We start from the raw sequence: 126,779 nt of genomic DNA, 5'->3' as shown, positions 1-126,779 counted from the left end.
CTTCCTCTTTACAGCAGACTTGTTCTGAAGCAGCCAATGCAGTACTGAGTGTGCCTGGGAGAGGAACAGCCTCCTAGATTTTCCTTGCAAACCACAGGACACCTGACTGGGGAATTCCTAGTTTTCTCCAAATCACTTCTCTGGTGAGCAGTTTCTTTTTGGACCTCCCTCTGAGACTCTGTGAGGCTGGACTTTAATTTCCAGATCCAACTGATATTTTTCATTGTGATTCCCATTTGACATTCTCAGCTTTACTGGTTCAGACCTTTGATTTCCCACTTCCTTGCATCACAGAGGGCCTGTGATATGTAAGTTTTCTATCTAAGGCTGGTTTTCTGCTATCAAGCAGAAAACACATCTCTTCCTTCACTGTTGATCACTCTCTCACTTGGATTATTCTAAGCTTTTTTTTTTTTTAATGAAGAATTTGAGGAAGGATAAGGCAGGCAGAGGGAGATGGAAAAGACATGGAGCATGTGTTTCTCCCTGCCTTAGGGGGGTTGCATAAGTTCCTGAGGGCTGGAAAGGTATCAAAGCAAACTCATCCTTCAGAGTTTGTTGGGGGCCAAACATCCCTGTGAATCACATCTGTCCTGTTGAGCTCCTCCCTGTACATGATGATAAAGAGAACCTGCTGCACTCAGCTGCCCCTGGGGCTGCCAAATAGAGAACAGCTGCCTCCCATCTCTGGAGACACAGGTACAGAGGCTGATGCTGCCCAGCTGAGGCAGGAGCAGGGCATATAAGAGCCCACGAAGTGCTGTGATGGTGGAGTCTGATCTTGCTCTGTGCTGGAGTCCAGACAAAGCCTTGCCTGGCTGAGCTGGCTGCTTGGAGCAGAAACAAAGCCAGGCAGCGAAGCAGGAAAGACCAGTATGACATGTATGCATGGCAGCATAACTGTTGGCAGGCTGAGACTGCACGTGCTGTACATGGGGCTTTAAAACTTGGACCTATTGATATGGTTACTTTTGTCTGTATAGATTTTACTGCAGTAAAATAACCATTAAGTGTACTTCAGTATGCCATTAAGCAATATGGTTATAATTGTTGTACAGAGCTTTTTTCATCCTCTGTCTGTGGGGAAAGGTATGCTGCAGGGGACACATTTGTAAAGGAATTAGTTATTTGTTTGCTAGATATGGCACATTTCTTGGACCTTGCTGTGACCTTCCAACAGCAATGGTTAGGCTTGAAATGGTTCTTAGCTCCTGTGGGAGATATTTTCCTTGTCTTCAGCCAGCACCAGAGAAAGTGGTATCTGCTGCAAACTTGAGTTAGACTTGAAACAAATCTAAGGGTATGGAACACATGTGCATGCCTGTATATGCATGTCATGATATATCTCTGCATCTGAAAATGCTGCAGTGATGTGCTGAGCATCTCTGTAGACATGCAAGTGTTCAAATCAGAGTACCACTTCCATTCATAGTGGCTCAAGCATTTTCTGCCATTCCTCACTGCTTTTTTTGGCTGCTGTGCTCCACAGTGACAGCTCTTCATTGCCAAACCATACATTCAGGTTCTGAAGATAATTACAAGTTAAAAATAGGGGTAATTTTTTAAAGAGTAAAATTTTTTACTTCATAATTTCCATCCCTCCTTCTATGCCAAAGTGGTGGAGGCCATTTTGTTCAGCACATCTAAAGTATCTACCTTGGGGGGGGATAAAAATATTTGTCCTAAAATGTGAATATTTAAAGAAGTATTTTCTAAAGTCAGGAAAAGAACAGCAGCTCCATTTCTGCAAGAGCTTCAAAAGAATTTAGCAGCATGCTTGTGTAAGTTTAGCAATACCTGTATTGCTGTTTATAGAGAGGAATGCTGCAAGGCTTGGACTGTGTACCTTATTCTTCAAGCAGAAGTGGTGTCATACTGAGAGAGTTGTCTGTGTGCTGCCCTGTGAAGCCTTCCAGATTGACATAGCTGCTTGCTGGCCTGATGCAGGTCAGCAGCTCTTAATGGCTGCAATTCCACCACAGCTGTCATTTCAATAAATACTCTTACCATCCTTGATGTCTGCTTCGCCCACCTTCCTGGAAGTAAAGATGTTCCAACAGAACACAGATGGAAATGGTAGAGACTTATAAATTTGTAATATTACATTGATCTGCCTGGACTGTGCTCCTGACATTTCAGGGATACCTGATGTCCTCTGAACTCCAACCCCTTTCCTGGCTTTTTTACACATTCCAGGTTCCACCTGGAGATGGCCCTGGATCCCAGTAGGCAGATTATGGCATCAGGCTCACTGAAACAGCACTGCAGTGCCTCTGGAGTTGACTGATCCATGGCTCCTATTTCTGGCCATCCTTCAGCCTGGAGTTTCTCATGCTTAGTGCCAGGGCTGGAATGTTTTGGAAACTTTTCCATTAATTATCCAATCTATTTTCAGTGATAGAGCTTCAAAAATAAATATATTGCTGTGATTTTAAGAAAGCGAAACATTTCTCATTGCACTCTATTCAAACCCAGTCTGCTCTGCAGGCTTCAAGCTCCTTTTATGGCATGTGTGAGAAACTGGGTTGGATGTTTTTCACAGGTTATTTCCCAGATTGTTGTGTTTTCACATGAAATTCCTCTGTAATGGAAGACAGGAGTTTCATCATTTTGCCAGAGGAGCATTTCAAACTGCTCCTCCTTTGCAGCCAAGAGGACTGTTAAAAGCACTAACCTGGGAGCTACACTGAGCTGTAAAATCTTTGAATTTCTATGAGGATTAAATTGCTGTTCAAGTCACAGTCAGGGCTGTGATGGGATGCCAGTAAAGGAGAGCAAATTGTCCTCAGATCGTAATAGAAAGATTTTTATTGTTAATTAATTCTGAGCACCAGAAAATGTGCTACGTGCTTTACCATGAAGGTGGGAAATAAATCTCTGTCCTAAAAAAGATGCAGCAAGGGAGCAAAGCAAATTACTTGGGGTAAGAAAAGTAGGTAGGAGGGAGAGCAAAAATTTGTATCAGGTTCATAAAATGAATCAGGTTGCTTCTATGTGGATCTTCAAGTTCTTAAGTTGTATTAATATGTAATTATTACTACTTAAATATGTATTCTGTTTCTACACTTTTAAAAGGTTAAATGAACTTTGAGCATTTTCTGGGCTGTTGATCACTCCTGCCTGATACTACCATAACTCCACTCCTCACTAAGGCCCACCTCGTCTTGTGGTGACAGGGGAGTTACCTGGCTTAGAGCGGATTAATGGCACCATCTCCCATCCTGAATCCCAGCCAAACACTCTGAAGGCTTTCCTGGCTCTTTAACACTGTCAAAGCAGATTCATCTTGCCACTGTTAGCCTTTTAGCAGATTTTTTCTCTTCATACTTGAAGAGCACAAGTGCAACGAACTATTAATTACAGCTTATTGTGAAGTCTTCTCTATGCTCTCATTTTCCTTTAAAAAACATGCTCATGGAAGTATGTTAGGATTACAGTGACCTTAACAGCACGTAAGAGAATGTTTAATTGTACAATTTAAAGCAACAGAAATCCTGGTTCCCAGTTAACTCTGTGCTCTTTGCCTTAACTTGGGTCTGAGTTGCTGCCCTCCACCACCTTACTTGTTTACAAGCTGGCCAGAAACAAGGACCCAGAACACATTTGTGTCCTGGTCAGCATATATGACACCCCAGACACCTTATCTTCTGTTAAATGCAGAACTAACTGGCATCTACCATCTGTACCAGTTCTGACTGGGCATCAGGATAAATTGAGGCACTCCCTGGGGAGTAGTTCATCTGACTGGCCTTTTTATGATACCTGCGGCAGTAGAGGGCTGGAGACTACTTGAACAGTGACTAGCTCCAGGCAGGGCATGATCAAGACAAGCTTTTGGACTTTTGGTGCACCTTGTGGTTTCCCAGTGGTCTGAGGCCAGGGATGTGGAGGATGATATATGACAGCAATATGGATTTTCCAAAGCCCACACACACACTCATGCCCTCTGACCAGTATAAGAAAGCTTTTTCAGACAAGGAGAGTACTTCAGGCAGTGTAGAAATTTGGCCAAGATGAGTCATGAAGATAATATTTTTCTTTTTCTTTTCAACAGCTCTGTGGTGAAGGATGATGGCACACGCTGTCATCTTGGCATTAGAGTATGGGTGAATGTGTCTCAGAGGTTTTATAAGGGAAAGATCTGGATGAAGAGGATGGTGAGATGTCATGGTCAGACTGTCAGAGGTGTCTATCATCCATTATGGGGAAAGAACTTCAGCTCTTTCTGTCCATTGAAACAAATATTTTCCCTTGTCCCTCTTGTTCTTGAATTAAATCAGGGATGAGTTGTGAGTCCTCTCCCTTCAATTGCTTTCACCAACTCCTACCAACCTCTTCCTGACCTTGGAGCAAGCCACTGCCCTGCTTGGGAAAAGATCAGGAGCTACACCAAGGAGGGTGTGTCCAGCCTAGGGGTGGGCCAGAGGAAGGAGTCACTGGGTAGCAAAAGTTCAGAGAAAACTATCCTAAAATGTCTCCTCTCCTTTACACCTTGCTCTGCCTATGCAGGAGGAGCTCTCTGAAGAGTGATCTTTTGTGAAAAATCCCTGAAAAGTCCCTGAACTGGGGGTGCTCTTCCCTGGATGCAGGGTGGAGCTCAGCTCCTGGCTGGCTGTGGGGAGGCAGAGCTGCCTCTCTCTGAGCAAGTCTTCTCATCCCACCTCATCATCATAACATGCTACTCTCATTTCTCTCTGGAGCATGACCTGCTTCAGCCCCTGAACTCTAATGCTAATTTTCTTCAAATGTTCTTAGTTAAACTCTGGATGAATTTACTCAAAAAACAGTTTCCAGAGTCCAGACAGACATTATGTTCATATTTCAGATGGCACTTCCTTGCCTGGAGGCCACAAATCTAGCAGACCTGATTTCTCAGATCAGAGTAGTGCTAAGAAAAAACCTTTTGGTGTTCTCCAGATGTTTCATAGTTGAAAGCTCAGCCACGTTTTAAGTCAGATGACTGCAAAAACATGCACTGTGTCTCGTCATAACTATAAAGCAGCCACACTTCATTTTTCTGAAGACAAATCTGGATGATGCTTGTCTTTTCCCCTGCAATAATGATCATCTCAATTTTATGTGGGCAATTTCAAACACCATGTGTGTTCTCCTAGATGATGTGACCTAATCTGTCAGCCAAAGACAAAACTGGCTTCTCAAGAGTGCCTTTTAATATTCATAGCCTTAGGAGATCTCTTTCCATTGAAGGTGATGCTGGTTAGGGCCTTGGTGTTTGTAAAAAAAAAAAAAGTTCTCAAACCCACACAAAATTTTCCTTGTAGTTGTTTATATTCCTCCTCTTGTTCTCTATCTTTATTATACACCAAATACTTAGTTTGCGCTGTGCTAAAAAAACTGCCACCTTATTCTACTGTACAAAGTTTGTCACAAAATAAGAATAGATTTAACATCTCTATGATGGTACTGAAAAAGAACAAATGTGGTGATAAGATCCCATAATTCTGCTATGGGGTTTGAATGATCTTGATTTGTTTAGTTTATTATATTATGTTTCTCAGGTCATTTCTCTTAGGGCATTTATCGAATTACTTGATGCTTTTGCAATGATCATCACTGAAGTATTTATTATCACTGTTAATATTCATTGTATGTCTACTTTGCCAGTTGTGTGGTGTAGAGATCTCCATTCCAAACTGCTTCTGGTATTCTTTTCTCTGATGGGCTGGTGCTAATATCTGCATGCAGCACTACAGTTTACAGTATAGCTATACCTGAACAGAACAATTTATATTGTCAGAGATCTCTGTAGAATATAAGGTTAGAAATGTGCTGTCTTTTAAAAGAAATATGAGATTCTGGAGCAAAGCTCGGTGGTCAGAGATTAAATCATTGCAACTTCTGGCTGCAGAAAATGGGCCCTTCAGTACCAATAGCTTGGACCTGCAAGCTGGTAATCCTACAGTGAGGTATCTGGGCCCTGGAGATGAAACATAGCTGCATTACTTTCAAAGCATGTGGAAGCTTGGTGCTGTGTAAGTACATGCTTTTTCTGCTGGAGCTGTGTTGAATGTCCTGTCTCCTTCAGGTCAGCTAGCTCTAGTGCCCCAGCCACCTCCTAACACTCTTCTGCTCAAATAAGGTCCTGAAGCTTAGGCACCATAAATAAAGGACCTCTGCAAACCTGGTTTGTCTGTGCTGAACTGGATCTGCTGGCACAGGGAGCTGCTCTGCCACCAGCTCTGAGGGTGGGTCACACAGATTTTCTGTGCCCTTCACTGTGATTGTGGGCTAGAGCAGAGCTGCCCTGCCCAGCACTGTGAATGTGCCTCTGCTGGAACAGACCCTGCTTTCTACTGCTGATTCCTGCAGGGAGAGGGGAGTAAAAACAACTGCCCCCTAGGAGAAAGACCTCTTGACTTGGTTTCTATCTGGGACCCTGCTGAAGCTTGTCTACAGAGCACTCAGCTCGTTTCTGAGACCTCCCTACACGCCACCCCTTAAGAGGCAATGGTGATTGCATGGCAGCTTATAGGGTGTGCTAGAGGGGTGAGGGGGCAACGCAGGAAGAAAATGAATGGCTGAGGTGGAAAAGGGAAGCAGTGTGCTTGGAAAAGCAGGAGAAGGCAGTCTGTTTAGTTCAAGTCTTGGGGCAGAGGATTTTCTCATATTTCAGACAAAAGTCTCCATTGCTGTTTGTGATATGCTTTTCTGTAGTGAATCCCACCAAAAGGTAAGAAAAGACTAAGAAGGAATCAAGCATATTCTGTGGTATGATCTGCACAGTGGTGAAAGAGAAGACACACTGCCTAGCTCTGCTGTCACATGGATATGAATACATCTTACTTCCTGTCTTCCTCTTTTCTGATTCCTTGGTACAGCTCCTCTGTCTCTCTTCATGTGCCTCTGCAGCCCAGGCAGCTGCTGGATCCAAACCCACACAGGAGAGCAGATGCTCTTTTTCCAGTAAGACTGTGAAAGAGATTGAAAATAGTGGGAGCCCACCTTCCACAGGGTGTGGACTGAGCATTTTAGACGAATTATGTTTTTGTTGATCCCTTGGAAGACTTTGGTTTTTAAACGTCTCAAACTTCTCCTTGCCACTGACTAGGGCTAGTCAGCCTGGGAAGCTGTGTGTGGTTCACGGGTCGTTGGGAAAAGTACCTAGGAGGATGCGAGATGTTTTCTAAGATTTTCTACATCAGGCATGCAGGGAGCTTGGCAGAGAGGTTGATGTGGAGCCGTGCTACAGGCCTGGGAGGTGCTGGTCCTGGAAACAGTATTCTGCCCTGAGTGCCCACAGAACGAGTCTGACGATTGAATTTTGTACTGTGCTGTACTTCAGGAAACAAGCAGCGTGCAGGTAAATCTCAAAGGGCAATTTAGCAGGGCAGGTTGCAATTACACTTAGAGGCATGTGGTCAGGAGGAAAGTAGGGCAAAACGTTATTTAGAAGCCCTGATGACATTTTCCATACTGTAATGCAAATACTCTAATCCCCTCATCAGGTGCCTTGGAAGTACCCACATTTTCTATCTAGCCTCGTAATCAGGTGCCTTGGAACCACCTTTGTTTTCTAAACATTTGTTTTCCCTCTAAGTTTTCTCAGTACCTCCTCCTGCTCTTGCAAACCTTAAAGCCCTAGTTGCTCGGCAGCTGCACTGTGCCTAAGTGTCACTTGGTTTCACAAGCTGCGTGCTCTGTTGTTTAAGCTGCCCGCAGGGCTGGATTCAATGAGCTTTTTACCGCTACAGCTTTAGCAGTGCCCTGTAATGTGGAATTGTATCATCGTTGCCTCTCCGCTGCCATGCTCGTCCTCCCGCAGGGCTTGAGAGGCCTCGAGGCTGTGGCGCTGGCCCAGGCGCGTGTGACTGTTGCGTGTGGCAGCGATGGGAGCGGGTGCTTGGGCAGCTCCATTGTCAGCCCAAGGGCCTCGCTCCCGTCAGCCGCCACAGCTTCAGTGGGAGATGGGCTCATCTCCACGGAGTGGGTGCCTAGAGCCCGTGTGCCAAGGGCTGCCACGGTGTATTCGCTGGCCGCCTGCCTTACGGGCACGACTAAGGCAGCACAGACACGAGTCCCACCGGGGCAGCGGTGCAGGAGCGCAGGCTGGTGCGCTGCCCGCGTCCCAGAAGCCATCTCCTGGGCTGAGCCCGTGTCACCCGCTCCCCGCCACGGGGGCTCTGCCGCTCTGTCCCCGCTGCAGCTGCGGCGCCAAGCGCATCCCCGCCGGCAGCCGGCCCCCGCTCCCCGCGCCGGCCCGGCCGGGAGGAGGAGCAGGAGGAGGCGCGGAGCCCTCCGCCCCCTGCGGCGGAGCGGGCGAGGCGTTAGGACCCGGCGGCGGCGGCTGGGCGGTGCGGGGCCGGGGCCGGGGCCGGGGCCGGAGCGGTGAGGGGCGGGAGAGCCGCGCCGCCGCCGCCTCCTGCTCTCCTCTTCTTCCTCCCGCAGCCGCTCCTGCCCGTCGAGGCAGCGCTCCCAGGCTCCCCCGGGGCGCTCGGCATGAGGAGGATCAGGGCTAATGCCATCGCCATCCTGACCGTCGCCTGGATCTTGGGCACTTTCTACTACTTATGGCAGGACAACAAGCCCCGCTCGGCGGCTGCCGGCAGGTCCGCCGGAGGCGGTAGCGGCGGCGCCCGGAGCGGGCAGAGGGCGGCCGGCAGGTTGGAGCTGCGCCGGGAGGAGAGGACCATCCCCCTCATCGTGAGTGAGCGGCGGCTGCCGGCATCCCGTCCTGCCGCGGCGGGGAGGATGCTCGGGGAGGGAGCCGCCGCGGCGGGCGCGGGGTACGCCAGCGGAGGGCTGCGCTTTGCCTTCGGGTTGCTTTCTGTTTATTTTAGCATTCGTGCTTGTCACCATGGCAGCCGCTACAATCGGGGAGCCGGGTGGGCGCTCTCGGGGGAATAGAGTAATGCCTTGGGTAAAGTGTTTGCGAGTTGTCTCCGCTGCTCTCAGCCCGGGCTCTACTCCTCCGGCTGAGAGCGGCTGCCCTTGGCCGTGGAAAAAGGCGGGTGAAGCAGCTGGAAGGTTTTTAGTTCGCGTTCAGAAGGTGCTCACACACAGATATGTACGCACACACGCATGTATGTGATCACAGTGCTTTCCTGTCAGGACCAGCTGAGAGCCATGACCTCTCAAAAGCTCCTGCCCCGGCCAGCCTCCTCCGGGCACCGGGCCGGGGGGACACCGGTGACTGTACAGCTGGTAACAGGCTCTGCCTCGGCCCCCTCCGCTTGGCTACCAGATGGGGGACCTGGGCGCCACTCGGGACTTTAGTCTCTTTCAAGACAGAGGCAGCAGTCTGAGTCGGGCTCAGGCTGGGTTTTGGGCAGGGAGATGGCGGGAGCCCCCAGGGCTCCATTCTTAACCAGAGGAGTTGTAGCAGTGCCCTGATGTGCTACTTCAGTTTTGTTGAAAGCACCCCACTCTGCCCTCCTTGGGTATCTGTGGGCTCTGTAGGGGGATAAAATTGAGCTCCTGGCTTGAGGATGATGAGGACCTTTCTGCCCTGTCTGTGAGGGTGATTTGTCCTCCCTTCAGCCTGTATAATAGCATCAATAAAGCTCTCCCAACTCTAGGCAATCACTTCATAAAAAATAAATCAGCCCCTGGAGCAAGAAGTGGCCCAGCAATACCATTCCCAAGAGTGATCCAGCTGAAGCTGTTCGGGAACTGCACTGTGTGTCACTCTTTGGCTGCGAATCCATTTGTCAGCTGGTTACGCACACATGGAATCGAATAAAAGCAGCAGCCCGGTCAGAGTCGAGCAGGGGCCAGGCGCCAGGGCTGCCCGCCTCCCTCCTTAGCTGGCTCTGGGATTTTTTGGCCTGTGTCTCGCTTTTTTTCACCTGTAAAGCGGGGATGGGAAGTGTTTATAGGTGTTTGGGAAGCCCTGTGAATGTTTGGAAAATGCTGTCAGAGCAGTCCCAGCCCTCAGGCAGCAGGGTGGAAAATCTTCAGCTGAGCCCCTTGGCCATTGCTTGCAGCTGCCGAAACTCAGAAGTCAGGGCTGAGGCTCTTGGACAGAGCACTTCTGTTATTAGCAGCTCACTAGGGCTGGGGGCTGCTGCTAGTTCAGGCTGCTCTGCTTTGGACCCTTTATGGAGCAGGACTGTGGAAATGAGCACGGTGAGGAGCTCTGTGCGAGTGCTGCTGTTGCTGAAGCCCTTTGGGTGCACTGGGAGATGCTCTTAGGCTGGCCAGGGCTGAGTTGAACAGAGGATTTGGAGCACTCCTGCCTTTTTGATTCCACCTTAGTGGCAGAGGAAGCTCCCCCTGAGCCTCTGATTTCTTGTGTGAGCTTGAACATGCTGGTGTAGCAGTTTTATTTCTCTGTTTCCTTGCTTATCCCTTCTGTTTTTTAATAGCATTTACTTTACTCCCTCTCAGAGGGCTTATGAGGTTACATGAATCCATATCATTTGCCAAGCACCTTAAAATCCTCATGAGGAGGATGCTGTGGCAGTGCCACACATGATTATATTGCTGTTGTTTGGGGGGCAGTATGTGCTCATGGCTAACCACAAAGCCTGTCCTTGCAAGATACACCGCCACGCAACAGCCACTCCAAATCTGGTCCTGCTCTCAAAATTGTGAAATCATTCCAGTGCTGCTCCATGCCTGAAATCCCTTAGCAAGGAAAAATACTCATCCTTTGCATCTCAAGTCCCTCTGTAACTGGGGTCCCAGGATGTGCCAGCCCTCCCACTAGGGCTTTCAGTAGTAGCTGCGGTGAAGGAGGACCCTCTCCTCATGCACCTGGTTGTGGGGCATGGTGGAAATTTCACATCCTGGCCTGCCATGATGTATTTGGATAGAGAAGGAAACAGGAAGGGTTTGTGGTCTTTGGGCTTTCCCTCATGCACCCAGGTTTCCCTAGGGTTTGGTGGGTTGCTGTGGGAGGCAATGTGTGTGCTCGTGTGACTATGCAGTGCTATGGCCGTGGGGAGCCTAACAGGCTTAGCAGTGATGTGCACAACGAGCTGTCCCAGCCTTGGCCTCTGCTGTGCTGCTGGGGCAGAAGCAGGGAGGTGACTGCATGTGGGCACAGGGCAGGAAGGTTGGTGGAGGTCTGGGGACACCACTGTCCCTCAGGGTGTGGCATCTAGCAGGGTCTGAGCAGTGGGTCTCGTGGTCTGAGCTCTGTGTGTGAGCCAGAGGACTGGTCAGGCCAGGGCAGTAGCTGTGCAGACTGTCCTCAGCATGTGGCTGCCTTTGTTCCCCAGCACAGCCCACTACCCTCTCCCAGCCAGCACAGGAAATGTGCCAGTTCTATTGCCCCACTGGAGAAATAATGACTCTAGAGAAGCAGCTGTCCTTTGGCAGTGCAGAGCCCTCAACCCCGAGTTCATTCCCCTTGAAGTCAGATTATTTGAATTAATGCACAATGGCGGTCATGTACAAGGGGAGGCGTGCTTGTGCTCTGCATGCTTCCCTATCCCTTGGCTTTCTGCAGAGCCACTGAGACAAGCTGCCCATTTTGATCCAGCTTCTGCTTTCCTCTGCTCTGCATGAGTGATGATGTTGGAGTTCAGGTTTGGGCTCATCTGCAAATAAGGGTGACTCATGTGACTTATGGGTCTCTGGAAAAATATTTTTTCAGTTCTAAAATTGGCTGCTTTTCTGTCTGGGAAAAAGAAAAAAATCTTTTTTTCGGATGAGTGAGTCCAAGAGTTCTGCTCTTGCATCTATGCTATGACATTTCAAATCCTGGGCAAGTGCAAGTGTATTGCATGGGTTTAAAAACTGCTTTCTGGGCTTGTGTTTTTCTTTTTTATTCTCTCTTCATGTGAAGAGTAAAAGTCACCTCAGGTAAACACTGTAGTCAATTGCAAGTCTCAGCTTGAAACTGTTTTTTATTTGTTGACCTCATATTTATTAGCGCAACTTTGAACTTAAAATGTGGATGTCTGATTCCAGGAGTCAGCAGGGAAATCTTTGAATATTTAAGCTGGGACATGGAGCTGTCAGAGATCAGTGTCCCAGAAACAGCCTGTGCATTAATAGTGATCCTACAGATATCTGTTTTATAGATAGAAATCTTGACATGTGGCCTCTTTGCAATAGGCTCTTCACAAACAGGCTCTACAGAAATGCTTGAATGAAATGCTTGAAATGAAACTTCAGATATTGGCAAATGGCAGGGCTCACTTGGTGACAAGACAAGCCCTGCATGCTTCTCCTTCCACTTACCACAGAGGGTAGAAACACAAATGAATACCACACTCCTAGAAATGCATTTTTTTCTCCGGAGCACAGCGTAGTTTCATATTGATTAGAAGGAGCCCTAAAACCTCTGACAGTTAGCTTGTGTGTTTTTGGAAGATGAGCTTCCTCCCTGGACTCTTTTCTGTCTCTTCTAGGCAAAAGGTTGTTTCCTGTCTCCAGGAAATTTCCAAAGGCCAGAAGCTGTGCTATGTGTCTTTAGAAGGGCTTTGACATCATTCCTGCACTATGTACAGGTGGTTAATTGTTCACCATGTGCTGCATATCTGCTCTAGCATGGCACTGATGAGCAGAGCCCAGGGCTCTGTTCTTCCCTGTCTAAAGACTGCAGCATGGGAGGCTCGCCCAGCGCTCTTGTGTTCCAGTGAAGAGAGCGAGGCCATTGCTGCAGCGTGGGCAAAGCTTTTTAGTGAGAGGGATGGTTGGTAGGCAGCTTTGAAAGAGAAATTTTTCTGTTGGCTGACTGTGAGCTGAGGGTGGGAGTATTTTCTCCTATTCCCTAGTCAAAAGCAGGATGTGAGGTTGCCCACAGGGTTCTCCAGCTTGCTGACTTCTCTGGGGTGGCAGGGAAGCAGCAACATGACTGGAAGGTGGAAATAAAAGTATCGTTATTTAAATGCTCAGAATTGTGTTAGGCTGATGCCCTGTTGCTCTTTGGAGCAGGTATGATGCCTCTTATCTTTGTAAGTTGCTCTTTGGATTTCGGTATGTTGTCTCTTGTCTTTGTCCTGCCAGCTTTTGTGACCTGTGTAGTTGCTCTGTGAGCCCACTGCAGCCTGTTTGGCAGTGGAGAGGCCCTGAATTGTAATGCTGGCCCAGGTGACCTGAGCCCAGCCCTCCTGGCTGCTGCCTACCTACCTCTGTGCTCAGCCATGTAAAATGAGCACTGGGGAGATGAGGTCAAGGATCCTTTTTCCTTGTAGCTAAGGGTTTCTAAATGCTCTTCAAACATCACTGAACTGTGTGTCACCTGCCTGTGGTGAGACAGCAAGCAGGAGCCTCCACTGGGATGCTTGGCTCAGAACGGGTGGTGTGTGTAGGCAAAGAACAAGTTGGCGAGGAAAGATGTCAATTGTTTAATTCCCACATCTTGTTTAGCCAGAAAATAGGCAGTGGCTGGGCTTTACCTGCTTCTGTGAATTGCCAGACTGGCACATTTAGCCATGCTTGTATTTGCCACCAAGTAAGACCACCTTGATGTATGCTCTTCAGACCCTGGAGCACCTAGCTAGCAGCACACTCTGCTGCTTTTGTTTTGTGTTGCCTTTGACTCCTGGGTATCTGAACCCCACAGAGCAGGTGCTGGCTGATGTTCACCGCGTGTTCACGAATGATTTTATTCTCATCCCTTCATCACATTTCGTCCGTGTGCAGCCTTCAGAGGATGCTGTTTTCCTCCCAACTGGGATAAGCTGCAACTTTAATGGTTTGCCAAATGATACCATTTTTCAGGGATCTGTATCCCATGTGGCTCCTGCATGTGTGCCTCCCTGGAGGCAGGTATGTAACTCCGGGAACTGAGGTGCATCATAAATAAATTAAAAAACCCAACAAACACTGCAAGAGGTGCATCAGCACTATTTCCTTGCATTGGCATATTTTCAGGCTTAATTTCATGACCTGCTGTGCTATGGAGAGAAAAGCCCTAATTTTTAATGAGGTGCCACAGCTCATTTCAGCAGCTTCCTTACCATTTTACTCCTAGCAGGTTGGTCCCTCTTGAGTCTCCTGCCTTTTGGGGCAAGGATCATGCATATGGCTCTGTAGGTTTCTTTCTGCTCTTGTGCTGAGTGTCTGTGTTTGAGTTTGCACACATGTGGACAGAGCACAGGAGGCTCTGTGGTCTCCCCAGGGCTGTGATGCTGCCTCTAAGCCAGACCACCATGGCTGCAGCAGCAGCACACCCTGAGGCCAGGAAGGTATGGTGAGCAAACCAGTAAAGTTGCCACGTTCAACAGCTCACAAAATGCTCTTGTTTTCTTAAAACATCTTTCTTTCAAGTTAAAGGAAAAGTGGAGGAAACTTCATCTCTCCATCCTGCCATCCCACAAAGCAGCTCTGCTCGCTGTGGCTCTGCAGCTATCTGGGGTGTTGGAGATGAGATGGAAAAGAACCTGCCAGTTGCTGGGTTTGTCTGTGCTCTTCAGCCTGGCCTGTTCCACTGCCAAAATCCAGCACCTGCCTGGCTCTTCCCAGCACCTGTATAGCCTCTGCTCTTCCTAGTTTGTATCAGGGTGGGGGACACAGCCCTTAATGCTTGGAGTTTTGTGACAGCCGCTCATGCTGTGGCCAGACCCTTGGAGCACTGGTTTTGCGGTTTTTTTTTGTTTTGTTTTGTTTTTGGGTTTTTTTTTTTTTTTTTTTTTTTTTTTTTTTTTTTTTTTTTTTTTTTTTTTTTTGTATCTCTGTGGCATCTCTCTTATGGCACATGGGGCCTGTGCCAGCTCCCTGGGAAAGGATGACTTGGTAACTTTTTCTCTTAGGGTATTACTGCAGGAGGAAGATTCAGTGACAACTTGTCGGTGTAATGTTTTATTTACAGTGTTTATGTTTGAAAAATGTGGGAATGGCTGCTGTTTGCCTAAATGGCAGAAAATTATTTTATATTTCATTTGTCCCAGTGGACCTTGTTATGTATAAAAATAAAACAAAAACGAAAGAAATTGTTCACAATAGTAATGTTAATAAAATCCAGTTGGCAGCTCTGGCCTTAATTGTTAATCAAAATGATGCTGTAGCTGCAGTGAGGTAGCCAGGGTTTGGGGAACATGGTGGTCTGGGCAGCCTGGGAGAGTGTGTAGAAGTGAGGGGAGGACCAGTGCAGTGCTCCAGGACATTAATTTTTTAATAGAGCCTTTTCATTAAATCAGTGGGTGAAGCAGTTGCAAGTTTTAGCGAGCTGAAGCATTCTTTAGTATGCAGCTGCTTCCTCAGTTAGATCTTTGCATATACAAAACTGTCTTAAGATTTAAAAACTAAAAATTTAGCGGAGTTGCTGGAAACAGAAAGCTTTGATAGATATCTCAGGTTGCTGTTTGCCATGGTGAAACTTGGTCCAGATACTTCATTCCAAGGCAGGCAGGTTGAGAGTCACTTAAAAGGCAAAAGGAGGAGATGTTTTGTTTCAGTGGCACTGAACTGCCCATTTTGGAGCACTGAAAACTGGCTTAGTTATGCAGAGCACAAAGGCAATGAAACTAACAGAGGCAAATGTGCTGGGGATGAAGCACTTGGGACAGCAGGGGACCCTGGCTCACCTGTGCATTGTCCCACTTCTGCAGGAGAAGCCCCAGGGCAAAGCCCAGCAAAGTGCAATCTCTTGCTCTTCCTTGGCCCCCACAGAATGCCAGCTGGTTGTTCCTATTCCATGTGCCAGTCCCAGCACCTTGCTTTCTCTTTCCTGTTTTGCTCGTGTATGCTGCTCTCATGTGCTGCTCCAGCCCTGTCTGCCAGCTCCTGTGTCACAGATATGTTTTATGAAAAAATCTTTTCCTTAGGATTTTTCCTCCTGAGAAGCTGAGAGGCCTCAAGAACAAAATGTAAACAATGATTATCTGGTGCTGTGGAATGCAACAGGTGGATCTGTGATTGGTCTCGTGTGGTTGTTTTTAATTAATGGCCAATCACAGTCCAGCTGTCCAGACTGTCTCGGTCAGCGACAAACCTTTGTTATTCATTCCTTATTCTATTCTTAGCTAGCCTTCTGATGAAATCCTTTCTTCTATTCTTTTAGTATAGTTTTAATATAATATATATCATAAAATAATAAATCAAGCCTTCTGAAACATGGAGTCAACTTTCTCGTCTCTTCCCTCATCCTCTGTGAACACCATCACACTCCTGCAGTAGGCTTGTGGGCTCCTTGGGGTTGTCCTGTCAGCTGGCACTGCTGGCACTCTGTCCAGTGTCAAGTGCAGAGGCCACAATCCACAGCACGTCGCATAATGTTGCATTAAGGTAAAGACTGAACCACAGTGAGACCCGTGGAGTGGGAGCTGAGCTGCCTTATTGACTGAGCTGAACTCATCTTCCTTACCGGCTCTTCTTATGCCTCCTTTTCCCCAAAGTCTATCTACTTCACAGGGCTTTTGGGCAGCTTAGCTTGCGAGTTTTGTAAAGTGCTGGAGATGAGAGAGATAACCTTAGCAAAACACGTGGTTGAGTTCTCCCTTTGTATGCGGATTAGCAGAAATGTAGCAGATCAGGGCCGATCTCCTGCAAGAGGAAGGTGTTGAAGGCAAAGCTTCATGCGCTGAACAAAAGGATTTGTTAGAAAAGGCAGTGTATTACCCACTGCTGTCTTTTGCTGTGTCTTTACAAGCACATATTCTTGCAACTAATAAAAGTGATAAAGGACTGCAGGTGGACTGTCCGCTTCAGATTTCCGTGTCCCAGTTGTGTTTGGGGCTGTGGAGACAAGTCAAAAAGAATATAGTGGTCTCTTGGGCCCTATCTCTGCAGAGAAATTACCCATGTTGTGATGTGCTTTGAGCATATGGGTAATTTCTCACTGTTGGTAGAGACCATGTTTTTGATGGGCAGCTGCACACTCCCTTTGGTGCTACTTTCTTTCGCCTCCTTTGGGGGCATGGTCCCTGCAGAGATCTGCCTCAGCTGCCTCTGCAGTGCCACTGCAGGTCCCACAGCGCTGTCCCTGTCCCTGTGCATCCCCAGGATGTGAATGATGCTGTCACATGTGGCTGCCCCTGGGCTGGGAAGCTGTTTTGGCTGGTGAGATGATACTTGGTTGGTTGTCCTGCTGTAGTGGAGCTGGAGGGTTGACTTTGCAGTTCAGGCTTCAAGGCTTGGTTGGGCTGGGGCAGTGCTCTAACTTCTCATTGTCACAGCATGGTCACTGCAGGCTAAAGCTGCAGAAAATTATCTGCTTTAACCTCTTGTTTTCAATTCTCCCACGTCACAAATTTTTCATCTTGTAAGCTGTAATATGATCTTTTTGAGGAGGCTTTGTTTGACAGTAGCAGAGAGAGAAAGCACCTGTACTGAAATCTGTATCAGACATTTTGTGAGCCTGTGAGGAAAAAAAAAAAGGACAATTTTTCTTGCCTTTATTGTTTTGGATAACTGCCCTGAAACAGCTAGGGCTTGACTGAAAAAGTGCTTCTAACCAATGAAAGTGTCTGCAGAGGTTCTCTGAAAAAATATTTCTGCAGGACAAAATTGAAAAAATAAAGCTTGCTTGCCTGCTGAGTGCCCTGAACAAAGTATTTGGTGCCAGAGAGCGTCATGCCCAGTAATGCCATGCTGTAACTTTGTGCCTTTTGGTACCAACTATGCAGTGAAAAGTATAATGAATAAAGAGGAGTGTATAAGAGCTGCAAAAAGCAGTGCAGCTCCTTGGGTAACTGGTCAGTTAGTCTCTGAGTACAGGAATCTGGACACAGTGGCACTGCAAATGGGAGCCATCACATCCACACAATGAAATTGAAATAATTGCATGCTTCCTATGTAGTTCCCTGTAGTCTTTTGAAATTGTAAAAAATAATGTGAAGTATTGGAGTTAAAAACTGAATGGTGCAAGCGCTCACTGCCAAGCCCTGGCGTGTGTGATAATGCTGTATTTTCCAGGTGCTGTAATATGCATGTCATTTTTGGTGGATTTTTTTTTTCTTTGTACCCTTCAGTGAGATTTATTCAGATCTGGTTGTGTGGTGGGAAATATCAGCCACCAGGCTGCTGATGGAGTAGGCTGTATTTGTCTCCCAACCTTCTGAAATGTCTCCATTTGTCTGAACTGCCTGTTTTATGCCTAAAGATAGGGAACAGCCTCTCACAGTGACCTCTGTGGGGCTGGCAGGAGCATTGACAAACAGGTAGGGGCACAACCCTATTTCTGGCCTAGGGATGCTCAGTTGCCACATCCCTGTTGATGCTTCACTTGCAGAGCTGGCTCCTCTGTCAGGGCCAGGCTGGGGTGAGCAAAGGGATGTTTCTCTCATTGCTCAGGTGCAGGGTGGTGTTTATACTGAGCTTGGGTTGGCAGCAGAAGGATGGATGCTCTGCAATGAGGTAACCTTTCCAAAAATTCTCTTGGAGCAAATCTGAATGAACTTGGCATCTGGTTTGTATCCTCCCTGTGTTTGGTCGTGCCGTGTCTTGGAATGCCACATTGCTGTGCCATGCCTGCTAGCTGAGTGGCCCCATGGGACTTTTCAGGGCATTTCCAGTCTGTGCTGGGAAAACTGGACCACACTGGGTGGGCAGCCCAAAAGAGATTTTGGGAAATCAGCATTCCATCAGGACTAACTGTGCATCTGTCAGGCCAGGCAATGATGAGATGAGGTCAGGTGAGGTCTGGCCTTGGAGAAGCTGCCCAAGCACCTATCAAAAGCTGCCTTTGGCTGAGTGTGAAAGGATTTTAAGTGAGCAGTTGGATTACTGGCTCAGGTCAGGTACTTGAACAGACATCCATCTCATGCTACATGTTAGGTGAGCCATGAGGACGTGGCTAACAGTGAAAGCAAACACTGTCCTTACAGCACAGGATACAGATTGAGTCACATCAGGTATTAGGAAAAATCTGCTGATCTGCCTGCATCACTCTCCTTACAGCATTATTAAAAATTATGCATCATAAATTATTCACTCATTAATTTTCTTGGGCCTAAAGCCTCATTTTCAGGAAAGACGTGTTAGAGTTGAAAGGAAACATGGTAGGGTGATACAAATCATTGTGTGTGGCAGGGCCAATGTGAAATACAGGCTATAGCTACATTCTTCTCTTTGCTGCTGCTCAGCTGTTAATTGTGCATCACTGCCCTGGGTGGTTGGTACCTTTGCTACCCCTTGTATTTGTGACTCAAAAGGGCTACCTGGGTGCTTCTGCCACCCCCATGGGCTTGGATGCACCAGTCATGGCATGGCAGTGTCATGGCAGTAGTGTTCTCTTGCTCACTGCCAGCATCCTTGGGGCAGTGGGTCTCCACTTGCACTGAGGAATTGGAGGGGACAGTGTTCCTGTGAGGACCTTGTGAGAGACATTTGATGTGTGCAAAGCTGAGCCCTTTAAATCTTGATGCCCTAGTTAACGGGGATTTAGTCCTTCCAACCTGTCACAGTCCATCTCATTTTTCCCCCTCTTTCCTTTTAGTTAGAGGATTAAAATTGTCACATTGAGCTTAAAGGGGATTGGAATGCTCTGTATTTTTCTTCTGCTTTTGCCCAATAGCTCCTAAGAGACATCCTAAAGAATGGCCAAGAATGGATAAACAGGTATTAACACCACTGCAGGTGCTGAAGAAAAGGTGAGAAATCTCTCCCTACCCTGTTGTGCCTGCATTATTGCAGGGTCTGAGCAGGACACTCCTCACCTCCTGAGCTGTGGCATTGGTCTGTGTCTACAGATTGCCTGGGGGCAGGAGCAGGGGCTTGGGCACGCAGCTGGGCAGGAGCAGCAGCTGCAGGAGGGGGGAGTCGTGATGGAAACTGGGTATATGAAGGGATTCTTATTCTTCTGTGCCTCCTGTACCATGGGAGCTGTGTAAGGCTCCCCAGTTCACCAGTGTGCAAGAGGAACTTGCTCCTGCCAGTGGGCTGCACGTTCAGAAACCCCAGTACACAGTTCTGCACAGTTCCTTCAGCTTGGCTTCAGCAGAATACAAGATCTAAACTTTTAAGTGAAGAATCTTGACTTGGTTTTTCGGGGGGGCAGGAGGGAGGGGTGTGGCTGGGTGGTGCTGTTCACCATGGAAGGATACTTGAAAGTGTTATGAAGTAGAAATGCAGGGTGACCATTTGGATTCCCTAGTTCATGTAGCAGTCAATCTAAGAATTTAGGAAATTATGCTGCACATCGTATTTATTAAATGTCCAGGAAATTGCTAAACTAAGTCTTGTGACAGATTCATAAAGACTAGGTAAATTTTGAGTATCCACATCATCAATTTTCTTCTCCAGCTTTCTGTTAGTGCTTTTATAATTCTGCTAGAAATACACCTCCCACTGCTGCATTTAATTTGCTGGCCCTGTGCAGAGCTTAAAGTGTGGTCTTCACCATTCTCTGGGGTAAGGACAGCCGTGAAGCGTGTTGCCAGAAGGTTATTTTAAATAATTAGAGGCAATGTGTATCTTTGTGGTCTTGAGTAGGTGAGCTGAATTTGAATGGAAAATATTTCCACTGAGGTCAGAATTTGCTTTAAATTTTCTGTTCAATATTTTTCTTCCCAAGGTAAATTCCCATATCATTGTCCCATATCTGAAAGGGGTAAATTTAGATGCATTTTGATCAGTGCCTGTCAGGTAGGACCCATTTGAGTCAGATGCTGCTTATCCTGGGGTGGGCTCAGCATCTCTGCAATGCAGAGACCAGATTTGCACTGGGTTGCCATGGGGGTGACTCCAGGCATTACCTGGAACTGCTTGGCAGGACCTGGGTGAGGGATGGCAGTGTACTGAGGTTTCAGGTGCAAAAGGACAGATGGGGAGAGAAGCTATTCTCTATGAAAACTCCTTTTCCCTTCCCTAGGTGTAACTCTGTGTACAAGAGGAGAGCACAGCTCTCAGCTGCATATGTGTCTCTGTAGCAAGTTCTTTCTGTATGTGGGGGACTTGTTTGGGGCCCTTCTGTCAAGAGAGTGTGAGATAGGGAGACTAGTTTAATAATTAAACCATTAGGGGCTGCCACAAGCTTGCTTGGAGTTACTAGTTGCCTTGCCATCCTTTTTCAAGCAATTTGCATGTACGAGTTGCATGAGATCTTCCATTTGTCATGTTCCTATTCCAGACCTCACACAAGGCTTGTACTGCTGGGTGCTTCCTGTTTATCTGCAGATCTCTTTGGCTGTCCAGACTGCAGGCTCTTTTGTGCAAACGTGAACAGAAAAGACAGCTTCTGTCCTGGAGTTTATAACCTCTGTACATGAGTGAGATTAAGAGTTGGGGGTAGAAAGCATTCTTTCCCCCATTCCCCTGATGGAGAGCTGAGACTAAGCCTTGAGCTCTGCTGAAAGGGAACAAAGCATTATTCAGGGCTGCTAACCTCTGGTTATTAACTCTGATGAAAATACCAGTGAAGCCAAGACAGCTCGGATATTAATTGAGTACCAACACATATTCAATAAATTTGCTGCTGGATTCCAGTTACTACCCCAGAGACAATTGAAACTGTCCTGTGGTAGCTCCTCTTCTAACTGGCCATCCCTTGTCACATTTTGCTTTGATAATATATTTGCACCACCTTCCCACCCGTTGTAATTTCTGTGACCAGTGATGGGTTGGTCACCTAAAACCACTCTGGCACATATTGTATGTAACCTGAGTGGGCTGGGACACAAATTTGGCTTGTGGCTGGAGGGAACATCTTGGGAAATCCCCTCTCCCAGATTACCTCAGTTTCCTTGAATGCCAACTTGGGTTTTGGTGTGCATTTCTTTCTGCATGTTCATTTTTGGGGAAGAAGTAGCATTTAAGAATAAGCTGCTGGGACACAAGACAAAAAGTTAGAAAAACTTCCTGGTGACGTGTAAATGTTAATAATTTAACCTGTTTCCACGTAGCAACATGACTTGTCATAATGATTAACTTCCTCCCCAGGCTGTACCGGGGTAAATCTCAGGGTGTTTGCTGAGCTCTGGAAGCTGGACTTCAGCTCACTGCAGCCCGACTGCTGAGTGGTGTTGAAACTCTCCTTAACGGGCTGTGGGGATGAACAGCAGGGCTCCTTGGGGCTGATGATGCTTCTTCGTTCTCAATTCTGCTTTTGAAGACTTACATTCTCTACTTAATCAGGGTAAAGTGAGGTTCCCTCTGTTACATTGTTTTCAATGCCAAATGACATCTTCAACCATGTGCTTAAACCAGTATTCTGTGTAATTTGCTCTTCTGAGTGGAAAATACACTGTAACACTTGAAATCATTCTCTCTGCAGAAAAAAAGAGTTTTCATCAGGGAATATGTTCCTGGAGTTTGCAGCATGCACTCGTTTATTGTATTGTTGCCCTGTTCTTTGTGCAGACAGCTAAAAATTGAGTGCTGGATGCTGAAATTCTTGTATGCCTGGACGGTGGCATGTGGCACAAGTTGTGGGCACTACCATCTGACTGGGCATGTAGCCTTTTCCCCACAGGTTATTAATAGTCAAATGCTAGTACAGCAACATTGTCTACTTTTGTAGGAGCAGAATTTTACACTGGTGAATTTAGCTGGTTGCTCTCATTTTCCTTCAGATAGGAGTCTGAATGTCAGCATCCACTGCTGCCACTGCAGACCCAATTTTGTGCTGAGAAGGGATACTTGGCTAGCTCAGGCTCCAGCAGTGTAGACAGCAGCAGCTGGAAGATGAAAAGTTACAAATGGGTGGCCAGGCCTTTACACTGTTGTTTTGGCGAGTGATATTGGGTCATATTGCCAATAACTCTGTAATGCAGGCAGGGAAAGCTTGGCAGTCTGAGTGTGGGGCCCCAGGGTACAGCCTGTACCTGGGCTGGATAACACATTCTGTGCAGCATGCTGGAGAGCACTTCTCCTGATTAGAGGGGTGAGGAGTAATGTTTCTAGGTCAGCAGCAATATGCCACCTCGAGAAAGCTCCTAACAAGTACAAGCAACTCAACATCCTTCAGAAAGTCTGTCCTGTTTGACACAGACTTGCTATCTTGAATAGCTCCACATGGTGTTATTGGGTAGTGGGAGTGGACAGAATTGGTTCTGCAGAGTTGGTTTTTCAGAATGGCTCTGCACTGTAAGCAGAAATGGGCTCTTTGGACTTACTTGAGGGGAAAAGATGGCCAAAATAGACCAAAAACCTAATGATCTAAACAAGATACCTTTATTCCTGAAAAGGGTGAGTAAAAAATCCCCACCTGTTTGGTAGTACCATCAGGCTCCCTATAGGCTGTGCTTCCAGAAGAACTATGTACAATTCTCCTGCCAATTCAGTACCTCCAGTGTTACCAAAGAGTGTGTGAAAAACAACTGCATGGGAATGTCTTCGATGTTAGAAGGCAGCTCAGCTATCTGTTCTCAGAACAGACACCAAGTCTGGCAAGGAGGAAGGTATTTGAACTCTGCTTTAGTAAGTGTTGACCTGAAAGAACTTGTCACTGTGCATTTCTCAAAAGCATGTTTTAAAAAAACTCCATTAGCTTTAATGAAATTGATTTGGTGCATTTCTGAGAGTGCAGTGGTGTGTTAGCAATATTCTCCTTGATTTACTCAACTAGCTTATCTGAGTTGGAGGAGTTTGCTTGGTGCTTCCTTAGGATGAGAAAGATGTATGAAGAAGTGTGGAGTGCAGGACTTTTTTTGTCTTTATTGTGTTCTCCTAGTATAGAAAAAGTGTGTAAGTATTAAAATATATTTAAAGAAATTTTAATGCATTTTAAATATTTGAATGTTCACTGAAATGTAGACTCCTAATATTGCCTTAAAATAACTGCAGCCTCCCTGCAGATGATGACTGCCTCCTGCAGAAAGGGAGCCATGGCTCCTGGAGCTTCTGGCTTGCTTTGGGAAGTACAGAAACCATCCTTTCCCCTGTCCCATTAAATAGGTTGCCAATATAAGATGCAGTAAGCACAATGCTATGGTTTTATCTATATTAGTCTATATTGAGCCAGATTGGAACCAGCGTCTGGAACCAGCAGGAAAGATTATCTAAGGATGGTGGGGTTACAGAGTAGAATTCAATGTGACTGGGCTGGAGCTGGCTGCCCTTTAAAGATATGTGGTTTGGGAAAAGAAGATTGCTGTTAGAGAGGCCTGTCTGCTCCTTCAGAGGTGATTTAACAGCCTGCCTTCCATTCAGGCAAGGGAAATGCTATCAGTGGATTTTTTCCTATTGTATTAAATGACCTGTCTGTATGTCATGGCCTAATTGTGTTACCCCAAAGAGCAGTGGATAGAGGATGATTTTCCTTGAAAGTTTTTTTTTTTGCTGCATTGGAAAGGGACTGCTCCCATCTGATTCAGCTGCCAGGCAGTCAGATTTCTCTCTGCTGGTCAATAAACAGAAACTGTGGTGTTATGCACCAGAAGCTGGGGTATTGGCTGCTGTAGTTATGACTTAATTGCTGTCAGAAGTGTCAGATTAGTTAGGACTTGGATATTGCATCAAGCTAAGGATCTATCTACTAGAGATGTACATGTTGAAAGTGAATCCATATATCTACATTAAACAGATTTTTAGTATCTGTTCTGCCCAATGGTTTTTACAGGGAAAACAGTCCACAGACAATAAGACTGAAACACTTCAATTGGTACTTTCAGTAATAAACATTTTTTGCATTGACAGGTCATGTGCACTTGACTCTTCAGAAATGTGGTAAGTGTTTAAGCATCTTCTTTTACAGATCAAGAATCTGAAGGAGGCTCAGAAAGGTTAAAGTCTTGATTTACACTGATTGCTCAGGCTCCATTGACTTTCTCTTTGAATGTCTTTCCCGCTGGGCATTTAACTGACATCCCCTTCCTTGGAGCCTCAGTGCATGTTTAAATAGTCATGGCTCTTCTGCAGGGAAGGCATGGGTAGTAAGGAAAATTGAAGTGAATATACCCTGCTGATGCACAGTGCCAGCATGCTCTGCCCCCTGAGGATGATGCCTCTCCACACTGGGTGTCCTTAGGAGGCAGCATTGAGAGTGCTCAGGTCTCTGTTTGCAGGTGGGACATCCTGCAATGCTGTGAGGTGAAGGCCCTTGTAATAAGTGGCTCAAATGAGGCAGACAGAAACGAGTTGTCCAGGAATGGTTCATTGGCTCCTGCCTGGCAGAGGGAAGAGTGTCCCTGTGATTTGTGCTTACCTAGCTATGCAACTGAATTTTATCCTTGAACTTGGTTTCTGGTTCAGACAAAATCCCTCACGTGAAACACATGCCATTTGCACAGGGCTCTTAATTAGAAGAATTCATCATAAACATGGGCATCTTTCTCTTGTTATTATGTCAGGGGGTAGAGATTAATCACATCCTCAGAAATTCCTCAGAAATGTGTCTGTTTCTATATCTTTTCAGTCCTTGACGTCTGCAGAAAGATGAGTTTCCTTATGATATTGCTGTGCTACCATTATTATGCTTTTAATTAGTTAATGATCTAGTGACTTTTGAGTTGAGGTAGTTCCACAAGGCTTGCTATCTCTTGATCAGCAGATGCTTAAAACTTGCATATCCCAAAACATCTAGATTTGCAGGGATAAAGGGGGAAAATCACAGCATGTTGAAATCTTTAACAGCCACCCTCTCCTAAAACATCTCTGTGCTCTTCTCCCATACTGCCACTAGAAAAAAAGGGATGGAGTGCAAGAAAATAATTTGCTATGATAATTTAAAATTTAACAGCTTGGCTTGGGGTACATCTTGTACCCTGCTTTTTCTCTCTGCCCTCCCTCAGGTGGCCAAGGCATGCCATTTTGGAAGCATTCAAGGAAGAGAAAGTCCATTGTCTGTGCAAAGTTCAAGAATTAGAGGTTCAAAATGGCTTATTAGGTTCTTCTGTGTGAAACCTAGCTTCCAGCACCAGGGTTACCTTCAGGTTTTGAAAGGTCTGTTTCTTTTGCAGGAACATCTTGCAGGCTGCAAAGCACAATGGCCTCATTGAAATGTTTGCTGGGGGTGCAGCAGAGCCCTCCTCCTAAGCTAGGAACAATTGGACTACTGCAGAATTGATTTTGGTGGGTTTTTTAGCCAATAACTCCCATTTGTCTCCTTGGGGAAATTTTCTTTTAGCTGGTTTGTCTCCTTTCTTCCTCTCCAGATGGATATCATAGTATTAACAGATGGCTAAGGAGAAATGTTTCCTTCCCTGACTAAAAAGGAAGTGAACGTATGGAAGCTGTCTCAGACATGAGTTTTGAGCCCTCTTCTAACTTGGCAAAGACTTTGCCTTTGGCCTTGGAGCCTTGAGGAACAGTGTGGCAGGCAGAGGCAGATGGGGAAGCCCGCATAGGTGGCTTACAGGGGGGATGGAGTAAGGGTGTTTTCAGAAGGCCAGTGTTGCAGCAGGTGGGCTCACTTGTACTCTACTGGGCCAAATCCCACTCTGGCTCTCACAGTATGTCAAAGCTGTTATTTTCAGCTGCATCTGTCCTTTAAGCATAGTAGCTAGGTCAGTGTTTTTAATGAAGACCTGCTCTTCAGTGGCTGCTGGAAGCAGTTAATTAAATAAAATACTGTGGGTTTTAGACTAGCAAGGTCTTTTGGGTAAAGGACTTGTGTAAATCTGGAAGTAGATGTTTGATTAAGCCGTTTTGTGCTTTGCAGTTTTCCCTTTAAGCTGAGATGGAAAGGGAGTGTTAATCATTTCTCAAGGGTACTGCAAGACATGACTGCAGTCTTGTGAACATCACTGATTGTGTCCTCTAAAAGATCTTTATGGGACCACCCAAATGGCAGAAATGGTAGACAGGTGTGATGGCTTGCTGAAAGTGAGAATATTTGGTTTGAGAGCCTGCAGGCAAGCTCCTCTTGCTCGGAGAAGGCACTAACCTTATATTTTGCTCTGCAGTTAGGATAAGCAACCATGCCGTTCTGCCAGATTTTACCAGGTGCTGGTAGGGACACTGCTAGGATGGTTGTGAAATGCAGGAGAAACTAGTCTTACCAAGACATCCCTCCATCTGTCTGCAAATAATGCCTGTATTTCCTTGTCCCTGGGTACTGGCTCCTCTTTGGGCTGTGAGAGAGGCAGAGGCTGAGTCAGTGCAGTCCCATACCTGCAGGAGATGTGGACCCTGCTACGTCTAGAGACAGGGGTCATCTTCCAGTAGCTGGACTGAGAAGATGTAGGGGGATACAATATAAGAAAATAAAGATAGTGTAGAAAGTAATCTTACCTCTAAGGAGTTGCAGCTGGGCCAGTTATCAAAGATTAGGAACAGGCCTGACTTGAACAGGCCACAGCTGTAACCAAAGAGAAGAAGAGTGCTATAAAAGAGTGGGGTGGCTGGTTGGGAAGGGAACTGGAGTCAGTTGGTGACTTTGTGAAAAAGAAAGTCGGTGCTCTGAGGAGCTGCCCACAAGAAACATCAAGAAGTATGAAACTTTTGCAATAAGGAGACAGCAGTATGGAACCCCTGCAATAAGATGACAACAGAAGACATTGAGGGATATTAGTTGTATTTGGAAGGAGTGTGAGGGGAAACAGGAGAAGCAAAAACCAGGTTATCTCTACCAGGTGCCAGCTGTGGTCCCTGAGGAAAATTATTTTTGCTCTGTTGCCATGATGTTTGTACTCAAGGTTAAAGCACTTCAGTGGAGGTGAAGATGCCATTCTGGTATTGTTTAGCTTTAGATATTACTGCAAATAAAATTCCTGTTGTTAGCCTGATATTAACAGGGGGGGTGTGAGAGGGATGATGTCTGTTACGTGCCTGGTAACATGAAAGTGTGCAGTGAAGGGTAACATAAAGTCATTATTAACTAAAATAAGTTCTCCCCCTCTTGGTTAAAAACTTACTGCTTCACACAGGTTAACACAGTGCTCTGGGAAGAGAATGAAGGGATGAGTGTGTAGGGAAACAGAGGGTGGGGGTGGGTGTTCTATATATGCCTTTCTCATTTGCTGCTTCCCTACAAAATTTATCAGTCATTTGGAAATTGGTTCTGGCAATATTGCTGTATATGTTATAAGAGGAGGAGTCTGTTAAGGGCATATCTGATGAGGGACTAAGTGTAGGATCTTTGATCTGTTAAGATGTTACCAGGTTAGAGATGGTCATTTGCTGGGGCAGCTGCTGCGCCCCCAGCTCCAGCTGAGCACTGAGTGGAGGACAGGGTGGAAAGGTACCTGTTGGACTAGCAGCTCTCAGTTCAGCTCCAAGGATAGCTGGAGCAGCCTTGCTGGGAATATGCTGCAGTTTGAGCCACTGGCCTAAAAGGCTCCATAACTCAGGGAGAATATTAACCTGTAGATAGAAAAGACTGACAGCCTCTGACTCAGAGCATCTCAGTGATGTGGGATGGGAAGAGCTTGCAGGGGGCCTGGCAGGATGGATAAAGAAAACTAATTTGGAGGGGAAGTACATTGCAAGTAATAAGATAGGACCAACTTTGCTTTTCCCCCTGGCTCGAGACTGCAGAGAGCAGCAGCTATTTAACATTCCTGTAGATCTTCCTCACTTTGAGATGAGGAAAAAAAGAAACAATATTTTTTTTAGGAAACCAAAGATATGGCTACATGCACAGTTTCTGAACTGAGTTGTATGGGAGATTTGTACATGTTATTTGTGTCTGCATATACTGAAAGCCTTGAGGTTCTTGTTGCAGGGATTTTTTTCAGTACAGAGGATTTTTATCATCTTTGTACTTACCTTCCTGTTTTGTTCAAAGTACTAATTCAGTTGTATAGTTTCTCCTACTCTTTGAGTGGTACAAACAAAATACTGGCAAGCAATTTGGACACCTGAGCAAAAGCACTGGAGATCAGAATGCCTCCCTGTACTTACCAAAAGAATTTACGTACCTAATATGATGCCAAACCTGATCAATTTGGCTGGTGCACTTCCATCCCCGTCAAGCAGAGGTTTGTCTTGAATACCTTTCATTTAAAAGCTCCAGAGGCATCCTGCAGAAATGGATGGTGGAGCAAGCAGCTCTGGGACCCAGATGCCTTCCTTCCTCTCCAGCCTCTCTTGTCTTGGGCACCAGTAAGCAGGATTTGGGGCATCCCCAAGAGCTGGGGACAAGCCAGGTTACCCTCCTGTGTGAGGGTGAGCTTGCTCAAGATGGGATCACTCACACATCTAATCCTTTGGTAAAGTCACCAGTGGCTTGCAGTGGGTTGACCCCTCTTTAGCTGGAGGTGATCTCTGAGCCTTGCAGCAGAGGCTCCACCAGCAAAAATAATAAAACCCTCTCAACTCTATTGATTAAAACCACAATAAATGAGCATTTGCTTGTGATTGCTATGACATTTGCCTCTGCCCGTGAGATTTTAATGGATTTTTTTTTAGTGTTCCCAGCCTCCTCGAGAAAGGTATCTTTTCTCTTGACACCTATCAGCATGTCTTAGACCTAGCACAGTAGGATTTGAACTGTTGACACTGCTTAATGCAGAGATATAAATTGCTATTGCATTGCCTTCACCATGGTGCATGGTCTGTGTCAATTGTCTTTCTCAAAGGCAGCCATTTCTGAAGCAGTCTTACTCATACTACATTTTTGCCTTTAGTGAGGAAAATCACTTTTCTGCAATGAGAAACATGTGTGCAGTCCAAGTGCATCAGCAGGACAGGTGTGCAAAAATTGTTCCATTTTATGATGGACATTGCTCACAAAGGTTTGATGGTGGGAGACAATTTTCTATTGTTTAACTTCACTGGTTTCTAATGAAGTGTGCTGCTAAGCTCTTCTGCTCCACTAGCTTGGGGCATTGGTTGCTAAAGTGCCAGCTTTCCAAAATTACCTAAATGTACCAAGTGTTTGACTCTTAAAAAAAGATAAAAGAAATTTGCTGGCAAAATAATGTATTTCTTTCTGCTTCTGGAAGGATTCTTCTATGGATAGCCTTGATTCTGAATGTGACTACAGTTAATTATATTTGAGGAGTAAATAGCTGTCAGTCAACTGTTTTTGTCTTTTTCACATGCTTTGGAGTAGCCTGTAAATGGTATGCTGAAAACAAGCTGTTGTCCAAGCTGTGTGTTGATATGGCAGGCCTGGAAAACAGTCTTAGGATAGTTGTTTTAAGGATTCTGTAGATCACTACCAGACCCTGAAGTAAACTCTAACATTGAAGAAAAAGTTGGCTTTACATTAGTTGTGCTGGTCTTGTAAGCTGCTTTTGGCTGAGCTGAGGAAGAAGCTGAAAGTGGATGCTCCTAAGAATCTGATGGGTGTTCTGAGAAGTTAATCACAAGAGCTCCCCAAGAGGTAAGAAGTGCAGTGATGTGGTGCTGATCAGCGTGGGTAGGAAGCAACACCACGCTGGGTGCAGGTGTCAGAAACGGCTTTGGTGAATGAGGTGGGCAGAGCCCTGCAATCACCGTGGGGCTGAGGCAGGAGCTGAGCATCTCCTCTCAGCACCCTGCTCCCAGGCAAGAGGCTCTGCCACATCCGCAGCACACTGTGAGGTTTCCTTCTCACATAGCTGGGATCTGGCTCTGTGTGCACTGGATAAGGACTTAGCTTTAAAAATCCCAAAAGCAGCAAAACAAGCTAAAAAGTACTGTGGTATTGCTATGGTAACAAACATCTAGAAATGGTGCAGATCTCTGTATTAACTGTAGGCTTGGGCTTTATAGCCTGTGCCCTGGTGGTTGCATATGCAATCAGAGACAGAAATGCGCTGTAAAGGGAAACTGCAGCAGGTTTATGATACCTTGGGATCTTTCCAAATATGAGACCTACTGCTCCCTCTGCTTGAGGCAGGCTAGGAGCAGTTCCAGGCTGTTGGTGTGTGTCTGTCACTGCCTGTTCATTATCCATCCAGGCAATGAGAGATGAGCAGCCAAATGCATTCTGGAGCACTGGAATGTCCTGCAGTTTGAGTTTGAGAATAGCTTGGGTCTTTCATCTGACATTTGGGGGGCTTAGGGTAGTTGAAGGAAACGGGTATCACTTGCTACCCAGCAGTACCTTCAATGGCAGGCCTGGGAGAAGGCCAAGAGAGTTCATCTTCTTCCCTGGTGTGGTGCTTATTTGTGTGTAGTAGTTCTGGGTTTTGCTGTGTTTTCATTCTTGTTTTCCATTTTTCCACTATTTTGGGCAGTGTTAAAATCCTACTAGAGGCAAGGTAGCAGTAGCAGAGCACATTGAGTTTCTGGCAGAGATGGAGCAGGTCCTTCCACAGCATGCCTATGGCATGGGGTTTCTTGGTAGCTTTGATAGATAGCCATTTTCCTCTCCACAAGCATCCACTGGAAAATACTGCAGGACTGGGCAACAGATAAGGAGAAGGGAAGGAACTTCCAGAGTGGCAATTACAGAGGTGTAAGGGACCCTGCTATAATTATAGAGGCTGATGTTAGAAGAGGAAAAGACCTGTCCTGAGAAGGCCTGGCTTTGAAGAGGAGAAAAGACCTCAAAATGACAAAGACAATGAGGGAACTGGACCACCTCTCTTGTGAGGAAATGCTGAGAGAGCTGGGCTTGCTCAGCCTCTAGAAGAGATGACTGAGAGGACCTTTTCTGTCTTGAAGTGAGAGTGTCAGAGGGTGGAGCCAGGCTCTGCTCAATGGTGCTGAGCAATAGGACAAGAGGCATAGGGCAGGAAATGATGTGCCTAAGCATGAGAAGGAGCTTCTGTCCTCTCTGGGTGCCCATCCACATGGAACAGATTGCTCAGAGAGGTCGTGGAGTCTTCCTCTCTGGAGATAGTCAAGGACCATTTGGTGATCCTGTGCCATGTGCTCTAGGATCACCCTGCTTGAGCAGGGAGGTTGGACAAATCACCCACTGTGATCCCTTCCATCTTTACCCATTCTGTGATTCTGTGAAAATGCTGTCTCCTAAAAAAGAAAAAAGTCTTGTTTCCTGCATCCCTTCCTAAGGGTGATCCTGACAGGATTCTAGCATGTATAAAGGAAGCTGCCCCTTGGAATGCAAAGACTTCTCTGGCTTAGTGCTGCTCTGGATCCCCTTGAGGCCAAGTTGCAGGCCTGACTATGATTTCAGGCTTCAAATTTTTTAAAGCTACAGTGTGTGAGATATCAGTGGGGCCTTGGTCTGGACACTTTTGGCATGCCACTTGTTTCTGTTGCACTTTGCATGTGATTGCAGGGAAGCAGAGGAAGAGCTCCAGAGAGTTCGGTCTCCTGCATGAGGGCACACCTTGACATGTAATTATGTGCCCTCTTGCCACTTAAAGCTTTTAGAGGACATGCATGATAGAAGTAGCTGTGTGTTGACACTTACAATTCAGAGTTGCCCTTTTTGCTGAGTGCCTAACCCTACAACCTTAGATGTGCCTTTTTTAATATTGGCTTGGGGAGGAAGGGATGAGAGAGAGAGAGCTGTAAGCTGTATGAGTGACAGCTGTATATGTTGACAGATCATGAAGAGTCCTTCATCAGTACATGTTGCTTAAATATCTTAATTAGGGAGAAAGATTGAAGAATGCTGTCCTGGCAGTTGGCTGGATTCTGAGCAGTGAATGCTACTGGGCATGAGAGCTAATGTTCATGTTGTGGTTACAGGGACCTCACTGGCAGCTGCCTCTGTGCTAAGCAAAAATAAGATTTGAACAGTTAAGTCTCTTTTGTTCAGTACAAGGTGCTTTGCTGAAGAGTGTTGCTCTTTATTGGCATTTGGGTGTGTTGCTGGTCCGACCACCTTCAGTGCTGGCAGAGAGAAGCTGCTTGGAATGGGGCATGGAGATGAATACACTGCCTGCATGCCGCTGGTCCATGGCCTTGCCATGGTCAGACTCATACAGAACACTTTTTACATTCAACCAGCTGAGGTAAGAAATGCTTATTCTAGACTGTGATGCAGAATTACAAGCTAATTTCTCTCTCATTAACCTTTTGTAATCTAGGGACAGGCCTCCTGCTCCGTATCCATAACAGTCCTTTCAAGTTTTTGTGGGTTTTCAGGGTTTGGAGGTGTTTTTAAGTTTATTTTGAGATGTCTTTGATGCTTGAAACAGCAGTTCTGCTTTTGGTTTTATGATTTCTTTTTTTTTTTTAATCTACTTTGAACAAACCTCTCAGCACATTTCCTTCGTTCATGTTTGTTCATCGCCCATGTTCCTTTGTGGAGCCAGAAATGCTGAAACCCAAAAAGAGAAAGCCAGAAATGTGAAGAATGTCTCAACTTTTTTTCTGTTTGGGAGAAAAAGCTGTTTTACAGACAGCGTACCTCAAACAAGCAGTTTTGCTTTTAATCTTTACATCACCACCACAACTTCCAGCAAGAAATTTATACATTATTTGTCTTCTGGGTAATGAAGGCCATTTACAACATAGTTAAAATGGTTTCTAAACAAGAGCTGTTTTCCAGAGCAAATAAAGAGTTGTAAGAAAGGGAACCTTAGTGAGCTAAGCAGTTTAATTTTTCTAAAATTCTGAAAGATGTCTGGAAATTAAGTCCTCTATGAGTACTCTGTGTGTGTTTGTTACTCCCTGTTTGTATTTTTGCTGTGGCTGAAATTCTTCTGATGTCACTGACAATTTTACCACTGAATTTAACTAGTGATGTACAATCACTCAGACTTTTACATTGTGTTTTTCTGAACACAAAGAAAGCCTATGCACTTCATGCAGCTTTGTGTGGAGAGGAAAAAGCAGATCTCACCTAGCAGTGCTTATCTTCATGAGCAACCCTGTGGGTTTCATGGAGCTATGACAGGACTGGATGTGTCCATCTTTATTTTTCATTCATATTAGGAAGGCTGCTGAAGGCCTGGGCAAGGTTCTTGGACCAGTGGCTTTCTGGAGCTGTTCTTTCTCTTTGGTGAAAGAGGTCTTTGTGGTGGAAAATGCACCTGCCCCGTGCTCCTTAGGCCATGAGAGAAAAGTGAGGCTGTTGTGTTGCCCAGGGCTGTGAGTGAAGATCACTCAGTCCTACTGGTTATGCTCAGCTGTCATACTTTGGAAGAGGAGAATTTAAAAAAAAAGATCAGATCTTGAGAAGGGAAAACTGTCTTCTTGACAGTATTGGTTATACTCACACAACACCCTTGAGAAGCCAAAGGTTAGGATCACAGCCCCAGCTATCAGAAGCAGACACCCACATTTCTTGCTGTCACCTATACATGGACTTTGAAAAGTGAAAACTTGCTCACAGAGTGGAAACTGCTGAGCTGAAGACTGGGTGGGTTGGATGGCCAGGAGAGGAGTCTGGTATGTCAGGAGTGCAGTTTTTGGGTGAGGGAAGTGAGACTTGGTTGCATGACTGGGAGCTTTTTGAAAATGGAATTTGGGCAAAATTTCATTAGTTGAATATGTGAAGAAAAATGCCAGACAGACCTCTTCATAAATGAACTTAAAACCAGCAGCTCCCAAAATCTGCCTGATCAGATTTATGGTTAAGCCAGGACAAAAGAAACCGCTATAGCCCAAGGTTTCTGTAGTGGTGTTATTGCTGACCACAAAACATTCAAACATTACTTGATTTGAAAATCAAGTTCTGTGTTCTTTACCTTCTGGGTTTTGAATTTCTTGATATCCACCTTTTTCTTTTTTACAACTTTGACAGCAAAAATTTATCCTGTCCATAAAAAAAGCTGTGAGTTGTCTTAACAACATAACCCAGGAATTGTGTCTTTACAAAATGTTCTTACAATACAGAACTTTGAGTATTGTGTGTGCAGAATCAGATGATGCCCTTTGTATTGGACAGGGATTGATTGAGTAATGGATTTTAAAGGTCCTCACTATCACTGACTTTGTTTTGCTGCAGTTTGCACCTGCAGAATGAGACAAGGGGCTGCAGCATGGGTGGAACTTCCATGAGCAGTGATTGTGGCAATACCTGTCCTCAGTGTATATTGTAAATCAAAGACGACTCCCAAGGGGAGAGAGAATGATGCATCTAGCTCCATCATCAGAAGGCTAATGAATTACTTTATTTTACTACACTATTTACATTTCATCTAAACTGAATCTGCCATGCACTCACTCTTGCTCACACCTGCACAGAACTGCACTCATCTCTGATTCTCTTGTGATTGTCCCGTGGCAGTCCCACACACACACACTTCTTGGCCCTGGTAGCCCAAGGGAACAAAACATCCTCACTTTGGGTAAACAATCTCCATATTGCATTCTACTTTAGCACAACACAGGCACAGCAAGCGAGATAAGAATTGTTTTCCTTCTTCTCTGCTTGTCTCACAGCTTCTCTCTGTTCAGAGGCCATGTGAATACCACAAGTGTATTTTTGTGATGCTTCGGTGGTTCTGCTCCTCCTTATGTGCCCAGCTCTTTCCTGGTTGACAGTGACTAAATGGCAGAGCTGAGGGGCTGTTGAAGGAGCCTCTATTATTAGTGTGATTGAAGTCTAGAATGACAGAGGCTTGCAGAGCACAACACAGGTTTTTCATATTTGACAGGCATATATGAGCCCATTGCGTGATTCTTCATTGGTATGCATCCTTGATTAAATTTGCTGTTGGGGAGGTGAATTTAATCCCTTTGCAAATGGAGACCCAAACAGAAGCAGAGTGCAGCTCTGAGGATTTGTCTGTTCACATTGATTGCTAAGTCCTGGAATTGGAGCAATGCAGTAACTGAAAAATTAATCAATTAAAATGGAATATCATTTGGCTCCTAAACAAAATGGCAGTGGCCTGATAGTCTCAAATCTTCACGGAAATAGGCAGTGAGCTTTTCCACTATTAGAAAACAATGTTGCATGCCTCAGGGCTGAATGCCTAGCAGAGAAGATGTCTGAGTGAAGCAGGTCTTACACAAAGGGATTAATTTTTGTAATAAATCATGGATGTATATGCACCATCACTATTGTCCCTGCAGAAGGAATGTCTGTACAGTCTTTGGGAGTAGATCTCATAGCTTCAAGCCTCCAAAATACAAGTTTACATTGTGAGCTGAAGGTCATTCTTGAAATTCTCTAAGAAACCAGGTCATGGTTCAGCAGTGACATGAGGAGCTATGTTAAGTCACTCGGCTAAATGTCACTTGGGTTGTTGGTTTGCAGACAATTTGCATTTTCATGTTGGGCCTGCCTGACTCCCAAACAATATGTCCTGCCTAAAGCCTTTCTCTGTGATGTTCACGAGCTAATGTGAGGAGGAGCTGTGTGGAGCATTGTGGCAAATTACTTGACTCGTCAAGGTCAGAAGCTGTTCAGGTGTTGTCTCCTGGGAAGACAAGGTCACTGCAGGCTCTGGGGCTGTGGGCCAGCCTGCAGAAGCAGCATGGTACTGGGCCCAGCTGGCACAAAGGCAGGAAGGAGTGTGGCTGCTGGGGCCAGGCTGCCACCCGGCTCCATCTGCAGGATGTGCTTCTCACCTGCCTAGTGCAGCTACCTGTGAGAGGTGTGACACTGTCAGTCTGGTGATTAACGTGGGGAGAGAGTTGGTGCACAACTGGCTTATATTTAAAACCATGACTGTTTGAGCAAGACCTGCTGACAAAATCATGTTAGAAAAAAATATTTCCTTGTTGGAAGACAGGGAGAAATTCCCACCTCTTGCTGTGGGGCTGGCTTTGTCCCTGGTGGGGGTGTGAAATGTCCTGAGGTGTCCCTTTGTCTTCCTGGCTCAGCTGTGCATGTGCACAGTATTTTTGTGGAGTGTGAATGTTGGCTAGCTGCAAAACCGCACTATTTTATGTTTAATCTTCTAATCTCAATTTAAAGCTCTTGAGGATGAATGATTAAAGAGGTACTTCAGCTTCCTTTCTCCAGCTTAGAAAAAGCCCTTACAGTGTGATCTTGAAGGCAAAGAAAATGAGCCGCAAGCTTAACATAATTAAATACTTTAATACTTTGGGTGAGTGGTGCCTGCTTCTCAGTGCCAGCTGACCTCTGCTCATCTCTTAGGTAACCAGTTCACTGCTTACTGTGTTAGCAGCTGATGAGGCCACAAGTTGCCTTTTCCTTTTCTGTGATGGCATATCTGTGGTGACATCTGTCACTGCAGACAGTTGCGATTCACTGGGAGGAAAGGACTGAATGTAGGTCACTCGAGTTCAAAGGGAATAGATTAGTACATCTACATGTGCCTGTGCAGACAGTGTAGGTGGGGGAGTGGGCAGAGAGAGATGCAGTTTATGTGACTGATGATTTATGAAGACATGGACCACCCTCATTTGAACTGTCTTGTTGGCTTTCTGGCTGTTACCAGGTGGCCATGGGGGCATCATCTTGATACAGAATGCTGTATGTCAGTCTGTCTTGATTCAGATGCTGTAAATCAGGGTTCAGGTAACACCCAGGTGGCCACTGAGTATCTAACAGTTAGAAGACAAATAACAGAATATTGTTCCTTTTTCTTCTTTGTTTTCCTAGTTCAAAATCACTGGGAAACCAGAGGCATTCAGCATTCTTTGCATATTTAAATGTTTATGAAGACGGGGATTTTTTTCCAAAAGAAAAAAAAGCTTCTTCACATAACACCTTTTTTACTCTGAAGGACTTCAAAACACACTTAAAGATTGTGTAGGTATGACCTTTAGCAGAGCAGTATTCCTGCATACAGTAAGTAACCTGGATGGCTTTTGCTGAGTAGATTTCCTGTGTGATACTAAACAGATGTCTGAATGCAGACAGCTTCATGTCCATGTGACCATCTTCTCTGTGCAAAACCTTCGTACCCAGAGGCACTGTGTCCCCAGCTACCTGCTGGGATCTCTTTCTGACAGTGCTGCTGCCTTGATGTGGGTGCCAGCATGAGCAGCCTACTCCCTTAGGTATTCAAAGAGTGTGCTGTCCTGTCTGTCTTCTCCCTGACACCAGATGTTGTCATGGATATTTACAGATACAGGGAAATGTGCTTGGAAAACAAGTGCTGTTTCAAGGAACAGCAACCCTACAGACCTCACACTCCCCACCTGTGCTGGTAGTCAGCAGTTTTGAAAACTATCCACTCACTATTTCTCATGGGGATTTCCACATTGTTTTTCTCTTGGAGTGGAATACAACAGCATAAAGGCTCCTATGAGCAAAAGTGGCAGTGTTCATGACACAACAAAGTTTGCTGAACAGGGAACAAATGACATTATTCCAGTGTATGAGATAAAGACTGAACAAACATAGAAGCCACATGTATGTGAGTCTGGACATGTGGGTGTTTTTTATACAAAATCAGTGTGTGTAAATATCATAAATATATCAAAAAATTATACTGTACATTTTCATAATAGGCATTTGTGTGCATTAGTCTTCAAACTGAGGGAAGAAATGCACCTTGGCAACTGCATTACCTCATCTGGGGTCTGAATTTCTGTGGTTCTGAGCAGCCTCATTTCCTCCAAGCTGTTTGGGAGAGAGTGCCCTTAGGCATCTATCTTTGAAGCCCTTTTTGCTTCCATTGCTTTGCTTTATTCAACACTCCTGAAAACAAAAGACCAGAAGGATACCTTAGGGCATCATGTCCCCTCCCTCCAGCTATGGGCAATGTCTTTATGCCTCTGGGCATCTGGGCCAGAACACTGTTTAGGGTCTAATCCTTGTTAACTGCTGAAAGTCTCTTCAGGATTGAACAGCTGGGTCAAAGATGGACACACTTGATAGAAGTAATCTCCTTATGCTATATGTTATATCTACATATACTGTATCTGCCTTGGCCAGCAGCAGAGCAGGATAAAGAGTAGTAATGTGCACCTGTCACGTGAGAGGTTGTGTAATAAATTCCAGCTTCTCAGATTATCGTTCTACAATGAATATACATCACAACTGTGTTCAGAGGGGAATCCAAATTGGCAGGGTTTATGCATTGATTGTTAATCTAGGTGGGCATGGAGAGAGGTTAGTTGGTGTGGAAGTCAGTCACTGTATGTGGAAGTCATTTCTTTGCACGCAGTGTGGTGCTGAGCTCGTGTAACCAGCACAGCCGCAAGTATCCCATGCTCTTTGGGCTGCTGTTTGCAGAATGAATGACACTGATGTGTGCTCCAGTGCTGGCACTTGTGCCCCCTCTGTTACTTTTGGCCATCCCCCAGTTGTCAACCCACGCTGCATTGCACGTCCTTGAGATCTGGGCAAAGTGATCCAGCCAGGCTTCCTGGAAGCATCTCTTCCCTCCTGTAGACAAGGACATGCAGGATCTGGATGAAATATTGTAGTAAGGATGCTTCTCCACGGAGACACTAAAGAGGTGGCTAGGTAGGGTGATTAGGCAGAGGCCACGTGGCTGCCTCAGAAGCAAGACTGAGTACTTACACAGGATAGCAAGGAGCTGGGGGTGTGGCACTGTGGCTGCAGCTCTTCACAGAGAGCTGCAGGCACAGCTCTCTCCCGGGAATTTTCCTGGGGAAGGCAGTGAGAAGGACAGAGAGAAGAAGAGAAACAATTTGTATCTCTATTCACTGTTCCTGTTATTTTGCACATGTGGAATGTGTTATGGAGATTATTTACCCAAAGTGATTAGTTAATTGGACACTGGTGAAGGTTGTTTTGATTCCTTGGCCAATTAGTTCAAAGCTGTGCCCTGAATGTCTCAGAGTCTCATGCGTTTTTATTTAGTATTCTTTTAGTATAGTATCTCTTTAGTATGTAATTTAGTATAGTATTAATGTAATATAGTATAGCTTAATAAAGCATTTGTTCAGCCTTCTGATTCATGGAGTCAGAGCACATTATCCCCTGTCTGGGGGATCACCTATTTCTATGATATGGTGGGACAGACACCACCCTTCTGTGTGCTGAGAAGTTAGATGAGGGTATCAGAAAACAACTGCTCATGATAGAGGCAGTAATTTAATTACTCAAGGGGTTTTTTTTGCTGCTCCTCCTGTAAGCTTCCCACACACTGTTTTGCTCTCTTGTGTTGCTTTCTTCCCTTAAACTGCCCAAAAGACCAGCTGACAAACCACAGCAAGCCTGCTTTAAGGTTAGTGACCAAACCTTGTCCATCAACACACTGTTGTGACCTGTAAGTCAGGAACATCCTGTTTCTAAACTCTTCACACCAACCACCCATGTCTGCTTGTGGCAGATATCATAGTGGCCTGTGACATTCACCTAATCCATGCCGTAGGCAATAAATGGAATACATTGTGCCATCTTCTGTATCTCTTGGAGGAGGGTCTGAATATTGCATCCAAAAATTGCTGGTTGTGGGGAGAACATTGCTATGGAAACCAAACACAGAAATGTAGTTGTTCCTCCTTCCTTGTACAGAATTTCTACCTTTGCAGGTCAGATTATTGAGGACACTTTCCTTGTCAGCAACTCAGTGTCTGGCAAAACTGTGAGGGAAGAAAAGAAGAGCAAAATAGAAATTATTTGGAGGAATGGCATGACCTTCTAGTCATGAGACAGGCATAGAGAGAAAAGGCTTCTCAGGGCAAAACCAGAAGAGAGTTGAGATGCAAGTCTTGCAGAGCTGACAGAGAATTGCCTGTGCACGCACAGAAGGCAATAAGTGTCCAGAGACTGTGGAAAAGAATAAGGAGGTAGAGAGGCACTTTGGGCAAGCATGAATACTGGAAAGCAAAGCAGTATTCAGTAGACAACCTCTGTTTCTGACTTTCAACATCCCATGGCAACTACAGCTCTGTCACAGGGCCTGGAGAAGTCCTGTGAGCTGGTGACCGTGGGCTCTTCTCAGAGGGCATTGGAAGTAACCTCTGCTGGGCATCTGTTGCTGGTCTCCAGCTTGGAACTGGCAGCACACCTCAAGATTGCCCAGGGTTAATGGCAGTAGAAGTTCTTTTGTGACCAGCTAGATGCCATGGGAACTGATCAAATTGCTTTGCTCTTTCCATTGTGTTACTCCAGTTTGTGCAAGCTACAAATGAAACATTCAAATTGGTCTCTGGGCTCTGCTGTCAGCACTTGCACTTCTCAAAGAACAGTGATGGTTCTATTTAACTGTGGTAATTCTTTTTTTTTAATTTCATAGTAGAAGTTCCATAAGTGCATGGTTCCCAATCCACATTTAAAATGCTTTACACAGTTTAACAAAGCATGAATAAAATAGGCCCTGTGCTGTCAGGCACAGGCTTTTGCCTCTAAGGACTAGGAACAGTTTTTTGGGGAAGTGTACAGATTTTTCATGAGACATAACAAAAGCCATGTGCGCGCTGGGATTCCTAGTGCCAACTGGAAATGCAGCCCACCCTCTAAAGCAAATGCTTCTGGCAACAGGATTTAGCTCACGTGATCTCAGGTTCAGCCCATGGAGAGTAGCTTGCTCCCTCAGAAGTTTTTGGGATTTGCTGCAGCTCTCAGTCCTGCCCCGTGGTCTGTGCCCGTGGTAGCCCATCCATGTGCAGAGTGTGGGTTACACAGACTGCTCAGACAGAGCTGGGCAGCTCCTGTCTCTGTAGCATCCCCAAGCACTGCTCTGCTCCCCAGCATCTCACTGCTGCTGGTTGTGCTATGCTGGCTTGTTCTCTCCGGGATTTTGCTTCAGGTCACTGGGACAGTGTGTGGAGCATGTGGAGTGAGCCTACAGAGAAATGTCACCATGCAGGCCCCAACAGCACCAGTGGCGTTTGCAGAGGTGAGCTGGCTCTTACCTTTGTTGGGAGGGATGAGGATTTGCGCAGCCAGCAAGTTTGTATCTCAATATGATGGATTGAAATTGGCATTGAACCAGTTCAGAAGAGAGAAAGCTGCAGGGGGGAGTGCAGAGCTTGTGTGGAGGGAGGTGCTGGCAGGGTTGGGGTCATGGCGGTGCAAGTGTCTGAGGCTGTGGCAGCAGGGTAAATTGAAGGGGAGCCTCAAGAGGTTTGATGAAGTTGTTACTCCCTGGCTTGCCTTGTGTCCGTATTGGTCAATTAGACCTTTCTGGTCTGTTAGGTCTTCCATGGAAAGAGACTTAGTGGGGATGGCTTGCAATTGATGCTTTTCACTTCTGGGGTTTGACAGAGCTGAGGCAATTGTGAAAATGAGCTTAAAAAAAAGGAGAAGCATGGCACCCCCTGGTCCATTTGTTTTCCTGGCACTAAATGCTTGTAAGAAGTGCAAGGGCTGCAAAGTGTATGCCCTGTCACATAAAACTGCTGCTGGACTAATTTCACAGTAACTGTAAAATGATTAATTGCACTTACCTTTGAGAGTTTTACATACCTTACTCTAATTAAGTAGTGATTCCTCATGACCCCTGGAGTATGGTTATTCTTTTTGAATTTGGCCAAGCTTGCTGTTAAAAAGATGCACCTTGGGACCCTGAACTTCCTGGCTCTGGTTTTAGTGGCTGTTAGCACAATGTGGCCGCTGGTGTGCCTGTGTCTGATGGCAGACTGGGACAATGCACAGAGGTGAATGGCACTGTCTCTATTACAGTCTTGCTATTTCACAAGGAATCAGGCCTAGAGGAATATCCTGTGTTAGTTGAGAGATGAGGCCCTCGAGTTTTCATAGATATGCATGGCATTAATTCCTTTACCTAAATCCCTTGCTTACAAAGTTAATTTTGCTACTTAAATAGTTTCTGGTCTCTTGGACCATGTTGAAATACAAATCAGAACATGCTTTCAACAGCAGAAGAGCATCTGATTCTATTCTGTCACTGAAAGGGAAAAGTATATGTGAAAATGAGAAATGGTGAAATAAGATTAGAAGGTTTACATTACTTCCTGAAATTTTCATATGTGAATTTTTTTGGAGGTCTCAGCAATGTTTGGGACAAAACTTAATTTGTGTAAACTGTTTGCTAATCCCTAGTCTAGACACTCACATTTCCAGTGCCTATTCATCTTTATTTCTGCTTTTTTTTTTTTTTTTTTTTAAATCTATCTGAAAGCAGCAGTCATAGGAGCTGGGCTCTTCTGCTGGGCTCTTCTGCTCCCCTAACTCTCACTTCCAGCCCCAAGTGTGGGGATACAGGGTGTGTAACTACATCAAGGATCTAGGGGTATGAACTGTCCTTTTGGCATGGTAAAAGTCTCGACTCTGCCCTCAGCTGTATATAATGTGCCTTTAATATACTAAAGCTGCTAAAGTCTGCTTATATTGACTACTTCCTGAAGTGAGAGGTGTTAAGGTGAGGAGACAGGGGAGAAGAGGGTAGGCATTAGTCCGCCCTTCTGACGGCAAGGTTTCATAGAGAGCCTGTGCTGTTCCTGTCAACAGCAATAAACGTCCTGTAGTGCAACATCTCTGTTCTAGGAATATAATCTGATAAAGCAAGGCAGTCCTTAAAGATAAGCTTTATATTCACTTTGTCAGGCTAGTTCATAACTGTCTAGGCTGCACTCAGGATTGTGTTTGCTCTGCTTTTTTAATCTGACTTTTCTGTCGTGTGGTTTGTAATGAACTGTAATGACTAGGGCTTTTCTGAGGGATTGCTACTGTGCTGTCTCTGCCATATTTTGTATCAGCACAGACCTGGTGAACTGCAAAGGTCTGCAGTACCCTTATTAAATTGCTTTTACTGTTTTCAGTCGTATTTTCTATGTGTTGAGATAATTTTGAATTCTAACCCTGTTACCCAATGTGTCTGGCATTTGTTCTGGATTTCCTATGGATTTGACAAACTTGCTGTGTCTGAATCCAAGGTATTTATGAAAATACAGAATAGTGCTGGATCTGGAACAAACCCCTAAAGACCTGCTCTTACCCCTCTGCTCTAGGAACAGCTAATAATTACGCTCTTGCCTTTACTTTCCAACCAGTTCCACCCATTCTGCAGTAGCTTCACCAGACTATTACTTTTCTAGCTTGCTAATGACAACATCTTAACAGCCCCTACCAAAACCATTATCTAAGTCATGATGTATCTGTCTCCTGCTTCTCCATACCCGTGAGCCTGATTACTCCATCACAGAAGAAAATTAGATTGGTCTGACATGACTCGCTCTTGACAAATCTCATCTAGCTCCTATTTATTACCTTGTTATCTTCTTGGTGCTCATAGATGGATGTTTGGTTACTTGTTGATTATCTATCGATTAGCTGCCTTTCTGGAAGCTGAAGCCAGGCCCTCCTAGCTATCATCCTCTGAATCCTCCCTTTGAAGAGAGCACAAAGAGATACTGTCTGAGATAAAACTGCAAGTGGGACTTAACTCTTAACTGACAATCATTTCCTAGTGCTCTTTTACCACCTTTGATGTATAAGTAATGTGAGAGCCATAGTACCTAGAAGAATTAGCCCTGGGAGTTCAAGCTCAAATGTGTCATGGCTTTTAGGGCAATAAAGGCCCTTCCAGTGCCTGCCCACTCCCCGGGACTGGGAGGAGTGTCCCCAGGGTCTCACAGCCCCTGCCCCAGTGATGCTGCAGCAGGGCTGGTCTCCAGTTCCCAATAGCCTTGCCCTGCCCAGCCATGGGCCCTGCCAAGGTGGGTCCTCATCCCGTCATTCCCCAGAGAGGTGCCCAATTCCTGGGGTGGGGGCTGTCCTGGTACCCACTTCTGGCTGGGACATAGGTTTGTCCCTGGCTGCCAGACCCTGCTCCCCAGCCCTTTCACCATCCTGGGAAAAATGTCTCCTGAAGGTATCTTGTCATTTCCAGCATTTTTTCAGTTTTTAGAGGTATGGAAGTAATTGTTTTCTCATCATACTGAAAATGCAAATTCAGGGAAGATTCTAGGCAGAAGGCTGTGCAAGCAGCTATAAAAGTAGTCAAGATGTTCCCGTAACCCAGCACCATGCCCAGGTGATGTGCTGGTGGCTGCAAGGGGCAGAGGGGATGGCAGCAGCATTCCTGGAGAAGGGGTGGCAGAGTAGGACACTCTCTGCCTGGAGGAGCAGAGCAGAGACAGACTCACCCACTGGAGTGTGCCTGTGTGTGTCCTATACAAGGGCAGATCCATAAACATTGGCTTGATTGTGCAGTATCTGAAGGAATTTCTCAGTGCTGAAAAGAACAGCTTTTTTAAAAAAATTCCTCCCATGAAAAGACATTTGCCTCATTCTTGTATGGTGAGGAAGGGAAATCTGAGCATCAGGCTAACTTTGGCTGTATTAGGCATATTTTTATGGGCCACCTTCTCTTTTTTTTTTTTTTTCCCCCTGACTTAATTCATCTTCTCTCCAGATGGAATAATCCTAACCTCTAATGTCTCTTCATCTAGTAGCTTCCTTCCAGATAGAGGCTTGACAAAGCTTGTGCTCTGGCCACGGCTGCTGTGCTGTCTCTGATTTCATATAACTGCTCACGATGGTTTCAGTTTTCTCGGTCCCGTTTGCAGTGCACTCAATTTGCTACATTTCCCATCTCGGCAGACCGAGTGCAGGGTTTCATTCGAGCTGTCCACAGGGATGCTCAGATCTGTAGCCTGAGTGGTCATGGTTCATTTGAAATCCATCAATGTACACGAGTAGTTCAATTTATTTTTTCTAATGTTCATTGTCTTGCCCTTCTTTATGCTGAATTTAATTTGCCATCATCTTATCTAACTGTCTTGTTCTCCTAGGGCTGTCTGCACTGAAGGGTAGCCCTTGTCAGAGAAAGTTGCAGAGATGAATGTTCTTCTAAGCACTCTCCTGCTTAAGGAGTTTGCTGTGGTGTTGGGTCTCTTGAATTCTTTCCCAACTCACTAGGATGGCTCAACCAACATGCTCTGTGATGCTGGGGACCATTCTCTGGTCTCTTGCCCTCTGTAACTTCTAAAAGGAGACCTTTAGCTGAGGGAGAAATGTGATCAAGCCTAGTAGTAGAGAGTATCCAAGCTAATTTACATAGAAGGATCTCAAGATTTGGGGATTATCTAGTGCTTTGAATGTGATGTGTAGGTGCAAGTATCTGCCTCTTGCAGCAGTTTTAGGGAGCTCTAGCGCTCCCCTGCAAGGCTGGCAGTATTTTGTCTTCATTATTTGGTCTATCAAAAAGCGACCGCAGACAATTTGTTAAACTACTTTTATAGTATAAACAGTCTTGATTGCTTTATAAGCAATCCAGCGTTTGTAGGTTGTTTCCAAACAGAGTCACGTTTGGAATTGAATTCATTACCTAAAAGAGGGCTAGAGCTGTGCCTGTCCTCTCCCCTGATGACCCTAGTGAATGGTTTTCAGGTGCCGATTTTGTACTGACTCTGTGGCTTAGTAAAGTTAGAGGAAAATTAGGAGAGGAGAGGGATGGCCCTGATCTTTTAACTCTTATGGGGTACTGGGGACTGTCATGTGCAGCTTTCAGCTGTGTCGAGGACATCTGTGAAACTGGGCAAGTCTGAGCAAGGCACAGCAGGGAACCTTTTTAATCAGCTGCCTCTATGTTTGTATGCAGTAGTGATTGTTGAAAGGCTGAAACTACTTTTCCTCAAAATATGGTGTCTCAGCCACCTTGGCTGGAGACTGCTCTCAGACATTCATTGCCTGGAAGGGTTTCCAAATGCCTGCAGTCTCACACATTCTGTGTAACAGGTGCTAAAGGGAATTTGGCTCTGCCTGTGCTATCAGGAACAGCAGCTTTCATCCCAAGCTCAGTCAGTAAGGATAGCAAAGCCTGCAATTTTCCTCAGAGATGTCAGTTTTAACACCCTGTCTGTGGGGACTCCTGCTTTCCTTTCCAAGCCCTTGCCTATCCTGCCTTCACCCATACCTGAGCAACTTCCAGATGTGTGGCAATGTGTGAACTCCTTACCTCTGTCTAAGCATGGGCCAGCTGCTCTCCCTGATGCTCTGCTGCTTGTCTGTGCTCTAGATGACGAGGGCTCCCCCGGGAGAGAAGAGCAGCCGGCGGGCTTTTGACGAGAAGGCTTACTTGTCCTCCAAGGTGCTGAAGGCCGGAGAAGACCCCTACCGGCAGCATGCTTTTAACCAGCTGGAGAGTGACAAACTCAGCAGCGACCGGCCCATCCGGGACACCAGGCACTACAGGTACCCTGCAGCCCTGCTCCGAGCCGTGCACTGCTCTCTGCTGTCGGTCTGTAATGCTGACAAAGCATGCTTTGGGATTTTCTTTGGTCCGCTGTTTCACTGAATTTCATGGTTCATCTGGAAAGGTCTCAAATGCTTGGAGAACCTTGACAAATTCAGTCCCAGCTTGAGACTTTTCTAAAACCTCTTTTTCCAGGTCCAAGCATGATCTTGTTTTAGCACAGCCCCTCCACTGCAGCTCGGATTGCTCATTGGACAGTTGTGTTTTGCCCAACTGCGCCTACATTCATGACTTCCCTTGGCATCCTTCTGTCCTGGCTGCAAAGTACACCTTTGTTGCAGTCTTGCTTTGCTGTGGTGTTCCTCACCTGCTGTGCTCTGCCTGTCTGAAGCTGGTTTGGTGCTTTCCATCCTGAGCATCACTGGATGAGGGCTGCTAGGGTAGGGATGAAACTAACATGCAAATAATGGAGTGTTCTATGGCTTGCAAAGTGCTTGTTGTTCTGTCCTTGTTTCACTGAGGGTGTGTTTATTCTGCTGAAAAAAATTGTCCTTAAATTGCTAGTAGTGCTTGGGTAACTATTTTGTAGTTTCTGGAGGACAAAAAGGCAATGCTTTAGTACAAAAAGATTCTTGAAAACTGTAGGTGTAATAGTAATAGGATAGTGTACAATGGTCTACTTCAGTCCTAGACTTTACCTAGTATTGTGGTAGCGGGCCCCACGGGCAATAATGAGTATTGACTTTATGATTGTAGGAGGTTGACTAAATGCTTTATTAAGTTATACTATATTATACTATTAAGAAAAACTCATTGTTCTTGCCAGACAGTCTGATACACACGTGGATTTAATTGGTTAACTAATTAAAACACTATTGCCTAAGTCTAAGAAATTTTTCTTTAGTAAATAATCTCAATAACACATTCCACATGTACACAACAACAAGTGTAGTAAATGAAAACAAGAATTGTTTTCATACCTTTCTCTGTTCAGAGAATATGTATTTATCACAACCTAGAACCACATATGGTTCTAGGTATGGTATGGTTACAAAGCAACATTTCACAGCAGCTAGGAGCAGGAAACCAGGCATCTAATTTGATTGAAATTGTGAAAAGGATGCCAGGAGACATGGAGCTTTGTGAGCCTGCCAGCACTGACAGCCCTCAGAGTGTTATTCAAAGGCAAGCAGTCAGGACCATGGTTGTGGGAGCCAGGTCTTGTGCTGTTGTTCTCCAGCATAGTATTTGGGACTGGCTTCCTAGTGACCCAGAGGCAATGGTGCTATGTTCTGTGTTGCTGACAAGTCTCCCTGCAATGCAGAATTGCTGTTTTCTGTTAATCAGCTGTCATATTCTGGCCTAAAACCAGCTCACTTCAAAGAAAAAATATTGTTTATTTTGATCTGTGATAGCATGCAGAGCCTGCTTTTTGTGACAAGCCTCATCTCTGCACTTCAGTCAGAAAAACAAAATATGTGATTCCCTGCAAATGTATAGCCTTTTCAGACCCAGCTTTTCAAGTATTCCCTTGAGTAATGGGGAGTCCAAAGTAGTATATAATCAGAACAAATAAACCTGTTTCCATGTTTCTCCCCTTTACAGGGAGCAATTTGGGAATGAGCAATCTGTGTTTGACTGTCTTATGTTTTAACAATATTGGAATAGTTGATGGGATGACAACTCAGGATGAGGACTTATTTCAGCTGATACAAGTTAGATTGTGGACTTGGCTCTTTGTTTAAGGAATGAGGGGAGTCTGTAGCTCACTAACATATAAATTTTTCTTCAAGCACCCAAGCCAGAGTATGGACATGCTTGACTTTACATCCTACTTCTTCTGACTTAGCATGCACCTGTTTCTTTGATCCAAAGCAAAGATAGGTCAACTTTCAAGCACAAACTTTGTCCTTGTTCTCTGTGATGCTGTAGTAATGCTAAAATACTGGGAAAACTTCCCCAAATAACCCATACATCAGCCTGTTCTGCTTTTCCACTTCGTGATTCCTTAATACATTTTCTGCACATTACATCATGGAGTTATTTTGAAACAATAATAAATATGGTCTGTCTCAGGACTGTTCTCACATTGTCCACTTTAGTCTTTATCAGATTTCTCTAGATGTTTGAAAATTGCTGTATGAAGCTGCTGTTCCCTTAATAAAACACTGCAATGAAAGTCATAAACCAGTAGGATTGAAAGTGATGATAAAACAGTTTAGCAGTAGTCATAAAAGCGTAGTAAGTAAATGTGGAAGTACAAGTAGTGCGTCCAAGAAGAGAGTTGTATTCCCTGTCAGGATGGAGATTCAGTCTATGCAAAGCCTTGAGTAGTTACAAGTAGGTGTGATTTCTTCATCAGACAGGAGATTAGAGCACACTGACTGCAGTTTGGCACCATCTGGAAGTTAAGAAGGCAGATGCTTTGGAGGAGCAGGTCAGCCCAAATCAGCTGTGCTTAGCATCTGCCAGAACTGGATTCAGGAGTCACGTCTGTGAGTTGTTCCCCTCACAGAAACCTTGCTCTCCACATGGAGAAGCAGCCTGGTTGCAAGTTAATCCTTGGTTCTGAGTGTGAGAATGTGTGTATGTACCTAACATTACAAGGTCAGATGAGAAGATAGAAAGAATTGCTCTTCATTGCCAGCAGATCCATTAGTGTTGAGCCTCAGCAACTCCCCAACACAGATCACAGAATTAGCTGGTGTTTTCCTTTCTGTGAAATTTGTGTCCAAAGAATTTGAAGTGCTTTATACAGCAATGCCTGGGTGTACCAGCTCCATGCGTCCTTAGCATATCCATGTCCTGTGCATGAATAAACAAGATTTTATGTGAATCACAGGTAAATCCAGGGACTAGAATGCATGACCGAAACTTAGTTCACTATAAAACCCACATGGCCTCCTTAGCATGCAGGTTTGTGAGTTTAGGTATCACAGCCTCCAAACGTTGCTTTTCAGTGGGCACGGTTCCTGTTAAGCTCTGCCAGCCTTGGTGCAGGGGCTGCTGAGGCCTCCCTTGCTGCAGCTCAGCTGTGCTGGTTCTGATTTTAGCATTTTACTCTATTTCTAGAAATTCCAGGTACACTGTTGCAGTACTGCTGCTAGGTAATGTTTGGCTTACACTTGTGCTGTCCTGTGCTGCAGGTGCACTTCTGTACGCTATGACACTGACTTGCCAGCCACCAGTCTCATCATCACCTTCCACAACGAGGCGCGATCCACGCTGCTCCGCACGGTGAAGAGGTCAGTTCCGCCGGGGTGCCGGGCCTGCGTGCTGCAGTCTGGGGGTGCTCTGGGGAAAATTAGGCATTTTGCAGCAGCTAGACAAGCAGGGTGGCTGCAGTTCCCCGAGTGATAACGTCCTGCTCTTAGGATGGCCCACTAGGACAGGCCAGAGGCTTGGATTGGCATTGTGGGCGTATCTTCAAATGCAGAGTGCATCTGCAGTTAGCCGCTCTGTGTCTGCCATCTGGGGAATCATGAGCAGCAAGAAAGGGTAGCTGGGCCTGCATCCACAGGTGAGAGCAGTCTCAAGTCTCGACCAAGTGGGAGCTTGGTTTGGAAGAGTGAGGGGGGACTGAAGAGAGCCCTGTGTGCTGCTAGGTGCAGTGAGTGAGCCCTTGCTCACGGTCCCTTGCTGGTAATCAGTTTCTGAACCTGATGGCCCCCAGGTGCACCCTGGGGCTTTGCACACAGCTCCTGCTGAGCCTGCAGGACACTTGCTATCTTGTACCAGTGTCTCCTCATAACTGAGTATCAGCAGTGGCCAAATCTACCTAAGTAAATAGGTGGCACAGGGCCTGTCAGCAGCCCCAAACAGATGGAGGTTTGCAGTCATCTGTACCACAAAGTGATGTTCCAGCTGCCCTCTTCCATCACCCCCACAGAACCCAGGGATGCTCTTTTCCTTTTAGTTCCCACAGAAAAAAAAATGCCCTCTGACTTCTCTGACTTACTAAGTAATTTCTCAAAGAGTCTTTGAAACCTGCAAGCAGGCCCAGGAGCAGCCATTGAGGCTGAAGGGAGAGTGAATTGTCCTGTAGCTGTTTGAACTGATGGTATCACTAACAGGAATGCATTATTCATCATTGCCACTTCTTCCCTTGACAGTTCCTGTGGACTTAAAGAAATGTGCTATGTGAATAAAGAACAAGCTTTTTCAAGTTGGCCTCATGTCTCGAAGGCTGGGTTTCTGCCACCAAGTTTGGTGCTATTGTGTTTCCAGAGACCTGTAAATATTGCATTGACACATTTTGTCTTTTATTTCTTTAATTTTCTTTTCATTTGAACCATACAATGAGTTCTGCAGAGTCACTGTCTAGAAAATGGGCGGGCTTGTTTGGAATCATGGTGCTGCTGGGGCAGCCAGAGAAGATTTCTGCCTTTTCAGTCATAGGTCAGACAGTAAATGGGTGCTGAGAAGCCATGGTAGTGTGTCCTACTTTTTTGTGTCCTGGAAAGCCCGGAACTGGACATAGCACTTAAGATGTGGTATTACCAGTCTCTCAGATGTGGTCTCCTACAACCAGAGCCCCCAAAAAAAGGCCTTGAAAAATGGGTGACCCATCTATTCAGATTGGTCCCTGCAATGCTGCTGCCACTGGAGGACTGCTGTTGTGAGGAACTGGCTGCACTGTGCTGTGAATGGTGTAGTGGATGGGATTTCCTCCCAGACCTCTGGCTACAGCTGGGGTCCTCATTGCCAGATGGTTTACAGCCAGTGCATGTGATGGATTTACTCCTTCCTTAAATCACATCAGAAGTGTCAATAATTTATCTCTGTCTCATCAGAGATCCTGAAGGCTGAGTCCTTCTTGGGCTCTACAGTATTTGCAGTGCCACACAAGCAAGCATTGGCTAGTAGCCTTGTCTTTGAGCACTGAAGGTTTGACAACCACACACAGAGGTAAAGGTTCATGGCTGCACTGCTAGAGGAAGCATAGGCATAAGTCTGACTTACAGGTTGACACTGATGTTATAGAGAGATTTGAAAGAGCTCTTCAGGGCCTCTTCTGTAACCTGAGAGTCCCATCTTTCAGCAAAACTCATCTGAATGTGCCAGGCTGAATTACTGCTGTGAGAGTAATTGTTGTTCAAGTCACACACACAGTCAGTGCACCAGTACTGTGTAATTACTTTGCATCCCTGGCACTTTGGGATAAGTCAAGTATCAAAGGGACAGGACTGTTCTGTTCTGTTGGGTTTATGACCTGGCTGTGAGTCTGCTGAGGACCACAGTAATATTAAGCAGCAGGAAGCATAAAATTGCACTGCCTGCTTACCTGCTGACTAGTCAGGCTTGCAGCTTGTCATTATTTCTATATCTGCAAGAGCTTTCTTAAACCAGGTAGAGCATGATTATTTGGATAATTAGAATGAACCATTTGAGATGCATCTGATAAAAGTTAAATATGATTCCACTGTTATTTGGGCCTTTTCCCAAGTTCAGTTATCATGATTACACTGTGGGAATGCTATAAGAGAAATGGATGTGAAGGAGGAAAACTGATGAAAATGAGCAGCACTAAAAGCAAAATTTTCTATGTCTGAAAACATTTTTAGAGGCCTAATCTCTTGAGGTGAGTAGAAAATGTATTAGCAGTTGAAATTTTCATATGTGAGGTCTTTGCAAGTGTGGCTTTTGAGTATCTGAATTTGGGCACTCAAAAACCAGCCATAAGACTTTTGGAAATTCTAGAATGAAATACATTAAAAGGGTACTGGGATTGAACTGATCTTAAACCCAGAGGGAGCCCAGATGCACTCCCCTGAGCCAGATACCGGCTTCTTGCAAGGTAATTCAACAAAGTGGCAATGCTGGTACCAAAAAATCTTGGGAAGTGACCCAGGGGTGATACTCCTGCATCACAGGCTTATTTCAGGGTGATCTGAACGTGGAAGCTCTAGGGGCTAGATCCTGATCTGCATGCCCTTCTTGCTGAGCTCACATGCCCATGTGAACACATGGCCTTAAACACCTCTGGTAGCTCAGCAGCTGCCTTCTTCTCCCTCCTGTCTCGGTGATCTCTGCTGCTGGGTGGAAGCAACAGGAATGATGTGCTGTTGTTGCTCCTTGAGGATGGGAGAAATGTTTGTGTATGAGGGAGAGGGGGAAGAGAGGAGTGGCCTTGAAGAGGAATAACATATTCCTTCAAGTTCCCTGTTGTTTATCCCTCCTGGTCTTCAGAGGCAGCATGGGCTGCATGCCTGCCTTCTGCTGTGGGCTCCAGCCATATGCTTTCAGTGTAGAGGGAGACAACTGGTTAAAAATATCCAGCAAGAGTCTAAAGAAGGGGAATAGGGGAAAAAATGGGAAATGGCCTATCAGACAAAAGCTGTGAACATGCCAGTTCAAATGGCTTGTTGCTGGCATCCTCAGTCCTGCAGGAGATGTGTGTCAGTCAAGAGCTGCTTGCCTGCTTTGATCTCTTTTCTTTGCTAGGACATAGCTGTCACTCTCAAATCATTCACTTGCTTGGCATCCTCTTCTCCTCCAGAAACAATTGTCACTCAAAAGGCATTTGATGTGATTGATGTCTATGCATGATTAATCTTTAAGCCATACCTTCAGTCTGCTGCTGTGACCATTCTTGCAGAAGACAAAGTCCAGTGCTTTGTTGTTTGGTCCCTCTCTTTCTCTTTCTGATCTCAGAAAGTCATGATTGCAAGGACCTTTTGGTTTTGGTGCAAATGTAAAGGTGAATTGTGAGGCTCTAAGTCACTGGATTTGAACAGCTCTCAGTGGTTCAGTGCCTATGTAGAGGGCCTGTGAAAATCCTGATTAAGAGGATGCTGTTGTAATGCTAGAGCATTTGGTGTAGCATCTCATTACAATGACAATTTAAATAATGGCCAAAAAGAATATTATGTTAGAGCAAAGGGAAAAAAAGATACTCTTCTGCTAGCATCCAGAATAAACAAGATTATCTGTGAACTCGGGGTGGGGGGGGCTGGACCGAGGAGAAGAGCTCATTGGCAGTGCTGATGTCACGTTCGTGCAAGAGAATAAGGACTCTGATACTGAAAGAAGAAGGAAGCTGTGAGAAAAGGCAAAGGAGATAGGGAATCCATGAGATGAGGGGAGAACAGTCCATGTTTCTGCTGTAAAAGGCAATTGGCAGTTGGATTTTGGAATTCTAATGATAAATTTTTGTGCCTGAAAGTTTGTCATGACATTCTCTGTACCTCAGTGAGGGGAAATATTAAGATTACTGTGTTCCTTGTTAAAAAGATAGGGATGACAAAGTGCAAAGAAGATTAAGTACCTTTCCCAAGGATCTACAGCAAGTTATTGCAGAGCTGAGAGAAGAACAGGGCACTGTACAATGAGCTGTGAACTCCTCAAGAGGTGTGTTCTCTCTTCTGGGGAATCAGTGGACAGGTAAAGAAGAGAGAACAAAATGGGGCTTTTTTCCCAGTTATGTTGAGTTGAAAGACCTGAAACTTGTGGAGAAAATGTGAACATTGCCAATAGTCAAGCTAGTGTGAGAAGGTGTAGAATAGCATTTTGCAGCCATTATACTGCAGTCTGCCTGGGTTGTTTTGCATTGTGTTTGCACTGACAAGAATTTCAGTGCAGGGCAACCTTGTCTGTAAAATATGCAGGTGGTGGTTGTGCTGGGAGAAGCTGCACTTAGAATGGCACAGGAACATCTCCCCACCTCCCACCCCACCATACTAGAGGATCCAGAGAGACATGAGCCAAGAGAAGCAAATGAGATTCAGCTTTGGAAAATGCAAGCTCAGTCATCTAGGGACATGTCAGCTCAAAATACAAATACTATGAGAGGTGTATGAAGCAATGTGAATCTGAAATAGAGTGGGATGTGATACTGAGCAGCAGAACAGTCAGAATTTTGCTGTATGAGAAAGCAGAACACTCTTCCAAACCGAAGGAGCTTTGGCTCTGTATGCAAAGCCATCAGTGGTGTTACTTAACAAGATGGCAATTTATTTCTCTACACCTTCAGTCCTAAGAGTATGGGACTATACTTGTTGTCTATTTCCTATATCAAACAACAACAACAAAATCCAAAAGAGGAAAAAAGCCAGAAATTTTACTCCAGTGTTGCTCAAAAGAGCAGGTGCCACTGAAATGAGGCAGGTTGCTAGAACTAGGAGGGCAGCGTTTGCCTCTGTTTTTAGTGTTAAAATTTGTATAACTGCCCTCTTCATTGGACTGCCTAAGCATCACTGAGCAACCTTGTTGAAGGTAATGAGGACCTGCCTGTGCAGGAGGCGTTGGAGGAGGCTTGGAGGGGGAATATGCTGTGTGGTGGTAGTAAAGCAAGAGAATGATTTGAAGAAGTTCATGGAAAAAGAGTTCAAGCATTTTAAACTAATGAGACTGGTAAAGAGGTCAGAACTGAGCTGCTCAGACTCCAAAGTACCAGAATGCTTTGATGTCTGAGGAGGGCAGAAGCTTTTCTCTGATTTCCTCGTGTGTGTCCTGCAGATGCAAACTCATTGCAGACCCGAGGGTGTTACATGGTATGGTGCAACCAGCCAGAGGAAAGGGGCTGCTTTCAGCAAGTGTGGTGCTGGCTTGAAAGACAGACAAACAAAAGAAGGGAAAAAATCCAAACCCAGAATACTGACAATGCTTCCTTCCAAAGAAGGGAGTTGGTGAGAAAGCCAGAGCAGGTCACACCTGTTGCATTGAGGTAGAGCTCCTTGCTGGGGAAAGTGGCAGCTCCTTATGCCCTCCAGCAGTGATGACTTTCACCCAGAGGTTGGCAGGTGGGAATGGCCATTGGGCTGCCTTGGGGCAGGTGGTTCTCTCCATTTCACCTCTGTTTAGGGGCAGAGCATGCTGCAGCATCCTTTGCTAGCTGCCCCAGGCAAGTCTCACAGTCAGCTCCTGGCTGTGGGTCCTTGTAAGGTCTGGCTGAGCGCCACAGCTCTCTGGGATATTCTCACTTGGAGTTTGGTCCTGCCAATGAACATTGTTACAAGGGCAAGGTCACTGCTTCCACTTTACTGGAGTTTGGTATTCCTGCTGTAATGCATAGCAGAGCAGATTTCTATCAGTCCTAACATTGTCACTGTTATGGCAGCTCACAAAGTGGCTTTTTCTTTCCTGGGTCCCTGCAGCGTTCTGAACCGCACCCCTCCCAGTCTCATCCAGGAGATCATTTTGGTAGATGACTTCAGCTCAGATCGTAAGTTTGGACCTATTTCCTTTACATTTATTTCTTCCCTTCTGTTTTCCTGGTTTTTGTTTGCTCTGTTGAGGCCCCCTCCCTCACAGATTGCCTCTTGTCTGTTTGCAGGAGAAAAAGAAAAGAAAGTAAGTCTGTGTTTAATGTCCATGAATGGCAGAGACCAGAGCTTCTTCCTCTTTTTCTTTCCATTGGGTCTTCCATTTCTGTCAGCGTGGCAGATTTTGCTAGGTGGCCAGAGATCTCTGTCAGGTTTCATTATGCACCATTTGGTGAGCCATTTAGCACAGATATATATGTAGCAATGCTGTACGTGAGCAGAGCTGGTACTTACAGACCAAGAGGCAAGAAGAGGATGCAGTGGAGCATACAGAAAATTGCTGCCTGGGGTCCTGCAGACAGGCTGAAGTGAGACTGGCTGTCTGCTTCCATGTGCCTGGGACCCCAGCTGTCCCTGTGGGAAGCTGTGGCACAGTTACTGCTTTGGACAGCACCATACTTTCTTCTGCAGCTTGGCACGGGGATGGAGTGTCTACTGCATCAGTTCCACCAGAGCTGCAGACTGGAGGCTCTGGAGTCTTTCCCTCTGTACAGTTGCTCTTGCTCCTGGCTGTTGTGTAGTGGTTGTGAGGTGGTGGGCATAGAAGACTTCCCATGATGTGTTCTAGATTCAAGGACAATCTAGTTATGTACCATTTATAATGATCAATAATTACTCCTTCAGAACACTTTACAGATAGCTGTGAATGCCCACCTTGGCCTGCTGAGGTAAGGAAACAATGATATTTTGATTTTGCAGCTAAATGCTTATGTAGCTTTGGCCACAAAAAAAAAAAAACATTTTAAAGGTGGATGCTGAGATGAGGGACTTGAGTTTCTGAGGGCCTTACCGTGTGTTTTGAATAAATACCGAGCTGTGCTCAGCTGTTTAATTTCAGTGTTTCTGAGCACTTCCAACAAACAATCCTAAGTGTTCCACATTCTGCACCTAAAATTTCAGTTCTTAAGGGGCAAAGTGTTCCAGATCAACAGTGATGGATTTCTGGTACCTGTTCTGCACAGGGTTCAACCATAAGCTCCCATTTAGGCTCTTCAGTAAATAAAAAGATTTTTAAAAGCCTCCATCCTGTCACAGCTCTTATTTTTAACCTGGCAGCTGGATATTTGTGGATATAGCTACTTCCCTGAGACATGTTCATGGAGGCACTTCAGCTTTAATGCTTCAATACCTGCCTCAGTTTCTCCAAATATACTGAGAGTTTGTCATCTCTGGCAAGTATCTTCAGGCAGAGCCATGTGCTCCGCTCCTGCAGAGTGAACGACTGAATAAGGTTTCTCATACCTGAACTTGTGACTTGGCCAAGATAAGAGCATTGCCTTCCCTTGTAGCAGAGTTCCACCAAAGTCTTCATGCTCTATAATTCAGAGCACCTGCCACTTCCCTTTTATGATGCAGCATCTGCCAAAGTGCCAACATAAGAGCAGTATTTCAGATTGCACAGGTCCTTGAGAATGGAAGTGCTTGTACAGGAACGTGCTAAGAGGTATGCTTTGGCTAAGGGCCTTTGCATTCTCCCCAGAGTGTTTAGCGTGTGGGAAGATGACAGCAGGAAAGAGGGGGCATGAGACATATAAAGGAATATGGAATAAGCAGGGAAATTGGGGTGAATTTGATGGAGCAAGAATAAAGAGCAAGTTAGAAATTGCTGTTCCTATGACATCTGCTAGGGCGGGAATAGAGAGGGTGACAGAGAACTAAAGACTCGGTGCTCATTGGTGTCTGGCTGGAGGAGGTAAATGTTCCTCTCCCTCATATTCCCTAGGTAATGGAAAAGAGGGATGCCAGGAGTTTCTAGCAAGCTGCCAGCAAAGCCCTTGGTCAGGCATCCATGTGTCAATGTGCTGGTGTCTCCAAGGAAGCAGGTCGCATCCTAGGGGCATTTATTAAATAAAATCAAGGGGAAATTGCCCTGAGAGCAAATGGCAGGTGATGCCCAGATGAGCCACTGAAGGCAAAGAGAGCAGATAAGATCACTTTGTTACAGAACTCTCTTTTCCTTGGCACTTTGGTGATTTGCAGTCCCGCTTCCCTGTGTTCCCTCCTTTTCATTAGCGCCCAATGCCATGCTGCCAGCACATGCCCCATTGTTCTTGTGAAATGCTGAGCAGGGGAGATGGAGGCCTGGCTGCTCAGAGGATTGGGAAACATGGGCTCAGCTGCTAAGGAGGACAGCAAGCAGGCAGTGCTCCTCTGTGTACTCTATAGACAACAGGATTGAGGCCATCACACTGATTAATGTGGTGTTAAGTGAAAGCAGAATTTCCCCTCCCATGGAGAAGCAGGAGGACAGTTAATTGGGGCTCTCTGTTGAAGCCAAATAATTCATGTATGTGTACTAAATGTCTTTTTTGCCTTCCCCAAGCTGAGGACTGCCAGCTCCTTACCAAGATCCCAAAGGTGAAGTGTCTACGAAACACCCATCGAGAAGGTGAGTGTGGAAAGCTTTCTAAATACAAAGATCTTGCCTATTTTTCCACATGATCCTGGTTGCCTCCCAGCTGCTTACAGCTGTTGTTTCTTATAGTTAGAGTTTGTTTTTCAGTATAAGCATTTGGAAGTTCTGTGGGGGGAGAATACAGCTTATCAACTCTCAGGCTTCAGGGGTCTCATGTAATACTTAAATAATGAGAAGTGGTGTCCAGAGGCCTTGGCTGGATCACATTTTAAGATCTTTATGAATAAAGATCCAGATGTAAGTCTCGTCCTTTTAAACACAAGCTAACTCTTACAGTTTCAAGTGCAAGATAAGCTGTGTAGGAGGCATGGGAGAAGGAAAACCAATCATGTCTCTATCATAAAGAGATACAATTAAGGAAGGTTTTTCTCATCATCATACATAAATGACTTCCCAGCTGCTCTTTAGTTTGACCCACATGTGCTGGCTTATTTTTAAAGCTGTCAGTGCACAGCAGGTTTGGAGCTAGGATCTAGAAGGAGAGACAAAAATCACTTTAGTTCACAAAGAGCATCCCACACAGTGGGATGGTCTGTAAGAAAGTAAGGAGTCATCTGAGAGCCAGGCTGGTATCTCTGCAGGGCAGAATAAAAGACAAATGGGAATAAAGCAGATAAGCAGTAAGGAAGGCAAAAAGCAAAGAGAAGAATTTGGCCATGGGGAATTGGTGATGGAGGCAGCAGGGTGCTCAAAGGGAGAGTGAGTGAGCAGGCAGCAGCCAGGTGTCTGTGGGGAAGGCTGGAAGGGAAGAGCAAGGAGCCAGGTGGAAGTTCTGTGTCATGGGCAGAAGTGACAGGATAGGTCATTCATTGTGTGCTGGGAGCGCTCATCTGACTGTCCCCAGGGTATGCCCTGCTCTAAAGCTGCTCTCTGCTCCTGATGGAGATGTGGTATAGGAGAATCACCTGCTCTTTCCCTGCAATGGCCACACAAAGTATTTTTTCTGAAGGAGGCTCAAATGTTTCCTTTCCTAACCTTCCTGCTCCTTTGCTGTCCTTTTCTCCTGGCAGGGCTGATTCGCTCTCGGGTGCGAGGAGCTGAAGTGGCAGCTGCTGACATCCTCACCTTCTTGGACAGTCACTGTGAAGTCAACAGCGAGTGGCTGCAGCCAATGCTTCAGAGAGTGAAAGAGGTGAGCACCATGTCCTGCTCTGGGATGGATGGAGCTGGCCTGGCCTGTGCTGTTGGATCCTCTGCCCTCCAATGCCTCAGCAGAACTGGTGAGAACAAGCCTGCCAAGGTACTCCTCAGGCAGGCTGTTACAGAAGAAGGTACAGCCTGAGCTAGATGGGCGAGAGATCCCTCCCTGATGGGATTTTGTTCTGCCGGTGTGACAAGGCAGGAGGTGCAGAGATGGGATGCAATGCTGAATGCTGGAACCACCAACTTGTACCTCCTGTCTCTTGCAGGCATTGTGCTTCCTCATCCTGTTCACCTGTATGTAGGACAGCCCCTTGGGCAGCATACATTGTGCAATTTTTCCATGGTTTCCATCTCCCCTGCTGCTGGACCCTCCCCTCTGCCTTGTCACTGACTAATTTTTCCTTCTATTAATGTTCCCACTGAGCTGCCACCATACATCACCTGCATGCAGGCAGCTTCCTGTCACAGAGAAGCTGCTTGTGACTGCAGGGATGTCCCCTTTGATGGTTCACTTGGCAAAGGATTGATGGAAGGCTGGAAGAATGAAAACGAGGCAGAAATATTAGCAGCTGTCACCCTGACTGCACTGCAGAGCTGGAGGGAGAGATGATACAGCTCTGCTGTAAGAAAAGGCAGGGGAGAGGTGGTGGGAGAGGTCCTGCTTGCAAGTGGCTGGGATTTTTCCCCTCTGAAAAGGATCCCATGAAGTAATGGGCCTTAGGACAAGGGGTGAAGGCTTTAATGATGCTTTGTAAGCATGTCTGATTAGCTTAATATGAGGGAGCAGAAGGAGGTGAAACTTCAGAATTGATGAATTAAAAGCTGCTTTTTATTCTTGTTCAATAAGGCCCATAAATGTTTACTTGTTGGTCTTTAAGTCAAGCTGCAGCACCAGCACAGGGGTTCCTAAGCAGAAAGAACCTCACTCATTTCTTTAGGGAAAGATCTAAAATGCAAAAGCCTATGTGCTAGCTCTAGTATACAAATTTTTTAGTGAGCAGATTTCAAGGCAACCTATTTCTGATCTACTTTCTACATTTCTGATGTACATCCTATTATAGATTTCAGTCTTGCCCTAGCCAGTCCTGGCACTGATTGATTGGAATAATGGCTGGCACACCTGGCTGCCAGGTGGGTGCTGGAGTCTCAGGCTGGGCAGACACACTCTGGCTGGGCCAGCATCACAGCTCAGAGGGGAAAAAACATGAATCCTCTTACCAAGGCTGTCCCATCCTAGCCAAGTGTGGTAGATCATGAGGAACTATTGCAAGGCACAAAATGAAGGTTTGATAGGAAAGGCATGGATGCTGGCAGCTGTCCAATAACAAGGTGCTGTTTCTGACATTGCCAGCTCGGTTTCATCTTACATGGCAGCTGTCACAACACTGTGACAAGGATGAGGCCCTGTCTCATGATGTTGAAAAATGTTCAATTTCTATGTACTAGAAGGATTGCAAAAGAAAACTGCAAATGTCTATATGCCTTAATGGCAATTAAGTACTCACAATATCTTGATATTATAATGTATACAATGTGTCATATGTATTATAAAGTTTGCACTATGAATCTTGATGTGGGGTCTTGATTCATAGTACTTCTTAGGAAATGCTTTATTCGGGCTTTGATAATTTCTAGGCTGATGTTAATGAGCTAATTCAAGGATGGCTGAGCAGAAGGTGTGCTGTCAGTAGATATCAAAAGCAAGCACAAAACCCTTGGGACAGTGATTGATGCCCTGTGACTTGGGCAGGAAATAAAGAGCTGCTTCTTAGCAGCATCCCTAGGTGCTGGAGTCTGACTCCATTCCCCACATCCATGGCGTGCAGCTGACTGGTACCCACCATCTCCATGTTTGGATTTAGTGGCCACAGATCCCTTGCACAGCTACCAGAACCACATTGGAGAAACCAGACAAAGATTTACACATGCAACTTTGTGTTTCCTGATCTCTGACAGCTTTGCTGGACATTCAAGAAAGCCTGACCCCTTTTTTCCCCCCTTTCTCTCTCTCAGGATTATACCCGAGTGGTGAGTCCAATCATTGATGTTATCAGCCTGGATAATTTTGCCTACCTGGCAGCATCAGCAGATTTGAGGGGAGGTGGGTATAATGAATGGCTTATGTAAATTAGACCTGAGGGATGGTGCATGATAAATAAGTTGTGCTGTCTTCAGCTTTCCAAGAAAATAGAGTGATGATCTTTCTGAGGGGTTATCTGTCCCTTTTTCTCTGCAACTTGCCAAGTCAGATCTTTTGAAGAGTTAGAACAAAACTCAACTAGTGTTTTCCTCTTGACCTTGAATCACTGTCATAAGCAGTTTCAGGACTTAGTTAATTGATTAAATATCTCACTGTGTCCTCACTATGCTGCATGTACACTGGAGTCTGACAGGCACTTCCAGTTGCTGCTTTGATCTGCCAGGCTATCTCGTGGCATCTGCTGAAAAGCATTTACACCTTTCCCCTCACAGCTGAGCCCCCTGCAGCTGTTCCTGTGTTCACCCCACTTCCTGGTGCCCTTCTGCATCTTTTATAGCTGGGGCTCACTTCTGCACTGCTTGCCAGCCAAAGGCTATCTGTTCTTTGGCTACCCTTAACAATGGTATAAAGTTAGTGACTCTGCTGTGCTCTGCTACCCACCATGGGCCATCTGTAAGTACATAGTAGTCTTGAAAGACATGGTGGGTACAGTGATCTGCAGGCCTTTTTTGCCCGAATATATCACATCCTACAAAGTCCTTGATTCAAGCCTCATAACTCTGGCAGACAGGGTTTGCCTTTGGTAGAACAAACTGGCTAGAATAGAATTACATCTCAGCCTGGCAACACTCTCCTGAAGGTGTGGAGTGAAGTTGAGGAGAGATCTGTAATGCCAAGACAGAAGCTGGAGAGGTCTACATTAGGATAGGCTATTGCCATTTTGGGAAGACTGTGAGGGAGGTCAGGGAAGGAACATAGGGGCAGCCTGTGATATAACAGTGCAGACTACCACTGAAAGATATTAGTACTGTTTTTACAATAAGAAAACCAATTTGGCATGTCTTTTTCCTTTTCAGGGTTTGACTGGAGCCTTCATTTTAAGTGGGAACAGATTCCTATAGAGCAGAAGATGTCCAGAACAGACCCAACTCAGTCTATAAGGTACACTCTGACACATGGGGTGCACTTCTCCAAATACCTTTACTAAGCCTTCACCAGTGTGGCAGGGAGAGTACAGGGACTGCCTTGCTGAGGACAAAATGCCCCAGTGTTGATGATGTTGATGATGTTGATGATGTTGATGATGACAAACTCTTCATGTTGTTTTCTGAATGCACTGAGGTCTATACCCTAAATGTGAGAGTACTGCTCTCTGAATATTGTAAGAATAGTGATTATTTACTGTCATCAACACATCAATAATCACTATTCTCTACAAGCCACCTCTTCTTATGTATGTTTGCTCTTGTGTTCTCCCTAACTCAACACTCTGAATGCCTCAGAAATCACTTTGGGGTTTTTTAAATTAACCTCCATCTTTCAGATGAAAACTTAAAGAATGGAGCAGATAAACAGTCATCCTGCATGTGTAAAGCAGATCAGAAAACTGAATCTTACCTAGTAATGTGGGCATAGAATTACTCCCACCTACTAAATCTGCATGTCCATGGACAAAAGAGATTCTGTTGGCTGGAGCAGTTGTTGCCAACCTCACTGCAGGGTACGTGGCTCTGAGACAGGTAGAATGTAACAGATCCTGATACGAAGAGTTATGGTGCTTGTCTGCATAGGCAGAGACAGCTCCCTGTTTGTAATAGAAAAGTATTATTTAATTCCTCAGTGTAATTTGTGAGCCTCTGTTTTGCACTCCAGAGGCAACCGGCTTGCTAACAGCAGAGCAGTACATGCAGCAGCCTGTCACACCATGTCTAATTGGTGAACACAGTCATCAAACAGTGCCCATCATTCCTGCACACTGTGCATATTTGTATAAATGCAAAAGACACAGCATTACTCTTGTAGTGCTTGCAAGACCATCTAACAAAGGCATGAGGATGATCTAGTGAGAAGCATCTCAGAAACCTGCAGCAGGCTCACGTTCCAGTTCTACTGTTTTTCTCTTTTAAATGAGGTATGACTTGTCATGCCTGGACAAATTGTCTGCCCTTTAAAATTAGGTTTGTGGGGCTACATATATGTGTGATTATTTTTTCTGGATTTCTCTTTTCTCTTCCAGAACCCCTGTCATAGCAGGAGGCATCTTTGTGATTGACAAGTCCTGGTTTAACCACCTGGGAAAATATGATACTCAAATGGACATCTGGGGAGGAGAGAATTTTGGTAAGTTTAGGATGTTTCAAGGGAATGACACACTAATGCACAACTGCTTCCCAGTCTTCATTGCTTAGCAGAGCTTTTTTTTTTGTGAGAGGTCTGATCAGCATGTCAGTGTAAGGTTAGGGTCGTGGTCAGGTAATCCCCAAGGGGGTCAGAGCTGTATCACTGTCAGCATAAAGTGTGTGTGCTCAGGGCTACACTCTCCTGCAGGCATGTGTGCTATTATACACGAGCTTCCACAGGACAAGAAAGAAAGAGGAGCCTCCTGTTGTTTAAATTGTTGCTTGTTTTTGGAGAATATTCCTCCAGTTCTTCACATGACATTCTGTGTTGCTCCAGCTTTGAAGTGGGTAGCCACGCCTGCAGCCTCTTCTTAGACCTGTTCCTCTCTTGCAGATAAATCTGAATTGCTCTCTCAGCTTGAGAGAGCTGAGGTCAGAGAGATATTTTTCCTAATTAAACAAGCCTCTTTGTAAATGGAATTTGGTTACAAATAGACTCAGAATGCAAACATTTAGAAGCAGACTAGGGTATCACAAACATCTGAGGAATTCAGAGGCCCAGTGTAGTCTGTCAACTCACATGCTGTTTTAGGGCATGGTGCTTAAACCCATCTCCTTGCACTGAACAGTGGCACAGATATGCCAGGCATCTCTCTTGGCCCTGTGTGAAGGGATGCTGCAATGTCACCAGGTGTTAATGACAAAAGCAAGATGAGTTTTACAGAGAGGTTCATGAAGACCTCAAGTATTTGGGGCATTAATTTAGAAATGGTGAAGATGGAGCTCAACTTAAGTAGGTTTCTCTGTAGCTAACACTGAAAAAAAAATCTGTTTCTATAGATTCCATAAATGTCACAGATATGTAAATAAAACCTTTCAAAGAAGGATTTGTATGGTGTTTCCTAGCACCTGGAGAACCAATTAGAAAGAATGAAATAGTCAGGAAGAGGAAACCTTTGTTTCTCTGAACACAGCTGGGAGAGCTGTCTCTTTCTGAGGTGCTTTCTAAAACCTTTAAATAATATTTTAGGCTGATAATAGACTCTCAAGGTACCACATTTTAAAAACAAAATATCTAATAACGAGAGCTCTGTTTTCCCAGATCTTGACTCAGTTTTATGATATTCTTTATATTAAAAAGAGATATGAAATAGTGTGCACATTGGAATCTCAGCAGTCCTAGTAGCATCAGCTAAGCACTGTGGCAGAAGTCACAGGAAGCCTTTACCCAGGCATGAAGATCCCCTCCCTTATGTCCCTCAGGAGCAGAGCCAAACTCAGCTGCTTGCCATCACTAGCCCTGCCCTGGCTGCAAAGCCAGCTACTTGGCCATGCTGCCAGCCTCTGAGCTGTGACTGTGTAAAAGCTGTAGACCCCAAAGATGGAGAAGGAATATTTCTTAAGGCTTTTCTCTGTCTGCTTCTGCCCACCTGGGAGTCCAGTGCAGTAGTTTGGTCCATATGTCAGTAGCATGATGCTAAGGAGAGCTCTCTGCCATAAGTATCAGTAAATTATTTGCATGCTCACAGCCATTCTTCTATATAGAGCTGATCAAAACCACAGAATCGCTCCGCAGAATTTGTTTAATTCTCCTTGAAATAGCTCTTGTAAAGCTTGGCAGTGGCTGGGCCAGGCTGTATGTGACTCAGCCACATGTACAGGGGCTTGCAAGTTTTGCCTTGTTAGGAGATTTTTCTGTAAATTCAGTGTCCCCTGTCACTTGTCCCTCATCCTCCATCAAGTCTGTTGCTGCTGAAAGCATAGGGATAGAAACCAATCTGGATTTGATAACAAAATGTATTAATTTTCCTTGAAGAATTCACAATGGTTAATTTAACCTCTTAAAAACCAGTTTACCATACTTAATTGAAAACTGGATTTTCTGATCAAGGAAAAATATTGATAATGTTCTGATGAGTGGGAAGGGACTGTTTGAATTAGGTCCTCATTTGTAGATGAGATGAGAGAGTGGTGCTGTCTAAGATGGTGTGAGAAATCCTCTGTTTGGAAATGGACATCACTTTCAAGTTACACGTGCCAGACTGAGAGTTCTGGTTTTGTTGTAAGCCACAGTGAGTCAGAAGCTCATTCCAGGAGAGCAGATGTCAGCTGGACACATCACCAGACAGAAACTTATGTCTTGGGTTTTTTTTTCATTTGTTCAATCCTAAAACGCTTCCTCTCTTCAAATCTGGAACTCCCTGTTAAAAAGAATCTGAAAATAATTAGCTCTGAATAAGAGTCAGGAGAGAAAAGCACTAGTAAGAAATACTACAAAATGCAGTCCAATCAAGTGAGGTCTTTTACTGGGAAGCTGCATTAGATGCACTATCTCCCCCCACCCTGCAACTCACTGTTTGAACTACCTCTCAGTATGCAGAGAGGAAAGCTATGGAGAAAGATGAAGGTTGGGAAGATGTTAGTGTGTGTATGTGGTTTCAAACATCTGTTAGATCTGGACACATAATTTCTTTTTAATTTCTAAGCATTGGAGCTGCATAAATTGGGCATTACTGGAGGGAGATCCAAGCTGAGTAAAGTTTTTGAAGTAATCAGTCTATACATTATGAAGCCCCCTTGGTAAAGACTACCAAACCACAGCTAATTTTCATTTTCCTTCTTCCTTCTCTTTTCATCACCACATGAGTTGAAAGTGGAAAACCCCTCTGGTGTGGCCGTGATTAAAAGAGTGAGGACAGACCCAAAAGCTTGAGCAAGGTCACATACCTTCTGTGATGCAAATAAGTTCCAGCACATCAAAGCTCCATGCTCTTCCAATCCTTTAGCAAAATATTGAATCTAGCTTCAGGATAGGGTGGATTTTTTCAAGTAGCAGGATTCTCTCTGTATTTTCATAGTCATACTATGTGAGACTGGTGTCTGCTCAGAGCAGTTCCCCCAGCAGAGGCAACTGCAACACAGTCAGTTGTTCTAGTTCATTAGTACCAAAATGAGAAGAAGGAGCTATTGTAAGGTGAATAACATATAGGTATGAGGGGAGAGGGCTTAGCTCTAGACATTGACTCCCTATACCCTCATCTTGTTCTGTTCTTTTCCCTTGTCTTCTAAACTCCCTTTCTTCCTCACATTATTTGCTTTACAGAGTAAATTCTTCCTTTCTAATTCCATCTGTGTGCAGGGATGAGAGTAACAAAGTCCAAGACAGGGGCTGTGTGTGGGAGTGGTCTCAATCTGTTGCCAAATGCCATTCTGAGGGCCTGACATCCTGAGCAACCTTGAAGACCTTGTCTCAATTCAGTGAGACACCAACGCAAAGGTGTCTCACTGAAATGAGACCGAAGAGGAGCAGGACTGGAGAAGGCTTGGAAGTCCCTGAGCTGCAATGGTTGCCTCCCTTTTAACAAAGGGAGGACAGTTTCTCTGCTCTCACCATGGCATTGCTTTCCCTGATTTTACTGCTGCAGGCAATACAACTAGAGCAGAAGGGCAAGAGAATTGCCCTTCTCGGAACTGTTGCAGCTGTATGACTCTTGGGGTCTCTTCCAGAGCTCTCTTTCCGAGTGTGGATGTGCGGTGGCAGCTTGGAGATTGTTCCCTGCAGTCGAGTGGGACACGTGTTCAGGAAGCGCCATCCCTACGACTTCCCCGAGGGCAACGCGCTGACTTACATCAAGTAGGTGTTGGGGAGTTCCTGGCAGCAGCCAGGCCACCTTCCTGTTGGGCATGTCTAAATAAGTCTGAAATCTTTGTTGTGCTCTTCCCTGGTAATGGAGAACAGCTTGTGGCTGAGCATCTGTTCTCAAGGGAAGGATGAGTTGCTGTTTTCTGTGAACAAAACCTGTTCCCTTCTCTGTTGTTGGTATTAGTGTCTCTCATTCCTTCTCAGTGTCTGGTGAGGAGCATGGGTAGCAGGATGCCAGAGAGACACCCTGGCCATTCACACATGCTGCCCTGTGACGTGTGTGGGGGTATCAGCAGCCCTTGGGCATCTCTGTTGTCTCTGAGCTGTACATGCTCTAAGATAAACCCTGAGGACAACTTCTGCTGCAGGACAGATGAGAAGAGAGATTAGATTAAGTGCTTGACAATGAAAGTGGTCAAGCACTGCTTCAGGGCTGCAGAGAGATGGTGAAATCTCCATCAATGGACATTTCAAAACTCAACCAGTCAAGACCCTGAACAACATGACCTAATGTGAGGCTAGTCTGATTTGGACAGGAGGTTAGAGGTTAGACAGAGCTGCTTTCCAAGCTGAATTATCCCATAACGTTATTCAAATCTGGGAAAAGGGATACTGTAAATGAGTGTGATGGTGACAGTCAGGCCCGGTGTCTCTGCTGAGGAAGTATGTGTGAAAAAGTCATGGTAAACAATGGCTAATAAATTTTTAATTTCTGAAGTGTCATTCCAAGGCTTTGTAGTCCTAACACAATCAATCTCTACCCATGCATACTGCCTACTCAGTTCTGTGTTTGGGACTGTCCCCCACCACCTGCTGGCAGACAGGCCTTGGGTCTGCCCACCCAGTGCCTGCTCCTGGGAGGGCGGGGAGGGCAGGTTCTGCAGCAGAGCCTCTCCTCAGCACAGCATCTCTCCCCCTGCAGGAACACCAAGCGCACAGCAGAGGTGTGGATGGATGAGTACAAGCAGTACTACTACGAGGCCCGGCCCTCGGCTATTGGCAAGTCCTTTGGAAGGTAAGCTGCCCCAGACCTTGGTGGGAGGGCTCTGCTAAACCCCTTGGTAGCAAGAAATAGTTTTTAGGTCTTCTCTGAGGCTAAGTGAGAGAAATAAAGGTGCTCTGAATGCCTGCCTTGCCAGGGAGGTTGTAGCTTGAGTGTCTGGCTAATGAGGTTTGCTTCTAATTCACTTAATTTTTTCCCCTGTAACACTGCATAAATCATTTGTTAGCAGGAGGCCAAAGGGATCTGTAATGAAATTAAAAGACCAGACATTTGAAGTGGCTAGACAGGAATATTTTTCGATCACAGCATGCAGCTGTTGGGGAAATGTGAGCTGTATCCTGAGCTCGAGTTGAAGTTCCTGTGCAGATGGAGAATCCCAGGGCAAGCGTGGCTGGCTGGCACATGGGGCATGTTGCACTTGGTGCACTCCCACTTTCCTGATGGATGGAGGGTAGTTTGTCTGGTTTGTAGGGCAGGAGAGAGCATGGCTGATGGTAAGATTTAGAAACACAATTTGCAGAATTGTGCTTCTTACAGCACCTTTGCTAAAGCTGTTTTCAGGCCACACAGAATTCATTGTTATCAGCTTAACAGTTCTCTGTGACCCAGAAATCGATGATGGACACCAAAGCTGGGATGAGAGGAGAGCTTGCTGTCTGTGCTCTCAAACTCCTATGGCTCCCAAATAAATGTAAAAATCCCAGGAGTGCTGCATTTCTGTGGGTTTATCTGCCTGTGAACAAAAGGCTATTGTTGTATCAGTGTAGGGACTTGGTAAATGTGGTTGTATCTCAAATGTGTAGCTGTTTGCACAGGATAATGATGCATCTCCTACTTATTTATGACAACCAGATCACTTTTCTTGCTGTACACTTTGCTTTATTATCATGATGCATTACATATCTTCATAAAAATAGCTTTGCCTACCTAATTTATCAGCCCTTGAGCTGACTGCAGCAGCTGGACTGGCACCACATAGCAAGGAACCCTGCTGCTTGTGAAGGAAACAGACTATTGCATATTGTGTGTGGATATATTGCTCATGTGTTTTAGTGGCAAAATCTGCAGTTCTTGTTTGCACAGACTTCCTAGTGACTTTACAGGTGGCACTGGTTGAAAAAAGCTGGAGCAGAGCATAAGACTTTGACTTCAGGCAATTTCCTGTAGTAACAGCTCTGTGAACCTGCATTAAATCTAGATTTTAGAGTGCAAATGCCTTTGACACCATCACTGACAATTGGCCCTAAAATGGACCCTCCTTCCCCTCAATTCTGGTGTGGATATGAAATCTCAGAATGTTCCCCTGAGGTATGTGGCCTCATGTATATGTACAGTGGCCTCTGTGGGCTGAGGATGGAGAGGTACACGGGTACCACTGAAATTCCTTCCCAACACACAAATGCAGTGTTATAGCTTAAAGACAAGACTTCCTGGTCTCACTGCTCAGTAGGACTGCTGGAGGGAAATCCTCTTCTTCAGCCAGCTAAAGCCAAACAAATCAGCAGTGGGAGGACTGCCACAGCAGACAGCTACTGAGATGTTGAGTTAATCTCCCCTTTTTCCAGACTGCTTAAGAACAAATAATTAAGTTCTTCAGGTCTCAGTTCTCAAACCTGAGCCTAGACCTGCTCCCATGAGCTAGAGACACGCTTTAGCACACACAAATTAATCATCTGTATGTACCTGAGCACAAACATTTTCTGGGCCTTTACAGCAGATGATTGTTGTGCAGGTTTCATGGTATGCCTCTACAGGGGCACCCAGGGGCACAAACACTTTCCTGATCTTACAGCAGTTTTACTGCAATGTATTATTTAACAAGGTAGGACCTGGGCCCTGCCATTGCTCTGAGCCAAAGGAAGTGCAAGAGCAGCTCTCTGAAGGTGTTTGTTTTCCATTTCTATTTCCTGCCACTTGCCTCTCTCCTTGTCTTCACCTCGGGTCACTGCTAGTGCTCTGAACGCAGCAACAGTTACATGGGAGAATGAGTAATGGCAAAATGTAATGTAATTTCCCTCAAACCTCCTGGCCAATCTTCATTGTTCCCCTCCCTCCTGCTCACTGCCTTATTCTCAGCAAGCTGCCTGTGTTTCCAGTGTTGCAGACCGGGTGGAGTTGCGACACAAACTGAACTGTAAATCCTTCCAGTGGTATCTGGAGAATGTCTACCCTGAGCTCAAGTGAGTCAGTTCTTTGCTTGTAGAAATCTCTGAGGGATTTGGGAAGTGGGTCACGATGGGAACATGAGCCTCGACAGCAGTGGGCAAAAGAGAGACTTATGCTTGGAAAAGGTTTTCTCTGTTTTTCTTTTTGGTGAGAAACCTCCTGTGTTTTCCTGGCTTGTATTGTCACAGCTCTGCAAAAGGTCTGCCTTTTGTTCTGCCCCAAACAGCTGTCCCTTGGAAATGTGCAACAGTGTTGTTTTCAGAGATGTGGGGTGGAGACAAGTGCCAGTGCACTACAGCCCTCCCAGTTTTGACTTGGTCTCTGCCCATTGAATGCTCTGTCTGGAGGGCGTTGAGCCAAGCAGAACTGGACAACCTCAGTGCAGAGGTTTGGGTGGTTCAGAGAAGGCTCTAAGGAATGCCAGAAGCAGCTGTCCCTGTGGCTTCCTCTGCCCTGGGTTAGGACACAGAAGTGTTGTGTCCTTGCCCAGCTGGGAGGCAGCCTGGGTAGAGCTGTGTTGTTGGCATGTGCACATCTGTACACCTCAGAAAAGGCAACACATCTTTACACCTCGGTCTGTGGCTTTGAGTGGAGGCTGAAACATCCAGCTGTAGTCTGGCCTTGACAGATCTTTCCTGCATTCCTACCAATGAGGCAAGAATACGTGTTAGCTGGGGAGAAGACTGAAAAAGGGGGAGGAAGAAGCAGAGCAAGTCAGTGTGGATATGGCTTTTTTCTGGAAACAGCCTCTTTCAGAATTTCAGAATCATCGCATTAAACTGCTTGGGGTACCTCTAAAGAGCTTGGTATGCCTTCTGAAACAAAAGTACTAGTCCTCTGACCAAGTTCTCACTTGATTTTTACCTCCTCCAGATATTTCCAGTGGACAGCATGATATTGTTCATTTTCTGTCGAATATAGGGAACTACATTCAGTCAGGGGCCAATTAAGCCCTTAAAAATGTGGAAGTAATTTGGTCATTTCTGTGTATGAAGTACCATGCGACTGTCATTTTATTTCAAGGATTCCTGAAAAAGAGTTGATTCCAGGAATAATTAGACAAGGAGGAAACTGTCTGGAGTCTCAGGCACAGGATACTACAGGGAATGTGTTGGCTGGCATGGGAAGCTGTAAAGGGTCAGTGAACAATCCACCTGTCACTCAGGTAAGGCAGGCTACAGTTCGGTGCTTTTTCCTGCTCCTACCCTTTTAATTATCTGAATGAAGAGGCATCTCTGGCCTTGGTGGGTTGATATGGAGGTGAAGGAAGAGAGAATTTGACCCTGTAATGATTTTAGTAATAAGCAAAAAAAGAAGCCCATCTGTCAGAGCTCTGTTGGCTCAACAGACTCAGCAGTCAGGCATAGAATGTGAAGGTTTTCATCTCTCAGGGACAACAGGTGCTTAGATGCTCAGGGAGTGACAGACTCCTTGAGAATCATTTTGGGGCTGTGCATGGCTAGTACCCTGGCATGTGGGTAGGAGATTTTTTTGGGATTAGAAACTTTCCTTGCTCTGCCAGCTCATTTGTAGCTGCTGATGACTTGACTTGTGCTGTGTTGCAGATGTGTTCCAGTATAAAGCACAAATAGGGTTTAAATAGCTGGCCCCAGTGGCAGTAACATGTTGCAGTTCTCCTAACTGCAGTGGAGCTGTGATGGTATATACAAGCTGAAGATCTGCACTCATACTCTCTGTTGGTGACTGAAAGCAGCAGGGAAGCAGCTTGAGAAAGTTAAGGGTCACAGTAGGGTATTTTGTGCCAGAAAATTCGTATTCACATGTGTTAACTGTTGAAAACTAGTTTGCAGCCAGCATTCAGTGTGCCATTTAACCTGATTCTTTGCTCTGTGTCATTACCATTTGAAATCTCTGAAACTTACTGTATTTTGTATCTCTTCCTTGGGGAAAATATAGTAATAACATTTGATTGGATCAGGTACCCATCTAGTCAGAGGAAGGAAAAAATTAAGCAACTTGTCCCTTATGCATGCTGGTGATATATGGATATGCTTGCACGTGTTTTGCTTTGCTTGACAATCTATATGTCCCAGATACCTGTTAGAGAACATGTCTGGTGTGTAAAATATGCAGAAGCAGTTGCACATCATGTATGTCAGGGCTCAGGATCATCCTTGCTTTGTAGGCCTGAATCTGTAAAGCTGCAGAGCCGAGAATTGCATGGGATCATGGGTTAATCAACACCTCAGATAGTGAGGGGAGCCAGCTGCAGGCTTTGAAATGGTGATGATGCACCAAGCTTGAGCATAAACTTCTGTTCAGGTGACATCTGCTGTGGTAGTCTTCCCAGGGAGCCTTTTGTAGGAAGAGAACAGAAGTTGGAGGTTTGTTGAATATCTGATAGAAGAAGCTCTCTCTCCCTCATTGATCACTGTTGGGATCCTAAAGGAACCTTTCTTTTTCTTATTCCAAAGGAGTGGATATTCAGTGAGCCTTTAATTAGACAACAGGACAAGTGTCTTTCCATTGCCTCCTTCTCTACTGGTTCTCAAATCACACTGGAAGCTTGCAATCAAAAAGACGGCAGACAGGTGGGTAACTGTGCACCTCTTTCTCAGCAGGGGCAAACCCAGCACTACCAAAGCACATTAAAGTCCTTCCCATCTTCTGCATCTCCCTCTCTGGTGTGTTTCATAAGCTTGGATGCATGAGAGAGTGTGTGACCAAGCAGGAGGTGCAATATGTGGGTGTCTGCTCTGCCTGGACCCTTGGAGCTTGGCTGGCTCCAGCTTAGCAGCACCCCAACTTTGCTTCTTGGATGAGTTTATGTGCAGCCAGATTGGTGCATGACTGAAGCATAGCACCAAAGAGAGGTAGAGGAGGCAACTGCTTTGAGATACCTAAGGGAAGGGTGGTGTGTGCCATCATTTGTGTATTCAATTTGAAGTGAAATACCTGTGTTCTTCTTTGTGCTGTCTTTGGACATGTGAGCAGACTTTTAAAACTGAGTGCATGCAACTCATTTAAAGAGATACTGACTGAAAGCACTGTATGTTCCACCTGAACTGCTCCCTAGAGGAAAAATACACAGCAGCAATGTTCCCAACAAAATGCAGCTGTTTGACTTATGTTGTTTCTAAGATGTGCATCCCTGATCTGTCAGGACAAATCAATCCTTTTGCCTCACAACACTAGCTAAGGGATGGCCTCTGCAATGGCTGGGGTGCCCTAAGCAGGGATGTGATGTGCCTGTTTATCAGAGCTGGGCAAAGCACAAAAGGGAGCAACACAACACTGGCAGACAGCAGATTGGACTTGTTTCATTCCTAGTTTCCATGCTTCCCTCTACACCAAAAGAGAACAAATTTTCTGTCATCTAAGGCTATGCTGACTCTGCTTTCTGACATGTCTGTTGTTTTGATAGCCCAAAGGTAGAAGATGGCTCAGCTTTGACCAGTTCTCAGCAGCATTTTCTTTTCTCAGTACTTTCTAATACTATATGAATCCTTGAAATTAGTTGTTCCTGAAAGAAAGTACTGAAATCCAGTCCTGCCCATTTATGGAAAACCTGTGTAGACTTTCTTCTGGAAGGTTGTTAATGCAGAAATGCCTTGAAGAGTTGTCACCATGAATACACTGGGAAATCTCTCAGTTTGGATTAATCTGCAACGGTATCCCAGGTGGGCTGTGCTTGCCTGCTCCTTTTTCTTGTTGGCAATCACTCATCCCATTGCTGTGTAATTAGGTCACTTAGTTTCTCCTTGTGTGCCTCTCAGTATTTTCCTCCCTGGCAGCAGAGAGGACTTCAGCAGCTGCCAAAATCAGCTGTCTTTCCCTGCTTCCTCTGTCACTGAAGGACAAGGGTCCCTCAAGGAGGGTGGAGTCCAGGCTGCATCAGAAGCCAGAAGAGAGGTTAATCCATAGTAACACAAGCTGGCTTATTCTGCTGCTGGAATAGGATTTATTGAGTCTTGATGTGTTGATTATGTACAGGCTCATTATAAAGACATACAAACGCTTAAGAATGTGAGCTGTTGTTTTCCATTACCTTATGTGAGCAAACTGCACTTACACCAAGGACTCGACCTAGCAGATGCTTTAACCATCTGACTCTAAGCAAGGATTTTGTTTAAGCATTTCAAATAATTAGAGACTGATTTGAATTGCAGCTGCCATTCCGAACTGCCTTGCAGCTGAATGGATAAGGTGGGGTGAAGTGGGAGAATTGCATTTGAATTTTTAATGTAATTGGGGTTTAAATGCTCTTAAACGTTGGGGTGGTTTTTGTAGTCCCAAACTCCCATTTCAGATTTCTGCTTGTAAAGCCAATTCTACTTGCAATGCTCAAGTTTGTTGTGTTCCTAGGGAATGTTGTTATGGTTCTTTCGTTCCATAAACACAACAGTAATTGTTGTTAACACTGACATTAGATTTTAATTAGCTAGAAGTCAGTCATCTTGTAAACTACTCCATTCTCTCTCCCCCTGATATTTGAGAGGTTGATTTCCAAGAGCAGAGCTGGAAGGAACAAATTCCCTCAGGTGCCCTGCAGCTTACCTTGTCTCCCTATGGATACTCACAGCCCAGAGTGCAAGTGCTGGAGGAGAGCAGTGCTTCCACATTGTGCATGAGTGTACCCACTTCTCAGTTCAAGTGGGCTTCTCAGAAAGTCAGAGGAGCTGAATAGAGGTTGGAGGGAGGGCAGATGAGATACTTTGCAGAGCTGGAAATGACAGGTAAGAGCCCTGAGTGTGTGATGTGGTCTAAGTAGAGGAGGGCGAGCATGGGCAACTTGCATCACACACATCACACGTACAGTATCCTAAGTAATGGAAGTCCAGCTTTGAACATCTTTCCTGTCACTGTCATCAGAGATCTGTGGTGAAAGATGTTTGGATTTTTCTGGATATAGATTTCATGCCTGTGTCTGAGTCATGAAAAATCAACATTTCTGACAAAAGATGGTATATGTGGTAGCTTTGGTTTTTAGTGCCCTGGGAGTAGATTGGTTAGATCATTATGACAGCACCACATAACTCCTAAAGTCGGGTTCTGCTTTCAAACATACTGAAGCTGTGCCCATGCTACACAGCTGTTCTGCATTAAGCATGTCCCAAGGACAGATAATTTTTTGTTAATTTTGAGTGCTAAAACCAGTCCATCTGACATATAGGTAATACTCTAGCGGAGGCTTTAAAGTATTGTGGTTTATGTTTAGAGTATTACCTCAAAATAAGTCTAGAATTTTGCAAGCAGGAAGGTATGAGACAATAGTCACGCCTCAGATGAATTTTGGTGCTGTCAGACTCCCTTGGGTTGAAAGAAAGCAGAAATGAAATCTATTTGGCAACATGATCCTGTTGATCATTCAACAGCAACAGCTGGCACTGCTAGCAGAAGACCAGCCAAAAGCTATTCTGGATAATCAGAACTAGATTTCAAAGCAGATGGATGTTATCCATAATGTTATTTGGAGAATAGCGTTTTTAGCTGAATGCACAATAAATTATTGCCTTCAGCTTTGTTTTTTGGCTCTGACTGACAGTAGGAGTGGTGTTTTAATTTGTGTTATAGTGAGGACAAATAGAAGGCAAAGTGAGAGTCAGACCCTAAAACAAGAGAATGAAAATGAGAAACATTGGCACAATATTTCCCAACAGAACAAGAAATGCTGAGAAATCCTATTAAAAGGCTATATTTCATTAAAATGTTCTGGAGGAATGTGACCTCAGCCTGAAAATGAGGACACTGAGAGTGTTCTTGTGAGACAAACACTGTTTGAAATCCTGTATCCCTTTGTATGCCATTGGGAAATTTTTCCCACTTTACTTCTCAGTGAATATTACCTGAAGATGAATGCAACTTTATATAAAGTATCTGAAAAGAAAAGCAGAGAAAGCCTGTCTATTTTGAAAGCACCCGACTCAGCACCTTCATGACAATAAGTAGGTAAAACAATACTGGCAATATGCCATACCTTGAAAGTAGTTTTCAGGAGACAAGAGTTTCTCCTAGTTGTGATTTAGTTTTACAAATTTAAGTGCTCAAAGGAAGACAGTACTTGCTGGATGCTGATGTGAGCTTTTCCATCTTCTGTCTCTGCTCATATATTTAAAATTTACTGTTCAAGACCAGCTTCAGGCTGCCCATGGCTCTGCAAATACACTCAATTACAGCTTACAGCATCCTTGGCTACTCCAGTTATCAGCTCTCCATACATTTCTGTTTGAAGCATCTCAGCCCTCATGAACAAAATTTGCCTTTCTCAGCTGTGCCTCCTGAACTTGGCCAATTCCATAGTTTCACAGTTAGGATTTTGAGAGAAACCCTGCACTGCCTGGATGACTGGGGGTTAAAAGAAAACTTTTGATTACCCTGAAAAATTAGACTAGCGTAAACAATTTCAGCTCTTGTATATACTGGATAGAAGAAGACTGGCTATTTCTGACTTTACTCTTAGTTAGTGCATATGGAATGCTTCTATCCAGACACTAAAACTAATCTGAAATGATAGATAAAAAAGAGGGAGAGAGAGATAGGCAAAAAACTGGGGGCAATTTTGAGTTGACACTGGGGAAGAGGATCAAGACCCAATATTTCAAAGAAAAAAATTGATTCTTTTTTTTCTTCCTCCATCTTCACACCTACTCTGACCAGTAAACTGTACTATCTCCATCTATACAAGAAAGGTATACCAAAGAGGATTTTCAAGCCCAAAGTTTTTAGATTGAGCAATGCCTGTATCTTCCAAAAGCTTTCCTTCCACATACAGTCCAGTCATAATGTCTGGGTGTAGGGGAAGAGAGGACTCCCTGTAATGTGTATGCAAGAGGTGTCTACTCTGTTTATTTTTTTGCTAAAGACGGCAATTACTGCTATCATTTAAAACTTACCAGTCCAGGCTTCCCTTGTGATCTGTGGAGAAAGCTGGGCCCTCCCAGAAGGGGCTTGTACCTTGGACCCCTCCATAACTACGTCACCAGGCAACTAGTTCAGACTGAATGGCTCCTTTCTGAGGTGGCTGACAGTGGGAGATGAGTGTCCTAGCTCCTGTTCCCATCCACTGCCACTGCCCACCCTCCTGAGAGCTCTGAGATATGACGTGTCCCTGCAGGGCAGGGTGCTGGGCTGTCTTTGGTAGTCCTGTGCTCTGCCTTGTGAAAGGTTCAGGTGAAGTCAGGGGAGTTGCTGTGGTATCTCATGAAGGGCAGAAAAGCAGAGTGAATGATCAGAATAGGTAAAATTTGTGAAAGTAGCCCATGCATTTGAGATGAGGAGCCCTACTTTGGCTTTTACTGTCGGTATGCTTTATAACAGCTACGTACATGGCACCTCCCTGCAGCCCAGATGAGCCTCACCTTCAACTCTCACCTTCTCTCCTCCTTCCCTTCCCCATCCTTGCCCCACTTTACTTTGAACAGAAGGATCTGGGGTGACTTGGCATGCTGGGCTTTCCAGTGGTGTGACTCACTGAGAAGCTGATTGATTTTGTTAGCAGCAGCAGATGTGCTCCTGGGAGTGCTGCTGGTGTCCTGCTGAGCCGGTTGCTGCAGACTCTCCCTGCAGACATCACAGTGGGTACCTGCTCAGCATGGATGGCTGCCACAGTAGCAGGTCTCTCATCTGAAGGAGTAACATGAGCAGGCCTCCAGTGGTGCTGGTTTTCTCCTGAACAGTGAGGAAGAAGAAGAAAACCAGTGTCTCTTGATAATTGGCCTTGTCCTCCATCTCAAATCTCAGCATATTCTTTTCCAGCAGGTCTTTGGTGAGCTGTGGGGTGTGTGGGAGAGGCAGCTGGCAGCTTCCTCTCACACATGCACAGCAGAACATGGAGAGTGAGAATTCACAAATACAGAGAGGTGGTGGGAAAGTGGAGGGCAAGGAAGTAGGTGTGCTTTGGAGAAGGTCAAAAGGCTCTTCACTGGGTGTCTGTGGCACTGGGAGACACTGGTGGGGAGGCTGTCATGCAGCAATGGCACCAGCCTGGCACAGAGCTCAGCTTGCCAGGGGAAGAGACCCCCTCCTTTGCACTCCATCATTACAGCTGCTGCTTTATGATATTAACTCTTCCTCAGCTCTTTGTAGGGAGGCTTCTGCCAGATGGGAGCCAGATGGCTCTGGGACCTGTGTAGGCAGTGAGTTGCAGCAGCTGGTGAGGGCATTGTAGTGCAAAGACTGCATTGTATCTTCCTGCCCATCATCTCTGCATCCCTCTGCCCCCTTCTCCGTTAAAATCAGCTTCTTCCTGCTGCACAAACAGCTCTCCTTTAGTGTTGTCCTGTCAGGCAGGGCTAGCAATACTGCAAATTGATGCTGCCTCTGGGATTTAGACTTGATGAAATACATGATACAGGAGCAACAGATTACTCTGGGCTTTGCCCTGCCCTGCCCTCCAAGACACATAACAGCTGCCAGCAATATGTGAACATAACTGAATATCTTAAACCACACAGCATGTGGCAGTCCTTTTTGCTATGCTACCCAAGAGTTAAAATGTTTGTATGTTTTGACATTGTTTTGACATTTGTCCAGATACTGCAGGAAATTCTAAAATTCCCTTTGCTTATCTTTTCTGCAATTTTCTTGAGGTCCATCAGTATTATCAAACTGTTTATTTTTCTTCATCAGTCTCATGAGTTAGCCAGCATATCCTCATAATATTCCTAAGCTCTTTACTGACTGAGCACCCAGACCACAATTCTAACTGGGTCATCTGTGTGACTGAAAAGAATAAAGGGAAAATCCCTGGAGCCTGGACCCCTCAATCTTCTCAACCTGTTGAGCTCAGCTGTGCCCCACTGGAGATGAATGACACTGCCTCATCTGGGAGATCCCAAATCCACAGACTCATTCCTACTTTTTTCTTCATTATCAATCACAATGTTCCCAGGTTTGGGGTTTTTTCCAGGAGGGATGGAAGGTACAGCCCTTTCCCAGCAGAATTTCAAATTCAATGTTAGGACATTTTTGTTTCCTGATAAGTAGCTCAACCAAAGTGGACCTTCAGGAAAGGGTTGTTGTATATGAGACCTTTTGAATTTGATGAAAGGAGAGATGAGGTAACAATGGATAAGAGAGAGATCCAGTCAAACATTAGGAAGTGTGATTCTTGCTTTATGTGGACAGGTTGCTTTCAGTGTTGGGAGACATGTCAGTGCTTTGCTTTCCATGGATTGGAAAGCAATCATAGGAGGGTTTCAAGTTTTGGTGAGTATCTTGGTGTCAAGGACAGAGAATGGCCCAGAAACTGTGACTATAATATGCTTTAAAAATGCCATTAGTTGCTGATTTTTGTGTTGATAGCATCACACACAATCATAGAATACACTGGGTTGGAAGAGACCCATCTGGATCACTGAATCCAATTCCTGGCTCTTCACACGACACCCCAAGACTCACATCATGTGCCTGGGAGCATTGTCCAGGTGCCTCTTGAAATCAGCCAAGGCTTGGTGCTGTGACCACTACTGTTGTTTGCTTTCTAGATGCTTCTGAGTATCCAGCCCTGTAACTCAACAAAACCCTAATCCTACCTAACTGCACGTATCATTAGTACAGGAACCCAGTGATTTAGAGATGCTGCCCCATGCCCAGATTTTCATTTTCCCCAGCTGTTGGAATTTACTTGAGATTACCCTCAGCTTGAAGTCACAGTTCTGTGGGGGAATGGAAGTAACATCCTGATTTTTCTGTCTCTTCTCACAGAAGTGGAAGATGAAAGGCAGTTTCATTCAACACTTTGTCAGCGGTCTCTGCCTGGAAAACCAGACTGGAAGAGTGGTGACCAACCCCTGCCAAGCAGGTGTACCTGGCCAACAGTGGGAGCTGCTACAAGCAACATGATGGTAGCACAGAGATCTCCTTGTTTCTTTGTGCATGAGACTTTGGGAGCAGAGGGGGATCAGGAAGGGAGGAATGGTTTTATATGTCTGACCCTGAATGTTTTCATTGTGCTCATCAGTAAGCCACCACTTCAGCTGAGCACTTGATGTTTTTGAGCTTTTCAGAGAAGAAGCTGGGGGTGAGAGGAATCAGGATAATTGTCAAAATCTTCCCATCTATTGTCTTAAGTTCTCCCTTGTAGCTGATGCCTGTGCGCAGCTGCACCTAGAGATGGAGGAGGACCCAGCCCAGTACTCGGAGCTCTCCCCATCCTTTCCTTTCTCTGCATCCAGAGTGCACAACCTTCAGTCCAGCAGCTTAGGCTATGCTTGTACAAACACTGGTAGCTCTTCAGCTTCCCTGGCTTTTTGCTCTAACATCATGCACCATTTATGCCTATGTCTCTCAGTGAGGACTGGCCAGAAGAGTCATCATGATCAGTGGAGAGGCTGGGAAGGAGCTAGCAGGTCCTGGGGGCAGGTTTGTCACCTCTTTTTGGGGGGCCCATTCCTTCCTCTGCCCACAGAAGCTGCCCTACAGCCAAATGTGCTGAGGGTGGGCAGTGCTGACAAGAGAGCTGGCAAAAGGGACAATCTGTTGTACCAGCCTAACCAGGGGTTGTTTCAGGGACTATTCCCTGTTGAAGTCTTTCTTCAGCTTTTATTATGTGTGGAAGGCCAGCCCTGCCTCCAAGAGTGGCCTCCAAGGTTCAGGGTACCATGTTCTGGTAGAGCCAGTCAGAGACAGGTGCCAACACTTGGGGCTGTTAGGGAAGCTGGGACTGTTCTCTGGCTGCTCTTCCTGGTGCTGCCAGCCACTGCCCACTGCAGCCCACACCAAAGGTGGTGCACAGAGCTGCGTGGGCAGCGCAACAGACAGAGGTGCTGCATATGGCTCAGGCTGTGGCAGGAGCCCACCCAGATCCCCACTGTGAGAGACAGAAGGGGACAGCCCCTAGGTCATAGCAGACTTCTTGCTGCTGGCTGGGCAGGGCCGCAGTTCTCATGTTTGTCTCTCCATCTCTGCACAGCCCCTGTGAACAGAGCCTGGCATGACAAACCACCCATTCCCTTGTCTAGTTGCTTTTTCTTCTCTCTTTGAGAAAGATGAGACAAAAGGGTTGGGGCTGCTCTACTTTTGACCCTTTCTCTCTTCCTGATGAGCACCTTGGGGAGAGGTTAGCTGATGAAGCTGAAACTGCCCCCTGCACAAATGCTGCCACAATGTAGGACTGGCCTGAGAGAGGCTCCTTTGTGTTCTGGAAATACCAAAGACACTGGTGGTCTCTAGCTAGCATCCCAATCCTGCTCCCAGTTACCAGTCAGCTCTAGCCACATGTGGGTTTTCAAACCTGCCAAGGGATGCTTCAAATAAAGTCCCCACAACTTTACCTTCTCCTAACTAGATCTGTTAAATTTTCCTCTTGAGATAGATTTTGTATACCAACCCTCCTTTCTAAGAACCTGACAGGGAACCAGATGGTGGGACCATCTTCATAAAGCAATTGCTTGCCTGGATCCTTTCTGATCTGTGTAGAAGAAAGAGGTTGTTCATTTGGATTCTGAACCAGCTGTTTGCTTTTGATCATGTTTGTATCTCTTTTTAATTCTTTCTCCTAGCTTGGTATTAGCCCAAAGAGTTGACAAAAGAGCAGATAATGTTCTTCATACATTGCATGTGCTTAGTGTGAAAACTGGACAATTTTTTTTTGTTCTTGGTTTAAAAAAAAATTAAATCCATCATGTGGCAGGAGCTCTTATCCTGTCTCCCCTTCACTTTGATATCAGATCCCCATCTCAGCCCTGATTAGCCAGAAGAATGACCTGCCTGCACTGTGAAAACTCATGAGGGAGTTACTTTTGATCCTTACAGAATGGTGCAGCTGCTCTTCTCTGTGGAAATGAGGGCACTGACTCTGCAGTGATTTCTCTTCCCCTGTAAAGACATGCTTTGGGCCAGAACCAGTGGGGTCAGGAGAGGGCAGAGAAAGAAGGAAAATAGCCTAGAAATGGAATGAGAGCGGGCCAGACAGACCCATTGAGGGCAGAGATGCCATCCTATTAGCTACTGCATTTTTAAACAAGAATATACAGGAGATGGTCCTTTCAGAATAACATCATTATGCAGTAGGAGACAGGAACAGTCAAGTTCTTACCTACTTGGCTTGAAAAATATTGATGCAAGGACAGATGAAGGGTCACTGAGCAGGTACTCTTTGTAAGCTCTGTATACAATGAAGTGTGAAAGGATTACATGTTTTCATAAAACAGCCTAAATGGACCATCTGACCTCCCCCCATTTCACTCTCCAGCAGCTTATGTGTTGCAGCTAACAGCATGTTCCCTCCTCTACCAGGTCCTGCCTCCTTCCTTCCTGCTCCCACTGTGTGTGTGCAGCTTTCTTGCAGTTCCTCCTTCATAACCACTCTGGGACCAGGACCCAGCTCCTCTACAAGCAATGCTCCTGACTGCTGCAGACCACAGAAGCTCTGCTTATTTCCAGTCTCCAAGCTCTGGGCCAGCCCTAATTCAAAGGGCTCTTGTCAGCACGGTGACTGCTGCCCTTGACTGGGTGTTTGGCCCCCATGCTGGAGGTTGCTGACTGCTCCTGGGGCAGACATGCCTGGACTGGCTGTGTTGATTTATTTGTGCCTCTCTTCCTACTGCTCTCCTGGCAGAGTGTGAACTGGCATCCTTCTTGGGCTGTAAGCTGGGGCTGCTGAGGATGGGACACTCCTTCTTCAGGTGCTGTGGCCTGGGGGAGGAAGGGGCAAAGGTGGACATAGGCTAGATGTCAATAACTCAAATTGCTTGTGGAGTTTGGAGTTTCATTTTTTAATTCTACCCGGTCACCTCCCAACTGCTCACTCTTCTGTCAGCTAAAGCATTGCTTTAGCTCAACTCAGACCTCCCCACACATCATCTTTGGGAAGCTGCTGGTTTCCAAAGTATTTTTGCAGTTGCTGAAAATGAGGTACATTACAAAAGGCTGCTATCAAGTGTGGGCAAACTGAACTTCTTCTTGGAATAAACAAAATCTTGTTCAAATTCAATATTAGCATACTCTACATTTCCCTTGCACTGAAGGGAAGGAAGAACAATGCTATCTCTACTTTTTTTCCCCAAGGTCCACCCAGTGCCATGCTTTGTAACAGGTGTCTGTTAGGATTTCTTCAAACAAACTGACTATTGTAACAGTCAGACCAAGCAGCTGCTCACTCTTGTTTTCCTGTTTACTTTAAACAGCCCCCTAGACTGTCAAGACAGAGAATTTGCATTGGTCATACCCTTAAAGAAAGCTGTTACTGTATCAGAGCATCCACTGTAATTTCCTGTGTTGTGGACCAATGGGAGTTTATTTAAGAGGAGCTGAATTTACTGTTGTACAGAAATTGGATTCAAAAGGTTTATTTTTCCCACTCACTTGTAACTTGCACATTGCCAGATGTCATTTATGTGGAATCCAGATTAGTTTTCCTTTTTCTTCAAAAAAAAAAGCATGTGCCAGAATCTGTTTAATGCCTGGAATAAAATCCATTTTGAAATAAGTGTTTCAGCCTGTTCTTATTCCCCTTTGCTTCCTCTGCTGAAAAGAGTGTCCTTTCTTGCCTGGTCCCTCCTCTGTCTCTCACTGGGTGTGTTCCCAGATGCACATACTCCAGCTCCCTGCATGGGTTTGTGGGCTGCCTCAGGAGGGATGCTGCTGGAGCAGGCAGAGATGCTTCTAGGGTGCAATGGTGTGTGCCAGTTGGAAAGGACTGGGATAGTCCTTCTCAGCTGGGTAGGGAGACAAGTATCCTTCCTGGCAATTAATGGGCTGACTTTCATGCTGAAAGAAATAGCTGGGGTTGTGGGGAATTAATTCTTCCTGTTACTCCCTCCTTGATACTTTCTTTAAGCTAGCAGCCTGCCTATTTTTTATGAAACTCTCCCAAAGACCTTTCTTCTGCTTCTGGCTTGAGGGTAAAGAGGCACCACCACCCACAGATGTCTCCTAGCATGTGCATTGCTGGGCTTCAAACATTGTGACTCCCCAGGGAGGCTGGTAAGCTTTTCTAACCTCATATTATTTAAAACAAAAAGAAAAAGAGAGATAGGAGAAAAAACAAGGGGGGGGGGGGGGAAAGAAAGTCTAGCCAGCTAGTCTGGAGACTTTGAGTTCAAAATCAGGGCTTAACAGCCTGCCAGTTCACCTGGCAGAGGCTTTTTCAAACAAGGATCAGCTGGGTCTGACTGTAGAGAAAGCAGCTGTGCCAGAGCATCTGTCCAAGGAAGGAGGGTGAAGGTATTCTGGAAATCATCTGGTGTGGGGAGAACCACTGCTTATCTATGCTGCCTGATACTTGAGTGCTGTGGGAACTCAGTAAAAAGGAGAAGGGTTGGGGCTTTCTCTTAGTGCTGCTCTTGTAGCAGCAGATATTTGGGCTGTGACCCTGGAGCCCTGCCATGCAGCCCCTGAGTGGTGACCACCAAGGTGCCCTAGAAACCAGAACCAGGAGGTTCCCAGGCTGTAATGATGGCTGGGAAGACTTCTTTAGTCCTGCCTAGGAAAATGATAGGGTTTTAATCTGAAGAGCCAGACTGGGGGGGGGTTGGGAGGGAAGGAGAAATGGGTGGGGGTGGGTTACCCTCCGAGGAGGATAAGGTACAGAAGAGTTTGGAGTAGAAACAGGTGCCTCAAAAGAGACTAGAACATCACGTGGGAAGAATTATAGGGGAGCAGTTTCTCTCCTGGAGGCTGAAAACCTAGAAACATCATGTCCACAGCAGTCATACAGCTGGGTCAAATTCAGTAGATGCTTTATCTAAAAAGGAAAACCAAGCATTGTTTGGATTTATTGCTTTTTTGTTGGGTTTTTTAAAATACTCAAATACTTTATTTGAGAACTCACAAAGCAGATTATTTTCTTAGAAGCAGAGGTATTCTCCAGGCTACATGCAGTAACAAATCTAGGTGCTAAGGGACCATCTTTTTCTGCAGTTTGTTAAAAGGCATTTGCTCTATACAGAGTCCTTATGGGAATGTCTCTTAATTCTCAAGAGCCTCTGCTGTTGGGCTGTAGGGTGTGTGGAAGGGGATCTCTAGCCCTCTAACTGGACTTCTTCAGCATTTTAGAAGTACATTCTAAGTTCAGAAGCGTCTGGAAACCTGACTGCTGCTGTTTCCTTGGGCAAGCATCCTAACATTCTCCCTGCATCCTTTCTTATTTGGTCTCTACTGCTTGGTGACTGTTCAGACAGGAGCTGAACAGCTCCTGTATCCCTCCCTTTTAAGGGGGCTAAGATTCATTCCTTCATCATGACTTGTAAGAACTTTAAACAGAAGCAGAGAAGCCCTGGAGAGCTGCAAATATTGAAATTAGATGTTTAGATCTACCTGAAACAAAACTTGTTTTCAATGTGTTTGTTTTGCTGCTATTGTAGCAAAAAAATCAGCAGTCCAGTGTCCTATGAAAATAAACAGGATATTTGCAGCATGCTGGGCTTCTGGCTCTGCTTCTCCAGGGGAGAACTTTGTGCCCCTGTGTGGACAGGAGGCATTGCCTTCCCATCACTCTCCCAGCTGGGGTGCAAGGTAGCAGCCATACCCATTTCTAGGACTTTGTTTCTGTAAGGTGTTTTGCAAATAGCTGTGATATAGTCTAGAGATGTGTTAAAAAATGTTTCTTTGCTGCAGCATGTTGCAAAGGAGCCACTGGGCAAGGGAAGCCTGGGAACATGAGGGAACAACCTTTTGGTTTTTTGACTGATCTGCATCTGTTTGAGAAATGCTGCTTAAATCTCACCAGTGACTGACCAGTAATTAAAACCAGGCCAGAGCAAGGTAGTATTTCTGAGCTGAAAATGACACTGGTAAGTGTTCAGACTTGCCTTATTTTGAAACATCCCATCTGAATGGAAATAGCAACTTCTGCTTGACTTATTGATGAAACTTGTGCTTTACAAATCTGAGTCATTAAAATAAATTCAGTTTCATCTGTACTGCATGATGGAAAAAAACAAGACTGAGAGCAAAGATAACAAAATAATCCACTTGGGACAAAATTGTGTTTTGAATGTGATTTTGGTGGAAACCAGCTTCTCTCTCTCTTTGATTTCCATGGAAACTAGTACAGCTTACCATTGCCTGCAGCAGAGCTGAGCTTGGCAGTAACAGCAGCAGTGTGCTGGGTGATGAGCCGGCCAGTGCCTGGGGGAGGCACAAATTCGTCAGCATGAAGTGAACAAAATGGGCTCACTGACCCATAAGGCCACCCATGAAACCCTCTGCACTTCCAGGTCTGTCTACTTTCTTTTCCCAATGGCTCTTCTCCCTGAATTTTTTGTTCAAGAGAGCAGGGCTGCTTTGGCTTTCCCCATCGCTGTCTCCACTGACGGGTGGATTTCAGTGTGCCCTTCTCAAGCAGCCCGAGCTCCTTGTGAGCATGGTGGCTGTTACCTGCTGGGGTGATTGTGAGCATTCCCAGGCTTCATCCCAGCTCTGGAGGCCCCTTTGCACCTCCTGCCTTGGCATTTCTTGTCACTGCCCCTTGGGGCTGCCATGGGGTCTCCTGGTGGTTGTGTAGTTCTGACCTGTGAACCTGCTGCTCTCTGCTATTGCCTTCCCTTCAGCAGCTGGGTACCAGAACTGGCCCTGCAGCATAGCTGTAGTTTTGGAAGTGCCCACAACAGCTTCAAAGAAGAGGGGACACCTACAGACAAAGTACAGAGAACATTTTATTTGAAGAGATGACATATTTTATAGTTCACCAAAGTTTGTGATTTTTTTTACCCACCAAAACACCTTGTTTCCCAGTCCTCCCAACATATAATGAGGGCAAACCAGAAATCATGTCAATGCTGGTGAGTTTTGAATGTGATGGCTGGCATTTCACCCCTGCTGAAGGGATGCAGTGTTGTTCCCAGTGCTGTGGCAAGCAGAAAAGCAGTGGACAGGGAAGTGCTGGAGTAGGTATGAGGTTTGTTTAGGCTAAATCACTCAGCATGTGAGAGCTGATGATGTGGCAGCCTGTTGATGAAAATGGGGAATTAAATATGCAACAGGTGTGGCAAAGCCTAAAAACATGCCAAAGGGTCTTGTGCTTGGGGTGGAATTCCAGTGTGAATGTTCAAGCTGGTACTTTCACGGTACTTTCTCAGAGCTTCAGTGCAGATTGTTCAATCTCTCAATTTTGTCTCTCCTAAACGTTTCTCTAACTGGAGGCTGCACGTTATAACGCTGCTTACAAGGACAATGATGTCAAAGTCCCTCTAATTACCCCAAGATGAAGTGTCTCCTCTGCTTTCTTTCTGAGGAGATGAAAGCAATGTTCAAAGAGACCCACTTGGTACCGGAGCATTTTTCAAGGCAATCAACTTTTCCAAGCTCTTTTCCCCCCAAGCAATCTAAATGCTAAATAGATCTTCAAAATAATTACCATATCTAAGACGAGAAGCCATTTTTCCCTGCAAACACCTGATGCTCGTTAGCAACATTTAACGTGTCACACATCACCTCTATTTACTCTAAACTTTCATGGCAGGAATTTGTCAGATATCTGCAAGTACTGAGCTCATGCTGAAGAGTCTGGGAAAGCTCTAGAGCACAAATCCTCTGTCCTGAGAGGGAAGAGGTCTGTATTTCTTCAGAACTATTCAATCCCCCCCTCCCAGTTAAAAATAAGCAGTGCCACTGACCTACACCAGCCTGGCACCAGAGTAAGCCAGGTCCCATATCAGAGATGAGCTTAGCCTGGAGCAGCAGGGTTGAAGAAAAGTTGGTTCTACCTGTCTTTGCACCTTCTCTTTCCCAGGTTAGAACAGGATACAGCTGGGTCACTGGTGGGTACTTGCAGTATCCCAGAGCCCTTGGCAGGACCAGCAGCTGCCAGCACAGCTGGAGCCCCTTTGCCCAGGGACATCTGTAGCACCTGCTGAACTATGAATCCCCCAGGGCTGCCACAAGGCTCTGCAGTGGCTTTCCCACTGTGAGCAGAGTCCTGCTAGGGAAATCCATAGGAGGGGGCTGCTTGGTGTACCTCATATGGCTGGCAGGAATCACCCCCACACTTGTACCAACGCAGTGTATCAGAGCAGGAACAGACTCTTTGGGAAACTGGGGTTTCCCAAGGTGGAGCTGTTCTTAGCTCTGCCTGCTACAGCTCTTCTCCTTAGGACTTCACATGATAATAAATCTTGGTTTGAATAAAGGGTGTGGTGAATATTAGGTGGTTCTAACCTAGTGGTTGAAGAGCTTTCAGTCTCTGGAGCAAGGCCTGGAGTCCAAGATTACTTCAGGAATTACTCTGCATTTTTATTCAGCAACTATTTAATTTCAAGCTCATAAACAGCCTTCGGAACAGTGCCTGGAATGAAAGACCTTCCTGTAAATACCCCAGCTGCTACTAGAAAACTATAATTACTTTCCCTCTGATGCAGGTCATCCTCAGATTTTCCATAGCAAGGATTTCAAAAGACCCTCATCATAAGACATTCAACTTTTTGTCCGCTAATCCTCCTTGCCAGCCCCAGACAAGCCTGGTGAAATAGAGAAAGCTTTGGCTCTTGTCTTTCCATTTATTTGCAATGGCTGTGTTGGGAGGAGCCTTATCAAATCAAGCAAAATGGAGAATCACTTTGTTTATGAGCTCCCTTAGCACTTACTCACACAGGTGGTCTGAACACAGCTGAGACTGGAGTGCTTCTGTGTGGGTGTTGAAGCGGATCCTGAATTGTGCGGACTGAAATGTGCATATCTGATGTGTGTCTAGCTTTGGACAACAACTGAACATTTTATAATTCCAAAAATCTAATGATCCAAACGATTCAAATCCCACCTACACCCTTTGGATATGGGCTTCTGGACACCAAACATCATCTGGGGTGCAGCCTGGAAGAGTTTGAAATCATCTGACTTTGAGTGGTGTTTTGGCTAGAATGCCACAAATCCCCTTTAATGCACACTTCTTAAACTTCTTATTCAAATGGCTGATTTGAATAACGTGTGCTTCATTACCATGGGTTTTTCTTCTGCAAGATACTGCAAACAAGGCTGAAGGTGTAGAGTGAGGGGAGGTTACAGGACCCTGGGTGTGCTTTGCATGGTGATGCTGTCAGCTGTGACCTCAAGAGCCTCCAGACACCATGTTCATTAATAAAAAGGATGATAAAATCTCAGATTTTTTTGCGTTACTCAGAGAAAAAGCAGACACTGCTGTACAAATTCCCTCTGAATTAGCAGTAAAACCTGACCCAGAGGACTGTGAGAATGTGTGAGAAGGGTTATCTGGGGGCTCTCCCTCATACCCCAGGGTTCCCACCAGCTGATCTGTTCAATCACATCTTAATCTGACCATAATCCTAGCTTTGTGACTGAAAGGGAGCCAGCAGGAAAGGGCCAGTGCCTGCTGCAGAGATGAGTGACCAGGCAGATCCTGAAAGCTGTCAAAGGTTTTAAGGAGATCAATATTCCCTGTGCACTCGTTTCTAATTGGGCTTTATTGCAGGTCTCTGATTCATGTAGTTCATTAAATGGACTCCGATGGAGTTTCTATCACTGAGTTTAAACTCCTAAGGCACAGGATCGAAATAGCAGCAGCAAGCAATTGCCAAGGCCCCCAGAACTCATCTGGAGAAGTAATTGCAAGAGTGCTGAAGCATTAGACTTCAAAGAAATGCAGATGTGGCTAAATCAGTGCTATTCTTTACATTTAAGCTTACAAAAAAAGGTTATCTGCCATGTTAAGGGTCACTTTAAAAACTGCCCAGTGCCATGAAGTACGTATGAATTTCAACTGATTTGTTGCACCACTTGCATTCTGGAGCAAGTATTTTCTGAGTTTTCATGAAGCCCATGAGTAAACAGCTCCTAAACAGTAACAGCATCAGCGAGAGTTACATCATCACCAGGTCTCTCATTCTCAGGACATCATGCCCAAAACATCAAACTCGTGGAAACAACGAGAAAAATGTGGGGAAAGTATATGGGAAAAACCACTACCTTTCTACCTTAGGTCTGCATAAACCCTTTCATCTTCCCTGCAAAGTATCTGTGGGAGATGTTTGCCAAGTGAATAAAAAACATCCAGCCAAACCCCCCAACAGCAGAGGTCCTCTGTATATCTGATCAGATACGAGTGCCACAAAGCCCATTAAGCTGTTCCTGTCAATGACCTACACCACGTGTCTAGGGACAAACCTAAGAAGAGGGAAATTGCAGGGTAGTCCCTCTCCCACAACACTCTCAGGGCCCTCTGATGCACTGACACCCTGAGCCAGGGCTGTCATCCTTGCATTTAACAGCCACCATCGATCTCTCTTTATAAATAGGCTTGTCTAAGTGAATAGGAAGAGGGTGTGTTTCCATTCTCTGAGGATGCTCTGCATTAACTAATTAGCACTACTTATTGCTAGTTAGGGTGAATATCAGATTTTTGACAAAGGTAGAGCAGAATATTGTCAGTTAGGTGGATGCAATGGATGAGGAGGGAAAAGGAGGAAGTGCACCAAAGTGCTCATCATTTAACTGCTCAGCTGGCATGGGGCTGAGAACTGCATTTTACTTTTACCATCTTCCAAGAGCCAAGGGAGCATCTGGGCCAGACACACAGGTACTTTTTTCCATCATAATTATGTGTCAAATACATTGAGGCTGGCTCTCTTATTTTCTCTGCAAGTAGGTTGGAGTGATGTCTAACTTCTAAAGACAGCATGCCTGGAGGTAGTCATGAATTTTCTATAGAAATAGTTTAAACAGAGAAGCCAGATTTATGGAGCTTAAGATGTGTTATTTGAGGTGTCCTTGGGGCCAGGTGGAGGCTGATAAAAGCCCTACTGGCTGCTGTTCCCTCATAAGAGGCTTGTGGGGCTCTAAGTGAGCTGCTGAGGTGTCCTGTACCCAAGGAGAAGGGGTCTGAGGAGCGAGACAGATAGTGAAGCCAGCACACTGAGCAGAGAGCTGCCTAGCTTATGCAACATGCTATCAAAATGTTTAGTCCATTAATTGTAAGCTGGAGGGAGGTGCCTGTTTTTCCTAGGACTTTTCAGAAGGGAAATACCTCCTGGAGCTATGGCTGACCTGATTTGGGTGCCTTTCTGCCAAGAAACAGAGCAACACAGTTAAATGTAGCTCTTACTCTGCTTATTTCAGACCAGCTTTGAGTTCCCTGGAATATCTGAGGTGAGTGTCCTCCTTAAGATCAAATACTTGGTTATTCTCATGTGTTTCTTTATTAAGCTTTCTAGTTGAGGTTTTTTAATTTTGCATTAATAATGAGTGCTTTTACTTGGACATGATAGAGGCAAGGAATAGAGGGTGCACTGAACAATTGTGTTGTAAACACAAAAACAAACCATGCAATTTTAGAGGGCATTGAATGATTAATTCCTGGTTAAGACTAAAGAAATATCATTACCACAGTATGAAAGACTGGTAATCTTCATTTGGAGCTGCAGGTGCAGCTGGTGCAATGGTTATTTCATGCAACTAGGTTCAAGGACAGACAGGAAAACCGGGAGAAAACTGCTAGCATTAGCAGGGGACAAACATAAATTAAATAGAAATTGAAATTAAACTCACTTGGCCCAGAATTTAGAAGGATACTAGTGAAATGTGTTCAAGAAGACCATTGCAAGCCAGGCAAGGAAAGCAGCACTGGTTTGGCACTGGCTAATTTCTAGAGACTGTAAGGATGGAGAAGACACAATTCTGGATTTGAGGAATGCACTTTGAAGAGAAGATTTGAACACTTATGCTGCTTGCTATGTTCTGGTTAGTGCTTCTACTGCATTCCAGTGGAATAGATGTACAAGCCAAGACTTCCCTCAGGGACCAAGTTAATGTATTGAGAGGTAAAGAAATCCCCCCCTGCCCCTCATTTCCTTCTTGAACTTGAAAATAGCCATAGTTAAGAAAGAAATGTGAAGCAAGGTTTATGTTTAGCTCTGGCAGCAGACTTTCCACTTTGCCTTGCAAGTACATGACTTGACACTGCAGGAAGATGCCTTTACCTCCGATGGGGGTGGGGTGGGGGGGGGGGGGGTGGTGTGGAGGCACAGGTGCAATTGTTTTTTTTTCCATTGCCATGTATGGCCTGCTTCTTACCTTCCCCTGGCATTTTGCAATGCCTCTGAGCTTTTCCTAATACTACATCACAGATTTCTGAGGCCTTTCTATATTTTTTTCCTTCTTTTACTTGAAAGCTGGAAAGGTATGGGGAGTATGGAGGGCTGCATCTGGGTGGCAAGTCTGATGACCTCTAGGGACTTAATCTCCATGGCAAGGCGTTATTCTCAGTGTCCCATGTGATCCTCCATTCATATGAAGAGAACATGAGAACAAAATCAAATTTGACCTTTCTGCACCCTGTCTTTATCACTGGGGAGTAGTTATACTTTCTGTAACCTAGTGAATGCTACTCTTGTCACCCAAATCCACTCATGAATACACAATGGCTTATCATTTTCAGCACTGTCCTCAGTGATCTGGGTAATATTGAGTTCAAGCAGCTGTATGAAACTGGTCAGAGTAGGGACTCAGATTTCTCATTTTTCATGATGTGGTGTTTTCTAGTAGTGACTCCAATAGAATGATGGATAATTTAGATTGGAAGAGAGATCCAGAAGTCGTCTAGTCAAATGCTGCTCAGAGTGGGTCTAATGGCTCTAATCAGACCAGTGCTCTGTCAAGTCTTGAATGTCTCCAAGGACATTCCCCACCTCTCAGGGCAGCAGTTTGTGTTGTGTGTGTAACCTAGTGCCCATGGTAACTAAGAAGATAATTTAAATTTGGGAGTGTGTTTCCTGCATGGCTAATGAAGTGATGGAGAAGCAGCAATGAAAGACACTAGATGGAAGCCCCAGTGCATTAGAGATCAGGGCAATACAAGTGTCAGATCTAGCCAGTGGTAGAGCCCAGACACTGCAGCCTCCAAGTACACTGCCATATTTTTCACCTCTGTGGCTCTTGTTGACTTACCTGGCACAGATACAGGCAGGCAGCAGCTACAGAGTTCCAGAAGATGCGTGGATGTCACTGATACACACAACAGCCCACAGCAACAGTCTTGGCTGGGGACTGTGGAGATACTGCCGGGGATGCAGCAGCAGATGGCTATGGGGTGTACGAAATTGGTAACAAAACCCTTGCTAATGCTCACCAGGAATGGTGCTGAGCAGGCATATGCAGCATGCAAGTTTTACTTGTGTGTCACTGCAAACTCAGCGCAAAGAGTTTGAATAAAACCTATGAATTGGAGCTATGCCCGAACTTCATCCAGATAAAATGTTCCTACAGGCATAGGTCAGATTACAGTAATGAGAAAACTAATTCCTACAATCTAATGCTTTCCTATGACAAATCAAGACAGGTTTTACCTTAATCCTTTTCAGATCTAGTGCGGAAGCAGCATTTATTAGTGGGTGATAATAGCTGCCTTGTACTATGCAAAGCTGAGCATCTCCATTCAGTGAGTTTCAGTGGCAGATTCATTCCCCTGCTGTTTCCATGAATGGTACCTTGTATTTGGGCAACACTGAGTAACATTATAGCAGACAATACACTCAGTGTGGAAAACTTGAGGGAATTGACTAGTATGACAGAGGTGCAAAATTAATTTTCTATCTTAACAGATGTACTCTTGCTGATTATCTATAGCTAGTACAAATTATTTATCGTTTTACCTTGAAGTCAACACTTTTAGGTATCCACTTCAAAGTGGATACCTAAAATGAGTGGCTCAGATGCTCACTGAGGCTGAGAATCTTTAGCCTCATCCACAGCCCATCTCCTGCTGGACAATTGCTAACTGAAACTCCCTGCCCCCCTCAACCTATGATAATGGTAAACCAATTTGTTTCAATGCTCACCAGGGTCTAGAAAACACCAGTTTCACAGCAATTGAAAAAACAGGAGGTTTTAATTGTTTTGCACTTGTAACCCAGCTACCCTTGATTTTTCTGTTTATTAGGTTTTTTTGATGGGTTTGCAGTATAGGTGAGTTCCAGTACAATGAGACCCTTACTCAGTGGGGATTGCAAATGTACATAACTGTTTATATACTCCAAAGTCTAGCAGCTGGAACTTTCCCCTCTTCCCCCTGAGTAAGAAGCATCCTTGCTTTCAGTGCATCATGAACCAGCACAAATTGCTTGGCATATGGTAATGAGAACCCAACCAGCAACTTTACAACCTACCCTTTTCTAATGCAAGCCAAAAAAATCTTTCAACCTTGAAAATACTGTGGGTAGTCAAGTCTCCTCTTGCTGTAAACAGGTTTATAAGTTACTAAGGAAGATAACGAGGTGGTCTTGACTACTTCTTTTTTCCTCCACTGTACATTGACAATGGTGATAAGCACAAGAACAGACTGATCTAGCAATGATGCCACTTTCCTGCTGTGCTTATAATGCATTGTGATGGATGTCAGGATTTCAGTCTATTTTAAAAGAAAGTGATGATGGAAGCAATAGTAGGCAAGTATTTTAACTACCTAGCTTATTTTACCCTCAGAGGAGGAAAGCAAACTAAATTCTGCTTTTCACAATTCTCCTTCAGCATACTGAAGGAGGCTGCAGAGTGGGATTCCTGTAAGAATGATTCTGGTATTATTGTGGTGTCAAACACAACTCACATTCTAATCTTAGTGGGATTACTCCCCGACCCAGTGCATTACTGACTGGCAGGAGCTTGCAACGGTAGATAAATGGGTGCTTTATATATACACTCCAATTTCTCTACCATGCTTGTCCTTGTTCTCAAAATATCAGGTTTTGGGGTTTTTTTTAAGTGACCAGCTGCTCTGCTTGTAGGTGCTGACTAGCAGTCCTGTTCTCCCCTTCCTCACAACACCCAGTATCCCTTTTGTACAGTAGTGTGAAGCAGAATTATGCTTTTCAACAGCAGGGAACTGCTACTTCAGCTCAGCCACATCACATAACTTCACACTACTATTTGCTTAGTGAACAGCCCTGCCAAGAAATGAATTGTGCCAGTCTGGTCATTCCTTAACTTGAAGTCCATGGCAGGCAGTGCAGAAGCTATGGGAGGACTTCCCAAGTCTGTGATTACCAAAGCAGCAGCATGGCTCACGGGTCCACAAGGCAAGCAGAAGTCAGGCAAGCACCTCAGTTCCTCTGCAGTCCGGGCAAATAGCTCATACAGCTCCTTGGTCTGAGGCTAGGCTTCCTTAATGGACTTGCTTTTGGAAAAAATTAAGTATTTCTACACACTTTGAAATACTAGGTTTCTGGATTCCATTCTTAATCCCGGTTTTAAAATACTGTACCACTCTCCTGCAGAAGCAGCCAATATGATTTCCTTTCTCATTTATTCCCACACTGTAGCAGGTGTGACCAGCACAGTTACTTGTATCTATCCATACCTAAGAAGCACCAGTTAATTTGCTGCAGGCAAAGCATGCATGGAATTACAGATTCTTTTTTGACACACTTTCTGTAATCATATAATTTTTTAATGGCTTTACCTGCAAAATGCTGCTACTGAACCTCACTTTTATAGTAGCTGAACTTGGGCAATTATCAGTGTCTTGCTATCAAAGTACTGATGCCTCTGAGGACAAGTGCAACTGCAGGAGGTACTACATACCCTGCTGCTATCCATTACTCAGTAGGAACAAAGAAGCAAAGTGAAGTCACTTTTCATGGTCTGCTAGAACAGCCTACATTACTAGAAGTGCATATAATAAGTTTCTAAGTGCTCACAACCCTCTCCACTAAATTTCTGAAGGCACCAGGTGGTTAGTGGAAGATAACTTTCCAGATTCTTCTTTCTAGCTTGTTGCATATTGGATTGATACCGTAGCATTCTTTCTCCCTCGCAGTGTATCTGGTCAGCTGCTCAGCTCAGCAACAAATCTAATGTTTCATAAATAGTTAATCAAGTAAAATGCAGTGAAGGGTTATAAAAAACAGCAGCTCAAGAACTATGCACTAGAGTTTTCACTAGTAGCTTATTACAGAAAAAGAAAAAAAGACCTGTAGCAGGATGAAAATGGGGAAAAGAGATGATGCCCAACTCCCTTCTTCTAAAGTGGCCTACAGACTACACTTTTCTATCTGCAAAGGCCAAATCTGGCTCCAGAGATATGAAAGGACCACTTACTTGCTTTTTACTTACTTTTCAATTCTGTGAAAACTCCCATTACTGAAATGACCACAGCAGCTTGTATGTTTAAAAAAAAGTGAACTAACCTTTAAGTTAAAGATTGCAAACCTTCTACTTTCCAAAACACTAAAAATCATATCATCACGAAGTCCGTTTCAAAAAGCAGAAAGGTTAATTACCACTTCCTTTAAAGTACCTTCTTCCTATTTTCTGCTCTAATATAAGAAATTTATATTTTATACCTGTTTGCTGGTCTGAGTTTGCACAGTCATCATTGTTATCACTCCATCAAGAGGAAGATTTTCTTAAATCAGATGTAAGGTACCTGCGAAGGAAGAGCTGTGCTGTGTTCCAATGCCTGATTACTAGAGATTCAGCATACTCCTTTGTGCTTTTCACATTAAGGAAAGAGATCACATTGCTGTTTTTTCTTAAACTGAAAGCAAGTCCACAGAATTAGGTAAATGCTTATTTGGCTTCATTTAAAGACTGCAAAATCGCATCCAAGAGAATATTGGAAATTTTACAAAAAAAAAAATTGAAATTAATCTCAAACATGAGAGGAGAGAACATGTTATTTTAGTATGTGCTATTCAGGAAGATAAACTATAACAGCTTTTAAAATAATATTGCTTGTATTAAATCTGAATGTTATTATACAAGCAATAATGAATTTTCTAAGTATTACTTACTGTATTCAAGCTGGACATAAAACTTACATGCCCCAAAGTATTTTCTGATTTAATAATCTTAAGTGTACTAATATATTTCTGACCCACAATGTTTTGAAAATCACTATTCATTATAAAGGAAGCATGTTTTGATGTTAGCAGATTGAATTTATTCCTTGTCACTATAAATTCTAGAGCTATTAGGTCTTATCTCCAACCTGTACTGGTGCTGAGAGGTTTAACACCCTCACCCAGTTTCCTTCCAAGAATTTATATCCCTTCAGCAATTTGATTCCCAGTCTTCAGCAGCTATTACTTATCACTTAAGTAAAGCTATTTTCATTAAAGCTTTACTATAGACAGTCACTTTGCCTCAAGATTCTTTTCAGCCAGTGCATTTGCTGTGAGGTCCAGCAGAAACTATTGATGTGTATTAGGAAGTTAAGTGCATTGGAGAGAATTGCAATCCTCTGTCAATCCCAGAACTGCTCTTGGTTGAGTGTAATTTATACAGTCTGTTCCTACAGCAGGCAAACTCTAAAGGCCAAACCAGTCTTTCTTTGCTACCTGCTCTATTTTTTTGGTCTGTGTCCTCCAATCCAAATCTTTTCAGTACAGCAAAATTACAAAAACATCAGCATTTAAGATAGATGGAGGCAGATATAACTTACAGTGTGGGCAAACAGTTAAGTCTTTATTTTCTGTAAAGAGAAAATTAGGTTTGGGGCAGATTTTCATGGGAGCAATCTGCTTTGCCTATTCCTTTCTTGGGGGAAAATTGTGAGCAGACGAATTCAAGGGGCCTGTGATGTCATTCAGCCTGCTCTCATCCATCACCAATTCCAGAGCAGACACACCTATATAAAATGCCTTGTAGAGAGATCAGCTGTGCAGTGCAAAAGGGTTGCTGTTTTTCCCAAAGATACCCAGGGAAAACTACCAAGATGAAGCCAGAATTTGAGCTGTTCTGTAATACAGGAAATAACTGCTGGTTCAGTCCACGTGACCTTTCAAGCCATATCCTTTGGATAACAGGGAAAAAAAGATTTGTGTTTTTTTGGCAGGAACCACAACATTGAGCACTCAAGTTTAACTAAAGGGTAGATTTTTATTTCCCATTAAGACATCTCAAGGACATAACTGAATGTAAAAAAAACTCACAGAGGGGCACATACAGCAAATGTGGTGAAGTACAATGTGAACAGCCCCAGGGGTTCAAATAAGGTAGGACCATTAGCAAACTGGAGGAAAAAAACCAAAACTCTGCTGAAGATTTGTACTTTCTTCTCCATTTACACTGAAAAAAATTCCAATCCAACAAAATCCCTGTATCTCTAAAAATACAATCAGTCCTGGCTAACGAGTTTATCAAGATGGCAACAGGATGACTATAATACAAAACGTTCACCACTACACTCTGTACACACCTGTTGTCCAAACCCCCCCAAACCCACGCAGCAATGGTGCCCCCATTATTTGCTTGCTTGCTGGGCCTGCCTGCGGAGGAGAACGTAGATCTTCTCCTTTATCCAGTCTTTGTTGTACGGTTGGTATGTCTGAGTATCAGCACGGTAACTGCAGAGGAAACAAGAAATGTCAGTCTGCTCTGTGGTACATCTACCAGAAGAACTTCAGAAACAATTAACTGTCCTCAAGTGTATGAGGTAGAAAGTGCTGTACAGAAGGTAGTATCAGAAGTAGATGGGAATTGCCACTTAGCAAACGGATTTATCCTGTTCTCTAAAAAACAGTTGTCCAGCAGATTAGACTGAGCCTGAAACAAAACGAGATGCTCCAAGCACTACTAAGTGACTGGACCACAGTATGTTCACATTTTAACTCACACATTTAATTACTTAAGGGAGACAGCAAGTAGAGAATCTTTGTATCCTAGAGCTCAGCCTGCAGAAGAATAGTTCCACCAGGAAACAATCTAATTTGTCTTAATGAGTCAAACAGTTCTTCAACATTACTTCAAGGATTTATTTAAGTTTTTAAGTGTTCAACTTCTGTATGGAATTTTTTGAAAAATTTTAAAGATCAAATTTTTGCAGGAGCAAAGGCAGACTCACAGATAGATGACAAAGGATTCTTGCCAGTTGGCACTGAGGACAAGCTTACATCTAACAAGGATACTTCATAAAAAGCAAACTGAAAACAAGAACCCATAGATGCATTTTCTTTGCTACTCAAGGATAGTTGATAAAAGCAGTCCACTAGCAAGGGCCAGAGAATTCAGGTATTTAGGGCATGTTGAATTAAAACAGAATGAGACTAAAAAATGAAAGCAATCTGAGTGAAGTTCTGTGTAGGCCCATGTCCTCCTATACAATATCTTGTTCATGAAGATGGTACTTTCAGTGAATGATTCAAGAACTACTGAAGTCCTGGTCAGTCTTTAAACTTGATATACTTTTATTTCTGATAGATAAGAAGGGTGAGATGAACAGTGGTAAGAAAGTAAGTAAAAATCCCAAGTTAACTAATTCTAGAACAATTTATAGTTCTTACCTAAGGCAAAAACCCTAAGCATGCTGTTTCTAAGTACAACATCTTACTATTTAAACCCCAGCACGACTGGATCAAAGCCAAACAAAGAGCTTCAGTGTATGCTCATACAGCAATAGTTCTAGTGCAACGTAAGAAATGCTAGTTTCAGGAAAAGTTAATGATTTCTACCTTCCCTCCCTAAATCCTTTCATTATGCTACACAGCAAGAGCAGACATCAAGTACTTCAGGAAATTTCCGTGAACAAGACACGTCTATTACACCTTGTGCTATGTGTGCCATCTGGTGGAAAACTATAAGCTGAAGTAGAATTTGGTACGACACTGATTTTAGAAGCTTAATTAAGAAAGGCACAAGACTATCCTAGAAAACAGCTGCTACCTCCTAAAACAAGTGGCTAGTTTCAGTCTGTTAGATAAACTTTCATCTTGCTGTATCTTGATCAAACAAACTTTTGGCTGCGATGCACTTCTGTAGCCTTCTACTCTACCACAAGTACTGCTCTCAGCTGAAAAAAAATTCTATAACCATTCTGCCTCCTGAGGAACTGTACCAACAGCACAAAGGTATATTTAAATAGATTCTAGTAGTAATAAAATAGTCAGCTGTATTTAACTCCTAGATTTCAGTCACCTTCAGTGTGAGTAAAATCCAAGTGGAGCTGTTAGTTTCTAAGTCTTCTTTAGAGGTACCTTGTATCTATGCACTCAATTGGACTGGGCAACTTGCTAGGGCAGCTGCAATACTGCTGCACTACAATTACTGCTAAAAACCACACAAACCAGCATTATCCTAAACTCTCACGGAAGAGTTTAGAGGGAAAACTTGTGACTTTCCTAAGTCACTGAAATGGACTTGTACAACTGAACTTACACAAGACAGCTGAGGTCTGCCAAGTCATCAATGAAGTCAAACAATTGGCTGATATCATATGTAATGGATGGACTGTTGGGATTCATTCTCTTCAGATGCTCTTCATACATTTTACAGACTCCTATAGAGAAACAAGATTAACCATGCAATATTAAAAGCCTGTATGAGCTGAAACTTTTTAACCTCTTAATCCACAAATAAAAGTTTAGAGATTACCACTAGAAAAGCAGTAAAATTTTCTAGAGCTGAAATTCTTTTGTTCCTAGCAATCTGCATTGAAACATAATACTATAAAATCAGGTAAGATGCATGGAAAGGACGGGGAAAAAGTTTTAGTTCTGTCAAATATGTAACTTTCCATGCAGTAAGCTCCAATGGACATCTGGAACTCCTAATAATTTTAAACAGGAATTGGGACATATACTCCTACTGCACAAACACCTAAGAAACAGAAGAACTTATAAGAATGATCACTCTTGATCCAAGAGTCAACAGGGTATTGAGATAAGAGCGACAGCACAAACCTGTATATACATTTAAAACACTTTTATTTATTTAAACTAGTCCACTAATAATTCAGATACACTTGAGAAGAACGTAATATTACAATGAGCACAGAGACTTTACATGGTCGTCATTATACTTTTGTTTGCCTCACAAAACCTCCTGCAAGATTAATGTTAAGTGAACTACAGCTCTAATATTTTAATCTTCTTTCCATGCTAATTGTGGGTATCAAGTTTCACAGGATCTTTGCTCTGACACATGTGCCACGAGACAGCAAATTATGTATCAATTGCACACAATCCTTTATTTAATATAGTATTTCCAGCAGCAATCTTTGCCTTACAGTGCTAAGAAAAGAATAGTGAGAATTAAGTGTTGATCCTGCAACGAAATGCATTGAAACGAGTCTGCTGCATGAAAGAAAGAATATTGTCTACTCTCCCAAACTGGATGAGGTTTCATCTAGTTAAATCAAAACCAGACATTTAATAGAAAAAGGAAGTTTTAGAAACAAATAATAACTAGTTTTTAGTTTGCTAGAACATTGGTAAGCTAAAAGCATGAGGGGTTTTGTGAATTACCTTTGAAAAAGACGAAGAGCAACTTATTTTCTTATTAAGTTTATGAATATGTCAAAAATGGGATTTTAACAACAGTTTTTAACTTCCATGTCTGCATCCACCCACCTTCCATGCATTCATTCACCGATTCATAATCAGCATATGTTCTGCCTTCTGGCCTCTTGGTAGGCTGGACAAGTAGAATTGTGTGAGACTGGAAAACAAAACAAACACAAAAATACAGGTTACTTGCATACTTTGAATGATTTTGGTTTGATTTAAGTTATTTATATGAAAGAAGGAGTAAAAAGAAGAGTAATAGTAAAATATTAGACTAGCAATCAAAGACACGGACATTTTCCACATAGCATTTACTATTTATATAAGCTGTGTTAGTAAGTTTTGGTTCCAACAAGTCCTATCAATCCTTATGGATCTTTAAAATGTGCAGAATCACCATTAAAGCAGCTATTGTGTTGAAAAAAAAAAATACCACAGAAATAGTTTCTATTTAGACAGACAAGCAAAGCAATAAAGTCAATGTGTAAGAGCTGTGGCATTAGTGCATTTAATTATTTTATTCTAAATGCAAGCTGTTAGTAAAATTTTCAATGCCCAATTAAAAAGCCAAGAGGGGACCCAACATAAACACACTGTCACCTGAAAGATTTTAACAGAATTAGCTATTTTGAGTTATTGATTTCACTTCAAGGGAACACCAATGATACAATAAATCTGCACTCAAGATTATTTCTTGCAAAACAGATGTACTGGTTTTTCCCACTTCAATGAGTTTACTTAAACAATAATTATGGCACAGAAAACTGTTCCAAATGTTGGAATTCATAAGCTTGTTCTTCTGCAGGGAAGGCTTAGATGATTGTACACTCTGTGGCTTCCATTATTTCCATAACATTTTTCACTTGGCTACAGCAAGTAATTTGAGCAAAGAAGCAAGATTTTTAAAGTGTACACAATCTGTGATCTAATTAACAGGTTGCATACCACAGAAAGTTTGCAAGCACGCTGCAAATGGCCGTTTCCAGTGCTGCTAATTGGATCCAACATTTTCTGTGCTAATATATGAGGTGAGCACATAACACAGAGGCAACTGCAGAGTAAGACATCATTTGGCTTAGATTATTTAGCGGCTGACAGAAAAATCCTGACCCATATTTTGGAAATCAGTGAAGATACCAATTCAGTGCTCATGAAGAGCAGAGACAGAAAAGAAAAACGGCAAATGTTAGGATTTACAGGGAAAAAACCCAAACAACAGGACAAATTCTTATCCTGTAACTGACAGTGTTCCCATCGTTGGGATACAGTTTTCAGTTCTTTAAGTTATCTCAACATAGCAGTAGCAGATTCTGAGAAGTTCAGGAAAATGGTACACAGAGAAAAAGAAGGAGCAAGACTTTTCCTAATTAGAAATCGAAAAAAGGGCAATTCTGAGCTGCACACTGTAACAACAAAAATCATACAAAGGAGAGTAGATAATTTAAATCTACTTTCATGTATGCCAGAGGATGATTGATTTGAAGGGAATTCCCCAAGGGGGGGCTGGTATCTGGCTGTTCCTAAGTGTATTGTACTTGAACAGGCATGTCTTAGCAGGGAGTCCAAATGACTGCCAAAGATTACCATAAAACAATTTTTCCAGCACTATCATTTTAATTAAACGGTCACTGAGGAGTGCTAAATGAATGCATAAATTCTGAAATTATCCTAATAATCAGATTATAGAAAAAGCAGTGAGGCAGACATGCAAGCCAGTTCCTTCAGAACTTCACAGCAGAAATCATTTGGGCTTCTGCCTTTAAGACATTTATCACTTCAGACACTATATGATATCTGTTATCAGATACTGGCCCAGGAAAATATTTAAATTAATGCCACTGGATCATGTGTATTGTAGAATTAATGCTTTTCAAACATTTCTTTGGGAACTTGACATTGTTTTACTTTATAAAGGAAAAAAAAGTTTGATAAAATTGCTGGTCCTGTCCTGCCACGCAGGTACAAAAAATGACAAGCTCAGAAGCCGGTGGGAAGTCTCCTCTGACTATTACCTACCCCGTGTGCCTAGGTGACAGAACCAAAACAAGGGAAGATCCACAAACCTTTCTGCCTTAGCACCAGTTACCTGGAGAAGTCCAACATGGACCATTATTACGATGATACCTATGTCGAATTTCTTTGCATTTTCCTTAAAAGCACAGTGCTACTGGCGGCTTTGAAGCAGGACACAGAATGAGACACCACATGGCTTACATTATACCAGTATCAAACTTCTAGAGAGCGCTTTAGAAATTGCTCCTGCAACTGAAGGCAGAACCCTGTAAAACTGGTTAAGGCAGGGGCAAGAGCCAAACCAGCAGGACTTAAAAGCTACGCAGCATCTGCCCAAAGAGACTTCCACCAATTGTAGCGTATTTGACAGAAAAGTGACCAAAAAAAAAAAAGAAAAAAGCCCCAAAACAAAAGTGGAAGGTAAACACATATTGTAAGGGTAAGATGTACAGTGATGCAAATACCAACCAGTAGCACACTGCAGACATCTGAATGCCAGGCAGAAAAAGCGGTCTAAGGACCACCTTTCATTTTGGCCAACAGGCACAGGGCTTGTAGCTGCTCATCATGGCCGAAGCCAACTGCATGGGAGCAAGAACCGGGCAGACATGGAACTTCGCTGCAAGCGACAAGCAGCTGTCCTCCCACCGCACAGCAACAAGTTGCCTTAGCACATCTTAATTTATGAGATGAACGCAACAAACCGCGTTGTTAGGGAGGCCTTTGGGCTTCAGCGTGCCATTCCCAGAGCCCACCAATGCAAGCTCCCGCCTTTCCCTCCTCCGAGCAGAGGGGAGGAGCAGGGAGAGCAGCATGGAAAGCGCAAATCAGCCATTTAAGGCCGGCTCGCTCGACGGGCGACACTCGCGGGAAAGCGCTGAGCTCCCAGCAGCGCCCTGAGAGGGGACCGAAGCTGCCGGGGGAGAGGGGCGGGAGCCTCCAGCGCACCGCTCCCCGAGCGCCGCCGCCGCCTTTGTGCCCCCGCCCCGTCCGGCCCGGCCCGGCCCTGCCCCGCCAAAACGTGCAGCCGCCCGCCCGGGCCCGCACCACCGGCCGCGGCCTTCCCGCCCGCAGTAACCCGGGGGACAGGGAGAGGAGGGGAAGGGAAGGCCGCCCTGCCGGGCGCGGTGCACACGAAACCCGGCGATCCGGTCGCGTCCCGCTCTCACCATGGCGGCTCCGCTCCTTCAGCACCGCCGGGCAGAAGTGGCGCGCGGCGATCCCCCACAGGCCCCCGCGCCCGCCGGAAGCGCCGCCGCGCCAGCAGCCGCCACCATAGAGCCGCTCGCACCAGAGCGCCGCGCGCGCACGCGCCCGCAGGGCCGGCGGCCAGGCTGGCGGGGGCGGGGCGCGGCCGCCGCCATCTTTGGTGAGGGAACCGCTCGCTGCCCATCTCGGGCCGAGGCGCCATCCGCCATCTTGGAGTCGGGCAGCGAGCGGGGCGGGGCAGGCGCGGCCCGTCCCGGAAGGGGAAGCGCCGAGGTGCCACTTGGCCGCCGGGGCAGCGGCCGTGGGCACGGGTTGATAGCGCCGGTGCCGTACGGTCCCCTCGGCCCCGCCTGAGGCTGCCCCGCCGTGAGGAGCCGCCTACGTGCTCGTTGTCTCCCAGCCCTCCTTCCCGCCTCCCCTAGGAGCAGCACGGTGCGCGTGAAAGTTCCCCTGCTTCAGGTGAGGGCCGGGCCCGCCTGCCGGTGGCCGAGCCACTCCCGCCCCCTGGGCGCGCACCCCCGGCTGGGGGCCGAGCCGGCCGCTGCCGCCGGGCGAGAGAGACATGGCTGAAAGCCTCTCCTGGGAGCTCCGTGTCTGCACGGGTTAAGGCGTGCGGTGGGGAGAGGTGGAAAAGTTGCTGTTGGATTTCACTTCAAGGGAGCGGACAAAAAGCGGCGAAATGGATGACTTCCCCTCCATCTGCCTGCTGTCCCTGGCCATGCTGGTCGCCTGCTATGTGGCAGGAATTATACCCTTGGCAGTTAATTTTTCCGAGGTAAGACAACTCCGCCAAACTGCTCGTTGGTTGCTAAAGGAGAAACCGGAGAGATCCCCTAGTAGGAGTTGGTGCCGTCCCCTGGCAATACGGCAACGCTGTTAAGGGTGAAGCTTTGTCTTTAAAAGTTATGAGTGCAATATTAATTTTCCTTCAAAACTGATGTCCAAAATTATGCTTATTTCACAGTGGCAATTTAAACTTGTCAAATTTGAGTCGAGTCTGCTACAGGTGAAGCGAAGTCTCAGCACGTAGTGTAAGGACACTGAATAAGCATGGCTATTCTTAGAAGCTTGTATAAGAAGTGGCTGAAGTCAGTGATTATCTCTTATGTGCCTGTGGACTACTCAAATTAAGGCTTTTAAAAACAATTCAAAGAATGTTCTCGGAAAAACTTGGATTCACAATTTTACTCACAGCTTGCACTGTTGAAAATTAAACCTTAGCTCTTTGAGTACTATAAAACTTCAAGTTACTTCCCCGTGTAACTCAAGGCATTCTTTCAGAAAAATACCTTGGATAAATAAGGTACTGTTAAAGGAGGGGGAGGGCTTAATAGATTGGGTAAGTTCCCAAACAGTACAAGAGTTCCTGATTAAACGTCTTTGTGTGCTTCTAAGAAATAATTGTTGAGGTGATGGCAGTTGTCACAGCCTCTGTAGGTTTCCTAATATCCTCCAATACCGGATTTGGTCTTTCTAAGTGATGGTGATTTTATAGAGGCATGGCCTGGTGAGAGTTTAGTTGTACTGTGGTAGTAAGAGCACTGTGCCTTTGTCTTCCATCAAGTCAGAGGGCTGCATGGAATTTTAGCATTGCTTACTGTGTTGCTCTTGTTTTTTAACATGCACATGTATTTAGCAGAAATAGTTTGATTTCTCATAAAAAGGTATGTTCCTTTTGCCTCTGTATGTAGGCTGTTCTTTTATTAAATTTGTCTTCACTACACCTAGCTATTGTACTGAAAAGGACATAGAAACTTACCTTGGAATGATAACTTGTTCTTTTAATGGATCTTTAAAATTCACAGGTGCCCAAGTAAGGCAAGCTATACTATGTATTTACAGTTGTAATAAGTCAATATTACTTCTGACACTTCCTTCTGTGTTTATGTGTGTATGCAAAAAATACTGTAGTGTTGCAGATGAAAATAATGTTTTTTTCCTTGTACGTTACTATATTTTTGCAGAATTACTTTATGAACAGATGTTGAAAATTTATCTTCTCGTGTAGATTGCCACTGTATGACAATTTACCAAGTGTAATTATTGTATGTGCAAGTATACAGTGCATGTTTGTGGGAACTTTACACTTGTTTTCATCTCTTGCATATTACTGTTGGAGTTTTCCCCAGTAATGCTGCAGTTGTTCCCTTATGGTCACGTTTGGCTTGCTTTCAGGAAGCTGGTTGTGCATCTCCTAGTGCCTCCTGCTTCTCCTGTGCAAGTGCTGCACTTTGCAGTGAGACTGAACAGTTTGTGTGGTTACAGTGCGTGAAGGAGAACGGATGGACCAATAATGATAGGCAGGAAGTGGTTTCCTGCTATTCAAATGCTGCCCTCTGTCTCTAGGTCCTCAGTAGTTAACATTGGTGTTTTGGTGGTGCTCAGACTTCTCACTGAACATGGAAGGTGATGATGATTGTGCCACTGAATGTGTGCTGCACAGTTGTTAGGAGGATCTAAACTGCCATGGTTGCTACATGTCATATGATAGGGGTTCTTACAGAAATTGAGTAATGGCCTCTGCTAAGGGTTAGACCCCATTATATGTTTATCTAATTGGATTTTAGTGTGTGGCTTTGACTTTAGCCTGTCAGCATAGTCAGAAGGAAGTGAATTGATGAATTTATTGGTGAAACAGAATGTAATTAGTTTGGGAGGAAGCCAAATCTAAGCTTTTTGCCCCAAAGTAGAATAAAACTAGGAAGATAACTCTGATAGTAGCAAGTACTGAAAAACTATGTGTGGTTTTTATATTTGTTATAGAAATTATTCAAAAAATATCTCAGTATTTAGGTAACAAGTAACCCCCTTCCCCAACATCTGTTAATAAGGGAGAGTAAAGAAAGCATTTTCATTCTTAAAGATGATACTTGTTTTGTACTTAATTGCAGGAGAGATTGAAGTTGGTGACTGTTCTGGGTGCTGGGCTCCTGTGTGGAACTGCCTTGGCTGTCATTGTGCCGGAAGGAGTACATGCACTTTATGAAGACATTTTGGAGGGTAAGAACCAAACCCAGATGGCCTCATTCAAGATAGCTTAGATTGTGGTGTGTTATGATATACAGAGCTTCTTTTTGGCATTTTTAAGAAGAGATTGATGGAGGAGCTTCACAGCAGCATGGCACAAAGCAAGCATAGAAATGAAAAACTAGGTGTGATATGGTGTGATATTGCACATTGAGGGATATGATCATGCAGATTGGTGACTCTTGCTGAGTTATCCAATCATTTGTGGGTCTGGATACTGTACTGTTCATGGAATAACAGCCTTTTATGACAGGTCATGTGTAGTGTTTCTTATTGTGGGGAGAGTTTAACTTCCGCTGGAACTTCAAAGGAGGTGTAAGGGTGCCTTTGGCAGAGAATGGAGTTATGGAGTATTCACGGCTTCTCTTTGTAGTTTAGACTGCTTCTCATTAAAGCAATTGCTGGATGTGTTTTACACATCCATGTCCCTGCCCTAATAAGAATTTCTTCTGAAGCTGAAAAGCATCTTGGAATTAATATGCTTAGCTGAAAATATGGTTATATAGGGCTAATTTACAGAGTAGCAGGCATTTCTTCTTGGGTAGTGGTATACATTACACATCTAAATCTCAGCATTCAAACATCCAGTTTTAGTCTGCTGTCACTGTTGTAACCACCTCGTGATCTCTAATGAAGAGCTCAAAGTGAGCAGAGGTTTGTGTCTTGCAGGGATATTTGTGTGGAGCATGTCTTACAGTCAAAAGCCTTAGCAGACCTCAATTTGAGGTTTTGACATTGTTTCAAATACCCAGGGCTCATCACCTCTGTTTTGAATGCGCTTTAAATTTTGCTTTTGCTTGAAGACTTGCACTATTAGATGACCATTGCATGTCTGAGATTTTTCCAGTACACTCAGAATCAAAACTTTGAAGATAAACGGCAATGGCTTACTGATTGCAGGGGAAAGTGCTATAAAGCTGATGATGTAGAGAACCTTGCAAACATCTGGTATGCTGTTGTTGCTAATCTGGGATTGAGGGGCAACTGTAGTCCTTTGTTTTTCCTGTAGTTCTGCGTTTTGTGTTTCTAAACTTCTAAATTTCATTTTAGTAATATGCTTTAATGTATACTGCTTTAGCTTCCACTAAATTTATGTTTTTCTGCTTAGATTTGGAATAAATAGAAGATAATACATAAAATCATCCTTTATCAAGAAGTGAAAGAAGCTCTGATTATGCCTTTATACTATACTATAATTTGTGCACTCTGCTGTCAAATGTCTCTAATGAGCTGTAGTGGGTTTGCTCTCCATTCAGTTTTAATTCTGAGTAGACTGATTTTCTCTTGTAATGATACAGCTAGCAATGAATACAATTGCTTTGAACATTAGTGGATTTTAACACTTTTTCACCAAATGGGGCATACTGTTCATGTATGACTTGACAGCTTGCTGTGTAGATCTGTATGGGCAGTGACTTTGCTTAATATATGGCAAAAAGACACTTCACACTACCGCAGTAGTAATAGCAGGAGTATTTATCTAGGAAAAAAAAGAGTTTGTGAATGGCTTCAGACTCAATGTCTAACTCACAGTATTGTATCTATCTGAATTTTTTTTTATATTGCAAAGGGACAGAATTAATGGGTATTACAGATTTAACTACAAAAATTATTTCTAATATTTTTCCTATAAAAGTAGGATATTCAAAATTAAACTTAAGACTATGAGAACAGAGAACAGCTTTCTCTTTTATTTTTCAAGTTCACCTATTTACATAATTAAACCTAGAAAGGTGCAACTAAGGGAAACATTGAGGTATATTCATATAAGTGATAAACAAAAAGAGAAGTCTTTGTTTTACCTCTTTCAGGTGTAGCTTAACTCTGACTGGTTGCTTGCTAGCAAGCATTTTAGTGTTTTCCATCAATACAGAAGTAATTTACTATTACTTCTGTATTTACTTGTGGTAAACAGACTGTGGAATAACTAACTTCTGATTTTCAGCCTTGTAGGCTGAGAGCAAATAGCATATCATGACTGGGATTATTCTTTGATTATACACCTGTGTATCTGTGTAGTAGAACCTTGGTTTGGGTGCTGCCAGCAAATAAAACTCCTTTGCTAACTTCAGTCCTTTGTTTTAACTGCTGAAACTGTATAATCCCTTTCAGAAAGATTGTCCTGAGTTGTACAGTTTTATGGCTTGAAATGATCTGAAGCAAAGTCAACTTCATAATGTAGATGGTAAAAATCTTGTGTGGTCTGAAGTAATTTTATTGATGAATCTTGTTCAGCAAAGATATGTTTGAAATCTTTGCTACCAAGCTTGTCCTGATGTGCTTTGACTGTAGTGATGGCATTGTGACATTTTGTATAGTGGGATGAACACATGCTTGTCTCATCCAAGAGGAAGTATGAATATTCCAGCAAGACAATGACTTGCTAGAGTAAGTCAAGTTCTTGCTATAAGTTTTTAAAGCTTCTGAAGAGTAGTTGCCATCCAAAAGACCTTCTAAAAATGAAAAAAAACATGGGCAAGCTGTAATAGCTTGTGTAGGGATAGGAAACCACATGTCATTCATCCCCAGGGCTTGGACTTTGGGTTTCTGGGACGGTACCGACATTTGTAGGTCAGTGTGCTTGACTTAACTATTGTTGTAGTCTGTATCAATGGGATGTATCAATACTAGCTTGTTTATATCTCAGCATCAGTTAATCTTCTTAAAGATGGTATTAAATCTTTTAGTGGATGGAACCTATTTTATCTCCTCATCCTGTATTTTCTCACTTAAATGAAGGTAATGAAGTAACTGCTTGACAGTATCTCTGAATATTGACAAAATGGGCGACTTCAGTTAAAAAAGGAATTATACAGCAATTTTTGTGAATTAATTAGTATTTAAAATGCAACCTGGCTTATAACATATTAATGCTTTCTTTGATTTTTCATGCTGAAGATGTAGGAGGAGAAACCAACCAGGCTTTGCTAAGAACATTGTCTAAAAAAAGACCATAACCAAGGACTTTTGTGTATTGTCCAGGAAAGTGTGAGGAAGGCTTTTGGCAGAGGAGGAAAGAAGTGCCTGTGTCGTGTTTAGTCTCCTGATCTGTTTGCTTGCTGTCACAGGAAAGCATCACCCAGCGAGCGAGATGCAGCACGTGATGGAGTCTGAGAAGGTAGCGAAAATCCCAGCGGTGCATGAGCATGACCATGACCATTCCCGGTTGCACGCCTACATTGGTGTGTCCCTTGTTCTTGGCTTTGTCTTCATGCTCTTGGTGGATCAGATAGGCAGCTCTCATGTGCACTCTACAGATGGTAAGTCAAGATTCACTTCAATTAGACTTGCTAATTAGTATTAATTAACAAGTTGAAATTTTTTTTTTTTAATGCTACCAGGGTGTAATTTGTCCAGTCATGTCCAGAGTTTCAGTAGGTACTTTAAAAACATAGCCATAAACCAAGGTCCATGTGACATGTTTATGCTGGAAATCTATCTTAAAATTCACCATAATTTGAGAGCTTGCCTCAATAACATGTATGAACGCATGTGGTGTGGGCGTGGAGGGTGACTTGACACTTGAATTACTGTCTGTTTTTAGGGGATTTCTTTGGCTTTTCAAAAAACTTCAGGTTAGTCTTCTATTTGTTTGTTTCTCCTACTTAATTGTCTTATATGTAGGTAAAATTTGCAAAGAACAGCAAGTTATCTTAAGCAAGATGGCAGGAATGATTATATGTAAGCTCTGGTATTTGAACTGCATAGCTGGACCTCCTGCACTAGTCTAAAGCCTCACATACTTCAAAATACTTCTTGCTTTATGTAAAGATTTGTCAGCTTTGTGCAAGACTCTAAAAATACCTACAGTTGCCTTTGTTTCCTGCCTGCGACTTTATGCTCAGAGTGTAGCTTGAAATGTACCAAAGGTGTTCTGCCATTTGAAAAAGTATTTTACTGCCTTTGGCTGCTCATTTTCTCCCACGCAACGTCCTCTGATGCTGGAATTTTGCCCTGAAAAAATAAGGAATTGATCTTAAAGGAAAAGTAAAACACATACAAAGGCAGGGGGATATGTTTTGGCTGGATTCTTGTCAGTTCGCAATGCGGCTTGTTTGTATGGGGATACTGTGGTGGGACAGATGAAAGGCCAGTGCAGGGGCTATGTCACTTGTGTACTCCTGAAGTAGTGTATATGGAGCCACAGCCATTAGTAGCTGATTTTCAGAGTTGTTCTAAAGAAACAGTGGCAGTGAGGATGTCAGGGAGATGCAGGTGGGCAAATACCAGGACAAGATCTCTGATCCTAGCAAATACCAGGACAAGACTGTGATCTGTGTTAGAGGTACACACTACAAAATAGAATATTAAGTGAAGCATCTACCTGTCACAGATGTAGCAGAGTTTTTGTAACGTTTTTTAAAGCGACTGAAGAAAAACACTTTTTTCTTGAACCAATCAATGTCTTGTAGTTTATTACTTATCAAGTGACTAGACTTGGTTGTCTAAACTAGAAAAATTCAGTAAGCCAGAATGAGGGTATGAAGTCAAATGTGATTCTTTGTGTTTAGTAATCAAAAAAATCAAAACAATTGTAAAGGAAACGTTTTTAATTAATATCTCCTCCTGTTTGACGAGTGTACCATTCCCATCATGCAAGTGCAGCTTGTGCAATTAATTACTCACATGGTTTCCCCTTCATTCAGAAGATAAAGCTGACCAAAGAGGATGCACTGGTTTAGATCTGACTCATTGGGAAACTGCATGTGTGCCTGGGAATGAAGAGAGACTTAGGGGTAAGGGGCAAGGCAGGAGGAAAGAAAAGGACTGGAATTTCTGTTTTGGCATCACTGCAGAGTTACTGTAGGTGTGCTTACAGTTGTTTTACAGACCACTGGGATAATTCAATCATGGCTGTTCAAACTGTCTGAAATGAAACAGTTTAATAATAAGATGTTTCTACCCTTTGTAGGGCTTACCCACCCTGCAGTGATTCTTTGTAATGGTTTCACCACTGATTGTGTAGTGGTGGATATTGATGTTGCCCTGTTGTGTTGTGTAATGAGCTACCCTGTAAATGTCAGGCAATTCTGGTCAAAACAGTGGATCTCAAACAGCTCTGGCTGCATTTCTCGTTTGTGATGTATAACATCAAAGAGAAATTTTTGCAACTGGTGCTGTGACAAGTAGTCTTTATTGTTTACTAGGAACTGCCAGGGAATCACTGCAGACTGTCGCCTGAAGGAAACTAGGATCCTTACGAACCTTGAGCTGTGTGGGGAAATATCATCCTTACTCTTGAAGCAGCTCTGAATTCTTGGGGTCCAGAAATAGCTTTTCTTTTTCTTCGTGGCCCAGACCTTTAGCATTTCATTTTAGGAAGTTAAGAAAAACATCTGCTTCTGCCTATGAGAGAGATCCTGCAAATTGCAAAGAATTGTCCGCAAGTCTGTCACTTGTTTGTTGGCAGAACTTCAGGTGATTTGAAGGTGTTAAGTGTCAAACTGTTTTGCAGTAAATCTAATGCAGAAATACAGAAGCTGGTAGTCTTGGATACAACTGCCTAAGCAGCTGGGGGAGATATGTACAGTGATACTTACAATATTTTTTCTAGAATGATTAATTAATTTCATCTCTTTATCATAACTGTTCTCATGACTTTTTCAGACCCAGAAGCTGCAAGATCAGGCAACTCCAAAATCACCACAACACTGGGACTAGTAGTCCATGCTGCAGGTAATGTGGGACCTATTATTAGTCCTTGACAAGTGTATGTATTGCTGTGTGCTGTCATCTTTAGGTGTGATGGAGACATTTGGGTTTTGCTTTTGGAGGTGGCTTTTTATAAAAGAAAGGAAAAAACAAAGGCAGGGAGAACTAAGGATCTTTCCCGAATTAACTGGGAGCTCCAATGGTTCATGGAGTTTTATTTGGGTACAGAATTTTCTCTTTTACTCTTCACTTTACTATTTTGTTTTTCCCATCTGAAAGGTTGTGTGATGCTCACTCGCTGCCTCTTCAATTCCTTTGCTGACTCCTTTAGCTGCTGAATTTTAATACATGCTAACAGATTTGATAAGTTGTATGAAACACCTTTGGATTTGCTCGGTGGTTGATGGGTTTTTTAAAAAAATACTAATTTAAAACAATAGTACCTTGTAGGAAAAAAAAAGGACTTTATAAGATGGAGCACAAAGACTTGACTGAAACACAATTTAGGCTCACTTGCAAGGACTGACGGTTAGGTGTGTGTTACAGTCAAACCATGTTCACATTGTGATTTTTCACTATATATGTATAGTATAAATGTGGTGCTCTTTCATGTTCTGCTGAAGGTTGTTGTCTAGATAAGTCAGAAGATGTTGATCAAAAAGATACTTCTTCACCAAACAAAGTGTGTATATATTGAGTAGTATAGTATCCATTTTTTAATTCATTTAGACAGTGTATTTATTGTAAGTGATAAAAAATATTTACAATAGTATTTATATTTGAGAAATCACTTAAAGGGTAATAACTAAAAGTCTTGCAATGCTTAGTATCTAAAACAGATTTTTTGATTAGAGAGGAAATCTCTTCTAGTATAGAAGACTTAAACAACTAAACTTGTTACTTGTTCTGATTTGAGGGAATATGTCAATACGGAGTAGATTCCCATTATGGTTTTTATGGTCTTGGGAAATATGAGCCAGCTCTTGTTGAGGCTTTTCTGATGTTCTGAAATGTTATGGCTTAACAAACAAAGGCAAGTGAATCCTCTGTTGGGCTGCTATTGTTAATGGCAATTTTCAGTAATAGAGCTTCTTAAATCAGCATGTTTTCTACTGTCAGCCTTTGAGGGGTGGGGAAGCTCATGTAGAAGATTAATCTGTGAATCTGCACTCCTTTTTCAGCTGATGGTGTTGCATTGGGTGCAGCAGCTTCTACTTCTCAGACTAGTGTCCAGTTGATAGTGTTTGTTGCAATTATGTTGCACAAGGTGAGTTATCATCCAAAACATCTTACTTGTTCTTCAAAAGACTGTTAACATTCACAGGAATTGCTAAAGATCTACAGTTTCATTAGTGGTGTAATACAGAATTGTTTAATGCCATTGAAATGGAGAGGTTAGTACAGTGTCAAGGACCACAAAGCAAGGGTATGGGGTATGAGAGAAGAGCACATGATTGATGCTAAGTCTGAGTGGGGTGTAAGTGAGAGACAATTATGACTGCCTACTGCCTGCCTCGATTGCAGAGGTTGGGAAAGGTCTCACAAAGGTAGAGAGGGAAGAGTAGCTCATGAAAAAATGTGTCACCTTTACACTGACTTCTTCTGAAACTGGTATGGTAGTGTTTATTTAACAAATAGAAAAACCCAAGGCTATCATGACTCTAAGAGACATATTCCGAGAAGTTCTGAAGGGTGAGGCACAGAAATATGTTAGTGCATTAGGAGGAAAAGTGGTTTCAGGCTTAGTACAACAGTCTTGCTCTGTGATGTTCATCAGAAAATGGGGAGAATATTTGTTGTGAAGGGTTTTAGTGTTTGAAGGATTAGTCTTTTGAAACCACTGAATATCAGAGTACTAAATTAGAACAATTAAGTTATAACAGTTCTGGTTACCTCTGTTATAGTAGCTTCAACATCACTCATATACCATTTCTGTAGGAAAACAAATGTTTTGCTGATGGTAACAAGCAAACAGTGGCTCTTAAAGATGGAGAGATCTTTGCTGAATACTTGGGTGAATGTGAACCTATTGGCTATGTAGCCTCTAAACATACCTGTGCAGATCAAATTTGCCTTATGGTAGCACGTGCATAGATTACAGTGGTTAGTCATAAATTCATATCAGAAATCATTCATAATTACATGTACAAAATGTTAGGAAATGCATATCTATTTTGTCTTTCTTTGATGTTCATATAAGTGATTGTGGTTTACATAACTTTGAGGGTGGCAATGTCACTGTCTCATCTTGGAGCTTAACTTATGACTATTGCCAGGTGGAACTTGCTTTTGTTATTCTTAATGTTCTTAACTGTCTTCTGGGATGGTACAATTTTAGAGAAGGAAAATTTCTCCTATGAATATTTCTTAATAGAAGAAAAACTTATTTCTTCTCTGGTGTCTTTTTTCTATTCTTCTGATCCTGTCTGTTTCTTTTGTCTTTCTCATCTTTTTTTCATTCATGATTTCCTTCTATGTTAAAAAAAAAAGGATTCTCTGTATAAAAATGCTTAAGGTATTTTAGTTTTGTATCTTACTTTGGAAATGTCAGGGTGGATTGCTATTGTTTTTATACAAGCAAAAGTATAGTCAGTTCTGTCAGTAGTGGGACATAAATGCCGTTTGGATAAGAAACTAGATGCCACCAGAAGGAGAAGGAATTGTTTGTTTGCTTCCTGATGAGAAGAGGAATGAACTAATCAAAAGAACTCAAGTCTTTGTTAACATGCAGGTTGACTCTTACCTGTCTTTGGGCAGTTGTTTCCCTCCCCGTGTTAATTGTAGAATTTTCCTACTGCAGATGAAAAAACCGTCTAAGGACGTGTGATGGTAGCAGGATGAAAAAGGAAATTACCTAAGTTGATGGAGTCTTAGGAACTATAGCAATGACTATAGTCAGAATGAATATTTTAGTATTTATAATGACTACACAAGTATGTGTTTTCTGATAGCCAGAACATGAGTTTTCATTCGGTTTGGTTATTGAGGTGGGGCAGTCTGCAGAATGCTCCTAATTTGGGTTAGCTGCAGCATGGAGTGCCTGCTTTGAATGTCTTCCAGTTCAGTCCATTCAATGTAGTAAGTTGTATTTCAACCTTTTCTCATTTTTCAGGGGGCTTTAGAAGGTACTGTACTAGCAGTGAGTATTGTTTTTTGCAGGCACCAGCTGCCTTTGGCCTGGTTTCCTTCCTGATGCACGCTGGGCTAGAACGGAATCGAATCAGAAAACACTTGCTGGTCTTTGCATTAGCAGCACCTGTTATGTCGATGGTGACATACTTAGGGCTAAGCAAGGTAGGTCCATGGTTTTGTTCTGCCCAAAATCTGGCTTAGAGGTGAAGTCTGGGGAAAGGACTGTGGTATGAGTTTCATATTATGCATTTCCAGACTTCTTATATCTTCATTCTGCTGACTATCTCAAGCAAAGTTGATGAAAAGGTAGCAGTATGAATGCACAAAACAAATAATAATCTATGCATTTCACATCAGAATCAGTGACATAACTCCTTTATAGAGTTTGGTATAAGTTTTTTTTTTTAAGTCTGATTTCTGTTTTTTATCCTTTCTGCTGCTCCCCACTGAGAACGATTTATTCATATAGCAGGTTTTATGTAATGCCTATTTAAATAAGTAATTTTCAGCATTGTTGCATGCATTCTTCTTTTAATATGTAGGTAGGAAATAATCTCTAGCTTCCCCCACCATCCCAGAAGTGGTCCTCTATATTCAAAGTCTGTGTCAGAAGTTGAGTCCTCAGCGAGAACAGTCCTTGTGCCTTACTCCATAAAGCATCATTTTGTCTTGGGTCTGTACAACAAATGGCCTGTGAAATGGGACACTGCACGAGTATATAATCTCTGTCCAAATTAAATGTTTCTGCCTCTCATAGCATGTCCTGGGATGCTCCTGTATTTCTCAGCTGTGGTGTGTCCTGCTGGTGACATGCTATGGTGCCGTGTTGTAAAGGATATAACGTGATCTCATGAAACTCAAGGCATGAGAGGAAAGATTAAATAAATCATCTGGGCTAATCCTTTACTTGCTGGATAGGATTTATATTTGACATTACAGTACAAAAGACAGCAGAAAAAAAAAGGCTGGGTCTGTAAATAGAAAAGAGAATTCTTTTTGAGCACTGTTTTAAAGAGTCCTCATCAAGGGTTGGGTTTACATTTTGCCCTTCAGAAAGAACAGAGAATTGATAAGACATCAGGGCTGTCACAATTGTTTTGTAGTTCCAGATGATGTATCTTTCTCTTTGGAAAAATGACCTGAGAGTAAGCACAAGAGCTAAGATTACACCTGAGTTGGAAAGCATTGAAGAAGCATTTGAATCTGATATGCATGGGTTTGCATTTCATTGCATTTATTGATGTGTAGCATATCTTTATCCTATTATGAAGGTGAAGAGGTGCTCAGTTTTGATGCAGAAGATGCATTTCTTCATGGAGTTTGCATGGAAATGCTGGAAAAGCTTTGGGTGTTTACTTCTGCATACAAATGAAATATTTCATGAGTGATGTTCTTGGACTTCGTTCTGAGGAGCAGTGGAGGATATATTTAAAGGTTAACATCTTATTTGAACCCCTCGTTCAGAAAAAGGGAGGAAAAAAGTCAACCTTGAGCATCCTCCCTAAAATTTGTGGCTTTGCAATATGAATTTTATTTTTTTTCAAAACCTGTTTGGTAAATTGGTTGTGAGCTGATCAACAAGATACTTCATTAGACTCTGACTTCTTTCCTTTTCTGAGGGTTCTTTTGTACAGGTTTTTTCTTTTGTAAGTCCAAAGAGAAGTAACTAGTAGGAGGGGTGTTGTTCTGCTCCCCCACAACTTCAGGGTGGGGGAGCAGAAAGACACTAACTTCAAAGTTACTACATGCAAGGTACAAGAAAAAAACACACTAAATACACAAAAAATCACACTAAACCATTGTCATTGTGAGATGACACTTGATAGAAATCCTACTGTTCCTGGATACTGGGAGATTTTTTTTTTTTTACTGATTGAAGAACTTTTGGTTATTCTCATTTTTTTGCTCTTTGTGTTTCAGAGCAGCAGAGAAGCCCTTTCAGAAGTCAATGCCACTGGAGTTGCTATGCTGTTTTCTGCTGGGACTTTCCTTTATGTTGCCACAGTTCATGTTCTCCCAGAAGTAGGAGGAATTGCTCATAGCCACAAACCTGAATCAACTGGAGGAAAAGGACTCAGTCGTCTGGAGGTGGCAGCCCTAGTATTAGGATGCCTTATTCCTCTAGTTTTGTCCATTGGACACCATCACTAAACACTCAAATTTCAATGTTCTCCTCTTCAATAAGACATGAGCAGTAAATGTCTGCTGCTCCCTTTATCATTCTTTTACCCATCATTCATCCCATCCACTTTATGGAGTTCAGAGGGAATCTTGATCGCAAAATGAGGAATACTGGGAAAGTTTTTAGTGTAGCAAAATGTACTTTGGCAGCCGGACGCAAATTCTATGTAACTTTCTTTTCTGAAGACATTTGCTATTTTAATTGTTACTTCTGGCCCTATTCTCAGGGAGGATGGAACTTGAAGTTTAAGAAAGGTGAGCAGGGAAGAACATAGTGACTCCACACAAAATTGCAATCACCAAAGTATCCTGCAGTTCAGCTTTCACAGCTGAGAGCAAAACCCAAGGATGGCTGCGTTGTGAGAGGTTGAAGTTTCACTAATGAAGAAGGGGGCTCTCCCCCATCGGTTCTACATTGTCCTGGCAATGCAACTGGCCCTTGTGATGCTTGCCACTAATTGTACTGCAGAAGTGGGCTGCACTGGGAACTCTGTATAACACTGCTATTGTCACAGAGGTGTCACTTGATAGGAAAGAAATTATGTAGACAATGCATAGCATTAGAGTGAGAAATCAGCTGGTTAAGAAAGTGCAAATGAATTTTGCAGTGTATTCCATCGTTTAAAACAAAGGATAGAAGCAAGGAGAATAGTGTTTTGATTGTTTATTCACTTGTTAATAAATTCTAAAAAGGCACTCTTTCTTGGGAGATAGTCTTCTGCCAAGTCAGTCAAGTGTTAAGCACCAAAAATGTCAGCAGGAATTATGTATTGGCTATTGGGATACACTAATGCTTTTGTAGAGAGAGATACCCATGGTGCCCTTTAAGATAGATCTGTTCTGGGTTCTGAGGAGTAGTAAGCTGGTGGAGACAGCCATTGAGGGACCAGAGAACTTTACTAGCTCATTTTCAAAAACCTGAACTGCTGAAATCTGTGGGGGGCTGTGTGGGTTTTTCACTAAATAAAGGTATTACGGCTAACAAAACAAGATGTTTAGTTAAATATTTATGCTGCAGGTAGAATACAAAGTGTTTCTAAAGGAGTCCTGAACAACAAAAACTCAAACCCACCAAAAACCAATCTGATAGGTTCCCAGTGGATCTGTTAGACATGGTGCTTTTCCTTTGGGAATTGTTCATTTGCCTCTTACTCGTAAGCATTAGTTTTGGTCAATCTGCTGGAGGACTTTCTGCCAGTTGTTGATGTCTCTCACTACAGAGGAGTGGGAAAAGATCCCTCTGTTTGCAAGGCACAGCTTTGTCTTACCAGGTGCCATTTCCCTTTTGCAAAACCTTTTGTACTCTAGTGTGCATTGAAAAGTCAGGAATGCTTGACATGCACAGAATCAGCATAAAATTCTTTAGGGGAAAACTTTTTAATGCTGGTCCCCTCTTAAGCTATACTGTCTGCACTTTTTGAAGATAACATTGCCAAATCTAATTTTTTTTCTTTTTGTTGTTTTTTCTAAAAAAGAATCTTGAAGAAATATCATCTTAACTGAAGTGCTTCTTGTTTCCATATGAATGACTGTTGCTGTTTGTCATGCCATTTATTACTTAAGCTGCAGAGCCCATTGTGCCTCTTCTTTACATTTTTGTTACTGTCCTGTTTGTTAGTTCAGAGAGTAATGGGTATGGCCTGGCTCTTGGACTAGTGATGGCTTTGTTTGTTGGCTCTGTAAAAATACTGATGTATCCCAGAATTGAACCTAGTATTGATTCCCAAGAGTGCTTTTTAATTTGTATGTTTTACTATGTAAGGTCAATGCAAAATTATTAGAAGTCATATTTTCCCATAAGACAGTATATTCAGATAGAATTAGTGCTTCAGGCCTAAACATGCATTTTTGTTTTTAACATTAGACCTTCAATATTGTATCTGAAAAGCCACTGCAAAATTAGTGATGTGGATAGGATCCTCTTGTGTGTTTTTCAATTTTTTTTGTCTGTTTTGGTTTTGGGATTTTTACAACATACGTAATTCAACTGGTAAGTTACTGGTTTAAAAAGTTCAGCAGGACAGGTTCCTAACACATGATGATGATACACAGGGATGTTTACTACAGAGTTCTGTTCTTCCTGATTCCCCCTAATTATCTTCTTCCTTAATAATCTCACTATTTTACCATGTTTAATCTTTCCATATAACCATTTCCAAAAGCTGGAGGGTTTGCAAGAGCAGGAGATAGCTTAGTGCAGCACTAGGTATTTGCATTTCATAAAACAGGAAGTTTTTATTTTTTGACCTCTGTCCTGTCACTTGCACGTACACCCCACCCTGGGAGTTGACACCCTGCCCGAATTCCCCTTCAGCCTCACGTTGTGTATAAAGATAGCAGTGGTTGACGGAGGCTTCCTGTTCCATGCCTTTTGTTCCCAGCTGAAGTATGTGGATAGGACCTTTTTCACCTGGATCTGTGTGTATTGGTGAGGGTGTGGCAGCCAGATTTTCACTGCTGACTTAACCTCTGGCATATGAATCACAGGTGCCACTGCTGAGAGGTCTTGTCATCTTTCCATTTTCCTGTCCTTCACATCGTGTTTCCAGTTTCTGGGGCAGCCATCAGAAATAGTAGTACTCAGTTTAATGATTCATGAAGTATAGGAGCCAAGTTACAGCAGCAGGTGAAGGAATTTGAATGGAAACGTTGGCAACTCAAAATTGGCTCAAAAATTCTAAAAACCTACATTTTGGCATTTGGTTAAGTGATGGAAGACTTCAGTGATTTTTATTTTTTCTTCTTCCCATTTAGAATTAGCAACAGTATGTTGTTTTGGCTGCCTGTTATCACTGAATTATTATTTTCAATTCTGTAATTGAACCTGCAGTGACTAAAGAAGCTTTTGGTTATGCTAATATGGAAAATGTAAAATTTTATATTATCAAACCTTTCCAAATTTTTAGTACTAAATGGAGGATTATTTTCTTGATGCAGAGTATTTTAATGAGTTAAATTAAATGGTCCATTTTATTATAGCCCTTTCTTTCTACCTATCTCCCCATCTGTCGCAGTAAATACAAGCATTGCGTGTAGTCAGGGCCATCTGGTATCATTTTCTACTCCTCTGGAGACCTTGGTGCAAACAAATTCCTCTTACTCTGTAATAGCCTCTCTGCCTGTTTTTTTCTTCTGTGAGGTAGGTGGCAGTAGGTCTAGCAGGTAAATGCTTAAACCAAGTGCCAGCCATGTCCCACTTTCCTTCTGTAAGTCCCTCTAGAAAATCCATTATCTTCTCTTCACCTGTTTCTTTTCAGTTAATGATTTCCTAATTGGCAGTAGGAATTGGACTAAAGCTGTTACTGTTGATTCTCGTGTCTTCAGGTACTTCCCCTACCGTTCTAATACTTTTATTGTTCCTTTTATAAAGAAGGGAAATATTTCTTTTTCAGCACTCAATGACAGCGGCGGAAGCTGCACTGACATTAACTTAAGTAAGGATGGCAGAGCTGTCACACCAAGACAGGATTTTTTGGTTGTTTTGGCTTGTCAGATGGCTGGGTGTTAAACACAGAAACCCACTGCTGACTCCAAAGAATATTTCCAGGTGGATTATATAAAAGGCTAATCTTACCCGAGAGGCCCAGGAAAACCACTGTGTTTATTCAGGAACTAGTTCAGACCCTTCTAGGAGCTTTTGACAGTATCAGGTGTGTCCATGTGCTATCAGCTGATTGCAGAAAAGAGAGAGATGTTGTGGAATAAATGTTCCTGCTGCTCCCTTCCCGTTCTGTGCTGGCCCTTGGGAAAAATAGAAGGCAAGTGTACTTGTATTCTATTGAGGGTGGAAGAAGGAGGAGTGATTGCAGTATGGTGGGAAGGTTTATTATGAATATCGGATTCTTTACCACAAATTTCAGATTCCTGTTCACATCAGACTTCTTTTAAAAATATCTTTTTTCTTTACTGTTATATCTCTTAGCAGCCTTGGCTTTCCAGGGGAAAACATTGTGTGGTCATTGCTGTTTACCTTACATGTTTCTCCATGTATGGAACTGTAATTTTAATGTCTTTTTTTTCCAAACCATTTGTACACAAAATCATTCCATGAATGGCTGCCTTATAATTTTTCCACTTTAATTGTGAATGGTTAAAATAATATTGCCGTTTTCAATTTGTTTTATTATATTAAATTTTTACTAGGTGCAGTGCTTCGGAGTTGGCTTGTCATTTACTGCATGGGGTTTTCTGACAGCTCTAATGGAAAGAAATTACAGTCTTAAATGGATGCAAGTGTTGCAGACAGTGTTTTATTTTTGTGGGAGTGTTTTTGCTGCTTTTCTTTATGATGTCTGAGCGCCTCTAGCAAACCTGGAATGTGAAACTGCACATTGGGAGGCAGTATAGCAGGTGGATTTGGATATGGCTCTGAATGTGTTCAGAGGTATTAATGCAGAGATGATGTGACAGCTCTACTTGAGCGGGGCATTTGGCAACTCGTGTCTCTCACAGAATGTTTAGGAGCTGGCATTGCCCTGAAGCTATCTCCTGCACCCCCAGGAAAATCTCTGAAGCTTACTGGGCTGAGACCTCTTTGGAGGGTAACAAGAAGATGATGGGCTTAAGGTTGCTCTAGATCAATGTAAAAAGGCTTGAGGACCCTTTGGAACTAAAGGAGGTCATCTTTTTTCTATCCTGTGCTCTCAATCTCTTGTCAGTCCCAAACCAAAAAATCTGACACTAAGTCTGGCTCCAGCCCCTTTTCACCCTTCTCTCAAGTATTTGTGTACATTGATGAGATTCCTCTTAAAGCTGCTGAGTTGACAAGTGTATAGATATTCTCCATACTTTCCAGCTGCCCTCTGGCAGGACTGGGGTTTAGACCTCCTTTTTCAGAAAAGCAGGAGAAAGGGGAATGGTGCTGTTACAGGATGAGTGATGTATGCATTTACAAACTTCATGCATCCATTTAAGAGATGGCACTTGATGGAGATGATTCATAAGCAATTCATTAAAAAATGGATTTAAGTTTTACTGCTGCACTTGCTGTCTACAGAGTTATCTAAGATCCTGTCACACAGTCTTTTAGCTCTTTCACTCCAGCAATAAGCAATCCTCTCAGCTTGTTGCTTGCATTTGATTTTTCTAGTAGTTCATAGGACTTGTGTCTTTAAGAAAGTGTAATCTCTTTATACTGGCTTAAGGACAAGTGAATATGATTAATGTAAAGTCAGTAGGAGAACTGAAGCAAACGACAGACGTGCTGTTAAAGCTGGTACAAGCAAATGTAAAGCAGTAACAAGGGAAAGCCAGTATTTTTTCCAGGCAGACTCTTGTTTTTTGGCAAGTAAAACTCAGTTTTAATGGTAAAGCATTATGCAGTGTATTAGCATTCTTTTAGTGTATTTAGTAAACATGTCACCTCTGTAACTGGAGATTTAATCACTGTAGCCTGTGGTAAATCCTTTCGGAGATGTGAGGAAGTGCTTTGGGTGCATTTATTTTACAAACTTAAATTTAGGAGCTTGGTGTTGCAGGCTTCCTGGTAATTGCTGTAGAGTGTTCCTTCATTTGTTAAGGAAATAAAAATGTACATCAGCATTTTTATGAGCGACTCATTAGGGATGAGCACAGCACCAAGATGATGGGCTGTCATCTATTGTTCCAGCTGAAAAATTAAGCCATTCTTCTCCTGATATGTGCAAGCCTTATCCAAGTATCCCTGCAGGCAGAATTGCACAACATTCAACCCTCCTTATCACAGCACTTCTCCCCCTTGTCTGTGATGTTGAGAGATTAACACACTGTTTTCGTGGATGAGGGTTAAAGAAAAATACCTCGTTCAGAACAACTTGTGGACCTAATAAAAATTAAGCTGTATCATGCTGACTGACACCAAAGCTACATAGTATTTGGAAAATCTAAAAGCAGAATGACATTATTAGGGGGAAAATGCTTATTGTGCATCTGTGTGCCCAGGCAGTAACTGAAGTGGTAGTTAACTGATGATCTATGATTATAGTTTTATTGGCGTCTGTGGAGGTTAATGGGCCTCTGCTGTCTGAAGGAACACTTTCAGTGCGATACTCCTGGTTACACAGGGTTGAAAAGGCCTGCTAAAAGCCCTGCTTACAAGCCTTACTAGTAATCCGGGTGAGTCTTAATCAAGTTTCATGCCCTCAGAGGGTGATGCTCTCGGTACAATGAGTGAGTTTTAAGACTGCAATGGATTTCCTATGTTCTGTTGTCTCTTTTTGACAGAGAAACTGAGAGGTGACTGATCTTGAACAAAAACTTTGTACCCCTGGTATCTCCTCTGTGGAGACACTTCACGTGAAGGTGACTGAGTACAAGTGATGACTGGGCAGTGGATCTGGGAGTTTTCCATGTTTATCCCTACAATCCAAACTTCGGCATTATGAAAGAAGCCTCATCTACAAAAGCTGTGTGGCAGCATGGCTCACAGGAGAATAAAAGGAGACGGCCCTCTTAGCCTGCTGTAGCAAAGTCTTCGATGCCCTTCCTTGCCAGACATTTTATCTTTCATTTGGCTGCTGGCTCTCCTCATCATTGCACAGTTTGTAATACAGCTGTCATGGTCTGCTGCTATGATAGATGGCAGCAGTAGATCTTTGTGCCTCTGTACTTAGATAACCACTTGAGAATGTAGATTGGAAGGAGGCAAGAGATGTCTTGTGCCTGCCCTGTGTATGTTTGCAGCAGGAGTCCTGACCTTGCTGTGACTGGATGGATGCTGTTACTGGCTGGATGAGCAGGACCAGGAAGGTGGACCTTGGAGTGGTGGCTGCTGCAACTAGAGCTGAGGGGTATTGCACAATGTATAGGGGAAGGGTGTGAAAGGCACTGGTGATGTGGGCCCTGCAGTTTCCACTCCTGAATGAAGTCCTGATTGTAGTGTCTGTACTGTTTAAAGCCTTGCCTTCAGTGATCAGAGCAATGGTAGGTGTACAGGAAGCCCTGAATGTGTGTGCAAGAGTAGTTATGGTCTGTGTGTGTACATGTGAGGCATTTTACGAACATAAGATTAAATTAAAATGGGGGTTGGCCAGTTCTGTTTTTCTGGATGTGTATTTATTGTTCAATAGTTCAGCCTATGGATTTCCTTCTTTTGATCAAAGGGAAGAAACTGGGTAGAAATTGGTGAACTGCAATCAGTATTGATACCTTTGCAGTTAAGAAACACCTTGTGGATAGAAATCCAGCAGCTAACCTATTTTTAGAAACTTGGAGAATCAACAGTCAGAGATACTGACTGTTGTTGAAACAGCTAAAGAGTGTGTTTCTCCAGAATGAGCAGCCCTGGATCTCATTTGCTCCTTGCTGGACTGTTTTGTCATATCTGAAATGTGCTGGTGCTTCTCTGCTTGTTTGCCTGCCTTAATAAGTAGAGGTATTACGTTTCCCCTCCTCCATTATTCTGCCAAGGAAATGCTAACAAATCCTTCTCTTTTGCAGGACTTTTTTGGCTGCTCATGATACCCAGACTACTGCCCTGGTATATGTTTTTTTGTGATATTCTGGATTTAGTACCAGTGTCACATGGGAGGAACAGTGGCTGAGGGAAATCAAGTTACATGCTTAGATTCAGAGAATCTTCTGAGTTGGAAGAGACCCACAATGGCCATCAAAGTCCAACTCCTGGCCCTGCACAGGACAACCTCAGTCAGATAAACAGCCTATTTAACTACTGAAGCTCCAAGCAATTTCTGTTTGTCAGCCATGTGATCATTTTGGGTATTTAGGCTTGATGGGGGAAAAAGTGGTGCCTAGCAGGAAGCCTGTGGACTGTCTTCTGGAGGAAGCCTTCAAAGATAGCTGACCACTCTGATGTATTCTGAAAAATGACATTTTAGCAGAAATCTTTATTTATGAGAGTAAATGAGTTTTCTTCCAGAAGAGATATCTTAGTAGGATTTTAAAAAATTAAATTTATCCTCTCTTCATGCTGAGAGAAATATTCATTGACTATGGTGTCAGTTCCTCAGAAAGCTACCTCCCAAAAGCCAAGCCATGGGGCTGGCTGCTTGCTGTCAAATCCCTTTGCTTCAGTAAACTGGTATCTT

At 43.9% G+C, this 126,779-nt stretch overlaps 3 protein-coding genes across 6 annotated transcripts; 2 read left to right on the top strand and 1 right to left on the bottom strand.

Annotated features, from left to right (window-relative positions):
• Nucleotides 1-8,353: 8,353 nt before the first annotated feature.
• Nucleotides 8,354-83,808, top strand: GALNT16 (polypeptide N-acetylgalactosaminyltransferase 16). Of its 4 annotated transcripts, XM_059849692.1 has the most exons (16): nucleotides 8,354-8,661; nucleotides 46,287-46,462; nucleotides 49,610-49,708; nucleotides 55,559-55,626; nucleotides 58,050-58,115; nucleotides 59,153-59,274; nucleotides 61,299-61,386; nucleotides 62,343-62,427; nucleotides 63,503-63,606; nucleotides 67,113-67,239; nucleotides 68,171-68,263; nucleotides 70,348-70,431; nucleotides 71,441-71,582; nucleotides 72,853-72,969; nucleotides 80,084-80,223; nucleotides 82,616-83,808. In XM_059849692.1, exons 1-15 carry the CDS (start codon nucleotides 8,458-8,460, stop codon nucleotides 80,219-80,221), a joined length of 1,713 nt encoding a protein of 570 aa, XP_059705675.1. In that variant the 5' UTR covers nucleotides 8,354-8,457; the 3' UTR covers nucleotides 80,222-80,223; nucleotides 82,616-83,808. The 4 variants fall into 4 exon arrangements, with proteins under 4 accessions (XP_059705675.1, XP_059705674.1, XP_059705677.1 ...); XM_059849691.1 differs by having other exon boundaries at nucleotides 80,084-83,808; XM_059849694.1 differs by lacking the exon at nucleotides 8,354-8,661 and adding an exon at nucleotides 24,344-24,459 and having other exon boundaries at nucleotides 80,084-83,808.
• Nucleotides 83,809-98,120: 14,312 nt separating this feature from the next.
• On the bottom strand, nucleotides 98,121-104,853 carry ERH (ERH mRNA splicing and mitosis factor). Its single transcript, XM_059849689.1, has 4 exons — nucleotides 104,724-104,853; nucleotides 101,608-101,695; nucleotides 100,415-100,535; nucleotides 98,121-98,607 (listed from the first exon to the last, which is right to left on the bottom strand). The coding sequence occupies exons 1-4, from the start codon at nucleotides 104,724-104,726 to the stop codon at nucleotides 98,505-98,507; spliced, it is 315 nt and encodes a 104-aa protein (XP_059705672.1). The 5' UTR covers nucleotides 104,727-104,853; the 3' UTR covers nucleotides 98,121-98,504.
• Nucleotides 104,854-105,021: 168 nt separating this feature from the next.
• SLC39A9 (solute carrier family 39 member 9) lies at nucleotides 105,022-122,906 on the top strand. Its single transcript, XM_059849688.1, has 7 exons — nucleotides 105,022-105,538; nucleotides 107,655-107,763; nucleotides 110,859-111,050; nucleotides 113,398-113,466; nucleotides 114,624-114,709; nucleotides 116,602-116,736; nucleotides 118,495-122,906. The coding sequence occupies exons 1-7, from the start codon at nucleotides 105,443-105,445 to the stop codon at nucleotides 118,723-118,725; spliced, it is 918 nt and encodes a 305-aa protein (XP_059705671.1). The 5' UTR covers nucleotides 105,022-105,442; the 3' UTR covers nucleotides 118,726-122,906.
• Nucleotides 122,907-126,779: the final 3,873 nt, after the last annotated feature.

The sequence above is a fragment of the Haemorhous mexicanus genome, chromosome 6 (assembly GCF_027477595.1).
Source record: "Haemorhous mexicanus isolate bHaeMex1 chromosome 6, bHaeMex1.pri, whole genome shotgun sequence".
In the NCBI taxonomy this organism is placed as follows: domain Eukaryota; kingdom Metazoa; phylum Chordata; class Aves; order Passeriformes; family Fringillidae; genus Haemorhous; species Haemorhous mexicanus.
Note: the sequence above shows the minus strand (reverse complement) of the source record. Positions and strands in the feature narration are given on the sequence as shown.

Excerpts from the sequence above, each read along its gene's own strand:
- GALNT16 (XM_059849692.1), top strand. The coding sequence starts at position 8,458 with ATGAGGAGGATCAGGGCTAATGCCATCGCCATCCTGACCGTCGCCTGG. Across the intron at positions 61,387-62,342 it reads ATCAGCAGATTTGAGGGGAG|GGTTTGACTGGAGCCTTCAT; the intron begins GTGGGTATAATG and ends TTTCCTTTTCAG. Across the intron at positions 68,264-70,347 it reads ATTGGCAAGTCCTTTGGAAG|TGTTGCAGACCGGGTGGAGT; the intron begins GTAAGCTGCCCC and ends CTGTGTTTCCAG.
- ERH (XM_059849689.1), bottom strand. Across the intron at positions 100,536-101,607 it reads GGTGAATGAATGCATGGAAG|GAGTCTGTAAAATGTATGAA; the intron begins GTGGGTGGATGC and ends GTTTCTCTATAG. Across the intron at positions 98,608-100,414 it reads GCAGACCTCAGCTGTCTTGT|TTACCGTGCTGATACTCAGA; the intron begins GTAAGTTCAGTT and ends TTTCCTCTGCAG.
- SLC39A9 (XM_059849688.1), top strand. The coding sequence starts at position 105,443 with ATGGATGACTTCCCCTCCATCTGCCTGCTGTCCCTGGCCATGCTGGTC. Across the intron at positions 113,467-114,623 it reads ACTAGTAGTCCATGCTGCAG|CTGATGGTGTTGCATTGGGT; the intron begins GTAATGTGGGAC and ends CTCCTTTTTCAG. Across the intron at positions 116,737-118,494 it reads CATACTTAGGGCTAAGCAAG|AGCAGCAGAGAAGCCCTTTC; the intron begins GTAGGTCCATGG and ends TTTGTGTTTCAG.